Source organism: Malus domestica, chromosome 08 (assembly GCF_042453785.1).
Source record: "Malus domestica chromosome 08, GDT2T_hap1".
In the NCBI taxonomy this organism is placed as follows: Eukaryota; Viridiplantae; Streptophyta; class Magnoliopsida; order Rosales; family Rosaceae; genus Malus; species Malus domestica.
In genome coordinates, this window is record NC_091668.1 from 6,058,510 (window position 1) to 6,191,305 (window position 132,796).

Consider the following 132,796-nt stretch of genomic DNA (forward strand, 5'->3'; position numbering starts at 1 on the left):
GGGCAAGATTGTTGCTACAGGATGCCGAGCCAAGGTGTCTATAAAATGAGCAGGAGAGGTCAGAATCAAGGACACTCAAACAAACAAATACAAGCACAAACTCTGCTCAAAGCCAGATTTGCCTTCAAAACGAAGTTGTAGTCAGCCCAAGCCTTCATCCTTTTCGGGATAAACCTTTTGTAATAGCTCTGTGATGTGGTAAATTACTTGACACACAAATTAAATCCTCTTGTTGATAGTTGTAGTATAGATGTAAGTAGGGTATCGTTCTAGGCCGGGGATTAGGAGGGATTGCTAATCTATTCTAAATTAATTTAAAAATATTAAACAAGACTCAAGGACACAAAACTAGGCTAAAAACTCTAATAACTCGAAACACACTTAGAATGACTCAAAATAATGAAAACAATCAAATTAGACACTAGGAACTGAAATGGACGGAAATTGAATTAAAAGACTAACAACAATGAAAACTAATTAAATAATATAATTTAATAATGGGTGGGTGTTTGGTTTTGACGAGAACTAAATTAAACGTAAATAAATTACAGAATTGACAAAAACATAAAAGTAAGGTAAAATGATAAATGACAGACTAGCTAGAGGGTTCTTCTCCACACATGACACATATGCAACCTAAATTGATTTTCAGTTGTTCTTTCAATAAATTGTAAATCTCAACACCCCAAATTAACCGTGAATTGCACTAATTAACCCTCAGTTTTTCCACAAGTTATTGGGTTGGATGATTGCATACGACAACCCAAAACATTCCCTACAAGTTCCCTACATGAATTGCATAATAGAGATACAAGCAAGAATCATTAAGTTCTATGAAAAACATAAGCATTGACGAGGCACTCGTTACTATGATTTGCATGAAACTTATGCCAAAAATTCACTTAACACGATTGTGGATAACAACCTTCACTACTTGTGAATATAAGTTCATAACGATTAGGTGAAATTCACTTATATTCTAGCATCAAATTCATGCATGTAAATTAAGTATGCATCCTTAATCGACATACAAAAATAAGTTATCTATCAAGCAGTTAAGCAAATTAAATCACAACTGAAGGTAATCAATTCATATTACAAATATATTCATGGCTTTGAATTAACCTCTAGCCAAAATAAGTTTAATTACACATTATTAAAACACAAATAAACCAAAAGTAAAATATAAGTGGGAAAGATTTAACCGAGAGAGAAGAGGCTTGCAGCTTCTGTTTCTGTCCACGTGCGCCTGCCTTCTCAGCTTCTTTCTGCTCGGTTTCCTCTCGAACACAAGCTGCCACGCAGCAGCAATTGCCGAGCTGCAAGGTCCTTCTATTTTCAAGGCTGCACAGCAGCCAAGTCCACGTGCTCTCCCTTGTTTCACGCTGCCCAAGCAGCGTTTTTCAGTCTTTTCTCGTGCACAAGCTGCAAGGCAGCAGTGCCCTCTCAATTGCTGCAAGGGCAGCAGTTTTGCTCGGTTTGTGCTCTCTCTCGCTGCCCAAAGGCAGATTGTTTATTTCCTGCGCAAGACAGTCCCCCGAGGCTCTCGGCCTTTCCCTTGCTGCCAAGGCAGCGATTCCTTTCGTTCCCCCCCGAGCCTCAGCTGCAAAGGCAGCTTATATTTCTCCACGTGCTGCTTCTTCAAATGCTGCCAAGCTCTTCTTATTTTCTGTGCTCACCAACCACACTGCACTCAAGAGTTTTGTTTAATCCTCTTTTCTTACACTAGCTGCAAGTGCAGCTTTCATTTCTTTTGTTTATTAGCTGCACACACACCTACCGCACTTCACAAATGCCATTCACCAACTCCCTCTATATATAGATATATATGTGATATATATATATATATATATATATATTATTTATATATCTATATCTATTTATATGTATATATATTATATATATATATATATATTTTATGCTCTCCATTATTTTTCTAGTGGTCCACCCGTGTTCCACTATTTTCTGTTTATTATTTAAAACTCATTTGTGCTATTTTTATTTTCTTTGCATAACAAATCCTATAAACACAAAAATAGCGTAAATAGCTCAAAAATATAAGGAACTAACTAAGAAAAGACGAGTGAATTTGAAGTAAAAATATATATAAATATGATCCGATCACTCTGCTACCCTGCTCAACTCTTGCTGTAGTATCGATTCCTCCTGTAAACTCACCTCCCTACCCTTTTTCTAAGCTTTCAAACCTCTTGCAAGACGATCAGCCTTGCCCAACAAGGTTAAACCTTGCCCGACCCTCTTTGTTTTTGTCTGTGCATTCATTAGCCTAGCAATATGTTGTATACTACAAGTTATATCCAAGTTATTTCTAGTAATATGGCTATCAAAAGATTCTCTCAGTGCTTAGATCCGATTTGAATATGTCTCCACAGTTCAAGTCAGATCTAAGTTCTAAGCCCTTGGGCATATAAGATTTGATCACCCTAAAAGTCCTTGGCCTCAAGGCATAAAAAAGAACCTGATGTGGACTTAACCCATCCACTACAAGCTTTGATAACAAGAAGTCCGAAGTTACTTGGGGCACAAGTAATTGACCTGTCACTTAGTTTTATTGCTGTGATATTATGATTACCATATAACGTTCGGGGACGGGATGAATTCTGATGGGAAGCCTCAAGGCCTACACCTAAGGCCCTACAAAGGCACCTATTTGGATTCATCCTGTTTCTCGGGCAAGAACATTGAGAATGGAAGGGGTTCTAATGGGAAGCCTCAAGGCCTATTCAATGCCCCGCAAAGGCACCTATTTGGATCCATTCTGCTCTTTAAGTTCAGGTAATCAGAAGTATGATGGTTATAAGATCTACATAACCAAGAAAAGGAACCTTATATGTTCAAATACTAAGTTAGTTATTTATGGGAAGCCTCAAGGCCTATACCTAAGGCCCCACAAAGGCACCTGTCAATAACTAACATAGTCTTTCGAATATATAATTAAACTCAAACATCCGTTCTCTGAAGATGGCAGTGGCACGCCTGAACACTTATAAGTTAATCTTGATTGTGAGCCTCAAGGCCTACACCTAAGGCCTCACGAAGGCACATTTCAAAGTTAACTCTATCATTCTTTTTCAGCCTTGCCCGACAAGCCTTGTCCGACAAGCCCGCCAGTAAAGCAGGAGCCCGACAGAAAAGCATCAACCGGCGCCAAACCTCTCGGGGAGCTGTGTGCTCGTCGGACAGGAAGCATTCCCCACTGGAAATTTCCACAACGAACAATAGTACAATCAATTTGTTGGAAAGCGAAAGAACATTGATACCTAGCGGCTGGCAAGTTTTCTTTCTCTGTAGACCACGAGTCTTGGTCAAGTTTTCCTGAGTCCTCTACTTGGTTGCTAAGCAAAATATCAACTAAAGGTGTCCAGGTGTCTGTGCCATTTTCCCCTAAAAAGGAAGAAAAAGAAAAAGCACATATATCATAAAGTAAATGAAAACATTGATACCCAGTGGCTGTCAAGTTTTCTCTCTCTCTCTGTAGCCTGTACACTATTAGTCTTGGTCAAGTTACTTGCTAAGCAAAATATTTCATTACAAACTTTAAATAAAAAGGAGAGCCACGCTAATTGAAGCCATTGGCTTCATCAATATTCCTTAAACTCGAGTCATTGCGACTATCATCCGAAGATCGATCAATTTGTACGTAATGAATCGTCAGGAGGAGAGCAATAAGTTGAACAATTATGGAGTTGCAGCAGGTCGAGGCTTAATCAATGTCGTATTCTCTTGGTCACCTAAGGATGTTCTCAATGCAAAGCTTTACGAAAATCAGGTTAATTTGTACTGTGTCCACTGTCCTGTGCTTACTAACTTCTTTCTTATTCGATCATGTACTTGTCGCTCGTATTGTAAAATTACAACGACAATTTTCCTTTCATTTCAACTTACAGGTGACAAAGATTCCTGAGACATTTTCTACCACGACGAGTTACATGAAATCTTTCATCCCTTCACTTGTTGAGGAAACACATGCTGATCTACTATCAAGCATGACGAATCTATCGAAGGCACCTACTTGCGAACTTCGGACTGTTACGGCTTCTGAGAATCATAGACCTCCTAAGGACTTGTTTTATGATGTTACTTGTGTAGGAACGTATGTGCCACAGGTTGGAGATCTCATTGCCTTGACTGACATTAAACCAAAATGCGTTGATCATTTGTACAGGTCCAGAAATTCGTATCTCATTGCGTATGTTCATCAAATTAGAGACAATAATCTCTCAGTACTCTCGTCCAAGCATATCGATACAAGAGGATACACGCATGCTGCGGGCAAGAGAGAAACAATGTTTGCTGTCTATTTGATGAACATGACAACAAATATTCGTGCATGGAAAGCCTTGAATTCAGATGACGCAAACACAAATCTAATTAAGACTGTGTTGCAACTGCAACCCAGTTCATCACATGTATTAATCTTCTGTCATTCCTTCGACACCATGTACATTAAACCTACTTATTCATTTTAGATTGTTACTAATTCTTTTATGTTTGTGTCTTACAGGGTGGGAGTTCATGTACAATTTGCTTTTCAAAAGAAAAGTGCTTCGATTCCCTTTCGACTAAATGGCCAGAAATGTTGTGTGATCTAAATGAATCCCAAAAAGCTGCAGTTTTAAACTCTATCAGTTTGAGTAGATGCAAACACCAAAATTCCATCAATCTAATATGGGGCCCTCCTGGGACTGGGAAAACGAAGACAGTCGGCATCTCACTCTTTGCCCTCTATAAGTTCAAGTGCAGAACACTAACATGTGCCCCAACCAATGTCGCTGTGTTAGAAGTTACAGATCGACTCGTGAGGTTGGTTAACCAGTCTCTTGAGTATGATAAGTACGGGCTTGGGGACATAATTCTATTTGGGAATGGTGAGCGAATGAAGATTGGTAGTTACAATTATCTTTTTGAGGTATTTCTTGATAGGCGTATTAGTATTCTGACCAAGTGTTTTTCCCCGTTGAGTGGATGGAATCATTGGTTAGAATTGATGATAAGTTTGCTTGAGAATCCAGAGGAGCAGTACTCATTGTACATAAGGGAAAAACAGAAGCATGACGAGCAACATAAAGAAAGTGAAAACAGCAACTCATCAAGCGATGATGAGAACAACTTTCTGACATTTGAGAAGTCTGTGAAGGAAAAACACATTAAGGATGACAAGCAAGATGAAGAGAGTGAAAATAGCAGCTCATCAAGTGATGATAAGAATGTTATTCTGGCGTTCGAGGAGTTTGTGAATAACCGTCTTGATTTCATTGGTCAGCATTTGACAGTTTGTATGGTAAATTTGTACACTCACTTGCCAACAGCTTGCATTTCACTTGAGGTGGTGAAAGACATGATCAGAGTTGCAGGGTTGCTTAAGTCGATTAAATCTATATTTAGGTGGGCTGGCGTTACTAATAATCAGTTAAAATTACTTCAAGAAGATTGCACTCGCACTCTCAAGTCACTTCGTGCGTTTGCAGTTCCGAGTTTGAATGATGCACAAACAATAAGAAATTTGTGCCTGGCGAAGGCTTGCCTAATATTTTGCACCGCATCAAGCTCTGCCAGACTGCATACAGATGGAATGGTGCCCCTGGAATTGTTAGTCATTGATGAAGCTGCTCAGCTTAAAGAATGTGAGTCAACAATTCCATTACAACTACCAGGTCTTCGGCATGCTATTCTCATAGGAGATGAGAGGCAACTCCCTGCAGTGGTTAAAAGCCAGGTTTCAGTTTTATCCTTTTTACATGCTCTTTGGTATTCATATTATTAATTAGAAGCTTATATATATATATATATAATTTGTCTTAACAACTGAATATATTTGATCATCGAACTGCTAGATCTCCGAGAAGGCTGGATTTGGAAGAAGTTTGTTTGAAAGACTTGTGCAGTTGGGACACAAGAAGCACCTTCTCAATGTCCAGTATAGGATGCATCCTTCAATCAGCTTGTTTCCGAAAATGGAGTTTTACGACAATCAGATATTAGATGGTCCAAATGTCAGTGAAGTGAGCTACAACAAGTGCTTCCTTGATGGAAAAATGTACGGATCCTACTCATTTATAAACATAGCAAATGGGAAAGAAGAATTTGATGGCGGGCGTAGTCCGAAAAACGTGGCTGAGGTTGCTGTGGTTTATGAGATAGTTTCTAGGCTTTACAAAGGTTACTATTGTTGTAAGCTAGTTGATTATGTTCTTAATTTTTCTTAGAATGTATATGCTGCTCGAAACATTCTTAGAGTATACCATTTAGTTTTCTTAATTTTTTCTTGTTTTTTGACAGAATTCACTCGCACAAAAAAGAAGGTTAGTGTTGGGGTAATATCACCTTACACGGCTCAAGTTAATGCAATTCAAGAGAGAGTCAAAGAGTATAGTGAAGTTTCGGCTGGCTCAGACTTCTCCATGAGCGTGCGATCTGTTGATGGATTCCAAGGTGGTGAAGAGGATTTGATAATTATATCCACTGTCAGATGTAATGGAAAGGGCTCTGTGGGATTCCTCTCCAATCGTCAACGAGCAAATGTGGTTCTAACACGCGCAAGGTATTCTTTGACCAAGTGCAGCTCAGGTGTAGCACTTACTGTCTGAGTAATTGGTGGTTTTAAAAGTTAATCACTCTTTCTTGTGTCTGTCTGTGTAGGCATTGTCTTTGGATACTGGGGCACGAATTGACCTTGATTAACAGCAACTCAATTTGGAAGAAGCTAATTCTTGACGCGAAGAAACGAGAATGTTTTTTTAATGCTGATGAGGATGAGAAGTTGGCTCAGGCTATTGCCGCAGCCCAATCGAGTTGCGATGAAGATGATCCAATGGAGCTCCTTGCAAGACCACTTTCTTCACTCAGGCTGACTGATCGGACAGCTGAAACATCAACTCCAACTTACAGGTGTGTGCGCCATTTACTTCACAAATTCTATATTTGTAGCATGACCGATTATTATACGTAATTAATGATAAACACAACCCTCTAATTTGATTTCATTGATTGTTGTAATTTAAGTAGTAATTATTATTTGTCTTTAATTTGTACCAGGAACAATTTTCGGCGCGGAGCTAGGTCCAGCAGAGTGATAAGGTGGTGACTAAAGAGGTATATTAATAATTCCTAGTTTTCATGTACAAACATTAGATTGAAGTGCATTTCCTTTTAAGCCATCTTACTTTCCTGAAAGTACTTTGGTGTATGACAATTGACAAACAATTGAACCTTATGAACAGTTTAGAGCAGCTGCAGCAAGTATTGTGCGTGGCTCCAGGACGGAAGTTGTAGCCATTACACATCGTATGATTTGGGAAGATCTTTGTCATTGCCGGATGTAAAATAGTAGAATTTTATTGTATCTTTCGTAGCTTGATTTTGCAATTCAACGAACGAAACAGTTATTATCGAAGTATATGATCCGGATTTTATTATATTACTCAGTGGCATCTGTTGGGTTGCATTGTTCACTCCTCCAGCCCTTAAGTTAAAATGTAGGGTGAAATTCATAGACATCGAAATTTTGGTGATATGAATGTTTACCAACGTGTTAAAGTTCCAACGTGCTAGGGTATAACATGGTATACGCCACTTGTCATACAAGCGTGTGACCCAACGAAATTAGACGGAACATCTCATATTGAAAAGGGGTGCATGAAGGGTATCGGAAGAAATACCCTTGGAGGATTAAAAAGTTTTTTTCTCATTTTTGGGCTATGACAAGGCAAGCACACTTCAATCCATTACGGATCAAAACAAGTTTTTCTCATTTGAGCAATGACAAAGCAAGCACACTTCAAGTTTAAAATTGTATTAAGTGGGAAAATTAGGTCATAAGTTAGGCCACTTCAAGTTTAAAATTGTATGAAGTGGGAAAATTAGGCCACAAATGGGTGGGAAGAAAAAAAAATTGTGGTGGTGATTCATTTTCAAAGCCTATAAATAGGCTTCTCCATCAAGGTATCAAACATCCCAAAATCACACATTCAAAGCAAGGCAACCAAAAAGAAGCAAACGCATTATTTGGCTACTCTAGTTTCCTTGCTAAGAGCCAAAACCTTGTGGCCCTCGTTTATCCAAGATCAAGTCATCGTGACCCTTGGATCAACAACCTCTACATCATAAGAACCACCAGACACCCTTACATGTGCCGGTTCCTCCATTGTCACATCCTAGACCAGCTCCGCTATAGCACGATATTTTTCGTTTTGGGCCCCAACCATGCCCTCACAGTTTTGTTTCTGGGAACTCAGACGAGAACTTCCCAGTGGGTCACCCATCCTAGGATTGCTCTCGCCCAAACTTGCTTAACTTACTCGAAGCCAATAAGTTTCCAAAATGCCTTATGCTATATGTAGGTGGGCATGTACATATAAGGCATATCACCCCATCTTCGTTGGTCGATGTGGGATGTTACAATCCACCACCCTTAGGGGCCCGACGTCCTCGTCGGCACACTTGCACCACACGGTAGAGTGGCTCTCATACCGTTCTGTCATATCCCAAACCAGCTCCACCGTAGCACGATATTGTCCGTTTTAGGCCCTTATCACGCCTTCACATGTTTGTTTCTGGGAACTCAGACGAGAACTTCCCAGTGGGTCACCCATCTTAGGATTGCTCTCGTCCGAACTTGCCCGAAACCAATGAGTTCCCAAAATGCCTCGTGCTATATGGAGGTGGGCAAGTACATATAAGACACATCACCCCCTCTTCGTTGGTCGATGTGGGATGTTACATCCATTGCCAAGAGCCAAAACCTTACGGCCCTCGTTCGTCCAAGATCAAGTCATCGTGACCCTTGGATCAACAACATTACACATCTACAAGCCTCCGAGATCGAATCAGATGATCAAGTTGTAAAGAGATTGTAGCCCTACAAATTTATTTGCAAAAACATATTCTTTGTACACGTGTTCTTGTTGGGTGCACCAAAGCATGCTGCTATGGCAAGCACGAGGATGCCTCAGAACGGCGAGCAAGGTTTGTTCACGTTAAAGGTTCATGAGAGTGCTCATTGTCACCAGTTTTGGACATATACTCAAGCGTTAGAGCCTACTGCAAATCACCAACCAACAACTGCTGCACGGATGAATGAGACTTCACCAACATCCTCGATGTCTAAAAGAGAGTCACATTATTTGGTTGCGCAAGTCATGACCCTTGGCGCTACCTCAATTGAAGAATAGATGGCTTAGATGATTGAGGTGATTGCAAGGATGACCAGAACTCTCAAATTAAAAGACTTGCAGATTGCTACACTCATGGACAAGTTGGGGGTGTAGCACTCTAAGTCATTGACTACACTCAGCATGATGAAGCTTACAAATACAAAGCAATGGAAGGATGAACCAGTCCTTGACTACATCAACTGATGGCGCACTCTAAGTCTCGACTGCAAATACAGACTCTCGGAAATCTCCTCGATCAAGATGCGTGTACATGGCATGCATTAGGAATTACATTACATTCTTTAAGGCATTAAGCCCCGAACCCTTGAAGAGTTGGCTACCCCCTCCCATGACATGGAGTTGAGCATCGCCAACCATGGAAAGAAAGAGTTGATCGCCGACTACAAGAAGGACAAAGTTTTTTGGGCCAAAGGTGGAGAAGGCTACAAGGAAACCCATCAATTTAGAGCCCATCAAAATCTTTACACAAGACACAGCTCCTGTCAAGATTTCCTCAAAAGATAAAAAGAAGGAAGAAAAATGGAATAAACATTTTCGTGACCAGGAGAGACATAAGCGCACCTTGAAGGAGCTCAAAGAAAAGACCTACCCATTCCCTGACACTGAAGTGGTTGCCATGCTGGAAGATTTGCTCGACAAAAAGGTGATTGAGCTACCTGAGTGTAAATGACCAGAAGAAATGAACCAGGTGAATGATCCAAAATACTGCAAGTACCATCGCATCGTTGCTCATCCAATAGGCAAGTGCTTTGTGCTAAAGAAGTTGATCATGAAACTTGCTCAGGCTAGACCTTGAGGATGCCGCAACGACAAACATGACGAACATTGTGTTTGGATCCTTTGATCTGATGCATGTTTGTGTATTGCCAATCAAGTCTCGGCCACAATCGTCAAAGGGGAAACATGAAGTGCTTCATGTGAGAAAAGCAAGCACCATGAACGAAGCAAGTCGCTTCAGTAACATGGATCTCCCTAATGGTTCGTCAACTAATGACAATGAAGAATGGACATTGGTGACAAGGAGAAAGGCACGTCAACCGTGAACGCAAGTTGCTTAAGCAAGAAAGCTAGGGCAAGAAGGAAGTTCTCACTGTCATGATGCGAAGACCCAGCCAAGAGCTACCGTTAGGATGACAAAGCTGACAAGTAGAGAATAGCCAAAGGTTTGGAAGCCGCAAGCTTGAATGGCCCTGTAAGAGTACTCTCCTAAAGGCTTCCTTAAACACAGTCCAATCATAGTCGCTTGTTACATGGTTGAGGAGGAAGAATCTTCAAGTGAAAAAAATTATACCAATAAGCAAGAGGAGGTTTCTCCACAAATAGAATGACTACCTTTGCATTTTGGCATGTAAAAAGCATTACAACTGCCCGAAGAAATACGAAGGGCATTAGCGAAAGCATTAATGGATCTTGACAGTTACTCATCGAAGGCATGCAAAGTTGACGGTTTAGAACTTCGACCTCATAAGTACGCTATGTGCTATGCCACATATGCTACTATCAACTTCACTGATTAAGACCTACTTTTAGGGTCGAAACCACACAATCATCCTTTTTTTGTCTTAGGCTACGCAAGAAAGCAGAAGGTCGGGCGCATGCTTGTTGATAGAGGCTCAGCCATAAACCTCATTCTGAAGTTAACAATGATAAAGATAGGAATCAAAATAGATGAGCTGTCTTGGAGCCGCCTTCTAATCCAAGGTTTTAACCAAGGTGGGCAAATGGCGATGGGCATGATTAGGGTTGAGATGGTGATTGAATAACTAAAGTCGAATACGCTGTTTCACATGATCGATGCAATGACTTCTTTCAGCCTACTATTGGGGAGACCTTGGATTCATAAGAATAGAGTCGTATCGTCAACTTTGCATCAATGCTTGAAATTCTACAGATGAGAAGTGAAAACAATACATGGTGATACTAAGCCATTCACCAAAGTAGAGTCGTATTTCGTTGATGCCAAGTTTTACATGGATGAAGACATGATGCCAGAAGCCTTCCCCAAGGAGATCCAATCAACAGGCAAAGCCGTGCCTATGAAGGAAAAGTTGCAGGCAGTGTCATCTCCTAAGAAAAGTGGCGACAAACATTCAAAGCGCTCGACATCAGAGGAGAATGAAGCATCCCTAAAAGGATAGAACATACCATTCATTTGATACATTCCAGTGTCGTGAAGAAAGTATGGGTAATCCCCATTTGAGAAAGAGACAAACAATGAGCATTAAAGAAAACTGGTGAAATGAGATGTAAAGCTCCTGAAGGTAACCACAGTTGTGCCGTTATCAAAGCTAGATAATTCAAATGTTTCAAAGCCATCATTGCAAAGTTTCGTTAGACCGATACAAAACATGACAGAGCGTGGTTTGCTTCCTACCAAGAGGACTGAGGTCGACTTTGACCCTAATGCTTACAAGCTTATAGCAAGGGCCGAGTATGATGATAGGAGCATATTTATGTGATTTTGTTATCTTATTTCTTTGCATTTATTTAGATAATTTCTATTTATTGTAGTAATTTAAGTTATTTTTGTATTATTTTAGGTCCAATTGGTAAAGATGACAATAAATGGCAAAATGGAGCAATTTAGAGCAGTTTTGGACTTGGATTGGACAGCAGGCTTGGATAGCATATGGGCTGACGTTTTTGGTGTTTAAATGGTGCTAGATATGTGCTAAAATCTGGTGAAATTAAAGTTGAGGCTTGGAAGACAAGGAATTACACAAGAAAGTGGAATCCTAGTTGGAGAGGAACCTTATCTTATCCTATCTTATCCAATCTTACCTTATCTTATCTCCAGCTGCAAGGAGAAATCCTTATCATATTTCAACACTTCCTATCTGATTCTAGGAGTCCTAAAATAATTCAAACTACCTAATATTTTTCCTCCTGGGATTCAACTATGCCTTTACCCTGTATATACATTATTGCCGTAAATTAGAGAAGGAAGAAGTGTGCCGTAACCTGCAATCATTCATTGAAGTCGCTGGAGTTTTCTGAGTTCTTTCTAACTTTATTTTAAGTGTCAATGTTTATTTTATATTATTTTTTAGTTATGATGAACATGTGCAACTAAGTTTCTTTTAGCTAGAGGTGAATTCAAAGTCATGATAAAATGTTTTATATGAATTGATTACATCTAGTTATTATTTCGTAAAACATGAATGCGATTTACTTATCTACTTTATAGAGAACTTATTCTTGTATGTTTATTAAGGGACACTTAGTTTGTATGCAGGGATTTGATGCTAGAATATAAGGGAATTTCACTTAATCGTTATGAACTTATATTTGCAAGTAGTAAAAGTCACTAGTCATGATTGAGTTATGTAAATTCTTGGCAGGAGTATCATGCTTTTCATTGTTACGAATGTTTCGTCAATGCTTATGATTTTCACATAACTTAATGATCTTCGAGATGTATCTCTATCATGCATTTCATAGTTAGGGAACTTGAGAAGAATAATTTGGTTGCGTCGCTGAGTCCAATTTAATGAACTTAGGAAAATCTTAAAGTTAATTAGTGCTGTTCACAGTTAATTTGTGGCATTGTCATTTATGGTTTATAGGAAGAATAACTGGAAATCGATTTGTATGCATATGTTTCATGTGTGGAGAAGAACCTTTAGCTATCATTTCATCCATATTTTATTCACAACTTAATTTACTTGTTGCCCTTTACTTTTGTTTTAATTAAATTCGTCCAAAATCTCCCCCTCATTGTTTTAATGTTAGTTTAATTTAGTTTTCAGTTTTATAAGTTTAGGTTGCATTGATTAGCATCACTTCTAATCTCCGGAATAGAACGATCCCTACTTACTCGTACTACGATTGCATAATTTATAGGGTTTAATTTTTGTGTTAGTTTCTATCACATCAAATTATGGCGCCATTGTCGGGGATTAGTAAAATTGCTAATCACTCAGTTTTTTGTTTATTTTTCTTTTGATATTTGATTTAGTTTTATTTCTTTGATTTCAGGTACTAGATAAGCAAGACATGGAAATTGCTAATCTTCAAGCTCAAATGGCGAATCTTACTTCTCTTATGCTGCAGTATGTTGAAAGGTCCACAATTCAAAGTGTCCCTACATTTGGTGTGTCCTATAGGCAAGGATATCAAACTAATCAACATCCTCAATTAATTGAGAATGGAGGTTGGGATAAGGTCAATGCTTAGGGTTATTAAGGCTATAATCAATCAAGGAACGACTTGTTTTTCAACACTTACAATCCAGGTTGGTGAGATCATCCAAATTTTATGTGGAGGGAACCTCAACAAGTTCAACAAGAAGGATATTGGCAGCCATCTCAAGAGTTTTATTCAAGACCTATTCAGCCACCACAAATTCCCCCACAACTATTCCAACCAAATTCAAGCATGTGCATGGATCATGTTCAAATTCTTCAAATACTAAATACTTATTGTGCTTCTTTGACTCAGAATCTAGAAAATCAAGCTAAAGAGATGGTCGAATTGAAAAATCAACTTGGATAGATCGCATAATTCATGGGACAAATTTGAGAACAAAACGAACTCTCCAGCTCAACTATTGTCAATTCGATGGAAGAATAATTGGAAATCGATTTGTATGCATATGTTTCATGTGTGGAGAAGAACCTTTAGCTATCATTTCATCCATATTTTATTCACAACTTAATTTACTTGTTGCCCTTTACTTTTGTTTTAATTAAATTCGTCCAAAATCTCCCCCTCATTGTTTTAATGTTAGTTTAATTTAGTTTTCAGTTTTATAAGTTTAGTTTGCGTTGATTAGCATCTCTTCTAATCCCCTGAATAGAACGATCCCTACTTACTCGTACTACGATTACATAATTTATAGGGTTTAATTTGTGTGTTAGTTTCTACCACATCATATGGCTTCGCTTCCTTTTCTAAGCTCAAAAAGAAAAACTTGGGCATCATCGAAGAAAGGAGGTGCGACCTCACTGAAACCTAGAAAAAGTTGAAGGAGCACGGTTACAAAGTCGACCTCACAAAGGTAGGCCTTGGCTTCATACCTGTTGCACCTATCAAGATTTCAGGTAAAGGAAAAGACAATAAGGTTAGTACTCAACACATTAGAGTGAATGTGATGGAATATAAGGAAGAGTCGAAGCCCGTTCCATGAACTTCAATATTTGATCGCTTGGTTGGTTCAACGTCCTAAGCATTGGCATTGCATTACATTGATGGTCAAGTCTGGTCTTTTATCTTCAATTGACTCGGCACAATCATCTCTCGAAGTTTCGTGTTTGGTAGACTGACCAACCCTAATGGACAAGAAAGAGAAGCTGTCTTTCCTCCATGAAGATCAGCCTTAAAAAGACTCAGAATGGTAAAAGAGCCTTCTAGAAAGAAAAAAAATTCAATTTCTGAAAAGAGAATACCCCGTTGACATAGCCAATGACGATGAGATTCGAAGCCTAATCCTATCACACATGAAGCGTCTGTTAACATTGGACGTGAGTACAGATGGCCAGTTGAAGGTGAAACGACGCACGATCATACACAGAGGTCAATCCTCGAACCAACGAGCCCAAGAGGATGACGAAGAGGAGATGGTCCAAGGTGTCTACCACATTACAGTTGAAGAGGCCAATGTGGATGAAGTCTCTAAAGAAGACATCAAAGAAGCTCCACCGCAACTCGAAGATTAGGGGCAGGCAATTATTGATAACTTGAAGGAACTCAATTTGGGCACAAGCGAAGAACCAAAGCCTATCTTCGTGAGTGCACTATTGAATTCGGATGAATCGGAGGAATACCACAAATTGTTGCTAGAGTACAAAAGACATTTTCGCATGGACATACAAAGAAATGCTATGTCTGGATCTCGTCATCGTTATACACCACTTCGTAGTCAAGCCGGGGGTATGACCGATGAAGCAAGCTCAGTGGCGTTTTCGATCGGAGTTCATCCCGCAAATTGAAGCTGAGATTGATAAATTGATCGAGGCAGGTTTCATTCGAGAAGTACAATACCCTAGGTGGATCTCAAACATTGTCATTGTTCATAAGAAATCAAGACAAATCTAGGTTTGCATGGACTTCCGTGACTTGAACGATGTTTGGTCGAAAGATGATTTTCCTCTCCCAATCATCGAAATCATAGTGGACGGGACCACATGCCACGAAGCGTTATCTTTCATGGATGGTTATTCAGGTTACAACCAAATAAGAATGGGACCAGAGGATGAAGAGTCAACTTTTTTTCTCACCTCGAAAGGTATCTATTGCTACAAGGTGATGCCATTTTGGCCTAAAAAATGTCGGAGCAACGTATCAACGTGCCATGCAGAAACTCTTTAATGACATGCTTCACAAGAATGTTGAATGTTGTGTCGATGATGTGGTAGTCAAAACCAAAAAATTGACATATCACTTGATGGATTTGCGAATAGTGTTCAACAGGCTTCGAAAATACAACCTTAAAATGAACCTTTTAAAACGCGTATTTGGTGTTATGTCAGGGAAGTTCCTCGACTTCATTGTCAAACATCGTGGCATTGAGGTCGATCAATCCAAGATCAAGGCCATCTAAAGTATGCCATATCCAATGAACCTACGTGAGTTGAAAAGCTTGCAAGGACGACTCGCCTTCATCAAACGGTTTATTTCTAACTTAGCAGGGCGTTGTTAACCGTTTAGTCGACTCATGAAGAGGGATGTTCCGTTCATGTGGGACAAAACCTGCCACAATGCCTTTGAAAGCATAAAAATGTATTTATCAAATCCACCTGTCTTAGGGGTGCATATGCCTGGAATACTGCTTAGATTATACATCGTCGCTTAGGAAAGTTCATTTGGAGCACTCTTGGCGCAAGAGAATGAATCCCAGAAATAAGAAGCGATTTACTACCTCAATTGGACTCTCACTGGCGCTGAGTTGAACTACTCCCCAATAGAAAAAATGTGTCTTGCCCTTGTGTTCGCCATCCAGAAGCTCAAACATTACATGCATGCATACACAATACACCTAATTACATGGGCCGACCCAGTTAAGTATGTAATGTCAAAGCCAGTCTTGACAGGGTGACTGGATAAATGGGCGTTTCTTCTGAATCAATACGAGATTATCTACATCTCAGCAAAGGCCGTCAAGGGGCAAGCTCTAGCAGACCTCTTGGCAGACCACCTGATCCCAGTCGATTAAGACGTTTCAGATGACCTATCAGATGAAAAAGTGTTTTATGCCAATCTCTTTCCAGCATGGATAATGTTCTTTGATGGGTTAACACGAGCATATGGAACGGGGGCAGGCGTGGTGTTTGTATCACCACAAAGACAAGTTTTACTTTACTCTTTTTGCCTAAGTGAGTGTGTTCCAACAATGTCGCAGAATACCAAGCCTTGATCATTGGACTCCAAATAACAGTAGAGATGAAGATCCCGATGCTAGAGGTATATGGGGATTTTAAATCAATCAGCTCTTAACCGAATATAAAGTAAGAAATGATGATCTTGTCCCATACTATCGGTTGGTTATGCAACTGCTTCAAAGGTTCGATGCCATCACACTATAGCACATTTTAAGGAAGGAGAACCAAATGGCAGATGCTCTTGCCAACTTAGCTTCAAACGTAACGCTGAAAGAAGAAGAAGTTGTAAACATTCCAGTTTTCCAGCAGTAAATGATCCCGTTCATCACTGAGTTAACATTAGAAGATGCAAATATCATCTATGTGTTTCATGTTGATATAGAAGAATGGAGGTAACCATTGATTGACTACTTGGAACATGGAAAGCTATTAGACGATCTCAGGCACCGTACGGAAGTTAGACAATGAGCACCTCACTTCCTTTACTACAAGAAGACGTTTTATCAACGTTCTTTTGAATGAATGCTTCTCAGATGCTTGGGAGAAGAAGAAGCCAGCCAGGCAATGAAATAAGCTTATTCAGGAGTATGCGGAGCTCATCAGTCCATACCTAAGCTGCATTTCTAATTGAAGAGAATGAGATACTATTGATTGACCATGGTGAATGACTGCCTTAACTACAAAAAAATGTGCAAAGCTTGCTAATTTCATACATTAGCCGTCAGAGCCATTACACCTGACTGTTGCTTCATGGCCTTTTGACGTATGGGGTTTGGACATCATTGGACCAATTTCACCAAAGTCGTCCGTGAGGGAAACCTACATTTTGGCAGCGACAGATTACTTTTCCAAGTATGTGAAAGCTATTCCACTGAAGAAAGTAAAGAAGAAGACGATGGTTTATTTCATAAAGGCGCATATTATTCATTGATATGGTGTTCCCCGTTACATAATTAAGGATAATAGGAAGCAATTCTCTAATCGCCTAATGGATAAGGTTTGCGAGAAGTTCAAATTTAAATAGCACAAATTTTCAATGTATGGTGTTCCCCGTTACATAATTAAGGATAATAGGAAGCAGTTCTTCAATCGCCTAATGGATGAGCTTTGCGAGAAGTTCAAATTCAAACAACACAAGTCTTCAATGTATCACGCCCCAGCCAATGACATCCTAAAAGTATTTAACAATACTCTATGCAACCTCTTGAACAAGATTGTTGGCAGGACCAAGTGAGACTGGCACAAGAAAGTAAGCGAAGTGCTTTACACATACAAGACGACGCACCAGACTTCTACTTAAGCTACACCGTATTTGCTCGTGTATGGCGTGGAGGCTGTTTTGCCACTAGAAAGCCAAATTCCCTCACTAAAGATGGTTATACAAGAAGGTCTGACTGATGAAGAGAATGCAAAGTTGCATCTTCAAGAGTTGGAAGCACTGGATGAGAGAAGGCTCGAAGCTTAGCAGCACTTAGAGTGTTATTAAGCACGACTCTCTAAGGCCTTCAACAAGAAAGTTCGCCCTTGTTCTTTTCAAATTGGAGATCTTGTCCTTGCATTGCGTAGGCCTATCATCATGACAGACAATACAGGAAGCAAATTCACCTCGAAGTGGGATTGACTTTACATAGTACAAGAGGTTTACACAAATAGTGCTTATAAGATCGTGGAGGAAGATGGCTTAAGGATTGGCCCTATAAATGACAAGTTCTTGAAGTGATACTATGCCTGAGAAAAAAGACATACACTTGGCCCGCAAGAGCATAAAATGCGTACGGCCGAAAAAAAAAATTGAACTACGTGATAACTTGATCTTTCCCCAATCAAGGGTACGTAGGCAGCTCGAACATTCAACTTCGAGTTCAATCACATCAAAATAAGAAAATAAGGGTTTGTTAAAGGTTCGACTAATGAAAGTCAATTTTATTACAAAGGTAACAATAAAAAAAAGAAAAAAAATACATTAAAGACGCTACTAAAAAAACTAAGTCCAAGCCATGTCGCTGAATCATGAGCAAGCCTTCTAATGTCTTCAATGCATTGGTGTCTTCCACGAACAAATAAGTGGTAAGAGCAATGTTGAAGCAGAGAGTCTTGGAGGCGGTGCAACCATAAGTGCAAATGATACATCATCTTAAGGAAAAACTTCAGCTAAAAAAACTACCACTTCTGCCTGAAGGACATATAAGGCAAATGAAACAAAGCTTATTTATTGATATCTCCAAGAAATTCTAGATATGTGCATACACATGAGTTAAAACAAACAAACAAGAAACGTTGCTCATGTGAAGCCTCAGTACTTGGAAGAACCTCAAAAGGGAGAAACACTAGAGATTGATCATGTGATGCCTCAATACTTGGCAAAACTCCAAAAAGAAGAAGCATCAAAGGTTGATTATTTGGAGCCTTAATACTTGGTAAAACTCCAGATGGCAAAGGCAATATGTGCCTTTGATATAAAGCCACAAACCTCAGATGATCACTTTGAATCCGACTTTCAGATTCCTGCAGCTGGTCAAGCTTTCTTTTCATGTTCGTTGAATAATTGTTTGTAAGTATGTGCAGCTTTCTATTTTTGTACTTGAACCCTCTGATCTCTTGTCTAAAACTTGCCACCTCAGCCATCAATGATTCAACTTGACGAGTTCGAATAGGTAGGCGTTAACCCATATTGGATACAAAGCCCGCACACTAAACACTGAAAGCCAGATAATCTTGAATTGCTAACTTATCGAACCGTTTGGAAAGTATCATGTTATCCTTGGGGGTGAGAAGATTCCTAGCTACCACTGTAGCGCTTATGTCATTCTTCATCACAAAGTCCCCAACTGTAAGATGACCATTAAGGGATAAGAATGATAGGTGCCATATGTTGTCTTGAGAAGACATATTTGCATCTTGCACAACATTCAAATCAAAACGAAGGTTAAATAGGCAAGCCATTTTTCAGAAATGATAAAGGAAAAGGAGGTCAAATAATCTTAGAAGTACAAAAAGGGGAAATTTCTACAGGTAGCAACTTTCTAAGCATGCTTTTGAACACAAGTAATGCCTCTACAAAAGAAGAGGCAACATGACCATTTAATCAGAAATCGGAGAGACACCGCTATCTGAATTTCGAAAGCTGGAAATAAAATTTGTCGACACTTTTTCAGATGCAATCTCAGCTTTTCGGATATCATGGGAAACTTTGTAAAAAATCTCTGACAAAGTTGAAAATGCGTGAATTTTGTTCCAGCCATTGTCGGTGACAAGAGAAAAGGAACATCACCACTACTTGCTATTGGGAAATCCCTATATATGTCAATCTTCGTCCTCTATGGCAAGGCAGGCTTGCAAGGATGCCTAACTCTTCCTTTTCTTTGAGAATGCATCTTCAACAGGGCCACTTGTTCAAAAATCGAAGAGGTACCGCTCTTTGAATTTCAAAAGCCGAATTTTTCTAAATAAAGTCTGTCAGTGCTTTTCAGACATAATGCAACTTTTTAGATATCATGGGTAACTTTGTCAAAAATCTCCTACAAACTTAAAACGTATGAATTTTACTGTTCCAATTACACCATTGTTGCTGACAAGAGTAAAGGAATAGCACCACTACTTGCTATTGGAAAATCCCTATATATGTCAACCTCTCATCCTCCATGGCTAGACAGACCTGGAAGAACGCCTAACTCTTTCCCATATTTGAGAATGCATTTCTAATAAAGCATCTCTAAATACTCAGTTTACTTCCTCTTCGAGAATACCTCTTCAACCGAGTCACACCAAAGCAAAAGTATCTCATATAATGCTTTTTCCCTATCATTTTCTTTGTCCTTGTTCTTACCTGTTGGACAAGGAGAAAGAAAGCAATCCGTTGGAACCTGAAATCAAACTTCCGATTTGGAACTAATTGCCTGGAACCTTTGCCTGGTTACTTACCTAGCATTACTCTCCAGTACTCATCTTCAACTGTTGTTAGGTCTCGAATTTCCTTGGCAAATACCTCAAAACAATTGATATGATGTTGGCTCTTTACACTGCAGCTGCCAAGCATGGGTGAGTCGCTGAGAAATGATGTTTTGAAGTACCATTCAAAGGAAAAGGTTGCGCACCACTTCTGCTATGCAAAAAATTGAAGTATAATGATCAATGATGAACCCACCGTACCCAGCCATAGTCCCGAAGCTCGCCAACAATACAAGGATGATTTTGAACAACGGTAACGAGCAACATGTCTCCATTGCCGCACTACAAAACCTTCAGGTCTGGCTTTGGCCGCGTACCTATTTTCATCAGGGTAGTTGAATTGGTTGAGATCACATTTACAGAGGAACCTGCCAAGAGCAAAAAAAAAAAACCAAGCAAAAAAGAATGCAGCGATGGCAACTTGGTCATCTTTAAAACAATTGGCAAAGGAAACTGTAAGCTCTTGATCTGAGCTCGAGCACAATGATGGGTTGGAATAAATCATTACAGCACGACGCCCTTCCCTGTAGAATCGCATAATCCAGATTGAGTAGTCTAAGTTAAATCCAAGCTCAGTATTGTTGGTTTAATCGAAGAGCTCAATAAGCTTCAATAGTCTTTTGTTGGCACCATTGCCGAAGAGCAAAGCCTCTCGCTATGCAACATCGTCAAATCGCCACTGTAAAACCCCACCCCCAATTTTAAATTGCAATTTCACTTTATCCCTAAAAGTTATTGAATGTGCATTTTGGTCCCCTTATTCTTAGCCAATCCGGACCCACCTTTTTAGATTCTTTTTCTCACTCTGTTTACCACAATGCACCACCCTCAACTAACTCTCTCTTCCCTTCACCCTAAGTCAACCTTCTTTTCTCTCTCTCTCACTTTCAGCTTGCGCTCTCTACTCAGTACTCTCTTTCGCTCTAACTCTCATCTGTCTCATTCCATTTTTCCCGATCGCACCTACGCACCCAACTACCCACCCGAGCCACCCCGTCGACGTCTCAGCACCACCACCATCTTTGTGGGCTCGCTCTCACTTTCCCTTGTCTCTGTGGAGCTCAATGAACCCCAGAAATCGAGAGTTAGCTCCGATGAACCCCGTGGGTTTCAAGGAAGATTTCGACCGTCTCCGGTCCTCCCACGGCAAACGAAAGGTATAAACACTCTCCTCTCATCTCTAATTTCATTTTTTTTCTTAATTTGTTTTTATTTTTATTTATTTAACTAAAGGGCCTTGGCCTGTTTTTGTTAGGGCTTCAAGCCTGCAAACCCTTTTAACCCTAAACCCTAGGTTGGGCCTTCAAGCTCAGGCCTGCTTGAGAACCCAGGGCCTCCAGCCCTTTTTGGAACCTTAGGACCTTAAGCCTTGGGTCGTGAGAATCTGGGCTTCCAGCCTGTTTGGGGGAAGTTTTGTTTGTTTTTTTTTTCTTTTTTCTGCGTTGCAGCAGATAGGGGGAAGAAGAGGAAAGAAGATGAAGATGGGGGAGGAGAGAGGGTGCCAGGGGGGAGGGGGGAAGGGACAAAGTTTTGTTTTGTTTTGTTTTTTTTTTCTGGGTTGCAACAGGTAGGAAGAAGAGGAAGGAAGATGAAGATTGGGGACAAGAGAGAGGGTGCAGGGGGGAAGTTTTGTTTGGTTTTTTTTTTTAATAACCTTTCTTTATTATTTTAATATTTAAAAAATATGAAATGATTTTTTTTAGTTTTTAATAATATTTTATTAATTTTTCAATAGAAAGTGGGTCCCAAATCAAGCCACGTTAGCATTTAATTGAGAAATTAACAGAAAAACTGATGGATGTATGACATTGACACAAATTTGTAAGATGAGGTATGACATTGTCAATTTTAAAAGATGAGGTATGAAAGTGTCGTGACATCAATAGTAGAGGTAGTTTTTTGTACTTTACTCAAATATTTTTGAATCAATTCTTAATGAAAATATAGGTGAATTTTTAAAAAGCATTTCAAGTGTTTTTTGTAAGAAGAATTGGACTTGTGTTATTTGTAAGAAACACTTCAAATACTTTTAAAACCCAAAAATATTTTCTCTAAAATCAATTTTAGTCATTTTAAAAGCAGATAGGTGGTTTTTGTAAAAAACACTTCAAGCACTTTTAGAATTTAAAAATATTTTCTTTAAAGCCAGTTCTTAAACTGTGAAATGCATGTAAATTCGGCGAAAGACAGGGTTATTTTCGGTAGTCGGCAAACGTCGATACCAAAACTTAGGGCTGGGTTCGGTTTGAAACGGTTCGGTTTTTTGCTAAAACCGAAACCGAACCGAAATTTCGGTTCGGTTCGGTTCGGTCCGATTTTTTTTCGGTTTTTTTCGGTTCGGTTTTGATTTTTTTCGGTTCGGTTTCGGTTTTTTTTCGGTTTTTTCATGATTTTTTTTTTTTAATATATGGAGCTTGAAGCACATTTTTTTTCTGCATTCGGCTGCAAATTTACCCTTTCTCTCCATTAACCCTCGTTGAAACAGTAACGATTTGAGGCATGCAACAACTGTTTCTTGTTCCTGTGATCTGAGGAGGAAAAGGATTTCATCCACCCAACTTCAGTGCCCACTGCAAAACGAAAAGATTAAAACTTTAGTCACAAAAAATCCACCGAAAAATATAAAGATTACAAAAATAATTGGAAACATTACCCAGAAAAAAAATTGAACTTCAAACGGAATTTAAAAATCAACATTGACATAAAAAAAATTATCAAAAACAAACAAAAAAGGTCAATTGAGAAAGGAGTATGCAAAAATGAAGAAAAGAATTGCGAAAAAAGGGGATAATCAAATATAGATATCAAGGTAGAAAAAAAGAAAGGGAAAGAAATGGGTGAGACTCTCACAACACAAAAATCAAACAAATCTACAATACAAAACAAAACAACAACCCATAAATTTACACCAAAATTTCAGATTCCCTCCATGGAATTTACTCTAAAAAAACCCATAAATCGACAAAATAAATAAGAGAGATTGGAGATCTTACCCTGGAGTGAGAAGATCGAGAAACGGAGAGAGAAGAATGGAGAAGAATGGAGAAATTTGGACAAGAAGGGAGTCTGGAGGCGCAGGGCAGAGAGAGAGAGAAGAGGGGAATGAAAAAAGAAAAGGTTGGCTGCTACTACTAGTGGCTAGGGTTTTGTTGATTTCTAATTGCACAAAAGGCTATAGATTTATATCTTTATAAATAGTTTAGTTATACAACTATAACAAAACAATACCAATTGCCATGTTGGTTTCGTTGAAACCTCTCAACAGGAGTGCACGGGTTCAAACCCACATGCCTCCAGAACTTTAGAGATTTTTTTATTTTTTATAATTAAAATATTATAAAAAAATAATTAAATATATATTCGGTTCGGTTCGGTTCGGTTCGGTTTTCGAACCTCAAAAACCGAAACCGAACCAGCCATATTCGGTTCGGTTCGGTTTGACAGTTTTCGGTTCGGTTTTTTTTCGGTTCGGTTTTTTTCGGTCTCGGTTCGGTTTGGTTCTCGGTTTTTTTCGGTTTTCGGTTTTTTGAACCCACCCCTACCAAAACTTACAACTCTCTCCGTCTTATTCAGCTCTTACTTTGCTAACAAAAATCGTCCGATTTCTTAAACCCTAGCACCTGAGTGTAGTGGTGAACACACAGTCGCAGAGGTCCTCTCGCTCCTCCGCTTGTCGACGGCAAAAGGTTCTCGCACCGCCGATTGCCTCCCCCTGTCTCTCCGCCAGTAAGTATTTCTTCCTCTCCTCCCTCCCAAAATTCGAAACGATTGGTCATCCCTTTCTTCTTCGTTCTTTCCGCTACATTTTGCCCTAGGTTCCAATTGCAGAGACCAGTTGAATTTTGGTATGCGCTTATGGTCGAATTCGTATTTGTACAGAACTCTAAATAGAACAGTGAAAAGATGTGTTTAGGTTACATTTGAGTGGTTAATTTCAACTCCTCGTTGATTCGGAATCAAATCGTAAATTCTTGAAAATGTTCCGAATTCATGATTAATTCAGCGTGCTTTACCTGCTCTGATGCATTTGCAAACACATTTTACTGTTTTTTGGGCATGTACTAGCCCCGGCTTGTTGACATAATTGGCAAGATATGATTCTGTTTTGACTTTTGCAGTTGGATCCGGTTGTGTATGCGCAGCAATGGCGAATAACCCTCAGTCCTCAGCTGGGCAGGTACCGAACTTTGAACCTTGTCATGGCTTAAGCAGTCAATCATATGAATTTATTTTTTGTCCTGTTTTGCAATTCACTTCCGATTATAGTGGATGTTTAGACAGTGAAAGTATTTTAAGGATGTTGAATGTTTATGTTGGCTTGTTAGGGGACAAATAACTTTGTATTCTGTCATCATTGTTGTTAAGGGCCGGAATACCTTAATCATTTCAAGTGCATAAACAAATGTGTTTTAGTAATCTTGTTTATGTAGTTTGCACCTATTTTTAATCTGTCTTTCTTTTTTGATCTCTCCTATCTATCCGGATTAGCCATTTCGTCCTCCCCCAGTTGCTTCCATGGGTCCTCAAAGTTTTGGTTCATCCCCACTTCAAGTAAATCCCTTTCCTGTTCATCTTCTGTGACTTTTTGTATTCTCTACTTCCCGGCGGACTATTAATAAGAGGTGTATGTACAATTCCCTTCAATGCAGTACCGACCAGTGGTTCCAACACAGCAAGGACAGCAATTTATTCCACCAGCTTCCCAACAATTTCAGCCTGTGGGACAAGGTATTCCTTCTCCAAATGTTGGGATGCCTGGTAGTCAAAGTCAGCAATTACAATATTCTCAACCAATGCAACCGTATCCTCTCAGGCCAAGTCAGCCTGGTCATGCTCATTCGTCACAGGCGTTGCCTATGCAATACATGCAGACAAGGCCTACTGTCCCATCTCAGTCTCAGCAACCTGTCCCACCTTTTAATAATCAGATGCCTGGAATGCCTTATTCTTCCTCATATATGGTATGTTCTCACAATGTTATCTATATGTATGTGTTTTCCTTGATTTGATGGAGCATATTTTTCAAATGTTTACGTGCATCTGAACTGTTTCAGTTTGCTCCGCCTACGTATGTCCAGCAACAAAATAATGTCAGTTCACAATTTCAGCCGATGTCTCAAGTGCAAGCACACGTTGTATCTGCCACAGGACAGCCTTGGGTGTCCTCTGGTAATCAGGGTGCAGCAGTTCCTTCACCAGTACAGCAGCCTGGCCAACAATCTTCAAGCACTCTTTCCACAGATTCTGTAAGTGCTATATGTAAAATTCAATTCAGTTACCTGTAACACCATTATACATTAGGTTAAGGTCATCGCTTTTGTTCAGGAAACATGTTTCAATATCTCCTTTTGGTACTAATCCAGAACCCAAAAGACGTGTCATCGGCGTGAATTTCTGATTATTTCATCATCTAAATTGTCATTTTTAAATTATGTTTGTCATGTTTTGCGATGCTACACAGCCCCATGAAACAAAAAGGTGCACTTAGATGCTGATACGACACTGATAATTTTGTATGAATCCTGATTTGGGAATCATGCAAACCCATTATCTTTAGTGTCAATGACAAATGAATGGCTTTTCTTATTTGTGTTGTAATTTTTACTTTCCTAAATTTCAGGCTGTAAATGTTCCTAGCCAAATACAGCAGTCTTCTTCGGATTGGCAAGAGCATATGGCGGCTGATGGAAGAAGGTAAAATTATAATTTTGTCTGCCTTTTCTTCTTGCAGTTGATGAAATATGATGCGTTGTTAACAGTGTTTATTTATTATTTTTTTTCAATGACAAACAGTTTGGTTCGTTATTTTTGAGAGTTACTTTGATTTTGTATTAGTTATTTTGAAGTTCTTCTTGACCTTATGCTTTCTTACTTGTTTTATTTCTATTTTTTATGGATTCATTTTTCTTTTCCAGATATTATTTCAACAGAAGAACAAGAGAATCTAATTGGGAGAAGCCTTTAGAGTTGATGACACCGATGGAGGTGAGTCATATTGTTGATTGGTTACCAGTAGCTTGAACTTTTGTATATAATCTCCAATTACCTGTTGAACATGCCTTTGAAATGTTTTTGTATTTGCAATTTTGCCCATAAAATTTATTGCTGTTTATGGATGTTTGAAAATTTTTGGTTTTAACTATGCTTAAATTGATTGAAATTGTTTTATGCGAATTATCCTTTTATTTGCATATGCTTTAACTGGTTTGTAGATGTCATGGCAAGTATGGAGAAATTTTACGACTGCTCTGTAAGCTCACTTTGAAGACGGGGTTTCATTTCACAAGTCAGGCAATAATTGCTATTTACATCTTATTTATCTTGTAGCTGGATGTGGTTAATGAATGCCAAGCAGTAATTGTTGCCTTTACCCATATCATCCATTATCCTTGGTGGAGACGAGTGTACTTTGGTCTATTTATTTTTGTCTATCCTCTGTGGGGTTGATTTTGTTTAAGTATCTTCTTAGAGGAGTGTTTCATATTTCTATTTGTTTCTTATTGTCTTTCCCTCTAAGTCTATGTCCGTTATTCTTGTTAGTGATTATAGTTATGGTTTTTATAAAATAAAGTATAAACTACACAGGCAGACAGCCGACCTTTCTCTCCGTCTCCCTTGTATAAGCAGTTGCATTAGTAGATTAACATGTGCATGTACCTCATGTGCACGCCCACTCAGAGAGTCACACAGAAATGCGCACCCACACTCCCACATTGATACTGCTTGTCACAGGTTTTCTTGTGGCTGTGGTATTTCTTTTCTGATATTTTTTTTTTAACTTAATTTTTTTGTTAGTACGAGAGTTATCACATAGTGGACAATATTTTTAATCTTATTCTCAATAAGGTGTCCCTGCATGCACTTCTTAGTTGTATATGACATTTTTGTTGTCTACGGATTATAAGGGCTTTTTCAACATTTCTTGTGCTACTGTCAGAGGTATTAAATGTTATGTCACTGGGATTGGGTTTTTAACTTTTAACAATTATTATGTATGTGCATTATATTTGTATGTGTACTGTAGTATCATTATTTGTATGCAAAGAAAGGCCCAACAGTGTTTCCTCGTTTTACTAGCGTAAAATGGAAGGATTTCAAGGATATGTAGAACTTCTAGCGGGTACTGTAATTTGTAATTTGCTGTCAATAAACTATTAGGAGTTCTCTCCTGCTGCTTTTTCATAGAAGTTAAGAAACTAGAGTATATAACAGTCTATCCCCTGCTGCTTTGTTGTAGTACTTTTTGTTTTCATTTTTCACCTGTTATATGCATTTGGTTCAATCTTCATTTATTTGCTTTCTACACCTGTTGGGTGTGTAATTCGCTACAGGAGGTCAGGCATCTTCATTTACAGACATGTATCGATTTCAGGTTGATTTTTTGGGGGTGGGCAGGCTTTTGTACAAACTTTTTATACTGTTATTTCATTTTCTAGTGAACCTATTCTTTTTGACTGATTATGCTCGACTTTTAGTTTTCTTTCACAAATGGCTGCAATCTTTCACTAAATACTTTTTGTGACTCTAATAGAGGGCCGATGCATCAACTGTTTGGAAAGAGTATACGTCTGCAGATGGGAAAAAGTGCGTTTATTCTTATCATTCTGTTTAATTCCCCAATTCCTGCTTTTGTTTTCTAAATATGCATGTCAATGAATTTTTGTTGGGCCCTGTTGTTCACTATTAATTTTTGAATGACTGATGCAGGTATTATTACAACAAGGTTACAAGGGAGTCTAAGTGGACAATTCCAGAGGAGTTAAAGGTTTCATATCATTGCTTGTTTATTCTTTTTCTCCCTTTTATTTGTAATTTCCTTACACTATGAAGTACGTGCTTCCAGTTGGCTCGTGAACAGGCTCAAAGAGAACTAATCCAAGGAACACATTCAGAAATGAATTTGACTTCTCATACCCCTCCTGCTGTTGCTTCAGCTGAAACACCTATGGGAACTAGTTCAGTTGGCCCCAGCACTTCTTCAGCCCTACCCGGGATGGTCCCGAGCCCTGTTGCAGTTACACCTGTGTCTTCTTTTTCTAATCCTTCTCCTACTGCACCTACTGGATCATCAGTTGCTTCTGGTGCAGAGTCTTCCATAACAGGTGCTGTTGGCGTTCAACCTCCTGCAGTAACTGTGACTCCAGTGCCTGCTTCTGTTTCAGGAAGTACCGGAGTTCCTCCTACTTCGGTCAACACCACTACAAATTCAGTGTATGGACTTTTTAGGGTGCTTTATTTCCTACGGTCTGTTGATTCTTCTGTGATTTGTATAATCTTCCAGTCCAAATTGGTCTTATGTGTCTCAAAAAATTACAGGAGTACTTATGAAACTGTAGCATCTCAAGATATTGCAAGTTCAGCTGCTGATGGAACTTTGACTCAAGATATCGAGGTAAGGTTTTTTTCCTTAATGGAAACATGCACGTTAATTACACCTTTTCTAGACTGCCGTAGTGAGACTGATTTTCATAGCATTTCTTTTGCCTGTTTCAAATTGTGGTTTAAAGAAATTAACAAGACCAAATGCTTATTCTTTTCCGAGAGTTCTCTATGGCAGGAAGCCAAAAGAGGTATGGCAGTTGCTGGAAAAGTCAATGTGACTCCTTCAGAGGAGAAAACATTTGATGACGAACCACTGGTGTATGCCAATAAGCAGGTAAAAACTTTAGGCTTTATTTCTTTGTCCAATTTTGTTTCATTGTTGTGCTTTTTTCTTTTCTTTTTTTTTTCTAAATTAATTTGATAATTTTTCTCTTTTAGGAGGCAAAAACTGCTTTCAAATCACTTCTGGAATCTGCAAATGTCCAATCTGATTGGACTTGGGAGCAGGTAGCTTCTTTTCCATTCTTTTTATCACTGTCTTGTATCATTAAGGAGTCTTCTTACATTTTATGAAATGTTACATCAGACAATGAGGGAGATCATTACTGACAAAAGATACGGCGCTTTAAAAACTCTAGGTGAGAGGAAGCAAGCATTTAATGAGGTAAACTTTTGGTTAATGTCTTAACTGCTTTAGAGTCAGTGCGTTCTTATGTTACATGGAAGACTAGTTTAATCTCATTGGAATCCTGTGATGCTCAAATGCCTTTCTGCTTAGTATTCAAGATGTTCATCAAGAATATTTTGACTCTTGTTTTAACCTAAAACTAATTATATGTTTTGAATTGTAGTACTTGGGTCAAAGGAAAAAACTGGAGAATGAAGAGAGGCGCATGAGGCAGAAAAAAGCTCGGGAAGAATTCACAAAAATGTTGGAAGTATGTTGTTTATAAGTCATAGTTGGTTTTGCATTTTTCTTTAACAACTTTGAAATACCTCGTACCTTGATCTTAACAAAAGACTTTGTGGTTTGTTCTTTTCTAAAGGAGTCCAGGGAACTTACATCAGCAACCAGATGGAGGTTTAGTCTCTCCCTGCATCATGCTTAGTTTGATATTGTTTTAGCCTTTTTATATGTATTTTTTTACAACAAAAAATGTTTTAGATGTTCTAACTGATGCATTTGCCTGATCAGCAAAGCTGTGAGTATGTTTGAAAATGATGAACGATTCAAGGCTGTAGAACGAGCTAGAGACCGGGAAGATCTTTATGAGAGCTACATTGTAGAACTCGAAAGGAAGGTAACAATTTGCATTTTTATTTCACATTTTCAGACTTATGCAATCCACCAGATGGAGATGTCATGTTGTACATTAGGGCTTCATATTTGACTCCAGATTTTTTATTCATAACAAAAGATTATTTTTGTAGAGGTCGCACTTGGTGCGATGGCAAGTGCCTTCGCCCATGAGCGGTAGGTCTCGGGTTCGAGACTTGGGAGCAGCCTCTCCATAAATGGGGGTAAGGCTAGCCGACATTCACCTCTCCCAAACCCTGCGTAAAGCAGGAGCCTTGTGCATTGGGTACGACCTTTTAACAAAAGATTATTTTTGTAACCGATAAAGAGAATGGAGAATTGAAAATTTGGAACCACTTGCTTTATGTATGAATTATGTTGAAGAACCAGAAATTAGGAATGGGGCATCGGGGTATCGGGTTATAGACTGGCTGTCTGATTTACCATGATCCTTAGTCCAGTCCCACACATTCCATATCCCTTCAATTTGTGACCCCTTTTCAGAATTAAGGCAATTCTCATTGGTAAAGGTTGCCTTAAATGGTTTCCTCATTTTCATTGTCCTTTCGGTGTACTAAACTTCAGAGTCCTCATGTCGCTAAATGTGCCACTTAAGTAGATATTGACAGTTCATAGATGGTAGGGAATATCACCAGACAGCAAAGTGCACATTTTTGAGTTATTTAAGTCTCAAGCAGAAGCATAAAAAAATTCTGAGATGCATTTAGTTGCCATATGTGTTGCTATTTCATTGCTATTCTCTTTTGAAGTTTGCGGATAAAAATAGGTACTCGTATGTCACAAAGGATGCCTGGCTTACTGCATAGGTTGCAATGTTTAATGTGCAGGAAAAACAAAAGGCAGCTGAAGAGCATAAGCAGAATATTGTAGAGTACAGGAAATTTCTGGAATCTTGTGACTTTATCAAGGTAAGTCTTGTAAAATGAGCAGGCACATAATTAGTATTATTTTTTTTATTTTTGTTTATATTTTTGTGATTCCTTGTATCTATAAACCTTTTGCATGGTTATTGTTCATTTGCAGGTGAACAGCCAGTGGCGGAAAGTTCAAGATCGCTTGGAGGATGATGAGAGATGCTTGCGCCTTGAAAAGCTTGCTAGGTTGCTCATTTTCCAGGTAAGTCAATCAGAAAATGATTGGTCATGTTAATTTAGGAGAATTATAAGACAGTATTTTTGGTGCAGGACTATATTCGTGACCTTGAGAAGGTGGAAGAGGAGCAAAAAAAGTTACAGAAGGTATAATCCCATATAAATGATATTTTCCTTTTCAAGTTCATGTTCTTATATTTGTCTCTGAATTCAAGGAACAATTGAGGCGGGAAGAGAGGAAAAACCGTGATGAGTTCCGCAAGCTGTTGGAAGAACATGTTGCTGATGGCACTCTTACAGCTAAAACTCTCTGGCGCGATTACTGTACGAAGGTGCTCAACCTTAAAATCGTCGCAGAGATAATGTCTAGAACAGTTGCATAGTAAATTAAAAGACAATTAATTATTTTCTTCTGCATCAGAAATTCGTTTGATATGTGCTGTCTTTGGATAGTAGGTTAAAGACTTGCCTCCATATGAAGCTGTTGCATTGAACACCTCTGGTTCAACACCAAAAGAATTGTTTGATGATGTTTTTGAAGAATTAGAGAAACAGGTGATGCCTAACATCTCATGCCTCGGTTCATTAATGATTTTGTATGGTTAATGTTAATAATACATCGAGATGTAATTGAAGGAAGTTGAGGTTCCTTCATAAAACCAATTGGCAATATGAGGAGTAGCCCAACTTCTTGTAAAAACATGCTAGGTCCTTTAATTCTCCGATGTATGATTCACTCTCAACACACAGCCTCACGTGTGGGGGTCATGGAAGCGTAACATGTGGACAACATATTGGGTGATGTGAGAGCACGTGGGTTAACCTGCTCTGATACTATAAAGGAAGTAGAGGTTTCACTATAAAACCAATTGACTATATGAGGAGTCTCAACTTTTATTAGCATGCAAGGTCCCTGTAATTCCATGATGCGGGGATTCATTCTCAACAGTTTGGATGAGATGCTCTTACATGTACGTACGTAGGTTAACGATCTCACGTGCTCCTTACCACCCAAAATACTAAAGCTCCATGTGTTTTGGCTCTGTCACTGCTCATCATGTCACGTATGAGGTGTGTGTTGACAATAAAATGCCACATCGGAAATTAATAGCCTTGCATAGCAATATATTATATCACGGTCCTCTCCCCCAGTGCTAAATGATTGTGGGTTTAAAGCTCTAACTTCTACAGATAAAATACAATATTAGTTTCAGAGTTTGATTGCATTACACAACTTTGAACCTGGAATACAGCTGACTCTATATGCCTGACATTGTTTTTTCTTGTGGACAGTATCATGACGATAAAGCTCGGATAAAGGATGCAGTGAAGTCAGGAAAGGTATGCTGTTTTGAACTGTATAATTTTATAAACTTGTGGCATTTTGGGAAACATTTCAAATATCATTCATTTCTTTACCCAGGTTACCATGACTTCCACATTGGCATTTGAAGAGTTTAAGGTTCCTATTCTGGAAGATATTGGTTCTCCACCAATATCAGACATTAACTTCAAGGTAAACCCCTGCGTATTTTCAGTCCGTTGCTAGCCTAAAACTCATATATTTTTTTCCTTTCATTTGTATGCTTGAAATATAAAGGTCTGTATAATAGGAGTTGGTGGTGTTTTTTTACTCGTTGCTGGTATATTCCTACCCCCATTAAGCAAATAAAATTAGTTTGTGTGTGTATTCAAAATATGTTGAAGTGGCTCTTTATATTGTATTGTATTCAAGTTCACTGAGAATCATACAGTTTACTTGGTTGTAGCAGTATCAGTGTTTCTTGTATCTTCTTTTAGTGAAATACATTCATATTCATCAAAGGGGAGAATAAAACAGTCATAACTTCTTGGTTTGAAACTTTGTCATTTTGACCCGAGCATCTTATATCCTGATGTTTCAATTGTAACAAGAAACCTTAAATGGTTCAGTGTACATGGTCAAGATAAAAAAGAATATCATTTGTTTTCTATGTGCTTCTTTACTTATTAAAGCTGAAGGGTTTGAAAATGACAGCCAGTAAATAATTAAACTGTAACCACTATCTTCATTTGATTTGGATTACATGGTTATGCCATCATCTGTTACACTCAATTCACGGATGCACACAGATGCAAGGATCAACTTTGTTCTGGTTTCTAAATCAACAACCGATGTGACTGTTAGTATTTACCTGTGTTGTGTATTTGAAAGTCTGCTAATACTTTTACTCCTTTTGAAGCTTGTGTATGAGGAATTATTAGAGAGAGCCAAGGAGAAGGAGGAGAAAGAGGCAAAGAAGCGTCAACGACTTGTTGATGACTTCAATAACCTATTGCACACAATCAAGGTACTGTGGACTTTTGTGGAAGAGTATGAAGTAAGTGTGATGCTAGAGATTGTATTGACCTTCTTTGTTATGTTCTTTGTAGGAAATAAGTGCTGCTTCTAATTGGGAAGATAGCAAACACCTTTTTGAAGAAACCCAAGAATACAGGTTTTTCTATTGATCTTTTACCGTAAAAAAACATTTAACATGCCTTTTTTTGTTCGAACTTTTTAGTTTTCAGAGTGAAAATTATTTCTTTTATTTTCAGATCAATTGGTGATGGTAGGGAAGTTTTTGAGGAATATATTACAAACTTACAGGAGAGGGCTAAAGAGAAGGAACGAAAGCGTGAGGAGGAAAAGGTATGGATCTTATTGTCATCTATAAGCTGTTGGTGTCATTTGGCTCGTTAATTCTTGCAATGTTAATATGCGTAGAGCTTATGCTGAAAAAGAATTTACTTTAACGCAGTGCTGCCCATATGTTACCTGTATAAAAGACAATATCTCAGAGTTTGAGCCTATGTAAATATTTTCACTTTAATTTTTTTATAGGAGTGGCATGTAATGCATTGTTATCAACTGATATCTTGAGTTGGGAATTTTTGTACTGATTCTGGTACATTGCAGGCCAAAAAAGAGAAAGAAAGAGAAGAGAAAGAGAAGCGGAAGGATAAAGAGAGAAAGGAGAAGGAAAGAGAACGTGAAAAAGAAAAGGGAAAGGACCGATCTAAGAAGGATGAAACAGATAGTGAAAATGTAGACATAACTGAGAGTCATGGGCATAAAGAAGATAAGAAGAGGGAGAAAGACAAAGACAGAAAGCACCGGAAGCGGCATCAAAGTTCCATTGATGATGTAGGTTCCGATAAGGAGGAGAAAGAGGAGTCTAAGAAACACAGACACAGTAGTGACCGCAAAAGATCAAGGAAAGTAAGTGAACTTATCTCGTAATATATTTGGCCGGTAACTTTTAAGCTATTCATGAATGGAAAATGTATGATTATTTTCCTGTTGTTGTATGGTAGCATACACCTGAATCTGACAGTGAAAGTCGGCATAGAAGGCATAAGAGAGAGCATCGGGATGGTTCCCGTCGAAGTGGTGAACATGTCGACCTTGAAGACGGGGAGCTTGGTGAAGATGGGGAAATTAAGTAAGCCCTGCCGATCTATCTTCATAGAGGTGTGAGTTTTGTGGCCTATCAGGGTCTAAACATGCCGAACATAACCAAGATTATTTTTCTTTTAGCATTTCTCATGGTTATAACTTTTACATGACGGAAATCTGATAGCTGACACTCATCACAATTAATTTTAATTGAATGCTGTGTTTGTTCACCGGTGGCCGGAGGGCGAGTAGTAAAATTTATCAGATCTGGTAAGATTAACATAAACCTCTCCGACCACCGGAGTGGCTGAAGGGCAAGTAGTAAAATTTATCAGATCTGGTAAGATTAAGCTCTCCGACCACCGATTGATTAGTTTCTTTTGCAGTAGATCGTACCATAATTCTCAGTTTTCGCGTGTTTAGTAAATTTCGTGCGTCGTCGATTGCAAGATAGCTGAATCATATGCATCAATCTTATTGGGACCGTGTGATAGATGCGTATGGCAACTTTCGAAACGATGTTGAGTTTTCACATTAAATGCAAGGAGAAGAGAGACTCGGCAGAATAATTCTGGGGTTTAATGTTATATGCCGGTGGTGGTTCGGATATCCACATCAACTCGTTTACCCTATGGGTTAAAATGCTTATGGTCTCTTCCTGTCACACTGTTTGCTTTTGTTTCTCTTTTGTCCCAGCAGAAAAAGAAATTAACCTTCCTAATCCTTGCACTGTGTCTGTGTGCATTTATATTGGCTCATCTGTGTAATTTGTTATTTTTTTTTTAAAACAAACGATATTATCTACAAAAGAGGAAGGGGGGTGGGGTTTACCCTCACAATAGGCTAGCAATAATGTGGTTTAAATTTACTTTGATGAGAATCGAACTTAAGATCTTTTGCTTGCAAATAAAGAGGAATACCATTAGGCCGTAATACTAAGTGGCATTATACTCTCTATTATAGTCATAAAACTATCAGTCAATAAATAATCAAGAGAAATTATTTATTTATTTATTTAAATAGTATTGAAATGGTTAGCATTGTTTACAGAGAGTAAGTAGGAGTTCATTTCTCCCTTCATAAATTTAGGAGCTCCAAGATGATTCTCTATCACAGAGGGTGGATAGTGAGCATGATTGGAGTCCTTTTTTTGAAATCCTCTCTAAATTCTAGTTTAGAGCTCATTGGAGATGCTCTTAAGTGTTGCTTAGCAATAAATCCAGACGATAAATATTTGGTTTGTTGCATAACAATCATTTCCTCATTAAGATAAAATACAGTTTGATACGTACAATTTCAGGGAAATTTTATTTGAACCCGTATAACCTATCTTTACACTCAGCTTACTCTTTACACCCATATTATTTTTTATCAAACTATTAATCTCTCTTTAAACCCAAATTCACTATCAATACTACAATCACCGACTCAATTCAATATGCAAATTTATACACCCATGTTTTCACATTAAAAGCTATCCGGATCAGTCTCAAGAAGATCCATGTTAATTAAATCCATTAATCTAATTAAACATAGTTGCCATGAGATAATGAGAGTCAAACCAAATTAATCAAACCCTAGTTAGTTTAACAAATGCATGCATATTTTGCAAGCCGACTTGCACTACTGGGAATAATAGCTAGCAAGCATGCACGGAAGTTAGAAACTGAGAAATGGAAACTCTTTCATAATATATAAAATAAAATAATAATAAGATCAAAGGACTAATTATAAACACTAAATAGTGCAAACAAAATGAAACGAAGTGCAATGATTGTCATGTTCTCACATGTTTGCAGTGCATCTACATAGCAAGACTACTAATTAAACATGAGTAACATCTGAACGTGTTAATTAAAGAATTAAAAGAACTTTAATTACTTAATTAAAATGGATAGTTAAAATTGAAGAAAAACACTTGATTTAGAACTAGGTGTTGTTCTTGATCAGTTTCTACTTGTAGTTTTTGGCAGCAGTAGTAGCAGAAGTAAAACCAGGTTTCCTGCAAGTGATGAGTAGTGTTGGAGATGGTGATGGTGGTGGTGGGGTTGGTGGATGGTGGTTGTGGTAGTGATGATGACAATGATAAAGGTCTATGAGAGCATCTTAGGATTTTTGCCAGGAAATAACGTAAGAGAAAGATTACGTGATGGTTAGGGTTTGATTATTGGGTGGGTTTATTGATAAATTTTATTTTTATTATTAATTTCATCTTATACTTAATGGTAATTATGCAATAGGATAGTAAAGATATTTCATATTTAAAGTATAAGTTGGGTGTAGAAAGAGGTTATATGGGTTCAAATAAAATTTTCCAAACGTTATTTTTGTTGTTCTATGTCACTTCAATATACGTGTGTTAGTTTATGAAATGCGAGTTTGAACTAGTGACTCCTTTAATTGTAAGGAGCCAAGTAGTAATCTATATGAGTTGTGGTAACTAGACTTGTAAACAAGTCGGGTTTATCGGGTTTGAGTCGGGTTCAATCCGACCTGTTAAGTTAACGGGTTACCCGAACCCAACCTGTTTCACCCTTTTCATTCGTTAACATCCATTAACAATTATTATTATTATTATTATTATTATTATTATTTTGCATAGAGTTTATTTGTTATTGTTAAAACTTTACTGAAATTACTAAAACATCCTCAACTAACGGGTACTGACAGGTGCTAACAGGTTGACCCAAAGTAACCCGTTATTTAACAAGTTGTTAACGGGTTCACCCGTTAGCGACCCAACCCGTTAAGCATCCATCCAAATACTAATATTAACGGGTGAGGTTCAAAATGCCACGTCTAGTGGTAACCAGAAATATTACTGGTGTTGGGGAAACAACAAATATAATGTGGACAGACAGGAGTGGCTGCAAGATCCATCAAATAGCAGGAGAGGAACTGTCAAGGCACGGGAATGTCATAGTAACGTAGTGTGTTTGTATTATAATGTTACGTGGAGATACTTAAAATGTACAGGGTTAAGCACGAGTACACATGACATTGTATCATCAGCACGAGTCACACAGCTGCGCAACGGAAGTCCTCAAAAAGACTTCCTTACACTCTCGGTACATGTCTATGGCATGCTGGACCGATAAGGGATCGTCATGTGGCCGATCTGAGATGTCACGATGGCGAGTCTCCATGAGATGAGGTTGCTCTGTCTAGGACTCGATTAGCTCGAGTAACTTTGGTATCAGATACAATTATTTTTCACTCTTCAGAGACAATGCCTTTGATGATCTCTTCTAAAATGGCGTCTCCAATTTCGGACCCAATTTCCCTTTTCTCTTGGTAACTATCATCCCATTCTTCACGGGGGCCCAACAAGTCCAACTCCAACAAAACATTGACGTTGGCTTCGTGCCCAGCATGTTTACCTCCCCAACTCCCCAACTTCTCATAAATCAGCTTCCCAATCTCTTCGGCTCCAAGAAATCCGTTGGGGTTATGCCGCTGCTGCTCTTTCGATTTCTTTGCGTGATTTTCCGTCATCTCCCTCACGCAATCGAACAGGAGCTGCCTCTTCTGCTGCAACACCCTTTTCGATTTTGCGAAATGAGGGGATGGATTGATGCTAGACCGGACAGGCTCGAGCTTTTCCGAAATTCCAGAGGCTCTCGGCTTCTCTAATGGCGGGTGGAAAAGTAGTTCCCAGAGAGAAGATGATAAATCTGGGTCTTCTGTAATCTTGTTGAAGCTATAAGTGGATGGACATGAAGTTTCCTTCTCTCTAGACATGGTGTGCAGTTTATACCCTGTTTAGCCAGAAGAGAAATTCACAAGTATAAAATTACTTAAATCTTGTATTTAAGACGATATTTTAAACTACTCTAATTAGCGGTGAGGAAAATTTGAACATGGGTGAAGGAGCTGAGTGCACGGTCCCGACCAACTGGCCTAACTCGTGTCTGCGGACTGAGAGAGAGGGACTAACTGTTGTTATAAAGAGGTGAACTTGCGTTTGCATGGGGAGGTTCATCTTCTGGTACTGAAACGGGGTTTTGTTGCTTACGGTGAATCTTCGATGACTGTCCGTTGAGCCGTTCTATCTGTAACATCCTGTTGGCTTTGTTAGCAAGCAAATCAAATGAACATTTTTGTAGAGATCGGAAGATTTTCCGCTACCAAACTATCAATATTGTCGAAAATGTATCGATAACATGAAGGGGGTTGTATGGAAAGTGGTGTTTCTACCTTTCTCTCTTTCATATTACAGGATTCCGAAATTTGAGTAGCGTCTGCAGCAAGTGGGGAAGCATCATGCTTATTTCGCAACGAAGCGGGAGCTTCTTCTTTTGATTCTTTTTCGCCCTCGGAGCACGAATCATACTGTGTCCTACTGCTGGCAGATGAAAATGTATCCGTTTCCCCTCTCTCTCGGCGACTTCTCCGCGTCTCGGCGCCACCATTGGGCTTCCCCTCTAGGTTTTCACAACCCTTAGTGCTTGTTGTCTCACTATGTCTTGAAACAAGCTTGTTACACACAGATCTCAATACTTTATGGCAGCTGAGATTACCCCAACTGGATGATCTGATGAGTTTCTGGCTAGAAGTTCTACTTGTAATCCTCGAACTGCTATTTGTACTCGAGGTTTTTCTCATGTAACCCCTTTCAAATAGGTAAACCTCTAGGACAAAGGGCTCTTGCTGCTCTTGGAGGAGCTCTGCAAGTTTTACCGGCTTGGGGGTGGAAGCCATTGGAAAACTCTAAGATTGGGGAGGGGTTGGGATAGAGTTTGGGTGCAAACTGGAAAAGTCAGCAAATGAGAGAGGGTGGTGAGGTTCTGGATTGAAGTTAATTGAGACGGACAAATCATATTTGTCAGCTTTTGGGACTGACAGAAGCAGATCAGAAGGAAGGAGGGTTGGTATTTATTACATGAGAGAGAGAGAGAGAGAGAGAGAGCTCAAACATCTCTAGGTTGTATTTTTGGAAATGGATCATCTCCGGATCTATTCCTTCTAATTCATCAAGTTTAAAGATTCAGACCGTTAAAATTTGATTCAACGACTAAATTTATCATAACTTTTAAAGTAAACCTCTGTTTGTAACTATTGGATCAAATTTCAACGGCCTAGATCTCTGAACTTGATGGATTAGGAGAAATGGATGATCCTTTTCTGTATCTATTGACTGGTTGAGGTTATGACCAATAAGTTATAGGTATTGACTTGCTGCAAGTTAGATCTTACGTGTTCTTTTAACCTAGATCAGTGTGTCTGCACTTTTGCATTCGTAGTCCTTAATTTTTCTTTTTCGTCAAATTAGAACAGTTTAGGATAGAACATTTTACGTTAAAGAAATAGAAAATTAACTAAAATGATTAGAAAATCAAAATTTTCAATTACTAAATTAATTGGAACCAAATATAAATGGCATAGAAATCAGACATTGACGACATAATGAGAAATTGATCATTTTAACAATTGAAATGTAAAAAATAATATTTCAGACCAATTTCCGAAAACAATAAAATAAAGAGAACTTTAACGAAAAGCACCTGGTACTGTTCACTTTAACAAAAAATCACATTTTTACACTAAAAAGTCAATCATGGTACTATTCACTTTACCTTTTATTTTGTCCTTATCATTAAAACTCAAAGTTTTCAAACATTTTTCATTAGTTTTCCTTAAAATAAACCAACGTTTTTTTTTTTTATCTCGACCAATACTATGGTTTTCTCCCGAATGGATGGTCCCATTGTTGTTGTGACTGGTGGCCATAAGAAGTTAAAGGTTGATATAACAAGAGCCAAAATTTGAATGTTATTCTTTCTGCATGAGATAGCAGTACATGTCATAACGTTACATGTAATTAGTGTTTGAGATAAAAAATATATATAACAGTACAACATGTCACACTAATCAACAAAAGAGTATTTGTTATGTATTGTAATTGTCGACATCTTTCAAATATTGTCTTGACATGTATATATGTGTGTGTGTATGGAATATAAGAGTGCTTCTCTTATACTTAACCAATATGTTAAAAGTATCAATGAAATCTATCAGTCGTAGTCAAAATTTAAAATTTTCTCCTGTATGTATGGAATGAGTTTTGATTCCAACCTCTTTGCCATATCTTTTTCTAATCGTGTGACATCTTATACGTTCAATCTTTGTCTTTTTAACATGTCCAATCTCCATCTTTTTAAGATTAGTTTATATTTTATCCTGAAAGAAAAAAAATGTAACATTTGAGAGATTAAATTTGTAGAAAAAAATTTGAAAATTAAAAGACATGAAAGTTGATAGTTGATTTATTACTTAAGCGTTGATAAACATGCTCATTCCTATTAGTAGAGAGATTTTTCAGTGTGACCGGCACACAATGCGATACAACACGTGTCACTATACAAATTATGAGATATGTATGTTGAAAAGTTAATAACTTAAAAAATAAAATTTTCCATCACTTATATAAAAATACGTGGTGTATCATCCGTATTTCTGTCACAATAAAAAATTTCTCCTATTAATGATACATCATTTAGTTTATAAATTTTATCTTTCTAATATTATCAAAAAAAATAAATAAATAAATAAAACAGTTTTCTTGACAGATCATGCAAATGACATCATCAACGTGGAAATCTTTGGAGATCACGAGGAAAAGTAGCTTCTGAAAAATATATAGTATTACAAAAATGATGTAATGAAAAAAAAATTGAGGTATCATCGACTTGGAAATTTTGGGGATTAACAAAGAAAAGTATTACCAGTAATGTGTAATTTCAGTGTTTCATACATCACTGATTTAATAATTTAGGATGGTTGGCCAAAACATCATCTCATTTAACCAAATGCAACACTCTTCCATTCTCTTTCTTTCTAAAAAGAAAAATATCTTCGACATGACATCATGTGACGTGACTTTGTTTCGGTTACACAACTAATTTTATTTTCATTTTGACATCACACATTACATCTAGGCCTTCCATGTATTGACAGGACACATTATAGACCTTCAACAACGAATTTTGTGAGATCCGCTATATATAGGAATCGGGTTGTTTGGTTTGATTCTTATAACATTGCTTAGTTAATGGTGTGACTGTGTAAGAGTCATATTATATAAGGTTCAAAATCAACAAACCTATATATTAAACTCAACAATTGAATTCAATTTTTCATATCTTCTTTTTTAAAATAGGGATCAATTGGTGGCTTCTCTAAAACAGATAACTTTTTAAGTTTCGAGAATCAAACTCATGATGTGCTGTGTAGATAGAAGATACGTTCTCAAATTACACATAATACAAAAGAATGCCACATTTGATTAATTCCCAACAATCATTAGGATTAAGGTACCATCATTTGATTAGTGCCCCATTTCCGTGATTTAAGGTAAAATCATGGAGTTTGTTGCACCTAAAAGAAGCTCACACTTCCTCAAATATTAAATGTTGTGATAGATTTTCTCCCAAAAAAATATAGAGAATTATGACCTTTTGTTGTTCTTGTGGTGGGACTGTTCATGATGGGATGGTTTATGGGCCTCAATTTCCATCACAATCTTATCTCCAACCCTAATCAAGCATTAACTACTTATACTTTTTGGGGCTAAACACCTTTTGAATAATCCTTAACATGTGAAGTGTGCCTTTACTTGTAGCCCACTATGGCACTGTCAGCGTGGTGTAATGTAATGGGAAGATGGGGGAGTATAAGATGAAACTCTAGCAACCCCACAAATTTTTTATGGATTTTTAGATAAAATGGTTTTTGAGATTAACATAACTCATTTGTTTGGTCTTTTGATGTTTAAAATCGATAGAACTGGTCATTGAGTTTGTCCACCGTCAATTGTTTGTCATTCCACTAAAAATTCTCCGTTAAATAAGGATAAAATGACAAAAATTTGTTTTTTTTTTTTGTCAAATATTTTGGCCCATTGAAGATTAAATTGAGGATATTTTTGTCATTTTAGCCCGTATTTAATGGAGATTTTTCACAGAATGATCAAAATGATTGACAGTAGACAAACTCCAAGAACAGTTCTATCGATTTTATATCTCAAAGACCAAACAAGAGTTATCCAATCTCAAGAACCATTTTTGCTAAAATGCCTTTTTTCTATTTTATATGAGCAATATTGAGGGAGAGGAATTTAAATTTGGGACTTTGCATACAGAGTAAACACTTTTAACCAACTGAACTACAATTTCTTTGTAGAAACTCCATGACATTTTGTTTTGCTCTTCAAGTATGGAAGAAGGGGGAGGAAGATGATTTTTTTTCTTTCTTTCTTTCTTAGATGTGCTCTACGATTCGAGTTGCAAATCCAAGCTAACGATCTTTGTAGATGTAGCAACTCTATAGTTTAGTGGTGTTTCTCTATATTAGTAATGAGAAGTCTCATCTCATGTTTGACTGACATGAATGACGAGTTCAACACCTAATACATAATTGTAAGAATTATAAGCGTCATTCTAAAAATCCACATTTATACATAATCATAAGAATTAGAAAATGTCGTTCTGAATAGAAAGGAAACAAACGTTACAGCTTACATAAATACTACTAATAAGGCCACTTGATAATCTTCAACATCCAACAGATTTGGGTACTGAAACTGGATTTTTGGCTCTCAAACTCTCAATCTTAGACTTAAACTCGCTGTGGAAAGACATGAGCGATGTCTTCCGACACCCAAAAGCGACACTGAACTGTTTGATTTTTTCTTCAAGATCTTTCCTTCTCAGTAACTCGTGATTCAGATCCTTCACAACATTTTCCTTTTGGTCAGTAACCAGAGCAAGTGTTTGAGATGATTCAGATACCTTTTTGTGCAAGGAATCTCTTTCTTCTTTCAAAAGCCGAAACTCAGCTTCCATGGCATCATATCTTTGCTTGGATTCCTCTAGAAGCTGGTTATTCGAATCTAGCTCTTCCTCCAGGCCATTGTATCTTTCCTTGATAGTGCTGAGCTCATTGCTTAGTTTTCCCTCCCAACAGGCAGTTTCTCCTCCCCTTGTGCAGTCCTTTATCACAAAAACTTTAACTTATAACAAAGCCACCCTAAATTGCTCATTTTTTCCCGGGAAATATACCTAGACAGAACTTTTTACGAATCTTCTATGAAACACATAACTTTTTTTCACTAAATGAGGACTAAAAGGACATTGAAATGTGTTTTATTGCCTTTTAGCGCTCCTTTAGTGAAAAAGTTATATATTTTGATAAAAATCCGTACAACGTTATGTCCATGTATATTTCTCTTTTCTCTCAAACCAAACTTCTTTCATGATTTCTGTGGGTTCAGCTAAAACTTAGCATGCCAGAGTGCACATAAGTAAACTGCAAGAAAGACTCTGAAAAGCAGACTTATATATATATAAATATGAAACATAGTGTGATTATAGCAGATTGAATCATTCCTATACATAGATGGTTTCCTAAAATATCACAAAAAATTGAGTTTCTTTGCCTACATTTGAAGCAATCGTTCCTATTCTTGTATCCTAACCCCTTTCCCCGCCCTTCGTCACTACTTGGCTTAAACCCCAAGTATTCACAAAATTCTAAAATACCGTTTAGAACTCCCCTGTAACTAATACTTTATGCATCAACATGATTCAAAAACATGTAAGAAATCTTCAACAGAAAGGCAGAGAATAGAATCATAACTAATGGAAAATATCTTTTTAGTAGTGACCTGCCAGCTACCTTGTATTCACTGCGGCATAGCGAATTTCTCACTTGCTCATTCTCAAGATTTGATGGTTCTGATGATTCGAACAATTTGATTGTGCTGTTCAACCTCTCGGAGAGAATTTTTCGCTGTTCTTCAATTAGAGAACTATTCCTAGAGAACAATCTTTGGTCCTCATCAAATGCCGCTGAGAATTGGGCTTCAAGAGTCGTAAAGAGGCTTGTGCCAATTTCACTTATGCTCGAAAGCAATGTTGCCGCAGAAGATTTTTCATCAGATATAAAGCTCTGTCCAGATAACTGTAATGTTACTAAACTGTGTAACACCAAACAAAAGTTGGGAGCTCAAAATGGAAAACAGCTATTACCTGAGTCTTTGATAAAACATCCACATAAATATCTTTGCAGGTTGCCGCACATTCACAAAGCCTTTGAGGGATGTCTCGAATTAGTTGTGCTTCTTTTTGGAGTTCAGATATTTCCCGAACTAATTGATCATTCAATACAGCTTGTTCGGCATGTTTCCTCTACACAGATAAGTATCAAAACAGAATTCCATAAATCTAGGCAGAAGTTTAATTTGTGCATTTTAAACTCTAAAGTTGGACTACAATATCCAAGTCCATATACCATATACATACCTTGAGATCATCTCTCTCTTCAACAGCAATTTCTAGCTGTCTCTTCAAATTGTGGACCTCGTGCTTGTAGTTCTCATTTGAGCCCTTCAAAAAATTGATGAGATAAGTGAAAAAAACTCATAAAACTTATGTCCGACAAGCAAAATGCAAAACGAGAAAATAGAATGAGAATGATAGCTTCTCAAAGTTTTAAAATGGAAAAAATGGGAAGGTGAAGAATAGTAGGTAACATTAAACTCACTGGAGTTTCATCACTTGGCGGAAAGGATTGAACTTTTCTAGCAGGAGTTATCTGAAGGGAATCAAGGTCAGCTATGAAACCTTTGTTCATTTTAAACCATGTGTCTTCATCAACCACGTTGCTAAAAGCATCTGGAAGAGGGCTAAAGCTGGGCAACTGTGAATAATTTGATCGCTTGACAACGAAGGAATGGGGAGCTGCCTTGAAATTAGATGGGGTACTGAAGATATCTCCTTGAGATTTACTACTGCTGTCACTACTAACTTCCTTAAGGCTTTGTCTCCCAGAATCTTGTGCCTATAAAAAGATTTATGGATATGAGAACCTCACATACACACACATGCACTACAAACAAACAGAACTACCTGAAGACCCTAAAACAACATGAAACATGTAAGTTAGAATACATATTTGCACAACATATAACAAAGCATTAGAGGTATACCTGACTAGAACTTCTCTCAAAGTCTGAAATAGTAGAAAGACTACTGAGATTGTCAGTTTTCATCTGTTGATCCCTGATGCATTGTTCGCGTTGTTTATGTGATTTCCGCTGCTGTTCCAGTTCCATTTCAAGCTTCTCGCGTTCTAGTTCATACTGAATCATAGAAAGTTAGCACCTAAGTTGACTAAATGTAAAAGAAGCACAAGTAATGGTTGGTGCGTGATGCAGATGAAACTCTAGGTATGGAAATTTTGCGGGGAAATACCATACCTGAAGCAAGTCGTTTCGCAACTTCAGTATTTCTTGCTCCAGCACCCCAGCATGGGATCCCTGATAATTCATTTTTTTCAAGACAAGATAGTTATGTGAGCTTGTGTCTAACTTTTCATGTAAAATAAAAGAGATAGTTCTACCTGAAGTTTCATACGAAGCTCTTCTATCTCTTGTTTTTGTCGCTTCAGTAAGGCTGCATCTGTCAAAATCTGCAATAAATTTGACCATTAGTGATGCACTTAGAAATTTCCTGTATGAGATGCTAAAATCCTGAACTAATTAGCACAACAAAGTGGAATATACCACCCAAGAAGAAACATACCTCATTAACTTGAGCACAATTAGTGATGCGCTTAGCTCTGCTAGCAAATTGAAGGGTCCCCTTTGTTTCCTCAATGTGTATCTAAATGCATCCATAACATATTATGATTATAATACATATAGCATTCAGTTATGCTGCTAAACTAAATTATATTACCAGGGGAACAATAATATGATACCTCTTCTGGTGCTATAGTACAAATAATTGAAGTTTTTGCATTGCCTCCAAGGGCAGGTTGAAGTATACGGGTAAGCTTACTATCGCGATAAGGAATGTGACCCCTGCACAGATGTTATCATTAGCAAAAATAGCTCACGTTCAGCTAAAAATGATTTACCAAAAGTGAAATAAATACCTGTTTTTAGCGCCATCACTAAGTTTGTTAATTACATTTCCAAGAATCATTAGGCTCTTGTTTATGTACTTTCCCTCCTTCAGACGTACTCCGCCAGCTCCAGTTTTGGCAATCCGTTCAGAACCAGCTAAATCTACCAAATTCTGCACCCATCATTTAAAATTTAACGACAACACTCACAGAGTCAGAAATAAATAATTAAGATACAGCAAAGCATAAGAGAACAAATCATCTGGATCTGTTTATCAACTTTGATAGAGAATGGCAGAAAGAATACGAACCAAGACTGAGACACGAATAGCATCAGTACTTGAACAAGTAGTGTCCTTCGAATGGCTTTCAATTACCTAAACTCATGAGATACAGAAACCATTGCTTGTGAGTTAGTAGTAAATCCAAAATTTAGTTGGAGGCTCTACATAGAAAAGTATAATATATTAATATGGACATACCATTCTGAATATTGTGTGAGATCTACTACTCCGAGCATTCATATTTGTTTCTCCAAAGTGCCTATTAACTGTAATTCACATTTTTGCAGGTGCATGTAAGAACGAATATTCAAGTAAAAAAGCATAGTGGAACAAAAAACCCAGAAACTCAAGTTTTGGTTTCCAAGTGCAAACCTTCTCCGGATTCAATGAGCTTCAACACCTGTTCAGCGTTACTGACAATTTCCTCCCTGAGGCCAGCAACAAATATGCCACGCTGCACGCGAAAAATCAGTGAATTCAGTTCACTTAAAAGAAGCTAACTAAATTTGTGAAAAGGGTCAGTGTAGCCAACCTCCAAACTCTCATGAATCTGCAATTTCTGGTTCTCTACTGCAAAAAGGTCGTTAATTTCCTCATTGTACAATTCCATGTAGGATACTCGAATCAGAAACTCCCGATGGGACATCTGGAAACATAAAGTTGCATCCAAATCAATACAGCAAGCATCAAATTTAATCTAGCAAAAATCAAATTTCAAATTAAGAGAACCTCTATAGCTCACTACCATCTGGATTCTGTCAAATACATCTCTAACAGCTCGATGAATGATACCCGGATCTGTTTCGGAACCATTCATGGTGAAAGTCTTCCCACTGCTGGTCTGCCCATAAGCAAACGCAGTTCCTGTAAACATTCCACACAAACATCATTAAACGCAAAACACCAACGAAACGGAGCTAATAAAGTCTCAATCTTTTCACATACCATTGAATCCTTCAACTGCGGCATGAATAATGTCCTTGGTGAGAAGCTCGTAAACCCTAGAATTCGTACAACCTTCATCGAACACATGGTCTGCAAACAACAAAACCTCATTTCTCGCAACCAAATCACACCGAAACCAAACCAAAACAAATCAGAATCAAATCGCGAACTCTCATGTGCTCGCTTACCGAAAGCGTAGGAGATGCCGGAGATCGGCGTGCCGTGGGACTTGTGGAGCGAAATGCGGTTGTCGTCGACCTTCCAGAAGGCTCCGCTGGAGGAATCGTGAGTCACCGGAGGCCTCACCCGAACCGCGACGCAGATCTTCTCCATTGAAGCCGTCGATTTTGTTTCTCTCGAAGAGTCTGAGAGGGACTGATGGAATTCAACTTCCGCAGGCGGCAAATGCTCTCTTCCTTTCGGAACAGTTCAAATTTGAATTTCGTTCGGTTTACGAAAATGCCCTTTATTGATAATTTTTTAGCGCAGATTTCAACGGTCGGATGACGAACCAAAAAATAAAAAATAATTTTTAGCGCGATCCATGCTGAAAAGCCCATACAATTTTGGGCTCTCTAGTTTGAAGCCCAAATTCAATAAAAAAATGAAGCCCCAAAGGTTGGCCTTTTGTGGTCTTCATCTGTATACTTTTTTTCTATGACGAATATTTATATTATGTCCACCGTTTTTTTTTTTTCTTTTTTCAAAAGAAACTATAAACGTGATGATCTAACCTCCCACTAGGTTGCAATCAACAAAAAAGATAAGACATCTAGATGACTACCTTAGAGTATTATGTTTGAAACTTTGTTACCTAGCTATGATATTATTAAAATGTGTCACTAGGTTGCGAATTTTGTTACAAAAGCTGACCAACTTACTATATTCAAAAGCTCGAAACAACTTGAGCTTGGTATCGAGCTTGAGTTATTTAAATTCGCTCAAGCTCATTTCGTGTAAGAAGGAAGCCAAACCTAATTTAAGGTCGGAAATAAAATTAAACAAGCTAAACTTCAGTATAATGATATTAAATTTGGGTCGAGTTGTTTATAACCCTATCTATACTACAATCTCTTGCGTTAGAGAGGTGGTCGATTGAGTGGCCACTTAAGATGGCACAAATTAATAGCAGTTTGTTTTTTTCTTTTTTTCTTTCTTGTTATACAAACGATGTTAGGCAAGAAAATAATGAACTTAGAATTAGAACCTCATATTCAAGAATAAATGTTATTAATCGATTGAGCTACTTGCATTATCATTTCAAATTAATGTATGTCTATGGTGTCGTATCTTTAGATAAGTCGACATAAACGTGTCCTTTTTTTGGTCGGACGTCATAAAAGTATCTTTGCTATCCACTATAAGAAATTGTAAGATTGACTGCAAAAGAAAAGGAGGAAGAAAGCAATAGGAAGAAGGAAGAATCAAAGAGACTGAATATATATGGAATATAATCTGGTTTCCTTTTTCAGATGACAGATTCATGATTATCCAAACCATGAACTACAATTTCAAAAGAGCAAACGAATTTTTTTAGGCTATATTATAAATCATGTGATATGTTATTAATAAAAATAAATAAACAAATTAAGTAACATTTAAATAATAATCAAATAATCAATAATCACATTACTTGATTTATAAAATATAATTTAAATTGATAACCTGCCTTGCATTTCCCAATCCAAAAATATATCAATGAACGATGCATACTTTGCAAGAAGTCAAAAAGAAATTTACTTTCACCAACCTTTTTCACTACTTTTGTTTTAATTACGACCAACTATTTGTGCATGTGTTAATTAATTAAGTTGTTAACATCTAAGAACAGTAATATTTTGTTTGATACGTAACTTGGTTGTGACAACTTACAAAGAAAGTAAGTGTCACGAAAGAGACAACACAACAGAAACAGTAGATACAGTGCTTTTAGATTCTACCATTTTCAGGAGTTTGAAGGATTAACGCATCCAAAAAGTGATTAATGATAACTAAACATGCATTAGAGAGTGTTAATTATCTCTTTTTCTTTTTATGTAGTTGAATTAATCAAATCGGTCGGCCTAGCTGGGGGGTTTGCTTTCCTTTTTCTTTCTTTGTTTTTTAATTTGCTCTCCGGAATGATACATGCTTTGGTGATTTGATGGGGGCTACAAATCCAAAATTTCAAATCCATTCCTTGCATCTGGATTGAAAGAGTCCACAACAAGATTAATTGCATGCAATACAAGGTCGACGTATGTTTTGTCCACGCACCTTTTCTTTATCCATCAATCACACACACACACATATCTATTTTTATGGTAGCGGCCTAACTCTCTTGACTACACTTTCCAACTTCCCATGGCTTCGGAATTCCATATTAGGCTAAAATTACTTATATTTATATTTCTTTTGTTTGAATAACATATATCTCTACTAATTAATAAAACACTTATTGTCAACTAAAATTTTATAAAATTATCAGTTTAACCCTCTAATTAAAACAAAACATGAATAAAAAATATGAAGCATTTTTTTTCAAAGCATCACCTACATGTGATCCTAATATATCTCTAATTATAAAAATAAAAAAAACTTCCCATTCCCACATTCTCTATCACTCCCTTCATCTCTCCTTCTATTTCAAGAACAAAAATAAAAAAAATTTCTCACACACTTTGTGTGTGCCCATATGCTAGTGTTTTTTATGAAAAGAAATTACTGCTAATATATATATATATATATATATATATATATATATATATATATGGTACATGTGAATTGCACATGAGTGCTCATGCGATAATCAGTTAATAATTTAATATGTTGTTAACCACTTGAATAGGTTAGTTTCACAATATTTCTCAGAATCAATCATTTTTAGGTTAACAATTGAAGATCATGCAACGTTTTCTCAAATCAAAAGCCATGTTTAGTTATTTAACTCTAACTTGATAAAAGCCAAATATTTTAGCCCGAAAAATTTAGTTTTTAACCCAGAAATAACTTTTCTGCTCCAACAGTTCTAGCATAAAATTTTAGCCCGGGATTATTAAAGAATAAACTTAGGCTATTTTTTTGTTAAATTAAATTTAAAAAATAAATAAATATGTAGACTATCGTAAATTAATTTTATGAACATTTTAATCTAAAAAAAGTTAAATTCCGATAAATATTGAAAATTTTAAATTCCGATTTATGGGCTAAATTTCGGGAGGAATTTGGTCTTGGTTTAGCATTTAGCATTTAGCCCAAATTTTCTCCTTAGGTTGAAGTGGGTTTGGGGGGAAATTTAGCTTTTAGCCCATCATTGAAGTTGGTCTAAGTAGACGAATCTTGTGTTGTTGATAAATAATGAGATGTTCACAAAAATAATTAAAGAGCAAAATTTAATATATATTAAAACCCAAAAATAACTGAATTATTGTTCATAAGCACAGTGTTGTTTCAATTTTGCCCTCACACTTTTACAATAATTCCGGTTGTGTCCTTGCTGAATATTTTTTTTCTTTCTTCCTTCCCTCTCTTCCCTCTCTTCCCTCTCTATGCACTCTAGTTTCCCTTCTTCTCTCTCTCAAATGTCCACTCTCTCTCCAAAAGTCCATCTCTCTCTTCCTCCGAACCACTCACCGTATTTTCAGTTTGGAAGAGTCATCATCCTTAGCTGCATTTTAGATCAAGTTTTCACTGCCCTCCAACCATGTAGACTTGCTGCACAAATTTTCACTCACCTGCCATACCACTGTAAATTCACAAGTTTTTGTTCTACTTTTTATATATTAATTCCCTTTGTTTTGATGTTAATTGGATTGTGCTTTGCCTTCAGCTTCTACGCACCAGCATATTCCTAACTCACATAGAAACTGTAACGTATATACTTAAGAGATGATTTTGGTCTAAAGGTTTACTATGAGAAGATTGACAAGAAAACAAATAAACTTAAATTCATTTACCATTCTTGGGATGTGCTTCCCAATAATAAATGTGTTCAGAGTGAAGGTTTACCATGAGAAGATTGACAAGAATACAAATAATATTTCTTTCAAACTTTCTTAATGTTGCGTGTATATTTTGATTACGATTTGGGTGTATATATACTTATAACTTTCTACATGTTTTATACTGTTCTAAAATTCGCAGCATCGAGCGAGAACACTTTCACTAGTGATTTCTATTTTCAATGAATTTTTGCGATAATGATTTATGAATGAAACCTTAAAACCAAGGGGTATTTTGATATGGGTCAAAAGTAACTAAAAATTGGACATATTTCAAAGTCAAAAGTGACTAAAAATTTCACTTATTTCAAAAGTTGGGCCATAAAATTGGACCTATTTCAAATTTTCCCTAAAAACAAACACTTCATCAGACTATGAGATTACCTTGTAGAACAAATCAGACAAATAAATAGCGCTATCTTAAGTTACTAACTAGTTAGCATTTAACAAGTACGTATGTCCATGCGAGCTAGAAAAATCACAGACTCTTGTTTGCCAAACAAAACTAATCACATAAAACGTTAACATTAGCGAGTAAATTGTAGCAACAGTCTCTTAACTTCAACTCAATTAGAGCAATGATCCATCAACTAAAAATCCATTATCATTGGTCTCTCAACTTATCAAAATGTGCAACTATGATCCCTCAACTAAAAATCCATTACCATTGGTCCCTCAACTTTAATCCAACTGGAGAAATGGTTCATCAACTTTAATCCAATTCGAGCAATGGTCCCTCAACTTTAATCCAATTCAAGCAATGGTCCCTCAATTTTAACTCAATTGTAGCAATGGTCATTTCAATATAACTCATTTTGACAAAATTTTGACAAAGTTGACGAAAATAACTACACGTTTTGATGAGTTAAGGGATCCTAATTGTAGCAATGATCATTTCAACATAACTCATTTTGACAAAATTTGACGAAGTTGATGAAAATGACTATAGCTATACATTTTGATGAGTTGAGGGACCAATGATAATAGATTTTTAATTGAGGAACCATTGCTCAAATTTGATTAAAGTTGATAAACCATTGCTACAATTTACTCTAACATTAGCATGTCGGTCGCATCAACTAGGCTGCTGCGGTAAGTAGTTGCCGCTTTGCCCAACAAGTAATGGGACAAAGTTAAAAGTAGTGAATCATCATGCGCTAGCTAAAAGCAAAGCAAAATGTGAGATACATTATATGGAAGGAAATGCATGTGTTTGGAGAACTGAGAATCTTCCATACTGTTCCTCCTTCGATATTAATCTTTTATTTTCCAAGTAACGTATAGTACTGTTGCACTGCTTTTCCTTCGAATGGACATCCCTCTAAAGCTCGAAAGCCCAAGTAGTACATCTAAAAAGCTCGAGCTAGCAAGCTGTAAAGAATAAGATCAAAGATTAATTTTCCCTTATTCTTAATTGCCCTCAAAATAAAAGACATTGCACCCAAACATTGTACTGATAACATAATTTAATATCTTACGGCTGGGACCTTTTTTTTTTTTTTTTTTCTACCGATAGGTCTTGGACCTTACATGTGTTGGTTATGATGGGTTGGAATTAGCGGATTCCAGTATAATACAAATTACAATATATGATTTATGTTACGAAATTTAAGATATAACGGATCCAATCCTTCTTTTTTTTCCAAATTTTCTGAGTTGATTTTGATGCATCAAAGTTACAAATAATATCTGGTTCGTATTTTCTATCTAACTTGCACTCCTAAGTATAACAGTTGAGAACCAAAATAGTCTGTTAACTAAAAGTGTACTCCTTATATATTAGCGTTATGTTGCGGTCTGTGAGAGTGAAGGCTTTGAACTGTAATATTCTGCCCTAATCTAATGAGAAAAGAGACCCATATATACAGTTGAACGTTGAAATCTCTGCCTGATAAGGACCATACAAATTAATCTGATTTGGTGCCTTGCTTCTTTCTTTCTTTTTTCCCCTTTATTTCTAGCATTCTATTTGGCAAGTCCATGTATCCTTATGTTGCATAATCTAGGTACCAACTTTTTTTCTTTAATTTTTCTCGTACAGTTTTCAAGTAAAAGACATAGATATGGCCGTCTGGATAGTGGAAGATAAAGCTGCGCAAATGTTGTGCATAAGACATGTCGATTATAAGAGTAATTTTATAGGTATCAACTAACAATTAATCTAAAATTTTGATACGAATTAATGATTTATTTGTCCTTATATATTATTCACACTACTAGTCCTTTCATATCAAGCGATCAATTGGCATTCAAATTTTGAGATTCATCTTGGAAATGTTCATTATATCCTGTAGTATGCGATATTGTGTACCTTACTCCCCATATTGCCATTTGGTTTTATAATGAATTATATCTTTATTTATTGATTAACGTTTTGTAAATTATATCTTATGCCATAATTATTATCTTAGGGAAGTAGAATACAATATTGATAGGGAATTGTTATTGGTACTTATTGAAGTATCAGTCTTTAACCCTAGTATCAATCTTTAACCCTAATACAGGATATTAAGCACTGGATTAAGGTTTGCTATTGGAAGAAGGGTTAAATGTTGGAAGAATAATGCAAGCTTTTATCTATCTTTGATGGATAACAGCTCAACTTGCATTCAGCTAGTCTTAGTGCTAGTATTAGCTGTTTGTTATTCCCTCATCATTGTAAAGCTTGTTAGTGGCTTAAGTTAGAGAGAGTGAAGGTCATCATTATACTTGCTTAGCTGCCATTGTCCCCTACCTTTTGTTCTCGACTTTCTTTCTCGTTTCTTCTTCTATTTATGTATGAACTTGTAACTGTTTTACATATGAAATATACATAAAAAATTCTACAGTACTCCAAATTTCTTATTCTACACTCCAAACTTTCTATATCTAGAAAGAAAAATACACTTGTAGGGAGTGTATAATGAGATTTTTGGAGTGCCAATAACACTTCCCTATTAATAAATAAACAAGGTGAATATATTAATACCATCACTTGAAGCAGTAACAAATTTATTGACAATTTACTCATTGGATTGGAAGACAGCTAGAGTATGTAGTTAATCATCTTTTTTATGGGTCCGATTTACTCTTTAGGTATTGGTATTTCTAGGGTTTGTTCACGACAAGACGTGCCATGAATAATTGCTAATTGCATTTGCTGCAAATTTGTACATATTATAGCATGACATGGAGATGAATAACCAAACTATTGTTTAGCTAGCTAACTTAGCATCAAGTTTGAAGTAATATAGATCAATATTATATTATTTAAATTACGAAATTGAAGAAAGAAAGAAAGAAAAAAAAAGTCTTCAACATGCAAGACCAAAAAGCTACTAGATGTTACTCTCGAATTTTTACATAGACCAACAACGTGATTGAGAGCTACCTACTACCAATCTTTTTGAAAAAGGCAAAAACAAGTGCCTCAAGTTCACTACATAAATATTCTTCAATACAAATATTTACACGAAGCGCCAAGCCCGGTCGAGCATGCATGGTGATAAAGCTAAAAGGCCTAAGAAATATTGCCGGAGAAAATTTGCACAGATTCCGCTCCTTGCGGCATCTCTCTCATATGTAGACATGATTACGTGCTGCTCTCAGTACTTACAAAGCTACTAAAAAGAAAGTCTCCCCCGATCGACAACGAGAACCCAAAAGTAAAGTAAAACCGAAAAGACAATTTAACCATCATTTTCAGTGACACACTGAGCGTGCATGCAGCCTAATGTACCCCACAAAACCATACAACTTTTTGACCTTTCCTCTAATTAATCTTCATTAAGCTTATTAATGATGATCATTTTGCTAATTTCGGGATTTTTTTTTATAAATGGATTAGACGTGGAAATATTTAATAATTATTGTGAGTACTGCGTCTGCATGGCAATCAAAATCCGGTATAAATCCGAAAGTCTTGCACGTAGTGCTAAGGACTCGGATGTCATCCGGTCATTTTCTCTCCATAATACGTGACACTTTTGAGCAACCAGCCCCAAACGGTTCTTCAGCTCCTGGTTCTCTATTTTCAACCGGTCCACCTCGCTCGTCAGGTCCTCTAAATGCCTCTTCTTTCTCCACCTGGACCGCCGGGCTGACTCGCGGTTTGACGTCATCCGCCTACGCTTTCTCTCGTCAACTGTATCGACCTCCCGGTTCGACCCCTCTGAGCTTGGGGAGGCCGAGTTCCCTGCTTGAAGCAAGGACAGTAGCTCCTGAATCTCGGCTGTTGTGAGCACGGTTTCTTGAACCGGACACTCGAAGCGGCCCATGTCGGCCGGTTCATGGATGAAGGACATGGCTGAAGAACTCATCATCATTTGAGTGAAGGGAAGGGGAGGAGGGAAGGAGGAGAAAAGGGAAGGAACGAAGAGGAGGGGTTGAGTATTTATAATCGAAGGAAAGGATGCACATGGGATCCACCCTATGCAAAAGTTTTGGAGGAGTGAGGGTAATTTTGTCCAAGAAAAGTACGTGTTAACATAGAACTAATATATTTTTATTTTAAATTAAATAATATTTAGGGTTGGTGTAGTGCCATTACGTGCACAACTTTTGTGTAAAGGACAATGGTAATGGTGGTGTGTCTGCTTTGTTCAGGTGGGCTCCAACACAATGTTAGCTTTAGCTTAATCACGAAGAATCAAACAAAAATGTGTAAACAAACAACAGATTATCTGAAAGTTTAGCCGAGAAATTACGCAGAAGACGTATGGAATACGCAATTGAGAAGGTGATGATTTTATTCTCTCAATATATATACGTGTGTGTGCGAAAATTTCTGAAAAATATACAGTCTAGTTATCGAATATTGATATGTTGTAAAAATCAATCAACATCTTCGATCGATCTCATGATAAATGTGAAGTATACGCGGTCTTAACCTTTGAAAGGCGGAACGTTTCTAGAAAGTCACATTTATAATAATATTTTAAGTAATGTTAAAGAAACTAAAATTTTAAATTAAATTTGTAAATCAAATGATGTTTTACCAATAAGAAATCGACATATTAATCGACACTTGATTAATAATTAATTCAATCATCAATAATCACATCATTTGGTTTACACACCCTAATATTTTTCTTAACTTTAATCTCATTTAGGGTATATAAGCCTTTTTGACCTCCGTTTTTAGGTTGTGTCAGATTTTGCTCCTAAAGTGATTAACCAATATAAGACTAGAATCCTAATGTTTAAGCTTTAAATGGAGATTCTATTCTACAACTAAAACCAATCAATATTGTGGATGAATATGATGAAATCTAAAGAAAATTGAGTATAGAGATAAGTTTTCTCAACATAGTTGTTCTTTAACGTCATATTCAGATAATGACTAGTGCATATGCAATCCCAATTAACCATAAGACCTATGTGAGATGCATTAGTAAGCCTTTCTAAGAATATTTCATTTGAAAAATATCGCATAACTTAAGTCGTTAATAGCGTTTAATTTTGCAATCAAAGTCGTGTGTTCAAACCCCTCATTCTCCATTTATCACCTGATCTAAAAAGCATATCACGGTTGTCACATTATTCTTTGTTCCTAGAACATGAATTTTCTAATAGAATACTCACATACATTAAGAATTATGCAAAAGGAATCGAGGCAGTTTTCTTAGTTAGCATTCTTGGACGTTTTCTCAGTTGGCCGTTTGGGAAAAAGGGTTCGTCTCTGACCAATTAATCCAGACCAAATTATAAGTGGAGCCTAACATGCACACGTTCTCTGATGCGTTTTGAGCTTTAAAAAACCTGTAAAAATACAAATCAATGAAATATTAACTATTAAAGCTTAATTACTGATCAGGTTTGTCTCCCCTCTCCCCTTTAGTCTGCCTCATTAAAATCGGCAAATCCACAGTAGGGTTCATGTGCTGTGGTGCAGAGTTTTGGGAAAGTATTAACCTGATCGATTCCCCCTATTTTTTAAACTGTGTTTATCATAAAATTCTGCTGCGGTTTGTCTTTTTTCGAATGTTAATTAATCTTGGAATCCCAGTTTACTGCAAGAGACCAACATGAGCATCATGTTTCATAGGATTCAGCACCGTATATCATTATTTTTCGGCCACTCAGTACTACAGTTTGATGGTATTCCTCTTTACTTGGAAGTGAGAGATTTTAGGTTTGAATCTCGTGGATGACGAATTTGATACCAAATAGGCTGCTCATTGTATGGCTTAACCAAACTCCCCTTCCTTTAGTGTGTGTATATATATATATCTCGTAATCCATTTCTCTATCCACCCTCACCACTCTGATCTGATTTTCCTGATTTCTCATACATTAATTGTGGAGCCAAAAATATTCACTAGGCGACACGTGGATTTTTGGACAAAATAGGACAAAAATACCCTGGAGGCATACCGGGTCTCCTACACGCGAGCAGTGGAGAATCATCCATCAACCAAGTCAGGAGTACCCAAAATGGGTAACAATTCAAAACCTATTTCATATATGTTTTTACCTCATTTTTTCCTTATTCAATTAGCCATTTATTTCAAACATTCCATAACATCCTCATCTTTCCCATTTTCCTTATTAAAATAATCATTCATTTTTATAACCACCCATTTATTATTTTCATATTTAATTAGCCAATAAATTGGCAAATTAAACATGAAATTAACCCCCACAAAAACCCTATGGCTGACTACTATTATTCAAATAGGGCAAACCCTAACTCTATAAATAAACACATATTCTCACCAAAAATTCATTCCAACTCTCTCACAAAAAATCACAAATACTCTAAACACTATTTCTCTCTAAAATTCTAACTTTGGCATCGGAGGTTCTTCGGCCAAAGCCCCCCCATTCATCGTGGGCGCGTGAGGCTCTTGGCCTTAACCTAAGGTGCTAGTTGTTTTGTAGGTGCGAAATCGTCCAAGATCGAAGAGGAGAAAATTTTCATCCACAAATTGGTGCTTTCATTGAGAGTTGAAATCCATACTCGTAGAAGACTCTCGCACAAAAAGGTTTTTTCTTTATTTTCTAGTCCATTTGAATATTTTTCATACGTTCTTATTATTAGAATTTTTTACTTGCAAAGGTTATTTGATAAAACGTATAAGCAAAATATAATGGCTAGAAATTTAGAAAATTCCACAAGTGAAAATTCTAATGTTCAAGAAATGGGATTGCGGAGATCCGTGAGGCTAAATGCGACAATAAGGGGAGCGGCATCATCATCACGAGCTTCCACCATGGGAACCACCGTGGTGGCTACCTCGGTAGCCACCCGCGGCGAGGTCCATGGTGCCTTCACCACGGCCACCATGGGAACCACCGCGGTGGCTACTTCGGTAGCCACTCGTGGCGAGGTCCATGGAGCCTTCACCACGGCCCGGAGATCCGTGAGGCAAAATGCGACAATAAGGGGAGCGGCATCATCACCACAAGCTTCTACCATGGGAACCACCGTGGTGGCTACCTCGGTAGCCACCCGCGGCGAGGTCCATGGTGCCTTCACCACAGCCACCATGGGAACCACCGCGATGGCTACTTCGGTAGCCACTCGTGGCGAGGTCCATGGAGCCTTCACCACGGCCCGAGCCGTGCCATCCAAGGCTCACGGTACCAAGACCACGATCCAAGCCGTGCCATCCAAGTTTACGTGGACCCAAGCCCAAGCCTCGCATTCACATGCACCGCGCATTGAGCAGCCTGCTCCCGTGATCCAGCCTGCTCCCGACGAGCAGCCCACTCCCGTGGCCCAGCCTGCTTTCGTCGAGCAGCCCAATCCGGTGGCCCAGCCTGCTCCTGCCAAGCAGCCTGTTCTCGTGGCCCAGCCTGCTCCTGCCAAGCAGCATGCTCTCGTGACCCAGCCTGCTCCCGACGAGCAACCCACTCCCGTGGCCCAGCCTGCTCCTGCCAAGCAGCCTGCTCTCGTGACTCAGCCTGCTCCCGACGAGCAACCCACTCTCACGGCCCAGCCTGCTCCCGTGGCTTTCCAAGTAGCCCAAGTCGGCCCAAGACTATCTCAACCATCTGGACCTACCATCGAGCCGGGGGCATTCTCACCACATTTTTTTCGCGGATTTGACATTTCCCAACTCAAATCTCGCGCCTGGAGTCTACCACATTTCCACTGCCCAAGGAGGCGCATTCCTTCCAAGCTCTTCCAATCCAAATGGCGAACAACATTTGTCTCGACAAGTCATAGAGTTGACGAGCGCCCTTGCACAACAGACAACTTTGGTGAATCAACTTTTGCAACGCATCGGGATCCAACGTGCCCCGGACGAGGTATCCCGAAGTAGGACAAGGGCAGACGAACCTTTCCAGCAGCGTCCCAGCAAGCAGCCATTCGACCAGCCACGAGCTGAACGTTCAGGCAGTGTACATTCCCGATTGGGCCCCCGAAATAGCGTATACTCCCGTCTTAGCGCGCGGAGGAGCGTGTACTCTCGACTAGGCCCACGGATGAGCATACATTCACGGTTGGGGTCACACTCCGATAGTCAACATGAGCAACCTTCCGGACAAAGTGTTCATTCGCGGCTAAGCCCACAAGAAGCATCATCCACCTCACATCAGAGTAGACAGCACGACGGACGGAGAGAAGCAGTCACTCAATCCAGCTCAAGTTCAACCAGCAGCCTGCGAAGAACTCGCTCGCCTGCTAGAAACGCACCACATGCACTGCATCTGCGACGTAGACGAGCTAAACACATGGAAGAGCAGCCTAGACCAGCAAGTCATGGCTGGGGGCAGCCGAGAGTTCCACTACCCCAACAAAGGCAAATTCAGGAAGAAGTAGAGAGACTCTTGACCAAACGATTGCATGATTTCCAACGCAACGAGGTCACCGACGAGGCACTACGACGGAACATGACCAACATAAGCAGGTCACCCTTCACGGACGAGATCGAGCAGGCAGAGCCTCCACGAGAGTTCAGCATGCCACATTTCACATTTTTCAAAGGGGATGAAGACCCGGAGAGACACTTAAAGCGCTACCGAAGCGCAATGATCCTTTATCGAAACAATGATGAGCTTATGTGCAAGATATTCGCCACCACTCTACAAGGCGAGGCGCAAGATTGGTTCTACACCCTGCCGCCACAATCCATCCGGAATTTCTATGAACTTTCTTTGGTTTTCACCAAAGAATATTCATCCTATCGCTTGATCAAAAAGAAATCTGATCATTTGTTCAACGTCAAGAATAACCCAAATGAGTCACTTCGCGACTATGTGAGGAGGTTCAAAGTAGAGAAGGCAAAAATAGTCGGATGCAACGACTCGATAGCTAGAGCAGCCTTCCAAAAAGGACTTCCAGCAGACTACCCGCTATTCGGAAAATTGAACATGAAAGAAGATCTAACTCTGGCAGACTCTTTTGCTTTAGCAGAGAAGCATGCACTTTGGGATGAGGCTTGCCAATGCATATTCAAGGACTTGAAGAAGTACCCGACATCACCTTCCTAGAAGCAGCGGAGGACTTATTCGCATGTTTGACGGTATCTAAAGTAGCAATAAGCTCTACCATCATGCGAGAAGAGATGGGGGCCCGACTACCTGTATTCCACAGTTACCTGTATTCTACAGTTCAAAAGCTCTCCTCGATGTTATTAAAAATTCAAAAGCTAACTTTGGCGATAGTTGTTGCAACCCAGAAGCACAAGTTTTACTTTCAAACGCATGCAATCATCCTAATGACGTACTATTCTGCCCAATCCAGACGCGCGACGATAAAGGCGTAGACCCTGGCGGATGTAAAGTTTTCTGACGAACGCAACACTGGAAGGACACACTCGAAAGCAAGTTTTGTCCTCGTCACCCTAAAAGATTCTACATAGGAGCAACATATACCGGCAGTTGAGTACCATTTCTTGCTGCGCATCACACGGCCCTAGCCGACCCTTGCTCAATGATTCAACTCTAGAGTGGCCCAATACCAGCAGTTGAGCATCTCCTGTTGCGTATGACATGGCCTCATCTCCACAGCTCCCTACTGCGTCTTCACGCCGAGCCTAGGTGACGCAACAGAGCGGCCCAACGATGCCTCAAAAGTAGCCGAGCACACTCTAGCTGCGCCTACTCCACCCGATGGAGACTTCTGGCATTTGCATGCCAACGACGCAGAAAAACCTTCATCACTGCCGGCAGAGAAGGCTCCAAAAAGATGGATCCCATCTGGGAAGGTCCGTACAAGATCAGCAAAGTAGGGGGCAAGAGTAATTACACCCTCACCACCATGAAGCGGCAAAAAGATTGAAAAGAAATGGATGGCCTACAATATGAAGAAGTACCATGTGTGACCTCCCGCTACATCAAAACCCGAAGACTCAATAAGCTCGACGGGCACCACCTCACAAGCTGAGGACTATCCAGTTGTTATGCAGTTCCTACCTTACAGCTAAAGTTCTCGTTCGTTTCACTCGTTTTTCAATGAGGAATTTAGAAGTAATCACAACTTAGCTTGGCTGCATGCTTACAACAACTAATCACTCCTGCACTTCAAAAGAAGACTGCGCCCTTCTTAGGGACTCATCGCAGGAATTGCGCCCCCCGAGGGACCAACCATGCTCTCCAGTGCGAGAGGGTAAACCAATTCTCCGACACCCATATGGGTCAGCTCTCCAAGACGGGAGGATAAACTTTACACTCCGAATATCCAGACGTGGATGAGCCTGGCTACCCTAGTATAACTAGATGCACGATGGCTTGTGCCGGGATTCCTAGAAGTAGCCGCAATGGTCTTTTTCAAGGCTTAGCTAACTGAAGGATTTTGGGTCTCTTGGCCTAATCCGTGGGGAACCGGGCCCTAGAGACGGAGAGGGCACATTACGCAGTACATCCGATGGACGGCTGCCCTGGAATCCTAAAGCTGTTACCGAGTGCACTAAGGTAGCCTACGGATTCCGGAAGACTGCCTACGGCTTGTCCTTCGAGCAGTGAAGCCGCACTAGACTTATACAACCGCACATTCTTGTGAAAGGTTAAACAAGCTAGCGCGCATATACGAAGTTTTATCCACTGCCGACATGCTACGTAGTCGATAAGCTTCACCTCTGCCAAGCGCGGAACAACCTACACCAAGTCCTAAAGTGTTGTGATACTTGCTACGCAACCTACGGAATTGAAGAAAGTCAAGGTTAACAGCCTAGTGGTTACGCGGACTTGTCTGCTTCTGTAAGTAAGGCATCCGGCTGCCAACCCTATGGCTAACAACTTTGCAAAGTTCTACACCAACACATACGGCTGCATAGGCTACGCAAGTTTGTCTGCTTATAAAAAAGTAGCATGCCTGCCACTGGTCTATCAAGTCTAAAGGTTAGGGCATGAACAAAAGAAGTGAAGATGAAGAAAAACGAAGGAAAACATGTTTATAAACAACTAGCAAAGGCCGAAGGAGTTCAAGCAAAACAAAAGCTACAAGGAAAAACAAAGAAAATCCTAAAGGCTACCTAAAATACTACACTACAGCAGCTTGGACATCCCACAACTACTCGGTCGCCACACTTTCAACAGCCGTAACGCTCTTAGCAGCGGCATCATCCGACGCTTCACCCCTGGCTGCCCCAGTCTGGGCACTAACTTCTCCAACTACTTCACCAATGGAAGCCTTAAAAGTAAAAGCAAGCAAGTCTTCCGAAGAAATGGAGAAGGTCTTAAAACCTCAAGCCCATCATTCTCACCCTTCAGCTGCTCATTCTTCTTAAGCAGACTAACATGGACGCGCTGCAGCTCATCCACTACCTTCTTAGCATAAGTAACGAAACGAAGCTCAGAAATTGCAAGCTTAAGATCTTCAATCTGAGGCGAATCAATCTCAGCAGCAAAGGGAGCAGGCTTTGGCGCCACTTTAGCAGCAGAGTCCACCTTACCACTCTTCATAATAGCAAGTCTCTACAAAGGTGAACCGGACTTGGCTCCCAAAGAACGTCCTGGTACAGACTTCGGCACTGGGGGCATGATAAAACTTTTACGCTGAGCAATCTTATCCAAAATTGTACTAGCCATTCTCAACATGGAAGACGCCACATGCTCAGATCTAGCAGCCTTATTTTTCTTCCCATTAGAAGAAGTCATGTCAATCACATACCTTTCGGTAGCAAGCGGACCCTCATGAGCAGCAGAAGAAGTCTTCAATTTTTTTTTAACTAGGCATCTCATGAGCAGGCGGGGAAGATCTCTTCTTTCCATCTTCATTCATAGTAAGCTCCACGACAGCGATCAAACGAGCCAATGCATCCGCCTTGATCCTCTTTACCTCATCTTTCTGAAGCAGCCCACCTTTCTTTCTGCAAAGAAGACTAAGCAGCCAACGACATTCATGGTACTCAGCAGGGGAGCTCAACCCAGCATTCCAGCAGGCAGAAGGCCTGCATGCCCAACATTCCAGCAGTCCATGAGACCCGCAATCTCCTCATTTCTCTCAATCGCCAGCCTGGCCCGAGTCAAGTCCAAGAGCCCAAAGGACATTAGCCATGCGGCTCGCCTAGCACTGCGCCCCAGCGCCACAATCCGCGACCCCAGCCGCACAAGCTGCCTTTGGCTCAAGCCAAGCCAAGTCTGCCCAAGCAGTGGTCCCTGCCACGACATCTCCTCGGCCCATGCCGAGCCAACTCCTGGCCCCTGCCAGCCGACGTACTGCACCACCCCGACGGCTGCCCCGCAATAGCACTAATCCAAGAAGAAGACAAGAAAAATTAAATTTTTCTTACATCGGTGCAGCACGGAGAAGATGAAGAAATCAACGAAAGACGGTCCTTTGCATGGGCAAGATGTAGAAGATTGCTAGAGGAGGGGGAACAAATATCCTCTAACTTTCTCTCTCTTGTGGGGTAGAATAAATTGCTCTCCAAAGTTGATTTAATAACCCACTTAAGGTGGACTTAAATAGGCTTTGAGAGAAGTTTATTTCCCTTTCCTAGAAGGGCCTAATTTCCAATTAAAGAGAGAATCAACATCAAAATAAGAAGCAATCCTACATTTCCTAAAGCAAGAAGATCTCTACACCTGCTGCCATTTCCTACGAGCAGCCCAACAGGTGTGGGGGCATTTGTGGAGCCAAAAATATTCACTAGGCGACATGTGGATTTTTGGACAAAATAGGACAAAAATACCCTGGAGGCATACCGGGTCTCCTACACGCGAGCAGTGGAGAATCATCCATCAACCAAGTCAGGAGTACCCAAAATGGGTAACAATTCAAAACCTATTTCATATATGTTTTTACCTCATTTTTTCCTTATTCAATTAGCCATTTATTTCAAACATTCCATAACATCCTCATCTTTCCCATTTTCCTTATTAAAATAATCATTCATTTTTATAACCACCCATTTATTATTTTCATATTTAATTAGCCAATAAATTGGCAAATTAAACATGAAATTAACCCCCACAAAAACCCTATGGCTGACTACTATTATTCAAATAGGGCAAACCCTAACTCTATAAATAAACACATATTCTCACCAAAAATTCATTCCAACTCTCTCACAAAAAATCACAAATACTCTAAACACTATTTCTCTCTAAAATTCTAACTTTGGCATCGGAGGTTCTTCGGCCAAAGCCCCCCCATTCATCGTGGGCGCGTGAGGCTCTTGGCCTTAACCTAAGGTGCTAGTTGTTTTGTAGGTGCGAAATCGTCCAAGATCGAAGAGGAGAAAATTTGCATCCACATTAATTATAGATTTTAATGTGATTTTTTTTTTATTATTTCATGTGTCAGTAAACGCATGAGAAGTGCTGAACGTAAACATTCAAGAACACTAGTGGATCCACATCCTTGTTTGCAATTTCCCTCACCCCCATTGATTCACACACATAAAAATATTCCCTGTACACCCTTACTTATTTTTGAACTCTAAAAATATATAATTAATTAAGTAAAATGTAGAAAAAAGAGAAATAGTTTCCCTTTCTTTAATGTTATCCATGAAATATGGCTGCTTTAACTAAATGCCTCACAAAGACTGGAATTTGGATCCTCTCCAAACCTGTTCGGAGCTACGATAAGAAAATATGCACCCTTGATTTGTGTGAGGTGGTGGGCTAGTAAAATAAGTTAATTGGTACAATCGAATTCAATTTGAGTGGTACGAATTGCACAGTCTTTCCGCATGGTGAGATCCAGAGTGAATCTTTGTCCTGAAGACTGAGCCAAGGGTAAGGAGGCAAGGACAACTCCACAAAGTGGCATGAGGACTCATAACCCCCAAAAATTTCTGGACCCGCCATTTTTTGAGTCTCGGGAGGTATATGTAATTGGCACAAAAATATAGTACTTAAACCGTCCTAAAAGAATTGGAACCTAAAAAGCTACAAAAGTCGAGAGATCCCCCCTATCCTATGTGCCCGAACTCTAAAGCATGATTACAAATCAAACTCTAGGCATATAAGAAACTGTAGCCATTCAGCAAGAACAAGTAGCGCATTCAAAGTGCTTCCACTCTCCAATATATTATATATAGCTAAAGCTTATTGTTCACTGAACCTGGAAAGTACATTGATAGTGAAGATGCTGCTAGTCTTGTAAAAGAAATGAATGTTTTACAATACAATTTACAAACGGCCCTTAGCCGGCACCACCACATGCACACACGAACAGCAAGACGAGTCTCCCATCTACAGTTGGAGGACAATCTTTACATTTATCATAGGCGGTGAAATGTCTCCGCTCGTCTCATGTTTTCCTGTTGTCTGTGTATAGACTCGTCTATGATATTCATTGCCCGCGAAAAGTATATATATGATGCTTACAACGTCACTGGAGGAGTACCCTGCGTTTCACGAATGAGATGACTAAAATTTAGTCGTGGAAGGAGTGATTAACTGCGGGTTTTATTTTTCTGTTTTTGTTTCAATACTTATTTACACAAGTTACGATTACCCAAAAATATTCAGTAGCAACCGGGAACAACAAACTCACCTTAAAGAGAAGATCATATGCAATCTGTTCCCAGGGTAATGAAATGGACATTAAGCAGCATTTGAGAGGTACCGTCTCGTCATCAAAACTATGGGTAGAAGAAGCAGCTGCATAGGCATTCTTTGCAGCCACAGATGCAACAGAAGCTGCTTTACGAACAATGGAGCCAATTCCAAATCCTCTTTTGGATATAACTGGTGAAAAAGGACCCGGATCTTGTTGGCTTTGATCTGATAACATAACATCGACTTTCAGTATTTGACACAAATGTTCACATCATAGGGTCAATAAATTTGATAATAGTAACACCTTTGTCACAAAACAAAAGCAGGCATGAGTAACAATCTCACATGAAACTAGACGAACTTTGCATGAAAGATAACGGTAATAATCATACGAATTTCCTACTGTCAGGTATAGCTTTCTTTAGACCTTTCAAATCTTTAATCACTTAAGAAGTGCAGGTCATATGATAATCAATTTCCATCTGAACTATTATGAATACACAAAATTTAGGAAAAACAACTACTTCAACTTTATACTGTCACTAAATTTTAGAGAAAAAATTCCTTGCCTGCAACCCTAGAAACCGCTACTTCAACTTCCCCACGTCCTCCGGGACCTTTCATGTAAAGTTTGTCTGTTTTGCCAGGGGAATGACCAAGAAGGTTCCCAAATCGAGACTTGCCAGCTGCAAGAGAGACAGAGAGATGAGTGAATCAATATGCTGCACCAAATCCCCTTGTAAGATGCTGAGAGATGAAATAATGGCGTTCCCAAAATATTTAATGCATTGTTCAAAGTGAAAAAAATATAGTGGTTGTGTGGGTGGAACCCAGTCTTAATGGATTTTGAAACAAACTGGTTTATAAGATAAGCGTGAACAAAAAAAATAGATCTAAATGAAACAGCAGAAATTTAGTGAGTTTATCCAAATCAGCAATACTTTTACACATCACGTTCCAACAACTCTGCATGTATACCACAAAATGAAAACACTTTATACTCCAACCAACTTCAACCAGATAACATATGAAGTCATCCAACAGTTGCAGGGGAAATGAAAACTGTATCTAATGGCACAACAACATAAAGTTATTTGTACGAAATCTTACCATCATATGCGTCTCGAACCATTTGATAGCTGACGAATCCTGAAAAAAGAGTCAGCTGCAATCATGACACCAGAAAATCAGAATGTTTACAGAGTATTCCTTGAAGCAAAAGCATGCGTGGGACATTCACCTATCTCATCTCTAATTGTAGTTCTGGCATGTGAAACAGAGATTTAGAAAGAAACCTTAGTATTTTTCATCTTTGCGGAGTTAGTCTCAACCGTCAGAGAGGAACTATCACTAGGACTGCAATCATTAGACTCCTTTTCCCTCGGAAATGCTGCCCCATCGTGTGCATTGAGAATCACGCAGTAGCAATGGTCTGTTTCAGTCAAGACCTGGAAAAACAGAAAATAAAATCATTTCTTAGCTCTTACAAAATTGTAAATTGTAGATGAGTCAGAAAGCAAACTGAAAGACTTGCACAAAAGGTTGGTTAAAGTCTGAAAATGTGAGATTTGGAAAAACGAAAGATCATTATCAAATTAACAGAAAAGTCTCAAAACAAGCAGGTTTTTCAAACTGACTAATAACAGAAAAGTGACGATCAAAAGCATGATCAAGCATTTAACTGTTGTGGCAACAACATTATCAAATTAACAACAGAAGGTCATTTGTAAATGATCCCATCACATAAAAGGTCTTTTACCACAGCATCAAAAGTGTAGTCGAAGTCATCGATTGCAAAACAAATATCTGGATAAGCAGGTGTTGTCTCCACTTCCTAGATAAATGTCAGCGATAGTGTTATATTAAGGGGAAGCAATAACATGATTCAGTGATATCACGTTTTACCAGAAAGTACCTAAACTTGCCTTTTTTGAGTCCAACTGAAAATTGACACGGCTCGGAGAAGCATAAACAGTCTTTACAACCTGCAGAGATACCACAAGTCGTAAGGAAAACTGAGACTGCAACCAGAGATATGCACAGTGTGCAAACTGTATTGCAATTTTCCTGTAATAAATACAGAAAGAAGAAGATTGGTAAGACATACATCAACACAGAAATTTAAGGTTGTGCATACCTTATATATTGGAGATAATGGTATACCTTGCTGTGCTTGATGATTCCGGAGGTCCTGATGACTGAATTTCAACAGTTAATTTAACTTCTACCATTGCTCAAGTGAAAACTAAAGCACTATTCGGATAGAAGTCTGCAAAATATTTTTTTAAGTAAAATCATTGTTCCCTTTTTTTTCTAAGATTCCGGGATAACTGAACCGCAAAATTATGATCGCTAAACATCTAAACTAAATCTCCGTACTTAATTAACAACACAGAAACACGCTTAATAAGAAAAGGCGGTGTGCAACTTACAGAACTGAAACATTATTAAAACATTATGCACACAAACACTAAACACAAGAACAAATTACCTGCAAATAGCCACTGTTACAGTAAAAGAAGTGTGAGCAATCAAGTTCAAGTAAAACGTACGCCTCCAATCCACATCCACATTACTTTCCCCGATCAAGTCATCCAACTGTTTGAAAAAATTAAACACATTTATGAATTCCATTCCATCAACAATATCTTAAATATGACAACACAAAAACCCGAAAAATCGATTTCAAAACCCCTTTTTTTATTACCTTAGGTGCCCACCTGCGTACAAAGTACGGAGAAACACCTTCCTTGCCGTCACTGAATCCATACCCATAAGAGATCTGCTCGGCTCCCAAAAAATGCAATAATATAACAAATGAAGCTATAAAAATATCAATATTTAAGCAAAAATAGAAACAAATAAATAAAAAGGTACCAATTTTCTGACGAAGAAGACGAGATCATCGTCCTGGCGTCCTCTGGAATCTTTACCGCGAACGAAGTAAAAATCCAACACGTCGTGCCAGAATCTGTGGTCCAATTCGACATCGGAAGTGTCGTCCTCGTCCGCGACGATCACTGTTTTCCCCAATAAGCTCGAGTGCTTCTTCACCATACTCAGCAATTCGAATCTACCCAAAAGAAAAAGAACAAAACTTTACCATGAGAAACTCCAATCCAACTCATTTTCCCGAGAAACAAACAGAATATAGAAAATTTGAAGACGTGGGTTTTACCTGGAGGGGGTGTCTTCTCCATGTCCGAGCATTTCGATTGGAAGCATTTGATTTTGCTTCTTTGGTTTGGTTTTATGAGGGGTGATTGGAGAATTGGTGAAGGAATGTTGGAGGTGGTGGTTATGGTGAGTTCATTCGGTGATCTGCTGCCGCTCTCTGTAAGTGTTTCGTTGTGTTCCACCTGACAGTCTGACAGGGACGACTCGCGTCACTTCGGACTTGAGTAATTTCAAGTTTCTTATAATTTATAATATATGTATAATCTTACGTGGAACACTAACATCAAGGTCGTTGTAGTATAGTGGTAAGTATTCCCGCCTGTCACGCGGGTGACCCGGGTTCGATCCCCGGCAACGGCGATTGTTTTTTTTTCCCCTTTTTTTGCCACAATCTTTTTGGGCCTGGTTGTTATGAATTGGACTGATTAACTTTGGGCCAGAAAATTCGAATCCAGTACGGACTTTTTATGAAGGGTTTAGAACATGGCTAATGGTAAGGTCAAGGTCCATGGGAGATAGGGCTAGAGCTAAAATGTGTTAGGTGGATGATTTTCATTGGCTACTATTTTTGTCCCAAACTCCTTAAAAGAGTCTTGAGCCAGAGTTAGGTCTAGTTTGGCCTCACAACTCCACGGGTATGGCTGATTGGATGCGCTGGAAAGCTTTCTTTGCAATTAGGGCTAGATATTTGTCTAGCCTAGGCTGAAAATCCTTCGTTAAATATGCTCTTAGTGGCATAAAACCAATCTCAACTATCTATAGTTTTCTTGTTATTATAGCCATAGAGTATTCCTCGCACTTAAATACATAAGTTTTTTGGAACTTTAATGAAAAGTTCCTAGTGCTGTTTATTTTAATAAAAAAATTATATTTTTATATTAAAAAAATTAATTATGATATTTTTTATTGTATCCTTATCGTTAAAATTCAAAACTTTCAAATATTTTTCAATAATTTTTCTATAAATTTTTCCATCAAAAGAAAAATATCATAATTTTATGGCCTAAAACCTTTTATGAGTCCTCTCAATTCGACGACATGTTCTTCTGTACAACCAGTTGGATGTGACCCTTCTCTCACACACTAAGATCTTTTTTTCGATACGTGGGCTCAGCTTGTGTGTGTCGCAGAAGGTAGAACCACCTCTTCAGCTCATCAAACCTTAGAATTTGTTTGATTTCATGCTATATATTGATTCGCTTTATCACATGTACTCTTCTTCTGCGTCGTACTTTATCTTCTACACTATATTGTCTCATTTTAGAGATGCATTCTTTTTCAATGTCCTATTTTATCTTATTTTGTTAATTAAGTTTAAAAGAATTGTTAATTGTGCTAACGTGGTATAAACAATTTAATCATTTCAACCTTGTTAGTAAGACCCAGGATTGCAGAGATGTGGGTTAACTCAAACTAGGGTTTGATTTGTCCAGATTAAAAAAATATATATAAACAAGAGGAGAACCATAGAGGTACATATTCTCCCTAAGATCTTTGCAAAAGAATTCGAAAACATTGAAATTGATTCGTGAATCTTGAAATTCAAGCTTCTCTTGTATATCAACCTTTTTTCTTATATTTTTCTCTTGATCTGGATAAATCAAACCATAGTTTGAGTTTAACCCACCTCCCATTACCCATGGGTACGCTCCACTAACATGACATGTTACATGCCATACAACAAACGTAGTTGAAAAGAGTAAATTGTCCATGCCACGTCAAACAATTAACGTCTCTCTTAACTTATTTGATGAAAAGGGTAAAGTGGGAAATTAAGGAAGAGTACATGTGTTAAAGTGAGACGATATAGTGTGTAAGGCATAAAATGGTACACGAATGAAGAGTTCAAGACCTCAAGTGGTAAAGTGAAATAATATAAAGTTTAGAGAATAAATTGAAATTTGATGAAGAATACATGTGTCATAGCTAAAAATAAACCTATTAATTTAGTGGCTTGGTCTCTGTTTGGGATACGAATATATTCGGATCAAATAAATAAATTTGATAGTTATACAAAAAATTTACAATTCACGACACCCCAAAATCCCCACAATCCTAGACGTAAGCCGCATAGAAATGAAAGTGCCCTTTGTAGCTCTGATGCTTAGATAGTGGCACCAAGAAAGAAGAGTATAATGGATTGAGATGATCAACTTGGCACTTAAAAAAAAAAACAATTAGCGACACTAATGATGTTGTTAGACGTGACCCTTCACCATAAAAAAGAAATTGGGTAATTGTCTTTGCTTAATATTCTTTGTTTACTACTGCATTTAACTTGTTAAAGGTATATAGGCATTTTTTATGTAGCTATTGGAAGAACTAAGGTGGAGCAACTCTTCTTAGGTGTACTGGACAAACTATCTTGTTAGTTGTTACCATTCTGTGAAATTTTTTGCTATGTTCGAATTTCAAATAAATCACAATTTTTCGCAGTTAATTATTAATTAGTGGATATATTCTTGACCAAAGATTTAACAACTAAAGACTCTAACATAAGATACTCCGAAACATGTAGAACTGTAGATAGTTATAAATCTCCCATGCTTTGGATTCCTTGGTCTTGATATATTGTACATGCTCAAGGGGAAAAGAGGGAACAAAAAAGTAAAAAAAGAAAAACTTGGGGCAATGAAACAACATGATTATAAATGAAATGACAGCATATTCAAAATCATGGAGAAATTAGCGCTTAAAGTGGCTTTGCTTTCTTCTTGGCTTTGCTTTCTTGTACATTTCTTTCTGCCATGAATTTTAATAATAATTAGGAAATCCTTAAATTCATTTAAAGTAAATTAAAACGACAATTTCAAGGTTCCTGCAGGCTTGAACCTTGGCAGCAGCAGGCTAGGTCAACAAAAAACAGCATATTCTACGACTAAATTAACAATTTGTATAAGATTAACAGTCCAAAATTTGATCACATATATGCAGATATTCATCACATAATTCAAAACCGGTAAATAATTAAAATATGATTAGCACCATTAATTTCCAGTCTTTAATCCCAAAACCATAACCAGCAAACTTTCACAACTGTAAATCAAAGACACCACATTTGATTTCACTTACCAAAAGAGAAGAGATAAAGATAGAGAACATTTGATCTGCTTCTTACATATATAATTGATGAGATAACTTAGTCCTCAATCGGTCAACATGGTGCTGGTCCAGTAGTACTAGTACGTACACTTCTTTCCTTTGCCTGTTCTTCTCCTGGTGGTGGAATGATCAGCAACATCATGCCGGAAATTCCCGTCGTTAAAAATCAACGGCAAGTCGTTACAGTCATCGCCGTCTTCTTGAGTGACGATACGGATGCAAGAGCACCTCTCTAAGGATGCGAAGAAAGCAGAACTGACACTGTGAATGAACCACATACCCACCCCATCAACCTTGCCACACCCGTGTGATGAACCTTGGCTCGATGATGACCGGACCTTGGGCTCGCTGGAAGAACTACTTGACCGGAAACTGAAGAAGCTGGAGCATGTGGTGGCCATGGAGTTGGAGGTTGAATTAAGTTTTGGTAGCTAGCCACATTGTGAGAGAGATGTTGAGAAAGCTAGGCTTTAAGCATTTTCTTAAGGGACCTTTGTTAGGTTCGTGAATGATTATATGCTAAATTCCAACATATGCCCTTTCAAAGTTACAGAATTACGAATTTGTACTACTTTAGATTAAATAGACTTTTTTTTTATGTCGAACATTAGATTAAATAGTTTAATCATGTGACGTTTGCTATTTTGATTCGCGTTACTATCTTTTTCTGGCTTGTTGGCTGTCTACGACTACTGCAAAAATACCATAAAAAATAAATTAAGTTAAAATTACAGACTTGGGACGAAAACATCAATTATGGTTAATCCATGAATAATCATACCAAAGCATATGATGTGATCTTCCTTCATTAGTAAGTTAAACAACACTAGTATTATTGGTTACTTACAAGCTAATTGCTAATAATTAATGAGAATATATTGTTGACTACCTTTTATGAATGGCATCATTCGATTTGAAGAACAAAAGTACCAGTAAACTATTTAAGAGGGAAACAATTACTTGACCTAGTGTGCGTGTCTGCAGTGTGTGTTACATTAGTTCAGAAAAACGCTATCAAAGATTAAGTTCTCACACCACTCTAGCTAGTTTACCTACCATACCCAAGTCTTCTTTAGAAATTTTCCAAGCATTTATTTATATAGTAACTATACTCTAGAGAACATCATAGGAAAAGCAAAGCATATTTAGTATAAAATAATAATGAATATGCTTGATATATATATATATACAGGATAGGAATTAATAAGGAGGAGGCTGAGAATATATTAAAGAACGGAGGACGATAATGATGAGACTTGAGTGCGTTTCATCATATCCGTTACTGAGCTAGCTAGAAGGAGATCGATCAAAGACATTTCTTTAATATAGCAAGAGTTATTTTCTTATAAGACAAACCCTAAAAAAAGTTAACTTTCGAGGTATGAGTTGGGTACGTATGTGCTGCTGTGCATGCGCGCGCATGCTGGAGAGAGAGAGAGAGAGAGAGAGAGAGAGAGAGAGAGAGAGAGAGAGAGAGAGAGAGAGAGAGAGAGAGAGAGAGAGAGAGTCATTGATTGAAAATGTGTTTTCCTTGATAGACCAAACAGATGCATGGTAAAATTGCTTTGCACAATAGAATTGCTCCAGCAATTAGAAGATTTCTTACTAGCTCGTGATTGAACAAATAATAATAACTAGATTTTTTTTTACAAGCTATAGCGTTAGTGAGTTAAATTATTAAATATTATGAAAAATATAGATATATATTAACAGCATATTGTACCCACAATAGGGTGCATAAATATTATTGTTTTTTCGCCACTGCGATAAAGTACTATTTGCAAGTAAAATTAGAAATTGATGTATGTGTGCATGAATAGGTACCACTAAACAGTCTAGCACAGTCCAAAGATAGATTTTTGAGGATAGAGATCCCAGCCGGATCTCATCCTACCAAATCCTATGGATTCAAAGATCCGGATTATTGAAATTTGATCCAACGGCTACAAATAGGGGGCCCTTCTAAAAATGATAATAATTGTAGCCGTTGGATCATATTTCAAGGGTCTAGATCCTTAAGATTTGGTGGGGGAGATCCGGCTGGGATCTCTGTCCAATTTTTGATGTCATCATTTCTATATAATAATGTGTTTATCTCTTTGAGCACTTATCATTAAATAGTTTAGTCAAGTCCAACAAAATATTTTTGAATGCCACCGGTTGTATACAATTATGTATCTATCTCTTTCAATACAGAATTATTATAACAAACAAAGTAAACATGTGTAATCGTTTACAACTAGTAACATGGTAGGTTTTCTCGAGTTGAAGGTCTCTTTATACAATTCACTTCTCTTCCTCTATGAAGGCCCAATTTTAGCAGCCCTGAAAGTTACATTTCACACAGTTTTTGGAATTTAAGCCCATTCTTTACACTGCAATGTTGTTTGTTAAGTGATGTGACCAAAATTTTCCTAACCAATCATTCCCAAAGTACATGTAAAAATCTTGGTTTTATGGTTCGAGGAAGTGACCAAATATATATGTCATGCTGAAATATCCCCACTTTTCCGATTGATCAGAAAGGACCCGGCTTCTCTGCCCTCTCATGTCCCATACATTCTCATCATCCTTTATTTTGTGCGGTCACGGTTAAGCCACGTTAACATTTTATATTGATTTTTTTATAGAGATAATAAGACAAAAAACAATTATAAAATGTTGACGTGGCTTAACCGTGACCGCACAAACAGGAGGGGATGAGAATGTATGGGAAGTGAAAGGGCAGAGAAGCCAGGTCTGATCAGAAATCAGAATGGCAAATCTGTCATGATTAGTTGATGACAATTTCAATACAAATGGTACTATCTACACATATTTTTTTATCTTTCACGCACTTCTTTTAATTTTTATTTTATTTTTTACACACTCTTCTCAATTTTTTGTTATTGAAAAAAAATTGTTGAATATCAAATGATAAAAAGTAACAAATTGTGTATGGGGTACACAAGAATGTGTGGATAACATTACCCCTTCAAGGCCTCTTTTTAGAAGATTCTTGGTTGTCATTTTCATGCTTTCAGGAGCTTTAGAAAGATTGTGAGAATTTTGACATATTTTCTGCAGTCTGCATATCCAAATTTAGAGTTGTGGAAGGGACTATTGAATCCCACATCGATCATACAAAAAGAAAAGTAATAGTTTAAATATCATAATCCCACTTTAATTAATACCGAGACATTTTGTGATAAAACTTCACACCTGAAAATTGTGCAGGTGGTTAAATGAGGACAATATCAATGTTATTGGAGTGGACCCTTAGCCCGTCGACCTGAATAATTCTACAAGGACTTCCTTTTGTTTTGTTCCTCTGGCCAAGTCCCTAGTTTGGGAAGAATCCCACTGACACTACTTTCTACGTGATCACATGGCATATCACTTTAATCCAAGGATTATTCCATCATTAATATTATAAACTCTCAAGTTCGAATCACCTTATAACTCAAACATTTGTCATTACCAAAAACCCCATGACTAATTGACTTAGTCATCACCAAAAACACACATTGGTTGATTAAACATGTATTAGTCACAACACATCTTATTACTAGAAAATTAAACTATCCTCACTTTTAGTCACAACATCCTTTTAGTTACAACATATCTATTTTTTTGTGTCAACCCATATAATGACTAGTAATTATTTAGTCTCAAGCACTCCTCATGACTGAATATCTTATGGTAATTTTAGTCTCATCAGCCTTCTTAATTAAAGCTCTTTTAGTCACAATTGCATAGTAATTATTTAGTCTCAAGCACTCCTCATGACTGAATATCTTATGGTAATTTTAGTCTCATCAGCCTTCTTAATTAAAGCTCTTTTAGTCACAATTGCATCTATGACTAAAAAACAAATGCTAACAACTAGAAACTAACGACGGTGATTGAAAGTCCACCACTTGATATCTTCCAATCTATCATTCACACATGCCATTCCATCTTTATGTGCAGTTTTAGGGACAAAAATATAGTCAAAGACATTAAGTGTTCGTTTGAATATGCTTTTAAAATGACTGAAAACACTTTTGGTGAAAATGTTTTTGACACGAATTCTTAGTAAAAATTCAAGTAAATCCTAGAAAAGTCACTTTAAGTGCTCTATGTAAGAAGCACATATCTGGTGCTTCTTCCAAAAAGCACTTAAAGTGCTTTTGGAACTCAAAATCAATTTAACCAAAAGCATTTTTAGACATTTTAAAAGTACATCCAAACAAACTCTAAAATATTGTATTTCACAAAACAATAAGTTTTACATTATTCTAGTTATCATCAAACACAACGTCTACAACAGGGTAACAAATTAGTAGATATTTTATCAGAAAAACAACTAGTATCTAGACCCAAATCAGCACGCACGTTGCTGCCAACAAGTAACCAGTTGCATTTCCTGTAAAAACAAAGAATAAACTGTTTAAATATTCAAATTTTATTCCTAGTTAGCATAGATGTAAATACAAGACCAATAGCTGCATTTCCTTACTAATCTTGCTAACCTTTGGGCCTCTTGTGGTTTTGCTTTGAGTGCAAGATTCACTGATTCGCATCCTTCCTCTCCTACATGGCCTGCAACCAAGAAAGGCACTGACGCCACAGAGAATGAATGGACTGAAGCTTATAGTATATCATCAAATTCTTGCTTATAACTTAGGAATCATATTTGTTTCACATATATCACAAGGGAAATGAATCAATACTGTAGTAAAAGCATCAAGTTACACATTGTCTGTCGACAAAGAACAATTCTTACATCGTGTTTGTTCACCAAACGTATAAGATTCAATTTCCACAAATCATGAAACTTCTAGTATACCGTATGATATTGCTTTGAATTACCAAAAACAACACAACATCAAAGAATTTGTAACAGAAAAAACAAAATCACCAGTAGAAGACTGAAATTATAATCGGCTTAAGAGTGTGTACCACATTGAATCATTGTGTAGGCATAGAGACCAAATTATAACCAAAGTTTGAAAATGGCTATGCCAACAAATGTGTCAAATGAGAAGAAAAAAAGGCCGGATTTGGTGATTACATACCTCTAAAAATAATGTGATTTTAAACCCAGACAAATCTTCCAGAAGAAGAACCTGACAAATGGAGGAAATGTTCAATTGCATTGTCTAGAAGGAATTGAAGATAAGAAAACTTGTATGAAGGAATTGAACTTTGGCAGTTGAGTGAAAAACAAAGCAAAGGTATCTATAAAACACAATAGAACCAAGCATATTATGCAAAAGTATAACCATTAGGAAATATGTATCAAATCCTTAATTAGAGGTCGTTAGGCCATTTCCAACCAATGGCTAGCCAGATGACTCGTTTTAGCCATTTGGCATTTCAAGATCCTTCAAGATATTAATATTTTAATGAACAGTACAGTACAGCCCTCTGACCCTCTATAACTTACAAAATTTGTTTCATATTTTTTTAAAATTCCATTTTTTTCCTATAACTTCTATTTCACAAAATTTGTTTCATATTTAAAAAAAAAAAATTTCTATAACTTCCTAAGCCATTATACAACATTAAATTAAATTAAGTAACATGAAACAACATTAAACAATATGAAACAACATTAAATAACATTAAGCAACATAAAAATTATACAACATGAAACTTAAAAAACATTTTTAAAAACATTTAGCCGTTGAATTTGAATTTAAGTTATAGTTTTTAAATAATAAATTATGTTTGGCCCTATGACCCTTTGACCCTCAGTTGGAGATAGTTTTTTGTGACAGGGCTAAAACGAGCCATCTGGCCCTTTGGCCCTCGGTTGGAGACGAAGGCAAATATGATCATGTACTGTTCATTAAAATATTAATATCTTGGAGAATCTTAAAGGACCAGAAGGCTAAAATAAGTTATCTGACCAGCCATTAGTTGACGATCACCTTACTACTCTATAAGTTGAACATCAAAGACGAAAGATAACTTGTGAAACAAAAAACAAATAAACAAAATTGACAAAACGTCTAGAAACTGAGAGCTACATTTTGCTAGACTTATATAATAAACAAATAAAAGGCAATGTGATTGATGGACTTGGATTGTCTGCCCTCTTAGTTATGGTGCCCTTCCATGCCCTTCTATTTTGTGCGGTCACGGTTAAGCCACGTCAATATTTTATATTAATTTTTTAATAAGATAATAAGACAAAAAATAATAAAAATATAAAATATTGACGTGGCTTAACCGTGACCTCACAAAATAGGAGGGCATGGAAGGGCACCATAACTAAGAGGGCAGACAATCCAAGTCCGTGATTGATAACCTCCCTTGCATTACAGTATAAGTTTATCTTTCCGAAAGCCGATGCACCTGCTCAAGTCAAATGCTGTCAACGAGTAAGTATCCAATTGGGCATGCAAAACAACCAAACAAAAACCCCAGATCCTCTCCGGAGGGATCTTCAAATCGTGTTCGTTTATCGTATTTCATGCGGTCAATTTTCATCATGTACTATTCATATTTGCTTTAAAATAAAAATATTTAAAATGATTACTGACCACACGATGTACGATGAACAGACACGATTTAAGGATTCCGTGATCCTCACAAAGAGGATTTCCAAAAACCCCACTATAAATTCTCCACTTTAGTTTCTTTCACATTTAGCAGATATTCAGAACAAAAAAAAAAGAAAAAGAAAAAAAGAAATGGCGAAGCATATTATCACCTTCTTCACCGTAGCTCTCCTCCTCAACCTTCAACTCACAACCTTCGCTGCTCGTCCTGTCCCTGCTGCTTTTACCAACAACACTCTCAAAATCCAACACCAAGTAAGTTGTTTTAATTGTTTTGTTTTAGGGTAGTCTAATAACCATTCCGTTTTCACATTTTTTTCCTTCAAAGAACTGAAAAATGAAAGTTGTTTTTGTGGGTTTTCAAATTTTGTTTTATTTTAGTTTTCGATCTTCAGTTTTTTTTTAAAACTGGCAAGTAATAACTAAAAACTGAAATGTCACTTTTCTTTCATTAAATATTTGTTATCTTAACCTTTTGTTTTGTTTATGTTGTAATTTGTTGAATAAATATGTGCAGCAGGACATAGAAGCAAAGATCGCTGCGGCGGAGGAAGGCGGGAGCTGCCAAGGAGTAGAGAAGGAGGAGTGCCTGATGAGGAGGACGCTGGCGGCTCATTTGGATTATATATACACCCAGAAGCACAAGCCTTGAACTCGTGTAACCAATTAAAATTATAACTCTTTCTTCTTCTTCTTTTTTGTTTTGTTTTGTTTTGTTTTGTTTTGTTGTTGTTGTGAAAAGCCATGCAATAATAAAGCATCTATATGTTCATACTAAATAATAGCAATCTTATCTGTAGATTTCCCATATTTCATCAACTCAATCTTTGTTCGCCAAGAAAGATAATGGATTTAATTAGGATTAATTAGTTTGTCTATGTAATATTTTGTGTCTTTCGTAGAGTTTGGCTTCATGTCCCTCTCGTCGTGCCTTAAATTTTTTTTAATCAAATTTGGATGGCGCGTCGGAAGGGCAAACGAGCGTTAAGGTTTCTGCTAATCGCTTTGAGAGGGTAAATCACTATGTGTGGGAGTATGATTACTTTACCGCCACGCTATTGTCAACAATAATAATAATAAAACTAACCAGATTATGTGTTTGGCAACAAGAAATTGGTTGCCATTTTGTTGGTAAAAGTAAAAACGATGAGTCATGAGCTTCTGGTATGAATTTAAACTCAAAGTCAAGTAGTGTGGACTTTTGGGGCAGGTTTCTTATCTTTTCCATGGTTTCCGTTGGAAGTTAAATGTTGTTGGAGTGACATCTAAGAAATCATTCTGCAATCTTTCTAATTAAAAAAGTTAATTATAAAAAAAAGAACATGATGACTATTTTGCTAATAACAGTCAATCTATCTTTAATAAAAGAAATTATTTGTTCTCCTCATTTGTAAAGGATGTAGATGGAAAATGCTTAAACCCACAAACCAAAGCAGCTTGACGAATCTGGAGTCCATATAATATCATTAAGGGTAGTGATTTTCACACTTTTGTTTTATTCTTCAGAAATTTTATGTATATCCATTAATTTTTTATTTATTTATTCAAGACTTTTTACCCAAAATGGTTCTGAGATTTATATAGCTCATCACTTTGACCTTTGAGATTTGAAATCGATAGAATTAGTCCTGAGTTTATCCATCATCAATCATTTTGCTCATTGACACATTCTGTGAAAAATCTTCATTAAATAAGAATAAAATGACAAAACTCCGCCAATGAAAGCAACTACTAACACCACAATATTCATAGCACATGATTACATTGTGGTAATTAAAATTTTGAAACACAATATTAGCAGAGTGTCAAACACGGCTGTGAGGATTGCCAAACCCCAAATGGAGTTGAATTAAAAATTAATGTGTCATCTTTGGAAAATTTTAGATTAACGAATGCATGTTTAACCACCACCACTAGTTGGCGGGGACGGCCATGTCCACGGTGGCTCTGTCGTGTCGTGGGATCTGCAACCTCTGTTGTCCTTGCTACCCACACACCCACGCGATCCTGCAGCCCACGCCTTCTGCAACGTTTGTACTCATGTCTTCCATGTGGACAAGTCATCGGCTTTAGTTAAGTTTTAAGTATTTGTTTCGTAGCGCTTTGAGCGGGTTAGATTATTAGATTTTTTGTTGCTCTTGTGATCTGATTGTGTTACTTATGCAATTTATGTGGCTTTGTTGTTGACAGCTTTATGTCATGGTACTGGTGTTAGGATTGTCGCGTCTACCGTCTTTGTGACAGTTTTACATGAGACTCATGTTTGTGTTGGTTTATTGTGATAGCCGTATAAGGGTTTAAAATCCTTGCATCTTGTGCAAACTATCTTCAAATCAAGAAATTAATCACTGGAGAAATTGTACGCATCTGGCACCTCTTGTATTTGGTTATTCTTAGTAATGAAACTCACTATCATTCCTAAAAAAAAAAAAAAAAAAAAAAAAACACAACGACCATCAGCTGACATCAGAATTCCATCTTGTACGTGCATGCATCTGGTCTGACCTCACAAAGATGATAAGCCCGTAATCAATCTGCAATCCTCTCATTCAACGTCTAGATAGAGTCTCGAGTCATCAGTTGTATACAATTACGACTCTCTCTTATTACGTGACCAGAAGTGACGGAACATATGAACCATGGGAATAGTGAGTATCACTAGCTCCAAACTTTTGCTATGGTAGACACCTGAAAGGCGCACTATGACCCTTGTTACATGATAAGAGAGAGTCGTAGTTATATACGACTGATGACACTATTCTTATAAAACTTTTGCTCCAAACTTTTTCATGTATCAAATGAAATATGTCTTTTCAGACGTGCATTACAAAAGGTCTCAGCTAACCCTTGAGGGCAAAGAATCATCACAGGTTTCCAACTACGTTATTTCTGCAGCAGAAAAAGATCACTGCTTCTTTCATCCACTTCTTATACATCCCTTTCCCCGGAGACTAATCGGGTCCCCCGTCCTACGAGGTGGTCGTCATGGATCGTTCGATTTCCTGAGATGCTAAACTAGGTGCAGGTATAGTTCCAAATGAATTCTGAAGTATCAACAAGTCGGACATAACCACTGAGCGATCTCAGTTCCTGTATCATCGGTTAGTTCAACAAGAAGCATACATGGGACGCTTTGGATTACCGACTCTCTAAATTTCCAGATTCAAACAGATAAACAAAACTCAACTACCGTAACATTCATTGGACGCTACAGTGCAATTCTATGGGTAGTATTAACAAAACGCGACTGATCGTTACAACAGAAACATTCATTGGACACACGAGAAATGGAGAAAGATCAAATCCACAACATGCCCCCGGATTTCTTAAAATGTTGAAACGAATAGAAAGTCTAACCAGAATACAAAAGAACGGATTACCTCAGCTGACTACGCATCGTATCGTGACCTACTTCAAAAGTTGCCTCCGCTCTTGGAGAACAACGCAGACAGTCTACAATTAACCAACATGAACCAAAGCAGTCAGATGTAAACCAGAATCTGCTCATATTCATCACCCTACCTAATGCTTCAAAAAGAATACAGTTGAAACAGAGAATAGGAATCTGGCAAATTAAGAACGCGGTACATATCATGAACGTTTAAACAGCAGAATCATTACCGTCTATTCGATTTAACTTCAAGAACATAAACAATGATTCCTCCAAATCGAAAGAAGGGATTCCAAAATTCAGATATGTATAGCGGCAATCACTCAAGGATTCCAAAATTAAAATTTTAAAAAACAAAAAGGGAATAAAATTTCCTGATTTAAAGCATGCATCATCATGGATCATGAACCCCTTTTGTTTCCTTTTCAATTAAGTGACAAAGATATACATACATAACCTTCCTCAAAAGGGAGTCATATCTGACTGATAGGAGCGTCTTACAAGGGAGGGATAAACCCATCAAATTAAGCAGTCAAGAGAACTCTTGTACCACCCAAGACATACAAATGCAAAGCAAGACATACAGTAACTATAACCGAAGACTTTCCACTGAAGTATGTGATGACTTGCAATCCCCTGTCTGCAACCTCCCCATGAAGTGCACTAAGGCTTCTTTTCAAACCATCTAATAGCATCCACAACATAAACTCAACGAGAGATCGAACTGTCTCGAACGTCACCCTCCCCGTCACATCAAAAACAAACCTCCTATTGCTCGGAACTGCCAATGTAGATGAAACCTTCCTAACCCATCCACTACTCTGAATATCATCAAACGAACTTCCCTCCTTCAGCTGCTTTGGAGACACCTCTCGATGCAAGCACTCATCCATAGTTCCACTTGGACCTTCACTCTGATCAACAATTGAACACACATGCGAATTCGTGCTTGAACTCGAACTGGAACTTGTCAAAACTTGGTGAGATGTCCTCACAACTGTTTCCACAGCACCATTGCAAACAGAAACCAGAACATCCCTCACTCTGTTCTGATGCTTGGGATTGGTCAACCCATCAAACATTTCTTCATAAACGTTGATATCTTTCGTTTTGTCAAGGTAAACCGCAACCGCAGTGCTTACGAAAACCTGAATGCAATTTGCTATGAGCTCCTTGCTTCTATCACTGCAAACAACATTAACCCATCTAGGCACATCTGATGGACTTGATTTCGACACACTCGAATTCTCACCCGATTGCTCATCAGAGTAAAATCCCATAACCAAATTCTTAGCAAAGCTTCCAACCACAACCGAAACGAACCCGGTTCCAGCCGTAGAGAAAACCTTCTCGAAAACCCTATCCGAAAAGCTTGAATTCTCCAAACCCTTCCCCGATTCATTCTCATTCTTCATCTCCAATTTACACCCTCGAATCATCCCAACCGTCATAGCCTCTGTAATCCTACTCAGTGACACAGAGAACTCCTCCGACCTCGCAATTTTTGAAATCTGCTTTAAACTTTGGGGCATTTCGTCCGAATCAGAACGCAGAAACTCCTTCAAATCCCCACAGACAACACCAATCGTCTCGGCCGAATCGGAGACCATCTCGACCATAGAAATTAGGGCTCCTACGAGCTTCAGGAACCTCTTCCTCTTCCTGTCCACAGAGGGCAAATTGTAAACCCTATAAGCTCCATAGCCGGAGACCCCAAGTGCTGCGAGTAACAGAAGCCATCGCCTTCTTCTCCGAGAGAAATTCAAGCCCTTAGCGACGAGCCCAAGTTCCATTGGAGCTCAACTCACAAAAGGGAAGCCGTAAAGATTCAATCTTTAAAGTGAGAACGGATATGAAATGACAATTTTACGAATTGGGTACTGAATATCGATTGCTTTGGGTCGATGAATTCCTAAGGTTTTGGAGTTGAAAATCCCAACGAATTGGAAAGATCAGATATTAATTGGGGGAATTAAATACGGAGGGCGATGAGAAGACGAACCTTCCCGAGTGATTGTCGATTGGTGGGAGAGGAGAGAGAGAGAGAGGAGCCGGCGGGCGTTACAGTGACGGAGGAGAGAGAGGGAGAGGCAGCAGGATGCCCCCGCCAGAAATATTTTATTGTGATTAATTAAATGGCAGAGTGCGCTGATTGGATAAATTACCCGCGATAAAAAAACCGCGTTGACCGTATTTTGTCTTGGCGTTCACTTTCTTTTCTTTTTCATGAGATATTTATACACGAGATATTTATACTAACAGGTGAAGAAATAAGTGAAATTTTTAGCCGAACTGATACAATATTATTTTTTACAAGTGATCATTTATAACAGTATTGAAAATGAGTTGAATGTTTACATGATGTTGAAATTTTGAATTTTGTTGGTGACTAATTTAATATATAATTTAAAAAAGATAACATTAATTTTCATTTAATTTAAATTTTAAAAGTAAATTATTCTTTTATTCTTGTACAATTACTCTCAAGTATAAGCTTGTGAGGGTATTAACTATTAAGTAATTGATATGAGTTTACTTTAAAGTGATATTGATAGTTTGTTTAAAAAAAAAGGAGATATTGATGGTTTAATTAAAATTAATATAGGTGTAGAGTGATGTTATATGGGTTCAAATGAACTTTAAAAAAAAAAATCTGCATTCTGATGATTTAATAATTCTTGTAATTTTATGTCTAAATTCAATTAAAATTGTTCCTGAATTCTAAAAGACTATTCAAATTTGATCCTTATGGATTTATTCGAATCCGACATTTCTTACGTAATATTGAAAAAGACTACTAAATTGTAATGGTAATGACAGGAAACCTAACAGTCTTGGCACTTGCAATATCACTTTAACCCTCTGATCATGATCAGGAGGTTGACATTTCCTCCAAACTTTGTCAAGTAATTGGAAAGAAGTGATGAAATAAAGTTTTTTTTTTTTTTGGTAAATCATAGTTCCAAATTCATATTTACATTTTTTTCATGTAAAGTTACGAATCCTTAAAAAATGTTGTCTATCTCATATTGCGTTACATGATTGGTTTGAGATAACCCCTCCTAACTTACCCATTTCATGAAAGTCCTCCTCGTCGTTTAGACTACTAGCAATAATGTTTTTGAATGCATAGAGACACTCCATAGTGTAATATAGAAACTGAGATATAGAGCTAATGACCATCCTTCCAAACAACCAACATTGGATTTTCATTGTGGCGGCGCCGGTCAAGGCTGATACTGATAAGGATAAAATAGTACCTCATTGTAATGGTAACTCATAATAGTTACTATTTCAGTTAGATAGTTACGGTAGGGAATTTATTTGTTTTTACCCAAAGTGTAACTATATATACATGTGTAATATTATTTTGAGAATTAATGAGAAATAATCAAAAACATTATTCTCAATATGGTATCCTCCGCCAGAAGTCTACCAACTTCGATCCTTTAGCTTTCTCAGTACCCAAACAACTCTTTTCTTCTATTTTCTCAGTGTCCAAACAAATCTCTTCCGCTCTTTTCTTCTCTAATCTTGCGCATCCATGGCAGCAAATTCCTCCCATTCTTCTTCTCCGGTGATCGCGCAACCTACTTCTTCCTCAGGATGCTCCACCTCTTTCTTCCTCTCAGAACTCGATCAACTCGATCACGGTCCACAACATTGGCAGCATGGTCCAAACGAAGCTCAAACGCCACAACTATCTCGTCTGGAAGTCTCTCTTTGATCCGATCTTCCGCCGCTACAAGCTCGCTGGAATTGTTGATGGATCTGAACCTGCACCGCCTCAATTTCTCTGTGATTCTTCCGGCAATTTCACTTATACTTCTAATCCTACCTTCGAGTTATGGTATGAGAAAAATCAAAATATCATCATCTGGATTAACTCTACCCTATCTGAGGATTTAATTCCTTTCACCGTCGGTGTCCAATCTGCTCGGGAGTTATGGCAGAATCTTGAACGGCGATTTGGCGGTGTCTCGCGTTCTCACATTCATCAACTTCGATCAAATCTTCAATCTATGACCAAAGGAAGTTCATCTATCTCTGAGTATCTCCAGCGAATCAAGGAAGTCACCGATGCTCTCGCGGCTGCTGGCGCGCCTGTCGATGATCATGATCTTCTTCTGATAATTCTCAATGGACTTCCTGATGATTATGATTCGTTTGTTAACTTTATGCAATTCCGTCTTGCTGATACATATGTTGATGATCTTCATGGTTTCTTGCTCAGTAAAGAAATAGCCCTTGCAAGAAAGAAGCATACAAAAGGCTCATCTGTTGAACCTTTTCAAGCGTTTCATGTCCAAACATCATCCACCAATGCTCCTCCGTTGCTACCTATGCCGCCTATTCCCCCTCAACAGCAAGCCTACAATGCTCATCCTCAGCAGTTCTATAATTCTCAGAATCAACGCAATTCTCAGAGATCTAACAACAATCAGCGTCCCTACAACAACAACAATCGCAATCGCTTCCCTCGCTCCACCAACAATTCACAGAATCGTGGTGGTAATTGTGGCGAACATCATTTTTACAACAATTTTAAGCCTAATCCATGTCAAATCTGTGAAGATCCCGGACATCAAGCCATTGATTGCAGCAATCGTATGAATCCTAATTTTCACGGTCGTGTTCCTCCTGCTAAGCTTGCAATGTATGCTGCTCCTCCAATCAGTTCCTCTCCTTCATGGCTTTTGACTCTGGTGCAAGTTCACACATGAACAACAATATTTAGAATTTGCAGAATCCGCAACCTTATCAAGGTCCTGACAAGGTTTATATTGGCAATGGCCAAGGTTTGCAAATTCATCACTCTGGATCTTCTTTACTTAAAACTCCTGATGCTACCTTTCAATTAAAGAATGTTTTACATGTTCCTCAATTGAAACATGATCTGCTCTCTGCAAATATGTTTTCTTTGGATAATTGGTGTTCTATAACTCTAAATCCTTTTGACTTTAATGTCAAGGATCTTACTACGGGGAATATGCTTTTTAGAGGTCCTGTTCGCCAAGGTCTCTATCCCTTCTATGCATCTCCTCATTCTTCCCGAAAGTACCTTGCTACAACTGCAATAAGGATTTCATCTCAAATTTGACACCAACGCTTGGGACACCCGACGTTCAAGACTTTTAGAACTGTTATCTCTAAGTCTTCTCTGCCTATTACTACTTCTGTTGACAAGTTGTTTTGTTCAGATTGTATTTTGGGCAAGTGTGCAAAATTGCATTTCATGATTCTGTTATTTTCACATCTAGACCATTAGAACTTGTTCATGCTGATGTTTGGGGACCAGCACCATTGTTATCTGTTAGTGGTTCCAAGTTCTATGTTCTTTTTGTTGATGACTTCACCAAATATACTTGGTTGTATCCTCTCAAGAATAAATAAGATGTCTTTGTTACATTTGTTCAATTTCAAGCTTTGGTTAAAAATATCTCTGGTTTCAAGATTGGTACTTTGAGAACCGACTCAGGGGGTGAATTTCTCAGCTCTTCATTTCATAAGCATCTTACTTCTTGTGGTATTCAACATCATCTCAGTTGTCCACACACTCCCCAACAAAACGGTTGTGCCGAAAGAAAGCACCGGCATGTTGTTGAAACTACCCGAACCTTATTGATAGCTTCTAAGGTGCCTCATAAATTTTGGGTTGAAGCTTTTCTCACTGCTACTTACCTAATCAATTGGTTGCCATCTCCTTCAAAACCATTTCCATGGGAACAATTTTTTCGAAAGCCTCATGATTACAATCAACTCAGGGTTTTTAGTTGTAGCTGCTACCCTTGGTTAAAACCCTATATCACCTCTAAATTAGATGCCAAGAGTAAACCTTATGTCTTCCTCGGTTACAGTTTGATCCATAAAGGGTATAGATGCCTCGATCTCATCACAAATTGAGTCTGCATCTCTAGACACGTCTATTTTGATGAGACCTCCTTTCCTTTTCACACACTTCCATCTTCCTCTCCTGCTTCTCCTTGTGACTCCTCCCCTTTTTCCTTGGTCTTTCCCCATCTCTACCCTACCGTGTCCTCCTCATGCCCTGTTACTCCTACATCCCAAGTCTCTGACTCTCCCATACTTCCAACCCAGCCTCTACACCCTGCACCATCTTTTCAACCTAACCCTGCACCATTTTTTCAACCTGCACTTGCACCCCTATCTTCTCTACCTATTTCTTCCATTCATCCTATGCAAACTAGGTCTAAGTCAGGGATTTTCAAACCCAAAGCTTACACAGCTACAAAACATCTTTTACCCTCCCACATTGACAGTGAATATGTTCCCTCGACCTATCTTCAGGAATCTAAGTACCCTTATTGGCGAGCAGCCATGCAAGATGAATTTAATGCTCTGCAGAATACAGGAACCTGGAATCTTGTTCCTCATTCTCATTCTCACAACTTAGTCAGCTGTAAGTGGGTTTTTCGCATTAAACGTAAACCTAATGGTTCTGTGGATTGTTATAAAGCCCGTCTAGTGGCTAAAGGTTACAATCAACAGGAAGGCATTGACTTCAGTGATACTTTCTGTCCAGTAGAAAAACCTGTGACCATCCGGATCCTTCTTACCTTGATAATTCAGTCCAGTTGGTTCTTACATCAGTTGGATGTCAGCAATGCTTTTCTTCACGGTTCTTTAAAAGAAAATGTGTATATGACTCAGCATTCTGGATTTGTTGATCAAGATAATCCCAACTATGTGTGTCATTTGCAGAAATCTCTCTATGGTCTTAAACAAGCCCCTCGGGCTTGGTTTGAGAAACTTCAAACTGCACTCTTATCACTGGGATTTCGAACATCACAATCTGATCATAGTTTATTCATACTTCATCAGCCTGTTCTTGTTTTGGTTCTGGTGTACGTTGATGATATAATTGTTATTGGCCCTTCTTCCACTCATTGTAATGATGTTATTTCAAAGCTCAGTGCTCAGTTTCCAGTCAAGGATTTGGGTGATCTACATTATTTTCTTGGCCTTGAAGTACATAGATCTTCATTCATCAATCCAAGTATATTTTGGATTTACTTAAACGATCACACATGGATGGAGCTAAGCCTTGTCTTACACCTCTTGGTTCTACTAAGCTCGATCTTTCTGGACCTTTCCTCTCTGATCATGCAGAGTACCGTTCAATTGTCGGGGCTCTCCAATAATTAACTTGGACCCGGCCGGACTTATCCTTTGCTGTTAATTTGGTGTGCCAGTTCATGCATTCACCCAGAGAGCAACATTTTCAAGCAGTCAAACGGATTTTACGATACTTAAAAGGTACATTTGGTCTTGGTTTGTGGTTTCCAAAATCCTCCTCTTCTCTAATCCTTAAAGCCTTCTCTGATGCTGACTGGGCGGGTTGCCCGTGGGATCGACGATCTACAAGAGGGTTTTTTATTTTTCTTGGTCCATCTCTCATTAGTTGGTCTGCAAAGAAGCAACACACAGTTGCTAGATCCTCTATCGAGGCTGAGTACCGCTCCTTAGCTCATATTGCAGCTGAGCTCACTTGGATTTGTCAATTATTCACTGATATTGGTTTCCAGTTACCTATCATTCCTCAGATTTGGTGTGACAATGTTTCTGCTATTGCCTTAGCATCAAATCCTGTCTTTCATGCTCGTACTAAGCATGTCGAAATTGATTATCACTATATTCGTGAGCTAGTTTTAGCCCACTTGATCCGAGTTCAGTTTGTTTGTAGTGCTGATCAACTTGCGGACCTCTTTACCAAGTCTCTTCCTTGACACATATTTCTTCATCTTCGGTCCAAGCTCTCTCTTCAATCCTCTCCGTTTAGCTTGAGGGGGTGTGATAAGGATAAAATAGTACCTCATTGTAATGGTAACTCATAATAGTTACTATTTCAGTTAGATAGTTACTGTAGGGAATTTATTTGTTTTTACCCAAAATGTAACTATATATACATGTGTAATATTATTTTGAGAATTAATGAGAAATAATCAGAAACATTATTCTCAATAGATACATGACTTGAGGCGGCAGAGGAGGCGGAGGAGGAGGAGGCTGAGGATACCCGTGCCGCATAGCCTTGTGCTGTATATTAACTAGTACAATGTAAATTTATCGTAACTAATTAGCCTAACATCTCGACCCATTCCACTTTATCATCCTAGTTGTCTTGTGGCACGAGATGAGAGATGCGTTTGAGACTGCGTTTGTTACAAAAGCTTGAAGCTTTTTTGGAGTTCAGCTTCTAATTCGATTTTCCACTGCCGAAAGCTCTAGAAACAAGAACATGACACAATTCCTTTGCTCGGGTATTGGCAAGAAGATGAAGCGGAAGATGAAGAACATAAAATGCTGCCCCTCCATATGTTTCTCCTAAAGAACTGACTGTAACAGTGAGCATGAATTTCATGTCAAAGTACAGTTTCCGGCATCTGCAGATGAATCCTAGCAGAAGACCATTTCTGATGAAGCCAAAGAGTTCATGGATTGTCATCGGGAGACAAGTGACATCATTCTTCTTTCTGACGGTCTCCTGTAGTGCATAAAAACCATGAAAAAACGCCAGAGAGTCTTAACATTGTTCTGTTTGATTCCTCGGAATCTGATGCTTCAGATTTCAGAATATGAGTATGAAACTTAATATTATAACTGGTTGTAGTGTTTCAATTGACATAGAAAAGTCTCGCTAGAAAGCTTAAAACTATCCTAATTCTTGTAGGATTGTAATTCAGATATGATTTGGATTCATAGTTGGTATCCTATAGTGTTTCTAATAGGAGAATTATTAGGATTAATCTATAATAAATAGTGGCAACTGCTCTCACAAAAGACATGCTCAATATATTGAACTAAGACATCCTGTTAGTTTGAGTGCTTTTGTTTTTGCAAGAGAGGAGAAGGTGCACTATTTAGAAGTCTACTTCGGCTTCTTCTTTTGCTGCTTTTACGGAAGTCTACTTTGGCTTCTACTTCTGCTGCTTTTACGAGTTAGTTTGTCATTGTGTTTATCAAATTGTGGTTTTAATACTTGAATAAGTTTGTGGTTCATGAGTTTAATCTCTTAACTTATATTTTGATAAGTTTAATCTTACATTAGATACTTGGTCACCTTCCGGGGAATCGGAAGTTTCAGGTACTTGGTCTCCTCTAGTGGGCGAGATACAACCTAAACATAAAGCTCAAAAGACGAAAAAATTTTGAAATCAACCTACGAGGTGATTGGGGGTTATGCTTTCAATTTTGAGCTTATTTTATGAACTTTAACACGCAGTTACCGGTTGATAGTCAACTGTTTCTCCTAATATGCAGCTCAAACTTGTCCCTGCCTAGCCGGAGGCGGCGCATGAAATTATACTGGACAAAAGAAAAAGAAGAAAAGTTGAAGGTATTTGTTTATGCTCATGGCCTTCACGGGTTGCATTTCTCGCATAGATTTTATCATCTAAACTGAAGTAGTATCATGGATGTGTAAACCACCTTGTCGTTATCATTTAGAAACTCAAATTTATGTTCTAAGATGTCTTTCGTTTTCTTAAAGTTGCATTACATATGCTAAACTCTCATTTTCCTTTCAAATTTTGAAAAGTTCTTGGAAATTTTCTATTTTGTAGTTGCGTCGGAATCTACAAAATGTATTGCAGCAGGCCATCAGTGATTCACACACCAGAAGACTAGCCAGACATAAAACAAAAACTTGGATTACAAGAAACCGAGGCAAACTACTACAATATGAGTTCAAAACCAAGACTGAGAACGAACAAACCAATTAATACTATGACCACAAGGAGAAAAAGACACAAATTCACTCCAGATATCGATAACCCTGGTCTTGATCTTCTGTTGCTTTCACCACGAGAAACCCTCGTACAAATTACAGGGTCACCATCAAGAAGACAAAGGCTCCCCACTACAAAAGTAGCTTCTCCGTTGCGAGGGGGCATACCACGGGTTTCTGTATATTCATCGATCTCTTCCTCTAAATCAAACCAACGAAAACCAGGGTGCGACTCACTTTGAACGAGAACCATTTCACCATTTTTTGAAAACACCAAAGGTTTGTAACGATTGCAAAGATGAGAAATACTTGAATAAAGCAAGGTCCAAGATTCTCTCGCTCCATATTCCTTCATAAGCCAAATACCGAATTCGCTGTTGTTATAGTTATGAATACAAACACATAGATAGCCTCCCAAGTGTTGAATAAGCGGCCAAGTGGCTATTAAACAAATCAAAAGAAAAAAAAGACAACATGATTATGTTTCTTCCTTGTTTTGGGGAAAAGAAAAGTGCAATTCGTCTAAAGTTTTTTCTTTGTTCCATGTGAGAAGTCACGGGACTCCTGGGGTTTTTAACTAGCAGCAACAGCTGCCTTTTGGTGAGAGGAGAAAGGTTGTCGCATAGAAGAAGAAAATAGAAGGGAGCAGCAGAAAGAAGAAAAGAGGTACGCAGCTCCCATATGAGAAAGAAAGGTGATTTTCTTTCTTGGTTAGTTCTCACTCTATCAATGTTTTATTGTTGTAATAGCTTTAAGCTTTGTATAGAGAAGAAATTATTCATTATATTTCTTCCTCTATTTGTTTCTTTGGTGTGTGAGAGCTATTGGGTGTATTGGATTATTTGGGTTGTGAGATTACCAACACTTTGTAAACTCCCATTTGGTTGATAGTGGATTATTGGGTGAGCTCCTACTGCTCCAAGGACGTACTCCAGTTACACTGACTGTTGAGGAACCTCGTTAAAATCTTGGTGTCTTTAATATTTTGTTCTTGCATTTCATTTGATATATTTCTTGTGGGTTAAAAAGAGATGGTTCTAAAAGGTTTGGTGCTATCCTAGCACAACAATTGGTATCAGAGCACTAGTTGCTCTTGGGTACTGTCTAGTTGCCAAAGATGTCAGACGGGCAAGATGAAAATCCTTTTGGAAGCAGCTCCGGGTTTGCAAGAACTACGGTGCAAAATGCAAAGTTCGAAGTGGAAAAGTTTGATGGCACAAACAACTTCGAAATGTGGCAATGTGAGGTCAAAGATGTGTTGGCTCAACAAGATCTACTTGCCGTTTTAGGAGAGAAGCCGGAAGCTATGTCGAAGCCGGAATGGGAGAAATTAAATTTGTGGGCTTGCTCTTCAATTCGGTTGTGCCTTGCAAAAACTCAGAAGTATTTTGTGATGCGGGAGACGGTAGCAAGTGTGTTGTGGCAAAAATTGGAAGACAAGTATATGACGAAGAGTGCAGAGAACCGGCTACACTTGAAGAAAAAGGTATACCGCTTTCAATACAAAGAAGGTACAAAAATGATTAGACACCTTGATGCTTTTAATAAGTTGATTGCCGACTTGTTAAATTTAGATGAGGATATTAAGGATGAAGATAAGGCCTTAAATTGTTGAATTCCTTGCCGGACTCTTATGAGCATTTTGTTACCACTATTATGCATGGTAAAGAAACTGTGAAATTGAAGATGTGTCAAATGCCTTGATGAATTATGAAATGAGGCATAGAGATAAAAACCATGATAGTACCTCTGAAGCTTTATTTGTTAGAGGTAGATCATCAGAGAGAAGATCATCTTCTAGTAGGAAAAAATCACAGTCTCGACCTAGAGGAAACTCTAAAGGTAGAAAACCTTTGGAAAGGGATGAATGTGCATTTTGTCGTAATAAGGGCCATTGGAAGAAAGATTGTCCTAAATTGAAGACAAAAGGCAAAGAAAGTTCTGAAGCTAATGTTGCTGAGGTTGAAACAGATTTTTCTGATTTTGCTTTAACCATTTCCTCATCATTTGATTGTGCTACTAAATGGGTGTTGAATACGGGTTGTACTCATCATATGACTCCTCACAAGGATTGGTTTTCAAGCTTGAAAGAGTTTGATGGTGGCGTTGTGTTCATGGGAGATGACAATCCTTGCACAACAAAAGGGATTGGTACAGTTTGTTTGAAGTTGCATGATGGCATGGTTAAAGAGTTGATAGGTGTTCGGTATGTACCGAATTTGAAGAAAAATCTTATTTCTTTGGGTACTTTAGAATCCAAGGGTTTCAGGTTTCATTCAGATGGACAGACATTGAAAGTTACTTATGGTGCACTTGTTGTGATGAAAGCTCCTCGATGTGGCCATTTGTATTTATTGCAGGGAAGCACTGTGACAGGTGAAGCATCTGTAGACTCTGAAAATATGGGCACATCTGATTCAGATACTACTAGACTGTGGCATATGAGATTAGGCCATGCCGGTGAGAAAGCTCTACAAAGGCTTGTGAAACAAGGTCTTCTAAAAGGTGCCACGACTTGTAAGCTTGATTTCTGCGAGCATTGTGTCTTGGGGAAGCAAACTAGAGTGAAGTTTGGTACTGTTGTACATCAGACAAAGGGCATTCTTGATTATGTGCATTCGGATGTTTGGGGTCTTACAAAGACTCCATCTTTGAGTTGTAGACATTGGTTCATGACCTTTGTTGATGATTATTCAAGAAGGTCTTGGGTCTACATTATGAAGCACAAGAGTGAGGTATTAAGCATTTTCTTGGGTTGGAAGAAAATGGTTGAGAACCAGACTGGGATAAAGATTAAGATTTTTAGATCGGATAATGGTGGTGAATACACATCCGACCATTTCTTTAAAGTTTGCAAAGAAGAAAGGATTATAAGACATTTCAGTGTCAAGGGAACTCCACAACAAAATGGAGTTGCAGAAAGATTGAATCGAACCTTACTTGAAAAAGTTAGATGTATGTTGTCTCAGTCAGGTTTGAGCAAGTCATTTTGGGCAAAGGCAGTTACTTATGCATGTCACATCATCAACCGGTTACCCTCAGCTGCTATTCAGGGTAAGACACCAATGGAGGTATGGACTGGAAAACCTTCTTCTAATTATGACTATATCCGTATTTTTGGTTCACCTGCTTATTTTCATGTGACTGAAAATAAACTTGATCCTAGAGCCAAAAAGGCTATCTTTCTTGGTTTTAGTAGTGGTGTCAAAGGTTACGGGTTATGGTGCCCAGAGATGAAAAAACTTGTAATCAGCAGAGATGTGACATTTGATGAAGAAAGTATGTACAAAGTCTCTGAGAAGAATGTGAAAGATGTCCAACAGGTGGAGCTTGAGAAAGTTGCCTCTGGTACTTCAAATCCTATTTCCGCTGATGTCGATGCCACTACAAGTGAAGAAGTTGGAGACCATGAAGATGTTGAAGAAGTTGAACTTGAAGATTCTATTCAAGTTGAAGAGGAAGTTTCACCTCAAGAGTCTATTGCCAAGAATAGAGGAAAGAGACAAATTACCAAGCCAGCTCGGTATAGTGACTATGTTTCTTTTGCTCTTCCTATTATCACTGATGAGATTCCATCCAATTTTGAGGAAGCTATTGAGAGTGAAGAAAATGAGGGGTGGTGCAATGCCATGGGTGATGAGATGAATTCTCTCTTGAATAACAAGACTTGGGAGTTAGCTAAATTGCCTAAGGGCAAGAAAGCTATCGGTTGCAAATGGGTGTATGCCAAGAAGGAAGATGCTGATGAGAAAAGCAATGTGAGATTCAAAGCAAGATTAGTTGCTAAAGGGTATGCACAAAAGGAGAGCATTGACTACAATGAAATATTTTCTCCAGTTGTGAAGCACTCCTCAATTCGTATTATGTTAGCTCTTGTTGCACAATATGATCTTGAGCTTGTGCAACTCGATGTGAAGACGGCTTTTCTACATGGTGATTTGAATGAAGAGATCTATATGTGTCAACCGGATGGGTATATAGTGAAAGGGAAGGAAAATTTGTTTTGCAAGTTGAAGAAATTACTTTATGGCTTGAAGCAATCTCCAAGGCAATGGTATTTGAGGTTTGATAAATTTATGAGAGTCCAAAATTATTCTAGAAGTCAATATGATCATTGTGTATACTTCAAGAAGTTGCAAGATGGGTCTTTCATTTATTTATTGATATATGTTGATGATATGTTGATTGCCTCAAAGAATGTTGAAGAGATTGAAAAATTGAAGAAGCAAATGAAGAATGAATTTGAGATGAAGGATCTTGGTGAAGCAAAGAAGATCATTGGCATGGAGATCACTAGAGATAGAGAGAAGGGTTTGGTCAGTTTGAATCAAAGACAATACCTTGAGAAGTTGATTCGGAAGTTTGGAGTTCATGATTCAACCAAACCAGTTAGTACCCCTTTGGCTCCTCATTTTAAATTGAGTTCTCTACAGTGTCCTAAAACTGATAAAGAGAAGCTGCAAATGAAAAATATACCATATGCAAATTTGGTTGGTAGTTTGATGTATGCAATGGTATGCTCTAGACCGGATATTGCTCATGCAGTTGGCATGATGAGTCGATATATGCATAATCCAGGTAAAGAGCATTGGTAAACAGCTAAGTGGATATTGAGGTATCTCCATGGTACTCGAGATGTTGGTTTATGCTTTGAGAGATATGACTCTGGTATTGGTCATTTTGCAGTTGGTTATGTTGATTCAGATTATGCAGGTGATCTGGATGGAAGGAAGTCTACTACATACTATGTGTTTACTATGGCTAAAGGGCCAGTTTGTTGGAGGTCCATTTTGCAGTCGTCTGTTGCCTTGTCTACTACAGAGGCTGAATATATGGCAGTTGCTGAAGCTATAAAAGAGGCCATTTGGATACATGGGCTGATTAGAGATTTGGGGGTTGATCAGAAGCAGGTGAAGGTACATTGTGATAGTCAGAGTGCCATTTATTGGGCTAAGTATCAGGTTCATCATGCGAGGACTAAACACATAGATGTGCGTTATCACTTTGTTCGTGAAATTGTTGGTGAAGGGGAAATCATTCTCCAGAAGATTCCAAATAAAGACAACCCCGCTGATATGTTGACTAAGGTTGTTAGTGTAGCCAAGTTTGTTCACTGTTTGAACTTGGCTCACATTATGCCTATATAAAGAAGGCGTTGAGCAGTAGGAGTTTTGGAGCATTTGGCTCAGCATGAGTTGTTCTCTTGCTAGTGTTTGGGAGTGATGTTGTGTGTTAATTGTGTTGGTTGGCTTATCATGGCGTTTTTCGGAACTTGGCCAAGGTGGAGATTGTTGAATAAGTGGCCAAGTGGCTATTAAACAAATCAAAAGAAAAAAAAAAAACAACATGATTATGTTTCTTCCTTGTTTTGGGGAAAAGAAAAGTGCAATTTGTCTAAAGTTTTTTCTTTGGTCCATGTGAGAAGTCACGGGACTCCTGGGGTTTTTAACTAACAGCAACAATTGCCTTTTGGTGAGAGGAGAAAGGTTGTCGCATAGAAGAAGAAAATAGAAAGGAGCAGCAGAAAGAAGAAAAGAGGTACGCAGCTCCCATATAAGAAAGAAAGGTGATTTTCTTTCTTGGTTAGTTCTCACTCTATCAAAGTTTTATTGTTGTAATAGCTTTGAGCTTTATATAGAGAAGAAATTATTCATTATATTTCTTCTTCTATTTGTTTCTTTGGTGTGTGAGAGCTATTGGGTGTATTGGGTTATTTGGGTTGTGAGATTACCAACACTTTGTAAACTCCCATTTGGTTGATAGTGGATTATTGGGTGAGCTCCTACTGCTCCAAGGACGTACTCCAGTTACACTGACTGTTGAGGAACCTCGTTAAAATCTTGGTGTCTTTAATATTTTGTTCTTGCATTTCATTTGATATATTTCTTGTGGGTTAAAAAGAGTTGGTTCTAAAAGGTTTGGTGCTATCCTAGCACAACACCAAGACCTCCAGCTCAATGCTGATATCCAAAATGCCGTTGACCGGGCAGTAAAACTCGCCATATTTCTCAGTGGCAAGATCAATAGTTAAAATTATGCTCATATTGTTATTAGCCATCACCCAATTTAGAGCACCTTTTGAAAATTGGATTTTCGAAACAAGTTCAAGGCCTTTGGAAGGCATGCTTTGGATCTTCTTCCACAAGTTGGATTTTAGGCTGTAAACGTGCACTTCATAAGTCAAAGTAACACAATAGGACCAAGAACCATTAGAAATGTTTTCCCAAGACCACTTAGAAACGTCTACCGAATACGGAGTTGAGATCTTCTCAATTTCCACAAGTTTATAGTCATCATTAGTCGAATCATATCCGAATCCATACTGAGGACTTGAAACTGAGGGTGTGAAGGGAATTCTCTTGAACTTTTGAATGGAAGGATTCCACAAAGCTATCTCAGCATTTTCAGTGCTTTTAATGCAAACCACGCCATTACAGGATCCCAATATCGATATTTCACCCCAGCCGCGACGTTCAACCAACGGTTGCCAAACTTCTACGGCTGTGCTGAACAAATCGTCGTCGGAAAGAGCCATCAAAAAGAAATCCTTGGGATAAATGGTACCCCATAGACTAAATAAAATGGTGCGAGTGGAGTTGGTATTGATGGAGCGTTGAAGATGCCTTTTGGTGAAGCGTCCGTCGCGGATGTAAGCATTCCAAGCTTTGGAAACACACATGCATCGGATCAAATCCTTGGGAGGGAGAAGTACAAGGATTTCGAAGAGTAGCTCCGGTGGGAAGTAGTCTGACATGCTTAGGTTGAAACATGAAACTTTTGAGTCTAGGGTTTTCGGATTTAGAATTACTGATTTATGTTATCGTTCCACTTAGAGTTATATTTACGTAAAACAAGGATTACTTAAAGTTCAGCTTCCACAATGACTCTTGTGAGTTCCCTCCATGTAACCCTAATGTGTCGGTTTGGTTTCTGAGTTATTATCCGAGTGAAAATATTAAAGAAGACTAGGGAGGAAATATGTCTTTTTAATTTCTAATTGTGGTGGAAAAGTAAAACCCACTAATTGCAATTTTTTATCTAGCGTTGAAGCTTCCCTTTACATCCTGGGAGCTTGCGCTGTTACTTTTGGCCAATATTTTACATGGAGGTTGAGAGAAATACTAAAAACGAAATAAGATCGTATGTGATTCAACTAAAATATCATTTTTACAACAGAGTACAAAAACAAGAAATTCTGGTAAACGCCTAAGCTAGGGTCACATTAGAAGGTCGTAGTGATTGAAAGATGATTCAATGTGGTGGCATTTTGTATGTTTGAGGTTTCAAACTTGCAGACAATTTCCTTTGCATATACAATTAAGCTCCAAAATTTGTTACCTTGGTGCATATATTGTCACACATGATACATCAATCATCATGCTACACAGCCAAATAGATCATTCTCTTCTCTTTCTCAAGTTCTTGCTTCCTAAGGAACCAGTGACTTAAGCTAGAGTTTTGATATAAAACCAACACATGCACAAATTTAGTGTACCTAACATTATTCAAAAATCACATGTCCATCAATAAATGTTTAATTTTATTTGTTCTTCTTTCTTCTTAATGTTATTTGTGTTTGCCTTTTCTTGAAGAGTAGAACAAGTTCATGAGATAGTAAAAAAATATGACAAGAAAGACAAAATTGTTGTATTGATGCAATGGTCACAGAATCTACTTTGCATATTTTCTTCCAGGACATTTCATTGGTGAAATGACCCTTGTACACACTCTCTCTCTCTCTCTCTCTCTCTCTCTCTCTCTAAATCACTGGAACAACAGTGTAATTACAATCGTATCACAACCAAGGAAGAAAATATCGGTAATATCGGAAATATCGGTAGTTCGAAAACACGGAAATATCGATGGAAATATCGGGATAATATCGATATCGATAAAAATTACATGGAAACCACGGAAATTGTAAGAAAAACTTGGAAATTTTTAATGAAACTTTGCAGGATGTTTATTTAGTCAATTATCTATTAGTTTATCACAAAAAATTGGAAGGAAATGCATTGCATGATGGATTTAACTGATTTAAGTTGATTATACAGCGAGCTGGCAAACATTGTGAGTGTAGAAAATATGTAGTAATTAATGAAAGAAGTTTAAACACACCATAATCATTTATATATAATTAATTAGTACAATATTGGGAGGTTTTATTTAGGATATTAAAAAAAAAAAAAAAAGGGAAGTGAATAAAGTGATGAAGAATAATGTGCCGAATTTGACACTTTAAATTTCTTACACATAAGCATGCGTCTAGGCGTTGAAGTTCCAAATTATAGTATATCAATTAACGATTGAAAATCAATACATTGAATAAGACTAAACTTTAATTTGGATGCCGATTATGTTTTTCCAAGTTTATATAAAGTAAAAGAATTGAATTTTGGAAGCCAGGAGTGCGTCAATTGTTTTATAATTCGTCCGAATACATATATCAGGTTGCTACTCAACGTAATTTGAAAGTATATCTAGTGCAAGAACTTGTCTTTTTTTGTTGATAAGCAAAGGGTTTGTAGCTTTTTTTGCTAAGCAGTAGAACATATTATGTTTGTTTAATCTTTAGCATTTGATGGTTGTCCACAAATATAGGATAGAAGGCCCCAAATTAGATCTGGCTCTTACCTAGTTGGAGTCACAAGTTCACATGTACCAGCCCTTGAGGCAAAACGTTTTGGTTTTCCGGCCAAACAACGGCGAGTTGGCCGGCGTGCAAGGTATCAATCTCTTCGTCTCGTCGAGTAGTACAACTTTCCTTTTTGTTTCACTCAATTTCGTTGAGTATTGAAAAAGTTATACTCATTTGAATCTTACCCAGTTTCTGGCGACCTCAATGGCTTTCGAGGAAATTTCCGGCCAAACCACGACGAGTCAGACGTCGTGTGAGGTACCATTCTCTTCGTCTCTTCGAGGGCTACAACTTTCCTTTTTATTTCACTCAATTTCGTTGCGTATTAAAAAATTTATACTTATTTGAATCTTACCCAGTTTCCGGCGACTTCAGTAGCTTTCGAGGCAATTTCCGGCCAAACCACGACGATTCAGATGTCGTGTGAGGTACCATTCTCTTCATCTCTTCGAGAGCTACAACTTTTCTTTTTGTTTCACTCAATTTTTTTGAGTATTGAAAACGTTATACTCATTTGAATCTTACCCAGTTTCCGGCGATCTCAGTGGCTTTCGAGGCAATTTCCGGCCACACCACGATGAGTCAGACGTCGTGTGAGGTACCATTCTCTTCGTCGCTTCGAGGGATACAACTTAAGTTTTTGTCTTGCTTGATTTTGTTGAGTTTTGACAAAGTTATGGCCGTTTAAAGTGGGTGTAGATTTCCGGCCGAAATTCTGATTTTCTCTTCCATTGAGTCCCACATCGCCCACGCGAGGGGCAGTGAGCAAGCAAGAAGCCTATAAAACCCACATTCCCCAGCTGCAGAGGGCATGACTTGCTTGGCCTTTGGGCTATGATCAAGTGTAGTATGTGTTGAGATTTTTCAGTATTTTTAAGTATTTTTTTGGAATTATGTCGTGTTATTATTTGATAATATCGCGATATTTTGACGAAAATCATTTGGTTAGTTAAAAAAATATTAGACCTTCAAAAAGACGATAATATTGGAGAAATATCGTCAATATTATCGATTTTTTTTCCTTGATCACAACCAATCAAACAAATACTTCTCTGTAAAAACTTGGACCACAAGAAATCAACATATCATGTACAATTTGGTATTAGAACAAATAGCATCACCACCAGAGGCTTGAGTCCCAGCGTGGGACTACTCAGTAGGACAATCAGCAAGAATTTAGAAGAGTCCCCGCGCAGGACTATACGACAGCGTACTTTTGAAAGCCATTTAGCCACAACCAGTTCATCCATTGACTTGAAGCGCCATCTTCTATCCGATGAGCAGAGCACGCGCCGATGGTTAGCCTCTCTTTCCTTGAGGTTTCTTAACAGTCTTCAGTTTTGTGGGAGCAAGGAAATCATCGTCCTCTAGGTCACTGAAAGATATGTCTTCTTCATTGATTGCGTGAATAGCCGTTCCACTGTACCCATCTAATTCAGAATCTTCCTCTGGCCAGTCATCATCGTCATCATCTTCGTAGATATTATCTAGCATCTTCGAGGATGGACCAACTGTTAGATTCTTGTCCTCGCTCTTAATGATGGGCTTTTCTTCAATAACAGACTTGTCAATATATGGGACTTCATCACTCTCAACTGGGTGCTTCTCAGTCTCATAAGCCGTGGGGGACATCGTTGATTCATAAGGATACGTCCTTAGCATCTTGTCCTCGTAATAAACACTACATGATGAGACCGGAGCACAATCTTCATCTAGTTTATTGGAACTGTCTTTTAAAAAAGAAGTGTTTCTTCCAAATTAATCATGTTCCAATGCAGTCTGACAATGTAGCTCCTGCATCCACTTTGCTCTGGCTTCCATTATCTGCGACCAGTATGTTATACTACATTAAATTTCAGAGACCTAACAGGTTTGGCATGAACTTAGGCTCAATCACAAAGTATAAATAATGTTTTTTTCTAAGAAAATATTGTCATTTTTCTGGAACCATCTAGAATCCTAAATCCAAACTTTATTCCCAACCGGGAAGATCACCTGCAACCTAAATATAAAAGAACGGAGCTTCGCTGCTGAAAAATCAGCAGCAGCTCCCGCTGCTAGCAAATCACGGGTGAACATGTGTCCAAATAATTGATTTTTTAATCACAACTTAGACACTTGTCCACCTGTGATTCACTAGCAGCAGGAGCTGCTGCTGATTTTTTCAGCAGCTAAGTTTTTGCCAATAGAAAATTGAAGTTGAATGTCTAGAACTACCAAAATCCACGCTGTGATAATCCATCCCATGGAGGAGTTCAAGAAACTACTAGCATCCAACAACAACGAGAACTTGTGATATACAATCAAGCAGATCGTGGATAAGAAAAAAGAAATGGAAGGCCTTAATCTAGAATTGGCATGAAGCAACATTTCCCACTTTATGATGCCACAAGTATGGTTTAAGTTGGAAGCAGAAACAAATTTAATCAATTGACTGAAGGACACTAAAAGTAATCATACAAAGAAGGAAGCTTACTTGGGGTGTGGATAAGACCTCGGCATCCTGCTTATTGAGCCTTGAATGCAGAAGAACAAAATAGACTTTCCAGAAGTAACTCTCGCTTATATGGCATGGACACAGTTCAAATCTCAAAGCAGCAAATCTTGGCGCAAGATGTTCAATCACCATAGCATGCTCTTGCTGGGCACCAGACATGTCAAAATCTAAAGTAAGAAACGCGTATCAATTAGTATTGAATATTCTTTAACCCTAATACAGTTGGAAGAATAATGGCTTTGATGGATAACAACTCATCTTGCTTTCAGCTAGGGTTTAGTGCTAGTATTAGCTGTTTGTTATTCCCTCTTCTTTGAAAAGCTTGTTAATAGCTGTAAAGCTTGTGTTAGAGAGTGTGGGGGTCATCATACTTGCTTAGCTGCCATTGTCCCCTACCTTTTGTTCTTCACTATCTTTCCCGTTTATTCTTCTATTTATGCATAATCTTGTAACTGTTTGATACATAAAATATACATTAAGGTTTTCTATATGGTATCAGAGTAGTGATCCCTCGTGGACCTGCATCTGTGTTCTTCCGAAAACCTACCAAATCCAAACCAGTTAAAGCCATTATGGCAACATCATCAGAGAAAGTTTCAAAAAACGAAACCATTGATACCAACCCAATTCAACATTTGAGCTCTGTGCTCCTAAACAAATTCAACTATCTGCCCTGGTCACGAGCTATTTCTCTCGCTCTTGGAGGACGTGGAAAGCTCCAGTTCATTCAAAAGGATGATATCATGCCCGAAACAACTTCACCAGATTATGCAGCATGGGTGTCCCAAGATCAACTTATCATGTCTTGGCTGTTGAATTCTATGGAACCAAAGATGGCTGAGATTTTCAGTTATTCAGTGTCATCTCACCACCTTTGGAATTCTGTACGAGACATGTATGGAGATCTAAACAATGCTGCGCGAGTCTTCCAGCTGAAGAAAGATCTTACAGAATTACAACAGGGAAATCTCTCTTTTGTTCAACATCTTGGCAACTTGAAGGCCAAATGGAATGAATTGGATCTCTACAGACCTCATACCACGGACACAACCATTCTTTTAAAGCGTGCTGAAGAAGACAAGGTGTTCCAGTTGCTTGCCAGCATTGGACCAGAGTATGAGGACCTTAAAAGTCATCTCTTGATGACACCTGAACTTCCCACCTTCCAGATGGTCTGCAATGTTATTCAACGCGAAGAAATAAGGAAGAAGGTCATGAATGCAGACGTGGTCGTTGGAGAATCAGATCTTAGGCCATCAGAAGCGAGAGCCTTCACCTTTTCCAGACCATACAAGGGAAAACGACCAGACTTAAAGTGTTCTCACTGTGTGAAAATAGGTCGTCCAGGCGTTGGACACATAAAAGAAAAGTGCTGGATTCTTCATCCAGAACTTAAACCCAAGTTCAACGATGATGGAAGAGCACCAAGAAACCAAATGAAGCCTGCCTACACTCCTAGAGGAAACCTTGTTTGCGACAATGTCTCCAATAATGTGATGAACTCTTCTTCTAGTCCCATTACTCTCATAAATGAATTTGCTAACTTCTTGCAACAGAAACAAGGAACAACAAATCATGAAAGTCCCTCAGCCATGCTCGGCAAGTTTGCTGGCTTCCTCGAACAATCAAGCTCAGTGTCACAAAATGACATGCCAGGTATTGTTGCAACTATTTCCACTGCATTGGATCTTAGTAGTAGTCGTGGTTTTTGGATAGTCGACTCAGGAGCTTCTGATCACATGACTAACGATGCATCTTTACTAAATGATTTTCAAAACTTCTCCACTCCTTCTTTTGTCTCCGTAGCTAATGGCACCAAAGTTCGTATAGTAGGCATAGGAAAACTCAAAATCTTCTCAAGTCAAAAAGAATCCCTTGTCATGCATGTCCATTCTTTTCCTTTCAAATTGCTGTCAGTAGGAAGAATAACACAATTGCTCAATTGTCTTGCAATTTTTTCCACTCACTGTGTGATTTTCTAGGATCGAGTTTCGAAGGAAACGATTGGTAAAGGTTTCTTCCTCAATGGCATGTACTATGTCAACTTCTCTTCAAGTTTTCCAAAAAGTTTCTACGTAAACTCAAACACAGTAAACAAGGAGCAGCTGTGGCACATGAGATTAGCTCACCCTTCTTCACATGTTATGTCTTTTATTTTTCCTAGTTTCTGTAAAGAGATCCCAGATTATGAAGTTTGTCACAAATCTAAGTTTACCAGGTTACCCTTTCCCCATTCTCTCTCTAGAGCTACCAAAGCTTTTGAAATTGTCCATTCCGACATTTGGGGACCTGCAACCTTAGAGTCTTTTGATGGTTACATATTCTTTATATCTTTCATTGATGATTTCTCTAGAACTACCTTTGTGTATTTACTTAAATTCAAGCACGAAGCTTTCCAGTGTTTCAAAAATTTTCATAACTTAGTTCAAAATCATTTTAACTCTAATATTGGCATCTTAAGGTCTGATAATGGCTCTGAGTACACTTCCAAAATCATGACAACTTACTTAAGTGAGCATGGAATTTTACAACAAACAAGTTGTGTAGGAACGCCACAACAAAATGGCATTTCAGAAAGGAAGAACCGAGATTTGCTTGAGAAAACACGATCACTAATGTTACAAGCAAATCTTCCAAAGAAGTTCTGGTCTCAAGCTATACAAACCGCTGCATACATCATCAATCGCCTTCCTAGCAGAATCTTGAAGTTTAAATCTCCTTGCCAAATTCTCAAGGGGAGAGATATTGACATAAGTCATCTCCGTGTGTTTGGATGTGTATGCTATGTGCACATTCAAACTATTCACAGAGATAAACTTGATCCAAGGGCTATCAAGTGTGCATTCGTAGGCTACTCAACTTCCCAAAAGGGATACAAATGCTATGATTCTAAGACCAGAAAGGTGTTTGTATCCAGGGATGTACGTTTTGATGAGACGCACTTCTTCTTTCAGAAGCATGATGATGAACCTCAGGGGGAGCTCTCATATGAAGTGTTTCCCACTCCTCTCGTCCTTGATGATCCAAGGCTGTCAACACCGCACAATGAAGCTATTGAGATAGAGCCAGCTCATGAAAATATGGAAGCAAATGATGAAGAAGTCCTCCACGAAATGAGAGAGCCCCAACTTGAACAACCTACTCCTCCACGAAGGAATCCTTCTCGAAACAGACAACCTCCAGCCAGGCTTGATGATTTTGAAATCTACACGCCTAGATATCCTATTGGACAAATGGTTTACCATAGCAAGATCTCCCCATCTCATGCGGCCTTTGTTACTAAGTTATCTCAAAACTCTGAGCCTCGATCCTTCGAAGAGGCAAACCAATCTCCTATATAGAGGCGTGCCATGCTTGAGAAACTGAAGGCACTCGATGAAACTAAAACTTGGAGCATTGTTTCTCTGCCAAAAGATCAACGTGTGGTTGGGGCAAGATGGATTTACAAGACAAAATTTAACTCAGATGGAACCATACAGCGGCACAAGGCAAGGTTAGTTGCAAGGGGCTTCACGCAAACCTTCGGGGTAGATTACAAAGAAACCTTTGCCCCGGTGGCAAAGATGAACACAGTTAGAGTTTTTCTTTCGGTGGCTATCAATTCACACTGGTCTCTACATCAAATGGATGTAAAAAACGCTTTTCTACATGGAGAGTTAGAAGAAGAAGTGTACATGCGCCTACCACATGGTCATGAATGAGAGAAGGAACAAGGAATAGTCTACAAGCTTCACAAGGCCATTTACGGTTTCAAGCAATCTCCAAGGGCTTGGTACTCAAAACTGAGCTTTGTCCTTATGTCATCCGGTTTTAAACGAAGCAATGCAGATTCTTCAATGTTCACTAGGATTGGTACGCATGGAAGATTGGTGGTACTTGTTTATGTTGATGATCTTATTGTCACAGGAGATAATCCAAAAGAAATAAATGCTCTCAAAGCCACCTTACATTCAACATTCTCAATCAAAGATCTTGGCAGACTTCGATACTTTCTTGGAATCGAAATGGATCAATCTCCAACTGGGCTGTTTCTAAATCAACAAAAGTACGTTCTCGATCTTTTAGAAGAAGCCAATATGATGCATTGCAAACCTGCTAAAACACCACTACCAACAAATTTCAAGCATGAAACCTCAGGCATCCAGCTTGAAAATGCATCGAAGTATCAAAGGTTGGTAGGAAAACTTATCTATTTGACTATAACTCGACCTGACATTGCTTATGCTGTTAGCTTTGTCAGCCAGTTCATGCATTCTCCCACATCTCATCATCTGCAACTAGTTAAAAGGATCCTTCGGTACTTGAAAAGCTCAATGTCTACCGGGATTTTCATGCAAAACAACAGACACTTCACCATTGAAGGATACACAGACTCTGATTGGGCAGGCAATGTCCTTGATCGCAAGTCCACAACTGGTTACTGCACTCTTGTTGGTGGTAACCTCGTCACGTGGAAGAGCAAAAAGCAATCAGTTGTAGCTCGGTCAAGCGCAGAAGCTGAGTACCGTGCAATGGCATCTACTGCATGCGAACTAATTTGGCTAAAGAGTTTACTGCATGATCTTGAAATCATCTCTTCCAAGCCAATTCTCCTCCACTGTGACAATCAAGCAGCGATGCATATTGCTGCCAACCCCGTCTTCCATGAACACACAAAGCATATCGAGGTTGACTGTCATTTCGTCCGCAACCAAGTCCAGTCCAAGCTGTTACAAACTGTATTTGTTCGCTCCAGTGATCAACTAGCCGATGTGTTCACCAAGCCTCTTCCTTCTGCTCAACTTGATCGTATTCTCTTCAAGCTTGGATCCAGAAAATCTCTCGATCCAGCTTGAGGGGGAGTATTGAATATTCTTTAACCCTAATACAGTTGGAAGAATAATGGCTTTGATGGATAACAGCTCATCTTGCTTTCAGCTAGGGTTTAGTGCTAGTATTAGCTGTTTGTTATTCCCTCTTCTTTGAAAAGCTTGTTAATAGCTGTAAAGCTTGTGTTAGAGAGTGTGGGGGTCATCATACTTGTTTAGCTGCCATTGTCCCCTACCTTTTGTTCTTCACTCTCTTTCCCGTTTATTCTTCTATTTATGCATAATCGTAACTAGAAAAGGCAACAAGTTTGATCAAAAAATCGGAAAGAAAGAGAAAAAACTACCATCAACTAGTTTTTCTGTGCAACGTAATCTTAACTCCTCTTCCAACAATTTTACAATGCAATATTTAAAATTTCCGCGACTAATATCAACTGCATTGTGTATAACATCCATCACCGCAACGAGACAAGCTACGAATCCTAAGCCACTCAACTGCCACAACCTTATGCATTGTCCTAACAAACAATAGGGCAAATTCTATGTTCCTAACATACGAATCTCCAATAGCAAAACATCGAAATTCGAAGATTAGCCCAACAATTTGAAAGAGAATAATGCAATGTACATTTCAACTGCACCAAAGTTTCCAAATTTCTAAAATTCACCAACGAAAACTGAGTAATACATTGAAAAATATATACGGTATAAAATTTCGTATACATACTACCCAAGTCCTCCTCCTCGTCGAGGGAAAGTCCAGTCACGTCTCCGGATGCATCGCGATGTTCTTGGCGAATGCCAAGTTCATCCAAATACTTTCGCTGCTTCTCATCACAATGATTTTGAGCGACGAATATTGTGTTCGTCGCGAAAACATACTTTGCGCGACTACTCTATCATTCATCGCGCAAGTCTACATTTTTTTTTCATTTACTTTATAATTTATTAATTTAAACAAGTTGCGTGACAAATACTATTTTCGTCGTACAAAATGCATTTTTTTTTCCGTTTTCTTTCTAACTAATGTAAATTTTTATTTTAATCTAAATAAAAAAACTCAAACCTATTTAAACATTACCAAAATAATTAACAAAACTAATTTATTATCCCAAATACATATTATAATTAATGTAAATATTAATAGTCATCCATAACATAAATTTATTGATTAAAGTCAAATATAACGTCCTAAAAATCTTATTTCATATTAAAAAAAATCAACTTCAATCCTCCTCCTTCGGGGCTGCAGCACCTCGCTTCGCATTATTAGTAATTCAAAAAATACTACTTTTTAACAAAAATAATTCTACATTATCAAACCCAAGTTCGGCATACACATCAACCAAAACCTTTGAAAATTAGGGTTTTGAAATTGTGTTTATATAGCACTCGGAACACTTAGCGCAACGAACAACTTCGTCGCGCAAACTTCTTTGTTCGTCACGCAAAACGTGTTACAAATGCGCACTAAATGGGAGCGTTTGAAGGCATCTGACCGTTTCAGTGAAATGTTGCACGACAAATATTTGGAAATTTTCGTCGTGCAAACATTTGGTGGCAAATTTGTTTTCCTGCATTTTCTTGTGCAACGATCGCAAGTGTTTGTCGCACAAAGTATTCTTCATCCCATAAATTATTTTTTTTCCTTTCCTGCCATTTTTGCGTGATGATTATTTTTTTTTCGTCGTGCAAGTGCCTCTTAGGCGACCAAATATGTTTTTTCGTGCAAAATCTCGTTGAGCAAACTGTTTTTTTAACTACTGGCTGCTCTGACCAACTAAACTAATAGGGGTGAGAAAGATGTTACTTATGATTTTTTTCATCAGATTTTTGGGGAAAGGTCTAGTTGGCTTAGGCAACTTAACCCTCACATAGTTGAGTAACATAAGAGATAAAATATTTTCTCATATTGTTTTTTAATTTATTATACTCAAATCTCATATATAAATTAATATTTTTCAATATGGCGAGGTCTTGTAAATATGTTCCCGTGGTGTGCGATTGAGGAGGTGCCTCTTTTGTTTCATAACAACAATGCTTATGAAATTTATGCAAGTATTGTTAAAAGGTTGGTTCGATGATATTAAGATGATCTGAAACATTGTTACTAATCACTGTTAGCTGAATTTGCAATCCCTGAATGCGATTATTGTAGTTGGTCTTCTTTTTAGTTTTATTGTTGTAAATTTGAGATCTTATTTACAATTTCATGCCAAGATGTTTTACATCACCCTTGTCGGAGAGTTTTCAAAGTCGAATTTGAATGACATTATTACTAGTTTATTGTGAGGCTTAGCCGTCCACTCTCCCACCAACTTAGTGTAATAATATCGTTTGTTCCAAAAAATTATACCATTGAAATTAATCTTTTGATTTTACCTGGTTAATGAATTCAAATAAAACCATTATCTGTTTACTCATCGAATCCGTCAAACAATTTGATGATGATAAAGGTTAGACAAAATCATTCCAATTTTTAAAATGATTTACTAATTAGGGGTTGGTCAAGATATTCTAAGGAGACAATCTGATAACATAACGTCAAATAAGAAAAGATTAAAAGCTCATAAAAATAGATAGATTCTGAAATACACTCCACGAAACTGATCAGCTCTTTTATTTAAATCCAAATTAATCTCTCTCTAAACATCTTTCATTCAAGAACAAGCAACTTGGGAAGAGAGTGGCTTGAAAGGAAACTTAGTTGTCGAAGCATAATCAAAATTGAAATTTTTATTTCCATAGATTGGTTGACCATTATTGACCAAACACTCGCCCCCAGATTTTGACAAAATTGAAGGATCAATGGGTTCTGCAGACTGAAACCCATCGCAACTAAGCTTCACATCCTGTTGAGAACATAGACAGTCATTAGTGATTGTTACATGCCACTTGACATCGCTAATCTTTCCTTGGGCAATTTTAAGATTGTCTAACGTGCAGGGTTGGCAATATCCTGCAATAATCGAATATGTTAAGTTGGTAAACTACTATATTGACAGTAAAATACTATACACTAATTCTTCTAAACTGCGGAGGAGGGATTTGAACTCGTAACATATAGTGAGTTGAAGAGAAAAACTTAAAAAAAGAATGTCATGGAAAATTATATAAATTGTTACTACCACCAAGTATTTCATATAAAAAGTAAAAACTAATATGCAGATACATAAACTAAAAATTAACTAGATCATTCGTTAAGCAAGACTACAAGGAATAGTAACATTGGATAAAAAAAGGAGGGTAAAACTTTACCTCCTACAATGAGACTGCAAACGAAAACCAACAGAGAAAAGTTCACGAATCTAGATGCCATTGGATTGGAGACAAAAACCAGAATTTTGTTTTGCTCTTGGCTGCCCTTGTTATTTGATGAAAAAGTTAGAGAAATCTAACCCAATTTATAAGGGCTTCTAGGGAAACAAAAAACGTAAAGATATCAATGCATTAATACTTGAAATCTTTTGTGATAAAAGAATACTTAAAATATTTGAACGAAAAGGTAAATGTTGGAGGATGTATTTAATTGAGATTTTAAAGGAATTTAAGATTTATAAACTAAAGATTTTGATAGAGTTTAATTGATTTGTAGAGTTTTCATATAAAATTGTGATTCAATTCCCTCAAAATATCAGGGTGAGAGATGAGATTTGTAAGTGCTTAAAATACACTCAAATTTTCTCCAATTCCTCAAATTCATAAATTTTTCAAAATTCTTTAAAATAAATTCCTAATTGAATACACATTAAATGTTATATACTTTTTAAAATTATAATTAAATACACCCGATTTCTAAGGATTATCATAAATCATCTTAAAATCCTGATGGGATACAGGTTGAATTTTAGAGAATCACTTAAAATCTTAACTGAATACTCATAGATTCATTAAAAATTTAAAATCTCTTAAAATCTCAATTAAATTGGCAATAGAGAAAAGAATACCGAATAAAAAAAATACCAAACCGAAAATCCTGAAAATTTCAGTGCCCAATACCAAATTGATTCCAAACTTTCGGTACGGAAATCGGTCTCACATTTCCATTTTTTTGGTAATCCCGAACCGAACCGAAAAAAAAATAATATATATATATATATTATCTATATCTATATATATATATATATATATTATCTATATCTATCTATATATATATATGTATTATCTATATATATATATATATATCTATATATATATGGGATAGGATCAAGGGACAAAGATTTTGACAAACATTTTTACATTCCTTTTAAGCCGGTTAGATTACATAACATCTAAAGGTCTTCAATGAATCATTCAATGACTTGGATGCTTACGTGAATTATAATTAACACTGAAAAAGAATAAAAACTAGAAAATTAATTAAAATTTGAAAAGAGGAAGACAACCTTGCGCACAAAGGCCTCCATTGATTTGTGCAAAATACCTTCAAGTCTTTTGAGTCTTCTTTCTCATTTTTGGGTAAAAACCCCATAAACCTCTTTGATTCTATTTCAAATCCACACTCAGATTTAATTGTATAAAAAAAAAATTGAGGGAGGCAGTTAGAGTTGTTGATTTGGGGTTTAGTTTTGTCAATTTATTGAAAAAGCGAGGAGCGAATACTTGAAGCAGATTGATACTTGATCTGCTTTTATATCGGAATTTTGTATCGATCAATTGAAGGAACGATACTAAGTTTGACAGCGTGAGTGATAGGAATTTGAGGTGTTGGGGTTGGATGAAGCAATTTAATGGCCGTGCTTCTGCATTTTAATCCAAGACGGCCATTTTTGCTTCTTCCTTACGTTTGCAGGATTATTCCCTCAGTTTTTATTCTTTTCTTAGTTTTAACTTTTATTAATTTCTTAATTATAAATTTATACCTCATTTAATGTTTAGAATCCTCTACATAACTCTTAATCAAGACCGTTGAATGTTACAAGATCTAAAGGTTGTAAATGAGTGTAAAAATGTTTGTCAAAATCTTTATCCCTTGATCCTCTCTCTCTCTCTCTCTCTCTCTCTCTCTCTCTCTCTCTCTCTCTCTCTCTCTCTCTCTCTCTCTCTCTCTCTATATATATATATATATATATATATATAAAGTGAGCACCCTATAAGGGTGAAACATTCAAAATATCATAGATTGCCCTTTAAGAATTTCAAAAATTACAATTGAACCAAAAAAAGTTTAATTGATTCACCACTTTTTAATTTTCAATGAATATAAATTTAAAACTTTAGAAAAGAAAAAAATATTCCACGTTAGTAGGTGGTTAGGTTTCATGTTTTTGCTTCATTTTTTTTAATGATTTTTAATAAAATATAAATTAGCTATTTAAATATAAAAAAATTAAAAAACAAAACATGGTCTAATATAAAAAGGCCAATGAGTGTGGCAAGAGGCTAGTATATATAAGGGGAGAAGGAAAAAATGGTGAAACATTCATAACCCCAAATTGCCCTCTACCATTAAAATTTCAAATAAAATAAGAAATAAAAAAAAAACCAACTCCCGTAACTAACTTTATTTTAAAATATATATATATATATATATATATATATATATATTATTATTCTGTTTTTTTTCAAATAAAAAATCAAAGGAGCCAATTGCCACATGCATACGCATGTGACAAGAGGCTAGTTTAATTTTAAATATATATTTGGAATTGTAACATCCGTCAGATTTAGCTGAGATTTAATCTGAACTGCTGAATCCAAATCAAAGTTCAAACCCTCAGGTACCATTTGGTACGTGGGACGGGACAAAACAGAGTGGGACGGGGCGTTCCATCCCACGTTTAGTGCACCTAAAACGGGTGGAATGCGTTGTTCCACGGAATGAGTTTTGGGTGAATTTTCGTTCCACCTCACCCCCTAGAACGACTAGTTCTACATCCATGGAACACAAAATTATAACCTATTTGTCTCCTTCTTCTTCCTCCTTGTTTCCATCCGAGGGCATCTTTACTCCCTCTCCGTTCCGTCCCATCATGTCCTGTCTGCATACCAAACAATACCTCAGAGAACTCAGTCACCCTCTCTCTCTGTCTCTCGAGTCTCGACTTGACCTCACCTCACCTTAGACACCACCCTTCTCGCTGATTTCTCTATCCGTCTTCGAATCCAGCCACACCCACATCACACAAGTGACTCACCTCTCTGATCTCTCTCTCAAATCAGGTAAATTTTGGAATTAATTTAGGGTTTGAAATTTAGTTTAAGTTTCGAAGTCTAGATTAGGGTTTGTGAAATTTAGCACTTGAAACTGATATGGAGTTTTATTTACATTGTGCCTTGTTTCTTCGTGGTTGGGCTCTCCACAATTAGGCATATGGAGACTCCTCATTCCAGGATTGTAAGCGAGCATCTGAAGCAGTTGTGACCATAATTATCAAGAATTTGCAGGTTTATCTTTTTTTCTTTCTCTTTCTTTCCATTTTATAATATGGCGAGACTGGTTTTCTTTCTACCCATACCTAACAAGAAATAAATAGATGTCTTATCCTTACTTCCCTTGCAACGTTTCTCTGGGGGGTTCTTGTTAAGTTTCTGCAGTCGAGGTAGTACTTTTTAGTTGGATGTGTAAAAGCTTTAGAATACTAGGGTTTTCAGCTCAGTTGCATACCCATATAATGATGGGTTGCAATATATTTATACACATCAATTTCATATTACAAGTAGGGTTTTGAATACCTTATTTACACGAAGATCTTTGAATTCAAAATACAAAATCACAACAGACTTATCTTTGAACTATTCAAACTAAAACCTGACCTAGCAATCTTATCCTATGAAGAGTTTGTTTCTGAGCTAAGTTTTTGATAAGATTGACTCGATCAAACTCCCCCCACAAGCTAACAGGTCAAGCAACCACTGGAAGCTTGGAAACTAACAATTTGAACCGTGAAGAAGATAGACCCTTTGTGAATAAATCGGCAATCTGGTCTTGGGAACAAATAAAATGAACCAAAAGTTGTCCACGTACCACCTTTTCTCATACATAATGGTAGTCCACTTCCAAGTGTTTTGTTCATGCGTGGAACACGGGATTGGAAGCCAAAGCAATCGATGAAACATTGTCACACCATATATGCGGCCGATGAAGATAAATATGAAGATCTCGAAACAAGCTGCCTAACCATGATAATTCAGATGCAGTATAAGCAAGTTGCCTATACTGGGCCTCTGTACTTGATCTTAAAACAGTCTTTTGTTTCTTTGAAGTCCACGAAATTAAATTTGTTCCCAAATAGATACAGAAACCACCAGTTGAATGACGAGTATCTGGATTTCCTGCATAATCAGCATCAAAGAAAGCATTTAATCGAACATCTCTAGTTTTATAGACAAGATCATGATCATACGTGGCCTTTAAATAACGCAAGATCCTATTAACCACCATCCAATGTGTAGTCCAAGGCATATGCATGAACTGGCAAACCTGGTTCACAGCATAAGAAAGATCAGGCCTGGTGATCGTCGAGTATTGCCACACTTCAACAACCGTTCGATATTGTTCTGGATTCAAATAAGGTTCACCATCATACTGACTTAGCTTATGTCCCGTAGGCACAGGAGTGGAAATAGGTTTTACATTAGTAATCTTTGTGCATTCCAGCAGATCCAATGCATACTTGGACTATGTAAGATGCATATTCTGCCCAGAATAAGTGACCTCGGCACCCAAAAAATAACTTAAAGGTCCTAAGTCCTTCGTAGAAAACGAAGTGCCAAGCTTCGTGATCAACCATTGCATTTGTTTATCATTATTTCCTGTAAGAAGAATATCATCCACGTAGATAAGTAAGATCAAGTAAACTCCTCGTTGATTAAACACAAACAATGAATAATCACATAACAATTCTTCAAACCCAAGTTGAAGAAGAAAATCCGAGAATCTTTGAAACCAGGCTTTGGGAGCCTGTTTTAAACCATACAAACTTCATTGCAATTTACACACATAATTGGGATACTGTTGATCAAGAAATCCTGGCGGCTGTTTCATGTACACATCCTCATCTAAATTGCCATGCAAGAACGCATTCTGTACATCTAACTGTTGCACGCTCCACTTCTTGGATACGACAAGACTCAAAATAAGTCAAATGGTGCTATGTTTCATGACTGGACTAAATGTTTCATTATAATCCACTCCGGATTGCTGATGATAACCATTAGCCATAAGTCGAGCCTTGTGACGTTCGACAGAACCATCTACATGTCTCATGATTTTAAACACCCATTTGTTTGGCAGCAAGTTCATTTCAAGACGATAAGGAGCAAGAGTCCACGTTCCACACCTTTGCAAAGCACTAAACTCTTGTGCCATTGATGCCCTCCATTCAGAATATTTAATAGCCTGACTAAAACAAGAAGGCTCAACAAATTTGGAGTCAGTTATTACATGCAAAGCGTACTTTGGATTTGACTTTTAAATCCCAGATTTTGACCTAGTTGTCATTCAGTGTGGGAGAGTAGTCTCTCGTGTGGAAGATGACATGGTAGATAATGTTGATGGATTAGATGGACTCTGAGAATGTTGCACGGATGGAATGTGAACCAAGTCTTGCTCATTGGTGGGACCTAATGTGGAACTAGGTTGAGGAGTCATGTTTAAACTAGGGTTAAGAGTTGTAGGTGAATGAGGATTAAGGTCTAAATTCGAAACAGTTTCTGAATGAGCAAAAACTGTCGTATATACGGCTGGACATTATAAACCAAGGTTGACTCAGGCTGTTGGTTTATGCTAGGGTGAGACATGACGGCATTTGGTGAAGATATGAAAGGTTCCAAGGTTGGTGAGGATGTTGTGCTTAAAATCAAGTCAGGAGTCAAGAGAGTACCTGTGGTAGTGACGTTTTCCTTGGGAGATGTAAGTTCCTTGAAAGGAAATGAATCCTCATCGAATAAGACATGGCAAGAGAAATAAATTCGTCTCGTGGATAAGTCCAAGCACTTGTATCATTCATGATTCAGAGAGTATCCTAAGAAAACACATGGTTTGGACTTGGGTTGGAGTATATTTATACACATCAATTTCAGATTACGAGTAGGGTTTTGAATACCCTATTTACACGGAAATCTTTGAATTCAAAATACAAAATCACAACAGACTTATCTTTGAACTATTTAAACTAAAACCTGACCTAGCAATCTTATCCTATAAAGAGTTTGTTTCGGAGCTGAGTTTCTAATAAGATTGACTCGGTCTAACAGGATGGTGTCATGGTTATTAGTTTATATGTTTACGGGCATATAATATATAACTCCATTTGCCTTAATACATGGATAGGCATTATCCAGATTTTGGTGGAATGAATCATTTTCGAATGTGGAAAGTTCTTCAAGTAGTGTTGATAATAGTGTTGACCAAATTGGCAGTATAGTTTCGAGCAACTATGAGCATTCAACTGAAGAAAGGGATTTTGAGACTTTGCCTTCTGCTCTTAATGGAGAGCTTGATGAAATAGAAAAGGATCATGGAGATGCTTTGCCGTTTAATAAGTCTCCCAGTGAACTAGAGTCCAGTAAGCATGTGAGTAAGGATAGTTCCAAGACAGAGTGGTCTGATGGTTTGCCATATTTTTGTCTGCATATAATATAACAAATGAGTGATGAAGATAGATGATTTGCCATCTATGCTAAAAGATGAGGAGCTTGTTGATCTGAAAGAACCAAGTGTAGAGGAGGTCAATGATGGGGCAACTGATTTTACAAGTAAGGACGTAAAGCCCCCTCATTTGGCTGGCCCTAATGTCATGAATATCATATTGGTAGCTACAGAATGTGCTCCATGGTAAAAAACAGGTAATGTTTCGTAAGCCCAGAATGTACGATGGCATTGTCCTCTAGCATGCATGTTTAACAGGCCTTCCATTTGATTTACAATTCTATGGCTGCTAAAGCTAGAACAGAAAGGTATATAAGTCATCTACTTGTTTCTTCCAATAGCCCAAATTATTTTGGGATTCCCGATTTGTCCCGAAATCCGGACACTATTTTGAGATTCCCAAAATTTTGGTTTGGAATCGGTCTTAAAATTGGGATTCCTGAAAACTTTGGTTTGGGAATCGAGACAAGGATTTCGGTTTGGTATCCCATACCGAACCAGCCCTCCTCATGTTCGACCTAGCCTCGAACCTTAGAACTCGGATTAGGGATGTTCCTTAAATCCCAAGCCTTGGATCTCGAGCATAGATCTTCGACTTGAGACCGAAACCCAGGACTTCGATACCGAAGTGATCCAAACCCAAGCCCTAAATCCATCTTTTGAGCCATAAACCCCAAACCCTAGTGCTAGAGATGGAGTCATACTTTTTTTTTTTAATAAACGATATTATCTATATTAAAGAGGTGGGGAGTGGGCTAAGTCTCACAATGGACTAACAATAATGTGGTTCAATTTGTCTTTGGTGAGAATCGAACTTAAAATCTCACACTTACAAGTAGGCTGACAATTTATAACACGATCTATTAATCCAACACGAAATTAACAAGTTATCGGGTTGACACAATAACGAATCGAGTCATTATCAGGTAATTCGATAAGCACCTATTTATATAACGGGTTAGTTCAGGTATACACGTGAGTACCCTGATACACGATAAGCAAAATATTAATTTAATAATTTTATACCCCTAAAAAACTATAACAATTATATATATATATATGTATAATATTATAAGGAAAACTAACAAAAAGTCCTAAAAAAATAAATGTGTAAGTGAATAGTACTAGAAGTGACAATTAAGGTAAAAAAAATCCTTAACGTTGAAAGCGAACGGTACTTAGAGTGTTTCATTAAGATTCCCTATTATATAATATAATAATTATATATATATAATTAAAGAGATAATATATTTTTATAGGTATAGTACCATTGTTTTCCTCCCACGCTCGGCTGCTGGAGAAATTTTTAGTTGTGACGGGAACACGGATGGTACACCACCTGTTTTAATGTAAGTGGTGGAAAATTTTAATTTTTAAGTTATTAACCTTTTAACACACATAACCCACCATTTATATAGGGACACGTGGTGTACCACCTTGTGTGACAGTCACACTGAAAAATCTCTCCAACTGCTGAACTCACCATACAGCTCCAGACATAGTTGTAGACTCAGGTCCCAGCGTGCACATGGCTTCTTATTTTGTATTTTATTTTTTTTAATTCTAAGTCAATGGTTGGAACACGTCTCGGCCTCTTGGGTTCTTGAACATGAAAACAAGGCTACTATTCTTACGAAGTTCACAAATCGTCGTCCTTGAATTCGGTCACAGTGATGGTATTCATCAGAGTAAACTCACGCTGAATCGACACCAAATTGTAAGGGCACAAATACTCAAAGCGGATATAAGTCTTAACAGTAAATTTGGTTCGGCCGTCGAAGTGTCGAACTCTAAATCCCACTTAAAAGTATCCAATCATAAAATAACTCGGCGTGCAATGTGCCGAGCCCAATAAACTGTAACACCTCACTTCGCCGAGAAGGCTGATGAGATGACCTCGACCAATAAGGATTCGGAAATCCTTCTCGACCGAGACTTGGATAGATAACCAATCACCCTCAACGCAGTGCTGTCTATGCCGACTGAAGATGCTGTGAGATCGGCTGATTCTACGGCGACAGTGTTGTTTATGACAACTGAAGATATCACTGGTTGCCTTCACAGTGTTGTTTATCCAAACTGAAGGTGTGTCAGCGAAAAGAAAAAAGAAAAAATCTCAAGGTTGTTGAGAGAATTTGCGCAGGGCAGTTGTGTGTTGAATTGGAGGGCCTATTTCGATGTCTTCCCTCCCTATTTATAGCAGCCAACCTGTATTGAATCCCAATAACTCGTGGATTAAAACTCCTTCTCATGATCCAATTTATCTCGGCCAATCCTATTCCTACTAGGACTTCGAACATAACTCGTTATCAGACCGTATTCAATCTCAGCATCTTAATCCCGTCGAGACTCCCTCTCATAACAGGATTCGTCCACATTCCACTTTCCGATAGGATATGGCCAATGACACATGTACACGATTTCCCAATGACCCCTGTACACGATTTCTGGGCCAAGAGAGAATCTAAACCCGGCCTATCCAACACTAGGCTGAGAAAGATCTAACTCGACCCAAACAATATTTTTGGGCCCAAACAATATTTTTGGGCCCAAACAAGTGTATATGTATATATTGTATATTAAATATGTATTATTGTATTATTATTCTATATAAATTTTAAAAAAAATTACTTATTTATTTATTTTTATTGTATATTATAGGCAAACAGTGAGATTAAAAAAATTATAAAACACATTTAAAAAAGTATCAAGTAATTTAAAAATACCAAACACATTAAAAACAAGTATAATAATTCATTTACAAGTGCGAAAAATGTGAAAAACATGCAAAGGCTCATGATCATATCATTTACGCTATAAGTATGGGTACATTGTCATTTGAATTTTTAAAACCATAAAAACCCTCATTAGTAGTATTTTTAAGGGAGTTCAAAATAAATAATCATTAATGATAAAAATGTGAAAGCATATATAAATGTGCAAAGTTCCTCAACCTTGAAACGCAACTCCTTTCATTTTGCATATCCTTGAACATTTGCTACTTTATAGTAATGTACTAATGATTTTCCATTAGTCTCTTATTTTGGAGTATGTAATATTTGAAAGACAAAAAAAAATTTTAATGTTTTGAAATAATATTTATGTGACAATATGGTATGCATATACTAATTTAGTATTATATTTTCTATTTTCTATTTTTTGGGTTAAATTATGTTTTTCATTTTCATTATTTATTGATTTAAATTATGTTTTTAACGGGTAATGGATCGGGTCATATTACTTGATAATTTTAACGGGTTCATTTCAGATCGGATCATATTACCCATTTATTTTAACGGGTGGTACACGACACTACCCGTTAAAATATCGAGTATGATATGAAAACGATACGAACATGAACACAAACACGAACAATTTGACACGAATGCCAGAAACCGAGGCGAATTCAAACAATATGAGTTCAAAACTAAGACTGAAAACGAACAAACTAATTAATACTATTACCACAAGGAGAAAAAGACACAAATTCACTCCAGATATCGATAAGCCTGGTCTTGATCTTCTGTTGCTTTCACCACGAGAAACTCTTGGCTGCCTCGTACAAATTACAGGGTCACCATCAAGAAGACAAAGGCTCCCCAGCACAAAAGTAGCTTCTCCATTGTGAGGGGCCATACCGCGGGTTTCTGTATATTCGTCGATCTCTTCCTCTAAATCAAACCAACGAAGACCAGGGTACGACTCACTTTGAACGAGAACCATTTCACCATTTTTTGAAAACACCAAAGGTTTGTAACGATTACAAAGACGAGAAATACTTGAATAAAGCAAGGTCAGATTCTCTCGCTCCATATTCCTTCATAATCCAAATACCGAATTCGCTGTTGTTATAGTTACGAATACAAACACATAGATAGCCTCCCAAGACCTCCAGCTCAATCCTGACATCCAAAATGCCGTTGACCGGGCAGTAAAACTCACCATATTTCTCAGTGGCAAGATCAAGAGTTAAAATTATGCTCATATTGTTATCAGCCATCACCCAATTTAGAGCACCGTTTGAAAATTGGATTTTCGAAACAAGTTCAAGGCCTTTGGAAGGCATGCTTTGGATCTTCTTCCACAAGTTGGATTTTAGGCTGTAAACGTGCACTTCATAAGTCACAGTAACACAATAGGGCCAAGAACCATTAGAAATGTTTTCCCAAGACCACTTAGAAACGTCTACCGAATACGGAGTTGAGATCTTCTCAATTTCCACAAGTTTATAGTCATCATTAGTCGAATCATATCCGAATCCATACTGAGGACTTGAAACTGAGGGTGTGAAGGGAATTCTCTTGAACTTTTGAATGGAAGGATTCCACAAAGCTATCTCAGCATTTTCAGTGTTTTTAATGCAAACCAGGCCATTACAGGATCCCAATATCGATATTTCACCCCAGCCGCGACGTTCAACCAACGGTTGCCAAATTTCTACGGCTGTGCTGAACGAATCGTCGACGGAAAGAGCCAACAAAAAGAAATCCTTGGGATAAATGGTACCCCATAGGCTAAATAAAATGGTGCTAGCGATGGTATTGATGGAGCGTTGAAGATGCCTTTTGGTGAAGCGTTCGTCGCGGATGTAAGCATTCCAAGCTTTGGAAACACACATGCATCGGATCAAATCCTTGGGCGGGAGAAGTACAAGGATTTCGAAGAGTAGCTCCGGTGGGAAGTAGTTGACATGCTTAGGTTGAAACTGAAAGTTTCAGTCTAGGGTTTTGGGATTTAGAATTATTGATTTATGTTATCATTCCACTTAGGATGCGTTTGTTGCACTGGACTGTCTCGGACTGGACTAGCTTCAGGGACTAAGCTGGACTGGCTTAGACTAGACTAAGCTGGACTAACTTAGTGAAGCGTTTGGTGCAATGTCAGACCAAAAAACAGATATTTAACAAACTACAATATTGTATTATTTAATACATATTTAATAATATTTTATTATTATTTCAACTTTTTTCCTTGTTTTTCCAAAAAAATCCTGCTTTGGAAACTTCTCTTTCTCCTCTTTGGTTGCGTCCGGTCCTTATCTCCCTCTTTCTGCTTTTCCATCTCTCCATTTCTCTTCGTCCCCATAACAACTTTCTCTCCCTTTTTCAATCCATTTCTCTACGCCTTCCCCAACTAATGGCAAATGATATGGATATGGGTGGATTTTGGTGGTTCTTTTCGCCGTCTGCAACTCTACGCTAAAAAAAATAGATAAGATTTTGAGATTTTGGCGGTGGGCGTGGACGGCGGGCCGTGTCGAATTTTGATATTCAAGCGGTGGGTGTGGCCGCATCGGTTGTGAGCTACTGCTGTTCCTCCATATAGGGCCACGGGAGAGCAAGCACTGCCGACTGCCTAGCCACAGTGGCAAGGCCGCAGAAGAAAGAAGTTAGAAGCCCAAAGACTGGATGTTAGTGCCGACATCGATCCAAGTCTGGGTTGTCGGTGCAAAGAGATAGAGGAAGGGAGAGAGAGGATGCGAAGTGCAGGAACAGACGAGAGAAGACGAAGGTCTTAGCAATCCCGTGGTTTGCGAGGGTCTCACTAAGAACTCCTAGCGAGGCCTCTAATCCACGTGAGTCCCCTTTAGTCCCATTTAATTTAGTCCCAATACAAACCAAACATGGGATTACAGTCTAATCCAGTCCAGTCCCAGTTAACGAGGCCAAACAAACGTCCCCTTAAAGTTATATTTACATAAAACAGAGGATTACTTAAAGTTCAGCTTCCACAATGACTCTTGTCCTCCATGTAACCCTAATGTGTCGGTTTGGTTTATGAGTTATTATCCGAGTGAAAATATTAAAGAAGACTAGGGAGGAAATATGTCTTTTTAATTTCTAATTGTGGTGGAAAAGTAAAACCCACTAATTGCAATTATTTATCTAGCGTTGAAGCTTCCCTTTACATCCTAGGAGTTTGCGCTGTTACTTTTGGCCGATATTTTACATGGAGGTTGAGAGAAATACTAAAAACGAAATAAGATCGTATGTGATTCAACTGAAAGATCATTTTTACAACGGAGTACAAAAACAAGAAATTCGGGTAAACGCCTAAGCTAGTGTCACATTAGAAGGTCGTAGTGATTGAAAGATGATTCAATGTGGTGGCATTTTGTATGTTTGAGGTTTCAAACTTGCAGACAATTTCCTTTGCATATACAATTAAGCTCCAAAATTTGTTACCTTGGTGCATATATTGTCACACATGATACATCAATCATCATGCTACACAGCCAAATAGGTCATTCTCTTCTTTCACATGTTCTTGCTTCCTAAGGAACCAGTGACTTAAGCTAGAGTTTTGATATAAAACCAACACATGCACAAATTTAGTGCACCTAACATTATTCAAAAAATACATGTCCGTCAATAAATGTTAAATTTTATTTGTTCTTCTTTCTTCTTAATGTTATTTGTGTTTGCCTTTTCTTGAAGAGTAGAACAAGTTCATAAGATAGTAAAAAAATATGACAAGAAAGACAAAATTGTTGTATTGATGCAATGGTCACAGAATCTACTTTGCATATTTTCTTCCAGGACATTTCATTGGTGAAATGACCCTTGTACTCTCTCTCTCTCTCTCTCTCTCTCTCTCTCTCTCTCTCTCTCTCTAAATCACTGGAACAACAGTGTAATTACAATCGTATCACAACCAATCAAACATATACTTCTCTGTAAAAACTTGGACCACAAGAAATCAACATATCATGTACAATTTGGTATTAGAACAAATAGCATCACCACCAGAGGCTTGAGTCCCAGCGTGGGACTACTCAGTAGGACAATCAGCAAGAATTCAGAAGAGTCCCCGCGCAGGACTATACGACAGCGTACTTTTGAAAGCCATTTAGCCACAACCAGTTCATCCATTGACTTGAAGCGCCATCTTCTATCCGATGAGCAGAGAACGCGCCGATGGTTAGCCTCTCTTTCCTTGAGGTTTCTTGACAGTCTTCAGTTTTGTGGGAGCAAGGAAATCATCGTCCTCTAGGTCACTGAAAGATATGTCTTCTTCATTGATTGCGTGAATAGCCGTTCCACTATACCCATCTAATTCAGAATCTTCCTCTGGCCAGTCATCATCGTCATCATCTTCGTAGATATTATCTAGTATCTTCGAGGATGGACCAACTGTTAGATTCTTGTCCTTGCTCTTAATGATGGGCTTTTCTTCAATAACAGACTTGTCAATATATGGGACTTCATCACTCTCAACTGGGTGCTTCTCAGTCTCATAAGCCGTGGGGGACATCGTTGATTCATAAGGATACGTCCTTAGCATCTTGTCCTCGTAATAAACACTACATGATGAGACCGGAGCACAATCTTCATCTAGTATATTGGAACTGTCTTTTAAAAAAGAAGTGTTTCTTCCAAATTGATCATGTTCTAATGGAGTCTGACAATGTAGCTCCTGCATCCACTTTGCTCTGGCTTCCATTACCTGCGACCAATATGTTATACTACATTAAAATTCACAAACATAACAGGTTTGGCATGAACTTAGGCTCAATCTCAAAGTATAAATAATGTTTTAATCTAAGAAAATATTGTCATTTTTCTGGAACCATCTAGAATTCCTAAATTCTAACTTTATTCCTAACCGGGAAGATCACCTGCAACCTAAATAGAAAATTGGAGTTGAACGCCTAGAACTACCAAAATCCACGCCATGATAATCCATCCCATGGAGGAGTTCAAGAAACTACTAGCATCCAACAACAACGAGAACTTTTGATATACAATCAAGCTGATCATGGATATGAAAAAAGAAATGGAAGGTCGCAATCTAGAATTGGCATGAAGCAACATTTCCCACTTTATGATGCCACAAGTATGGTTTATGTTGGAAGCAGAAACAAATTTAATCAATTGACTGACGGACACTAAAAGTAATGATACGAGGAAGGAAGTTTACTTGGGGTGTGGATAAGACCTCGGCATCCTGCTTGTTGAGCCTTGAATGCAGAAGAACAAAATAGACTTTCCAGAAGTAACTCTCGCTCATATGGCACGGACACAGTTCAAATCTCAAAGCAGCAAATCTTGGCGCAAGATGTTCAATCACCATAGCATGCTCTTGCTGGGCATCAGACATGTCAAAATCTAAAATAAGAAACGCGTATCAATTAGGCACCAATCCATAACTGGAAAAAGCAACAAGTTTGATAAAAAAAATTGGAAAGACAGAGAAAAAACTACTATCAACTAGTTTTTCTGTGCAACGTAATCTTAACTCCTCTTCCAACAATTTTACAATGCAATATTTAAAATTTCCGCAACTAATATCAATTGTTTTGTGCATAACATCCATCACCGCAACGAGACAAGCTACGAATCCTAAGCCACTCAACTGCCACAACATTATGCATTGTCCTAACAAACAATAGGGCAAATTCTATGTTCCTAACATATGAATCTCCAATAGCAAAACATCGAAATTCGAAGAATAACCCAACAATTTGAAGGAGAATAATGCAATGTACATTTCAACTGCACCAAAGTTTCCACATTTCTAAAATTCACCAACGAAAACTGAGTAATACATTGAAAAATACATTTCAACTGTATAAAATTTCGTATACATACCGCCCAAATCCTCCTCCTCGTCGAGAGGAAAGTCCAGCCACGTCTCCGGATGCATCGCGATGTTCCTGGCGAACGCCAATACCTCCTCCGTGACCCCAACGGCGCAATCCCCCTCCAATTCCTCCTCCTTCTCTTCACCTTCATCAAAATCCATCGCCGATTGATCGGGCGGCTCGGATCGATCCATGTCAGGAGGATTCGATCGATTACTGGACGGCAATGAAGGGTACGGAGGTGGCGGAGGGGGAGGCGGCGGTGCGAGGAACGACGCGACGCCCCAGAATTGGCGGGTCAGCGTCTGCTTGAATTCGTCCAAATCTTCCCTCACGCCTCGGGTTTGGTCGTCCTCGTCTTCGTTTTCCTCATCTGAAGATTCAATTTCGCTTCTTCTTCGAACGACGTCGTTGTCAGCGCTGGGTGGGGTTGGTGATCCATTGTCGTTGTCGTGGGGTACGGCGTCGTTCTCGGCGTCGCCGTCGTCGTTGAGACGTAGAGAGTCACCGAGGGAGCGAGCGAGCCATGACATTTTTTTTTTTTTTTTGGAGTTGAAAAAAAAGTGACGGATTTTAAAAACAAAAAAAAAAACTGGGACGTTTGAAAAGGGTACGGGGAAAGTCCGGGGGAGGGATCCACCGGTTTTTGAACTACCGGTATCGTGTTCATGGAGCTTATGGGATAGCGACACGTGTTCATTTTTCCCGGGTAAAACAACCGAAATATTTTATCCGGGCACGAGATGATTAAGGTAGATCCGGAAATGATTTATCCTATCATATGGAGCTCGAAAGCTTGAAGCCCATATTTTAATGGATTTTGGGCTTAATGTCACATGGATGAAAAATAAAATAAAATTTGAATTTATCCAACTTAAAAATTCAAAAACGATTTGCCATTTAGTGTTAAGGTCTGGTGGTATTCTCTTTATTTATAAGTGAGAGATTTTAGATTCAAATTTTGGCAAAGAAGAATTTGAACGACAATATTGCTAACACATGTGAGGCTTAACCCACTCCCCCACCCTTTTAATGTAGATAATATCGTTGCTTCAACAACAAAAAAACCAAATACAACCTAAGTTCCGTCTTCAATTAGGAGAAATTTTTGTGTGTAACCAGAACATCACGAGGGATTCCGGTGTTATAAGTCACACAAATTATAACGCGTTACCATGAGAAATTACTACTCTATTACAAATGAATTTTATGATTTTTGAAAAGCATATAATTGAGTGTTGCATATGGCTGTACAAAACATAAATAACAGGTAATGGATGGATCCAGACAGGAGTGTGCTTGACAGAAGAATAAAAAAAGAAGTTGAAGGCATTGATGAGTTGCATTGAGTAACAATTTTCTTTTCTCTTTTTTTTTTCTGAAAAAAAAAATAAAATAAAATGAGAAAAATATGTTTTGTTTGTCAAAATAACAAATTTCGTTAGGAGGCAGATTATCTGCCTCTCCTGTTATGATGCCCTTCTCATCCTCTCTTATTTGTGCGGTCACAGTTAAGCCACGTCAACATTTTATATTGATTTTGCCCTTCTCATCCTTTCTTATTTGTGCGGTCACAGTTAAATCATGTCAACATTTTATATTGATTTTTTTATAGAGATAATAAGACAAAAAATAATATAAATATAAAATATTAACGTGACTTAACCGGATAGAAATGGCACCATAACAAGAGAGCAGACAATCTACCTCCATTTCTTGAAGTTCCAGTAGTACAGCAGGAGAAGTCAAGTCATGAAAATGTTACAAGTTTGGTTCCAAGTAAAAGTTATATAATATATAGTTGCTGGGGGAGTGTTACGAGATAATAGTAGTGATTGATTTGGTGAGTTTTCGGTTAAGTTGGGCAAATGGCCTTTCGGTTAATGCTGAAATTTGTGGAGAAAGTTTTAGTTATGACGGGAATACAGATGATATATCACGTGTTTTTATACAAATGGTGGAAAATTTTAAGTTTTAAGTTATTAACATTTGAACACACGTAACCCACCATTTATATAAGGACACGTGGTGTACCAGCTCGTATGACGATCACACTGAAAAATCTCTTAAATTTGTGGGCTTTACTTTGGTCTACAGCTTGCAGCAAACAAAAGTTTTTAAAGTCATTTGTGTGAGATGGATTCAATTATAGCGGTTAACTTAATTAACTTTATACCTAATGTTAGCTTTCATTCTTTTACTAACATCAATGATCAATGCATACAATTTATGGTACACATAACGGATTGTGAGTTTGTTTATGTCTACTAGAAGAAGAATGTTGTGGCGAACAGCCTTGTCAATTGGAGTTATAATATGAATTTTAGGTACCATTTCACCTAAATGGATTGAAACTCATTTATTTGGTGATATGATCAGTCTCTAGGAGTCGAACTGTTTGCACAAATTGTAACGCGTTACCATGAGAAACTACTATATTACAAATGAATTTTATGATTTTTTGAAAAGCATATAATTAAGTATTGCATATGGCTGTATAAAACATAAATAACAGGTAATGGATGGATCCAGACAGGAGTGTGCTTACAGAAGAATAAAAAAAGAAGTTGAAGGCATTGATGAGTTGTAGACTGTAAACGGGTCGGGTTTATTGAATTTGGGTTACGTTTAACCTGATCCGTTAAGTTAACGGGTCACCTGAACCTAACCCGTTAAGCTAACGGGTCATCCGAACCCGACCCGTTAAGCTAACAGGTCACCCGTTAACAATTATTATTATTATTATTTTTGCATAAAGTTTATTTTTTGTTATTAAGACTTTACTAAAATTACTAAAATATCATCAACTAACGGGTGCTAACGTGTCCTAACGGATCTAACGGGTTGACCCAAAGTGACCATTTATTTCACGGGTTGTTAACGGGTTCACCCGTTAGCGACTCGATCCGTTAAGCATCCACCCAAATACAAATATTAACGGGTTGGATCGGATCGAATTAACGAATTTGGTCCAAAATGCCAGGCCTAATGAGTTGCATTGAGTAACAATTTTCTTTTCTTTCTTTTTTCTGAAAAAAATAAAATAAAATGAGAAAAATATGTTTTGTTTGTCAAAATAACAAATTTCGATAGAAGGCATATTGTCTGTCTTCATGTTATAGTGTCCTTCTCATACTCTCCTATTTGTGTGATCGCGGTTAAGTCACGTCAATATTTTATATTGATTTTTTTATAAACATAATAACACAAAAAATAATAGGAATATAAAATATTGACGTGATTTAAACGTGATCGCACAAATAAGAATGATGGGAAGAGCACCATTACAAGAGGCTAGACAATCTGCCTCCATTTCGTTAAGTTCCAGTAGTACAGCATGAGAAGTCAAGTCATGAAAATGTTACAAGTTTCGTTCCAAGTGAAGTTACAGAATATATAGGTGCTGGGGGAGTGTTACGAGATAATAGTGGTCATTGATTTGGTGGGTTTTCAGTTGGGCAAGAGCCTTTCGGTTAATGCTGAAATTTGTGGAGAAATTTTTAGTTATGAGAGGAACATGAATGATATATCACGTATTTTTATGCAAGTAGTAAAAAAATTTAATTTTAAGTTATTAACATTTTAACACACATAACCCACCATTTATATAACGACACATGGTGTACCACCTCGTGTGTGACGGTCATACTGAAAAATATCTCAAATTTGTGGGCTTTATTTTGGTCTACAGCTTGCAGCAAACAAAAGTTTTTTAAGCCATTTGTGTGAGATGGATTCAATTATAGTGGTTAACTTAATTAACATTATAACTAATGTCAGCTTTCATTCTTTTGCTAACATCAATGATCAATGCATACAATTTATGGTCCACATAACGGATTGTGAGTTTGTTCGTTGTCTACTAGAAGAAGAATGTTGTGGCAAACAGCATTGCCAATTGGAATTATAATATGAATTTTAGATACCATTATTTTGAAATTTCACCTAAATAGATTGGAACTCATTTATTTAGTGATATGATCAGTCTCTAGGAGTCGAACTGTTTGCACAAATTGTAACGCGTTACCATGAGAAACTACTACTCTATTACAAATGAATTTTATGATTTTTTGAAAAGCATATAATTGAGTATTGCATATGGCTGTATAAAACATAAATAACAGGTAATGGATGGATCCAGACAGGAGTGTGCTTGCAGAAGAATAAAAAAAGAAGTTGAAGGCATTGATGGGTTGCATTGAGTAACAATTTTCTTTTCTTTCTTTTTTCTGAAAAAAATAAAATAAAATGAGAAAAATATGTTTTGTTTGTCAAAATAACAAATTATAAAGATAATAAGACAAAAAATAATAGGAATATAAAATGTTGACGTGACTTAACCGTGACCGCATAAATAAGAGATATGAAAAGGGCACCATAACAAGAGAGTAGACAATCTCCCTCCATTTCGTTAAGTTCCTGTAGTACAGCATGAGAAGTCAAGTCATGAAAATGTTACAAGTTTCGTTCCAAGTGAAGTTTCAGAATATATAGGTGCTGGGGGAGTGTTACGAGATAATAGTGGTGATTGTTCGGTTAAGTTGGGCAAATGGCCTTTCGGCTAATACTGAAATTTGTGGAGAAATTTTTATTGTGACAGGAACATGAATGGTACATCACGTATTTTTATGTAAGTAGTAAAAAAATTTAATTTTAAGTTATTAGCATTTTAACACACATAACCTATCATTTATATAACGACACATAGTGTATCACTTCGTGTGTGACGGTCATACTGAAAAATATCTCAAATTTGTAGGCTTTATTTTGGTCTACAGCTTGCAGCAAACAAAAGTTTTTTAAGCCATTTGTGTGAGATGGATTTAATTATAGTGGTTAACTTAATTAACATTATAACTAATGTCAGCTTTCATTCTTTTGCTAACATCAATGATCAATGCATAAAATTTATGGTCCACATAACGGATTGTGAGTTTGTTCATTGTGGCAAACGGCTTTGCCAATTGGAGTTATAATATGAATTTTAAGTGCCATTATTTTGAGAATTCACCTTAATAGACTGGAACTCATTTATTTGATGATATGATCAGTCTCTAGGAGTCGAATTATTTGTAATAATTTAATAATTTATTGAGTTGGATTCGACTATAATGTATAACGAATTTGATACTAAAATAATATGGCTGATTTATAGTATAACTTATTCCAAATCTCTCACTTCTTAATTAGTATAAATATATCATTGTATACAAAAACCACATTTTTATTATTTTTTGTTATTTCGAGTGTTTGTATTTTCCGCTTGCATTATTGCATTATTGATAAATATATTCCGATTCAAAGATGCTAGATGTTGCCGATGTCACAAAAGACGTTTTGGATTGTCATCGTCGTGGTCTCTCCTTTTCCAAGTAGACAAGGTTTCAACGCTCTTTTTATCCACTACAATATTTGTGCAAATTTATTTCGATTGCCAAAGGGCCCAAAAGGAACAAGTGTCCATGTGCACCCATTCGTGACAACAAAAGCGACATGTGAGGAGCCCTTTCAGACCCCCTTCAACGTCGAAGTTTCAACAAAGTTAACTCTTACGAAGCCAACAAAATAAAGTTTTAAAGCAACAATACCCCATTCGAATTCCGTTTGAGATTGCTTCTGAAAAGACTAAAAGCATTGTTTTATAACTAAAGAGGATTCTGAGTGTCTTTGATTAAAAAAAAAAATTGAAGTGTTTTTGGATGTTGAATGCATCTTCGAGAAACACTTTTAAGTGTTTTTTTAAGGAAGTGTTTGAGTTTTGAGTAAAAATTTAAATGTGTTTATAATCAATTCACTTTAGCATAAACTCTTATGAGCAAAAGTGCTTCATACACAGAGAATCACAAATGAACCCTTAAACAACACTTAGAAAAACTTGTAACGAATTTATTATATGATAAATAATTTAGCATGTCAATTACAGTTTCATTTGTTTTAAAGATTTTCAAATTTAGTCATTCAAAATTTTATTTCATAGTTAGAAAATACTTTAAGTGTCATTTTGAGTTCGGAACACTCCTTGGTAAAATCTTTTAAACACACATATTCCTCCAGAGGCGATTGGGGTGCGAACATACGGGTCTTTGATTTATTACACTATCAATAATTCGGTTCATTTTG

At 37.8% G+C, this 132,796-nt stretch overlaps 11 protein-coding genes, 1 long non-coding RNA gene, 1 other non-coding gene and 1 pseudogene across 16 annotated transcripts; 4 read left to right on the forward strand and 10 right to left on the reverse strand.

Moving 5' to 3' along the window:
• The first annotated feature begins 3,536 nt into the window (after positions 1 to 3,536).
• On the forward strand, positions 3,537 to 7,436 carry LOC103421638 (probable helicase MAGATAMA 3). 2 transcript variants are annotated; one of them, XR_011583638.1, is made up of 8 exons: positions 3,537 to 3,790; positions 3,909 to 4,430; positions 4,526 to 5,737; positions 5,856 to 6,192; positions 6,301 to 6,562; positions 6,661 to 6,909; positions 7,057 to 7,113; positions 7,242 to 7,436. XR_011583638.1 is itself a non-coding variant. In XM_029106818.2 (8 exons), the coding sequence occupies exons 1-7, from the start codon at positions 3,665 to 3,667 to the stop codon at positions 7,103 to 7,105; spliced, it is 2,745 nt and encodes a 914-aa protein (XP_028962651.2). In that variant the 5' UTR covers positions 3,541 to 3,664; the 3' UTR covers positions 7,106 to 7,113; positions 7,242 to 7,436. The 2 variants fall into 2 exon arrangements, 1 of the variants encoding a protein (XP_028962651.2); XM_029106818.2 differs by having other exon boundaries at positions 3,541 to 3,790; positions 5,856 to 6,180.
• Positions 7,437 to 22,797: 15,361 nt separating this feature from the next.
• LOC139198237 (uncharacterized) lies at positions 22,798 to 23,584 on the reverse strand. Its single transcript, XR_011583579.1, has 2 exons — positions 23,455 to 23,584; positions 22,798 to 23,031 (listed from the first exon to the last, which is right to left on the reverse strand). It is a non-coding gene; the product is annotated as an uncharacterized lncRNA (long non-coding RNA).
• Positions 23,585 to 24,000: 416 nt separating this feature from the next.
• On the forward strand, positions 24,001 to 35,017 carry LOC103429221 (pre-mRNA-processing protein 40A-like). Of its 2 annotated transcripts, XM_070826691.1 has the most exons (30): positions 24,058 to 24,187; positions 24,580 to 24,638; positions 24,950 to 25,012; positions 25,111 to 25,189; positions 25,275 to 25,422; positions 25,516 to 25,707; positions 26,082 to 26,155; positions 26,377 to 26,446; positions 27,993 to 28,045; positions 28,169 to 28,226; positions 28,305 to 28,672; positions 28,778 to 28,853; positions 29,019 to 29,117; positions 29,222 to 29,290; positions 29,370 to 29,447; positions 29,635 to 29,721; positions 29,830 to 29,864; positions 29,979 to 30,084; positions 30,929 to 31,009; positions 31,125 to 31,217; positions 31,286 to 31,339; positions 31,408 to 31,524; positions 31,649 to 31,747; positions 32,486 to 32,533; positions 32,616 to 32,708; positions 33,415 to 33,522; positions 33,605 to 33,669; positions 33,770 to 33,863; positions 34,131 to 34,433; positions 34,529 to 35,017. In XM_070826691.1, the coding sequence occupies exons 5-30, from the start codon at positions 25,318 to 25,320 to the stop codon at positions 34,658 to 34,660; spliced, it is 2,757 nt and encodes a 918-aa protein (XP_070682792.1). In that variant the 5' UTR covers positions 24,058 to 24,187; positions 24,580 to 24,638; positions 24,950 to 25,012; positions 25,111 to 25,189; positions 25,275 to 25,317; the 3' UTR covers positions 34,661 to 35,017. The 2 variants fall into 2 exon arrangements, with proteins under 2 accessions (XP_028962652.1, XP_070682792.1); XM_029106819.2 differs by having other exon boundaries at positions 24,001 to 24,187; positions 25,111 to 25,422.
• A 2,508-nt stretch (positions 35,018 to 37,525) lies between these two features.
• Positions 37,526 to 39,456, reverse strand: LOC103429223 (uncharacterized). Its single transcript, XM_008367366.4, has 3 exons — positions 38,808 to 39,456; positions 38,548 to 38,662; positions 37,526 to 38,368 (listed from the first exon to the last, which is right to left on the reverse strand). Exons 1-3 carry the CDS (start codon positions 39,309 to 39,311, stop codon positions 37,824 to 37,826), a joined length of 1,164 nt encoding a protein of 387 aa, XP_008365588.3. The 5' UTR covers positions 39,312 to 39,456; the 3' UTR covers positions 37,526 to 37,823.
• Positions 39,457 to 43,046: 3,590 nt separating this feature from the next.
• On the reverse strand, positions 43,047 to 48,192 carry LOC103429224 (kinesin-like protein KIN-7N). The gene is made up of 18 exons (XM_008367367.4): positions 47,935 to 48,192; positions 47,747 to 47,836; positions 47,547 to 47,665; positions 47,334 to 47,447; positions 47,174 to 47,255; positions 47,000 to 47,067; positions 46,829 to 46,894; positions 46,548 to 46,690; positions 46,371 to 46,473; positions 46,193 to 46,273; positions 46,011 to 46,079; positions 45,868 to 45,927; positions 45,598 to 45,750; positions 45,153 to 45,449; positions 44,912 to 44,995; positions 44,639 to 44,797; positions 44,286 to 44,558; positions 43,047 to 43,600 (listed from the first exon to the last, which is right to left on the reverse strand). Exons 1-18 carry the CDS (start codon positions 48,077 to 48,079, stop codon positions 43,163 to 43,165), a joined length of 2,544 nt encoding a protein of 847 aa, XP_008365589.3. The 5' UTR covers positions 48,080 to 48,192; the 3' UTR covers positions 43,047 to 43,162.
• Positions 48,193 to 55,571: 7,379 nt separating this feature from the next.
• Positions 55,572 to 55,982, reverse strand: LOC103441023 (basic leucine zipper 4). The gene has a single exon (XM_008379726.4). It carries the CDS (start codon positions 55,980 to 55,982, stop codon positions 55,572 to 55,574), a length of 411 nt encoding a protein of 136 aa, XP_008377948.3.
• A 10,120-nt stretch (positions 55,983 to 66,102) lies between these two features.
• On the reverse strand, positions 66,103 to 70,008 carry LOC103443101 (uncharacterized). 2 transcript variants are annotated; one of them, XM_008381885.4, is made up of 12 exons: positions 69,788 to 70,008; positions 69,487 to 69,682; positions 69,317 to 69,391; positions 69,101 to 69,207; positions 68,747 to 68,807; positions 68,535 to 68,594; positions 68,369 to 68,443; positions 67,905 to 68,057; positions 67,720 to 67,774; positions 67,179 to 67,295; positions 66,605 to 66,834; positions 66,103 to 66,455 (listed from the first exon to the last, which is right to left on the reverse strand). In XM_008381885.4, the coding sequence occupies exons 1-12, from the start codon at positions 69,832 to 69,834 to the stop codon at positions 66,432 to 66,434; spliced, it is 1,200 nt and encodes a 399-aa protein (XP_008380107.3). In that variant the 5' UTR covers positions 69,835 to 70,008; the 3' UTR covers positions 66,103 to 66,431. The 2 variants fall into 2 exon arrangements, with proteins under 2 accessions (XP_008380107.3, XP_017190184.3); XM_017334695.3 differs by lacking the exon at positions 68,369 to 68,443 and having other exon boundaries at positions 69,788 to 70,004.
• A 66-nt stretch (positions 70,009 to 70,074) lies between these two features.
• On the forward strand, positions 70,075 to 70,146 carry TRNAD-GUC (transfer RNA aspartic acid (anticodon GUC)). Its single transcript has one exon. It is a non-coding gene; the product is annotated as a tRNA-Asp (tRNA).
• A 13,060-nt stretch (positions 70,147 to 83,206) lies between these two features.
• Positions 83,207 to 84,949, reverse strand: LOC103421734 (protein PHLOEM PROTEIN 2-LIKE A10-like). The gene has a single exon (XM_008359776.4). It carries the CDS (start codon positions 84,600 to 84,602, stop codon positions 83,334 to 83,336), a length of 1,269 nt encoding a protein of 422 aa, XP_008357998.3. The 5' UTR covers positions 84,603 to 84,949; the 3' UTR covers positions 83,207 to 83,333.
• Positions 84,950 to 98,486: 13,537 nt separating this feature from the next.
• LOC103453739 (F-box/kelch-repeat protein At3g23880-like) lies at positions 98,487 to 99,311 on the reverse strand. Its single transcript, XM_008393304.3, has one exon. It carries the CDS (start codon positions 99,309 to 99,311, stop codon positions 98,487 to 98,489), a length of 825 nt encoding a protein of 274 aa, XP_008391526.3.
• A 2,967-nt stretch (positions 99,312 to 102,278) lies between these two features.
• Positions 102,279 to 104,263, reverse strand: LOC139197993 (uncharacterized; annotated as a pseudogene).
• A 2,894-nt stretch (positions 104,264 to 107,157) lies between these two features.
• LOC139197994 (uncharacterized mitochondrial protein AtMg00810-like) lies at positions 107,158 to 108,527 on the forward strand. Its single transcript, XM_070826216.1, has 2 exons — positions 107,158 to 107,185; positions 107,599 to 108,527. The coding sequence occupies exons 1-2, from the start codon at positions 107,158 to 107,160 to the stop codon at positions 108,525 to 108,527; spliced, it is 957 nt and encodes a 318-aa protein (XP_070682317.1).
• Positions 108,528 to 121,852: 13,325 nt separating this feature from the next.
• LOC114826231 (F-box protein CPR1-like) lies at positions 121,853 to 122,710 on the reverse strand. Its single transcript, XM_029106301.2, has one exon. The coding sequence runs from the start codon at positions 122,708 to 122,710 to the stop codon at positions 121,853 to 121,855; it is 858 nt and encodes a 285-aa protein (XP_028962134.2).
• Positions 122,711 to 124,562: 1,852 nt separating this feature from the next.
• LOC103429225 (uncharacterized) lies at positions 124,563 to 127,287 on the reverse strand. Its single transcript, XM_070826882.1, has 3 exons — positions 126,684 to 127,287; positions 126,013 to 126,200; positions 124,563 to 125,538 (listed from the first exon to the last, which is right to left on the reverse strand). Exons 1-3 carry the CDS (start codon positions 127,207 to 127,209, stop codon positions 125,014 to 125,016), a joined length of 1,239 nt encoding a protein of 412 aa, XP_070682983.1. The 5' UTR covers positions 127,210 to 127,287; the 3' UTR covers positions 124,563 to 125,013.
• Between the last annotated feature and the right edge of the window lie 5,509 nt (positions 127,288 to 132,796).

Bases quoted from the DNA above. Each gene is read 5' to 3' on its own strand.
- LOC103421638 (XM_029106818.2), top strand. From the start codon at position 3,665: ATGAATCGTCAGGAGGAGAGCAATAAGTTGAACAATTATGGAGTTGCA. The intron at 4,431-4,525 runs GTATTAATCTTC...TGTGTCTTACAG, and splicing joins TGCAACCCAGTTCATCACAT to GGTGGGAGTTCATGTACAAT. The intron at 6,563-6,660 runs GTATTCTTTGAC...CTGTCTGTGTAG, and splicing joins GTGGTTCTAACACGCGCAAG to GCATTGTCTTTGGATACTGG.
- LOC103429221 (XM_029106819.2), top strand. From the start codon at position 24,606: ATGGCGAATAACCCTCAGTCCTCAGCTGGGCAG. The intron at 28,227-28,304 runs GTTTCATATCAT...ACGTGCTTCCAG, and splicing joins CAATTCCAGAGGAGTTAAAG to TTGGCTCGTGAACAGGCTCA. The intron at 29,448-29,634 runs GTAAACTTTTGG...TTTGAATTGTAG, and splicing joins GGAAGCAAGCATTTAATGAG to TACTTGGGTCAAAGGAAAAA.
- LOC103429223 (XM_008367366.4), bottom strand. From the start codon at position 39,311: ATGGCTTCCACCCCCAAGCCGGTAAAACTTGCAGAGCTCCTCCAAGAG. The intron at 38,663-38,807 runs GTAGAAACACCA...AGGATGTTACAG, and splicing joins GTAATATGAAAGAGAGAAAG to ATAGAACGGCTCAACGGACA. The intron at 38,369-38,547 runs GTTAGTCCCTCT...CTGGCTAAACAG, and splicing joins TTCACCTCTTTATAACAACA to GGTATAAACTGCACACCATG.
- LOC103429224 (XM_008367367.4), bottom strand. From the start codon at position 48,079: ATGGAGAAGATCTGCGTCGCGGTTCGGGTGAGGCCTCCGGTGACTCAC. The intron at 46,474-46,547 runs GTATTTATTTCA...ACATCTGTGCAG, and splicing joins AGTGATGGCGCTAAAAACAG to GGGTCACATTCCTTATCGCG. The intron at 44,798-44,911 runs GTATGTATATGG...TTATCTGTGTAG, and splicing joins AAGAGAGAGATGATCTCAAG to AGGAAACATGCCGAACAAGC.
- LOC103441023 (XM_008379726.4), bottom strand. From the start codon at position 55,982: ATGGGCCGCTTCGAGTGTCCGGTTCAAGAAACCGTGCTCACAACAGCC.
- LOC103443101 (XM_008381885.4), bottom strand. From the start codon at position 69,834: ATGCTTCCAATCGAAATGCTCGGACATGGAGAAGACACCCCCTCCAG. The intron at 69,208-69,316 runs GTAATAAAAAAA...TTTTTCAAACAG, and splicing joins TACGCAGGTGGGCACCTAAG to TTGGATGACTTGATCGGGGA. The intron at 68,444-68,534 runs GCAAGTTTAGGT...ACATTTATCTAG, and splicing joins TTCAGTTGGACTCAAAAAAG to GAAGTGGAGACAACACCTGC.
- LOC103421734 (XM_008359776.4), bottom strand. From the start codon at position 84,602: ATGGAACTTGGGCTCGTCGCTAAGGGCTTGAATTTCTCTCGGAGAAGA.
- LOC103453739 (XM_008393304.3), bottom strand. From the start codon at position 99,311: ATGTCAGACTACTTCCCACCGGAGCTACTCTTCGAAATCCTTGTACTT.
- LOC139197994 (XM_070826216.1), top strand. From the start codon at position 107,158: ATGGAACCATACAGCGGCACAAGGCAAG. The intron at 107,186-107,598 runs GTTAGTTGCAAG...TTATTGTCACAG, and splicing joins ATACAGCGGCACAAGGCAAG to GAGATAATCCAAAAGAAATA.
- LOC114826231 (XM_029106301.2), bottom strand. From the start codon at position 122,710: ATGTGTGTTTCCAAAGCTTGGAATGCTTACATCCGCGACGAACGCTTC.
- LOC103429225 (XM_070826882.1), bottom strand. From the start codon at position 127,209: ATGTCATGGCTCGCTCGCTCCCTCGGTGACTCTCTACGTCTCAACGAC. The intron at 126,201-126,683 runs GTATGTATACGA...TTCTTATTTTAG, and splicing joins CGAGGAGGAGGATTTGGGCG to ATTTTGACATGTCTGATGCC. The intron at 125,539-126,012 runs GTAAACTTCCTT...TATTGGTCGCAG, and splicing joins AGGTCTTATCCACACCCCAA to GTAATGGAAGCCAGAGCAAA.